The following is a 144,179-nucleotide window of genomic DNA, read 5'->3' on the forward strand; positions in this document are numbered from 1 at the left end:
ATATCCACTGACGATTCTATGATTAATTTAGTCTCCTTGTCCTAGGTCTGGAACTCTACCTTTAGCACAAAACACTAATTACTTTGTATTGCTAAACGGGTAAAAACAATTACGGTCAAACTTACACTATCAAGTCTAAAGCTACTAAAATGCTATCCCTACTCACTAGACCAAAGGAGATGCATATTGCCATGCTTAGTAAAGTGAAATTTATAAACAATCAAGCAACAAGAAAAATACAGAAAACACTAGAGATTGGCATGAGTTCACCTGTTTCTTTTAAAGCGCTGGTTGGTGAAGAATTGTTTGCACTTGATTGTATGACTGTCAGTTGCGATACTGAAGCGGAAGATGTAGTTTGGTGCTTGTATCTGTTTTATTCCGACAAAACAAACTAAATAGAAAGAAAATTAAAAAGACAAAAAATAAAAACATTGGTGCTAAACACCGGATTTGGCCGAGGGGAAAAACCCAATGGGAAAAAGTGCCCTGGCTTCTAGTTCTTATTAAGAGAGTACAAGTGCTAGTCTTGTACTAGGGGTGGATGTATGTCTGCATTCTCAGGTGGGTGGACATCAATAGCTTCAGGATGTAAAGATAACCCAGAACGTAATCCTACCCATGGAGAAGATGGCAAGGGAAGAAGTGCATCTTCACTAACATATGGTATGGGCACAGTAGGAAGGTTAAAGAGGCACCTATGGTTTTGAAACCATTCTAAAGACTCACTCACATTGAGCCAAAACAGACATGTAGATTCATGGGGAAGAAGAACCTGCAAAATGGGATGGGTTAGCAAACGAAGGGTGTCTTCGCGCCATGTTTGAGCTCTTCCCTCTTCCGAGAGTCTTTGTTGGTTGGGTCCACGTTGTGGCATCATTATTGCCCAGAGATTATGTCGTTGAGGTGTGACCCCCATGTTCTGCTGCATCATACCAGTGCCATAGCGACGGAAGTATGTGCGACACTGCCAACATATATGGGAAGCATTCCCCAATACCATACGAGCATAGTCGTGGTAGTGTGGAAACGGATGATGTTGCTGGTAGTATAACTCCACAAATTGTCTTCCACAGCAATCCTCACCCACTGGGGCATAAAAATATCGGGAGTGCGTCTGAAAAGGTGCAATGTTGTAGCCCCCTTGATGGTCAGGGTGAGTGCTATCTAGGTCCAAAGATGGACTGCATGTGTCCAGCCAAGTCTCCATTTGATTATTCTACACAACACATAAGGGAGTGTTCAGATTTTAATGCAAGTTGAACGAAGAATGCTAGTATGTACAGGCATGACAGAAATAGAGCTAATAGATTCGATAGATGAATTGCCAAAAAGTAGCTTTTGTAGCATGATAGCTCTTTCAAAAATGAGTTTGCTTTTGGATGTAACATTAAGCAAATTGTTTTTGGGGTGTTGACATATGGCACAGGTTCCTTTTTGTTGGACTCTTTTTGGTACCCCTTTCAGAGTACTTGCAAGAGATTGAAGTTTAGTCGGAGGTGAGATTTTAGCGATAGGCATAAGAAATGCATTGGGACAAATAGGAGGAGGTGTGAATGGAGATGTTTGAACACTTCTGAGCTTTGGCAACCATATGGCAGCTGTGTTCTTTCCATCCCATTGGGCTTTCAAAATTTTCTTGGGTCTTCAGAGTGCCCATCTCTAACACCTATGCTTGTAGACTTATGGAGGACTTTATGGCTCAAAGACTAACCTACATAGCTTGTGCCTGACTGTCCCTAGACTTAGGGCTCACAATGGGATGAGATACCAAAACTGAATGAACAAGCAAGCTATGTCCTTAGTTGTGGGATGTCATCTTGCATCATGGAATAAGCATGTAGAACTTACTGAGTCTATCCACAATTGTCATACCCCATGTGTTTCTAGGTCCAATTGAGGTGGGAAGAGGGCCTACGAAGTCCACACTGATGTCGTGAATAGGTTGCTCTAGAACAGGCAAAGACTGAAGTAACCCTACCTGTTTCATATGTGGAACTTTCACCTTTTGACATATTTGACATGCTTGGACGTGTTGGTAGACATCTTGTCGCATTTTGGGCCAATACAATGACCTCTCTAACTTCTCCAAGGTACTGTTGATACCCCTATGACCTCCAATAAGAAAATCATGGGCATTGTGGGGAGAAGGACTCGGTGCTTTTTTCTTTGAGTATACAAAGACAGTTCTTGAAAAACAACAAACCAGCCTTTATACTATAGTGGCCTGGTTCTGAACTGAGGACCAATTAATATTGAGTCCCAAATTCTTCCGAATCCGAATACTGTGCCTTAATGCTGTCTAAGTCTTTGCCTTGAATTTTAAGCACAATGGACTCCTGCAATGTTTGAATTGTGCCTTTTTTACTAAGAGCATCAATAATGAGGTTGTTCTTACCAGGGACATTCAATCATTCCTCCAAATTGTTGAAACAATTGACTTCATCTGGATTGCCTGTCACTCCATTGGACACTAGACATGGTTTGCAACCATTTAAGTGCCTCATGATCTGTCTTAATTGTAACATGGTTTGCAACCATTTAAGTGCCTCGTGATCTGTCTTAAAGGAAGTGCTTCCAATGTTTAAGCGTAGTCATCACCCCCAAAAGCTCTTTATCATATATTGAATAATTATTTTTGGCGTTATTCAACTTGCAGCTATATTAAGCCACTAGCCAACGATCTTGTTGTAAAACAGCTCCAATGGCAAGGTTTACTAGCATCGGTAATCACCTCGAAAGGATCGTTCCATGATGCCAACTTTAAAACTAGTGGCTCAGAGGCAACTTTCTTCATTGCTTGAAGTGACTCTAAAGCCTTGCCCATAAACGGACACTTTCTGACGACAATTGTCCATATATGTGGTCTTCCTAGAAAAAGATATTTTACTTTTGTACAAATGTTGCACTGATGATGATGCTAGTGTGTCATTGTGTACCCCAGTGCAGGGTGCACGACATTGACTACCATGTCATCAATGCCACATCATTACCACCACATGGCAGTGCCACGTGTTACCTACGTTGTCCCCAACTCTGCCTGTTGGCTGCTATCTAATGTCTAACTCTGTCCTACATACTCGTAACTGTGTTACACTTATAGCAAGTCCTGATGATATGGAACTCTAGGGCTGATAAGTGTGTCCGTATGGACGAGATACTCATATGGATCTAGTGAGAATGAGCTTGTAGAGTCTAATTTGGGTCAAGCATGTTTATGACGTGTGTAGGGAATCTTGGAGAGGTTCTGGTTGTAACAGACCTTTGAAAATTGATTTCAAAGCAACCCTAAGCCAATGGGAGACACGAGATGATGAGTTTTCTATAAGTTTTCAATCTGCTTTTTAGGATTTGTGTAAGATGCCGTTATTTCATTGATTCTATCAGAGGCATATTCTAGATGAGATTGGGTGATATATTTGTGCATACTTAGACATAGAGTGGATTTCGTAAGAGGAGGACAACATGTATGCAGACCCTATTAGGTATGTGCTTTTGTTTAGACAAACGCTTTTATACATGTTATGAGAATTACTCTTGAGTATTGAGAATTATATTTCTTATTTTATATTGAGAATGTCTGTGTGTACCATGTAGGTTACTACGTGTGATTTGATGTTATGGTTGCTTATTTCTCATGACAATGTTGGAATTAATTAATGTATTCAATTGATTGTTGAACTAACATGGATTATGTTTATGAGTATAGGTAATGAGATGTACGAGAATATCGATTAAGATATCGCACTATACAAGGGTACCAATTGAGGTATCATATAACTTGACATGTGCGAGGATACTGTTGATACGTCATACTTGACATGGATGGTGGATTTAGCGATGGTGCAAAGATGAAGATCATATGCTAATCACGTATTAAAATTTTATTGATAACCGTTCATGTGGCTAGATTTTATCATATGCGTGTGTGTACAAGTAGTTATGTGTATAGCCCATTAGTATTTATCATTGTGCAAAGGTTTTTGCAATGTATAAACCTTAAAAACTTTTAACAAGGTTATTTATATGTAAAGTAAAAGCCCAAACGTAAAAAAAATGCATTTATCTTTCTCAAAGTATAAATTTAAACATATTCTCACAATACAATTAAATTGAGAAAAATAATACAAGCATAGAGAAGATGAACGCGAACAATACAATTAAATTGAATAGAGAAAAATAATACAAGCATAGAGAAGATGAATGTTAACACTTAAAAAATACTTCACCACATAAAACACAAGCATTGGGTGCAATCTCTCCCCAACGTGTGTGGCTCCTTCCACACGCATCATTTATGTCATTCATATTTTGTCCTTGGGGCTAATAATAACATCTTTTTCACTTTTGGGCTTTTGCTTCACATATGAATAACCTTATCAAAAGATTCTAAGGTTTATAAATGACAAAAATCTTTACCCAATGATAAATACTAATGGACCTATACACATAACTGCTTATACACACACACATTATAAAATTTAGCCACATGACACGCTACAAATGATTAATAAAATTCTAATACATAATTAATGCATGATCATCTTCACACCACCGCTCAATTCACCATCCATACGACAACGCAGTCAATACTCTTGTATAGTGCAACACCGCAATCAGTACTCTTGTATACTGTAACACCTTAATCAATACCCTTGCACTTCTCATTACCTATACTTATAGACATAATCCACATTAGTCCAACAATCATTTAAACACATTAATTAATCCTAATGTTGTTATAAAAATAACCAACCATAATATTAAATTACACATACCAATATTCACGGTACATACAAACGTCTCTAATATAAAATAAGAAATATGATTTTTAATACTAATTTTCATAACATTTACTTACTTGGATTGTAATTGTCCTCAGTTGCATAAATCCATGAGGATGGCTAACACTTGTGATCACATTTCAAGGAGGATTAAATTACATAAGGAGATTTGTGTTTGCTTTTTTAACAATGGTGTCTCAAGCAGCTTATGGATGATAAGAAACTAGCTAGCATGATATTTGTAGATTTTAAGAGGATACAAGCAATTTGAGTAAACCTCATCAATTATGCTCTTTAAATTGGTGAAGGTGCATAAGCATACCTCTCTTGCACAAGCTCAAGAGAGCCAGGGGGATGGAGGCCATGAATCAACCAAAGAGATGTGGGATAAGCATACCTCTCTTCCACAAGCTCAAGAGAACCCATAGTTGATGGATGCCATGGATTAAGCCTAAGAGATGTGGGACCAATTGTCTTTACTAAATCAAGTACAAGTATGATGTCACTGTGAAAAAGTACAAAGAAAGGCTTGTTGCACAAGGCTTTGCTCCATATGGAAGCTTTTAGCTTCTTCTAGGAGATAGGCACCCCCATATCCAAGATTCAGATAGTCCTTGCCTTAGTAGTGGTCCAAATATGGGTGGTGCTTTAGATGGATGTGAAGTTTACTTTCGTTGAAAGAGTTCTTGGGGAGTGTGCTAATTGGAAATATTTAGAAGGGAACTAGGTGTAGATGTCTCTTGATTATTACATAGCCAATGAGTAGTTCCTTTTAAGCTTGGAATCTTCCTTGCCAAAGCCCAAGTTCAGGAGTCTTTGTCACTAGAAAGGATGATGTTGTATCCCATGAAGTTGAAAATATTCCCAAGACTCTGGCAATGTCAAGTGCCTTTTATTACAAGAAGAAACTTCTCAAATTCTCTCTTCTCTTGTTACCAAAAAGCTTAACAAAATATAAAATAAGCCTCACACAATGCACATACTAGAGTTATGAGAGGACAAGTGCATGAATTCCCTATTTATGACCAACTATGGAATAGATCATTCTTTCTAATGAGATGAATCCTTAATTATATATGTTTTACTCTTTTGAAACAGAATCAGGACAAATTGCATATACATAATGGATGGGAGGGTAAGAGAAGTAATGTTATATGAGAACTATTCATATATACCAGACATGAATACTTGTACATGAGGATATCTACTCTCAAGCCCTTTACACAATAGCGTATGAAACATGGACGAGCTTGAGAAGATATCTACTCTCAAGCCCTTTATACAATAGCCTATGGAACATGGACGTGTTGATTGCCCATCCACAAGTAGTCACCAATTGTCGCCATCGTCAGATCATGACAACAAGGACATGTAGGGTATGTGTGATGGAAAACCTGAGGGAAAGAACTAGTCCATTAGATGCCAAAGGCTTGTGGAGCTTCTTCCTACCTCTATCTTTGGGCTACTTAGTTGCTAGCATCCTGGTGGATGAAGTCACTTATGCCAAGGTAGTTAATGGTGAAGACCCCGGTGAGATCACGAGATCCTCCAACACACTATAGAAGTCAGTGGGCTACTTAGTTGCTAGCATCCCATGGTGGATGAAGTCAATTTTTGTTTTTTTTTTTTGAGGCGGGGTCAGAGATGAAATCAATAGTGTCAAGGTAGTCAATGGTCAAGACCCTGGCAATCATGAGATCTTGTAACACACCGGACGATCACGAGATTCTCCAACACTATAGAAGTCAATTACGTCAAGGTAGTTAAATGATCAAGACCCTCACGATCGCAAGATTCTCCAAGCGGTCCCCGAGGTTCTAGAAGTTGCATGCTTTGGAAGGGTAGTTTGTATATCACGATGAAGGGAAGGGGCCAATAAGTAGAAGGAAAAGAAGGGCGAGGTTTGGCATTTTTGTTACCATGTTGAGATCGTTTGCTACAGGTGGAGTTCTAAGGCAGGCGCTGCGCAGGCAACGCCTTAGAAGCGGGGACTCTGGCGGCCATGGCGAACACGCAGACAAGGGCTGGTTCCGCCCTGGCGACAATGACGCCGGCGGGTACCTCTTCAACGAAACCCCCCCTCCCCCCGGTCAGTCCCGCAAATGGGAGGATTGGGAGCTGCCCTACTACGCCACTGGCATCATCGCCTTCCTCATGCTCTCCATCGGCCTCAGCTCCAAGCCCGACACCAACATCGACACTTGGGCCCGAAAGGTCGCCCTCAAGCGCTTAGCAGAAGAGGAAGCAGCACAGAATGAAGCCATCGCCACAGCGCAAAATTGATCTTTGCACAGGTAACTTCGCCATGGTCAAATATCCATCCAGATTTACTTGAAATAATTCTGAAATTCAAATCGTTTTATAGATGATAATGATGAAGCTAGGGCAGGTGTTTTATGTCCATTAGACCTAAGGTTTCATGGAACATGGAAATATGGTTTTTCAGAATCTTCTCTCTTTATTTTCTGCACTGCAAGGTCAAGCGGATTTCAAGTCTTCATATCTTGATCAGGCAATGTGGTAGCTTTTCTAGATTAGCAAGAAATCTTGCTGCATTGTGTGTAGCCCCAAGACTTCTTTTTTTGATGCGGAAATGGCATATATTACGGTTTTTGGCATTCATGCTTTATGTCAAATAATTAGGTTATGGAACTAGATGAAAATACATTTGTGTCACGTGGTAGCAGTGGGTTTTGTTATTTTGTGAATGGTATGCTTACATAAAGCACACCCAGATTTTACTTGAATGTCTCGGTATAATTGTCTTGTTTTCTCCTGCAAGCAGTAGAGTTGTTGCTTCTTAATTATCGGGATCTTTCCACTGAATGTTACTTTGGAGATAAGTTTGTCATCAGCAGATTTGGCTACACCTAGTCAGCAGGACCAGGGCTAAAGGGTCCACGAGGTAAGTGCTGTGGAGTGAGTGGCTAAGCAGTTCGTGCAAACACAGCAACACACATGTAGCTCTAGTCGGGGTGTGAGCTGATACATGAATGCAATTTTGGAATTTGGCTACACAACCACAGCTTTGGATGTATAAACCGGGTGAGTTATTACAAGTTTAGTATAGTCACAAGTGCCTTAAACTGGTTCTCATGCACATCCTTGATATTTCTCTCCACTATCATGGCATGAAATTTTGTGACAGCAGTTAGGATGGGAGGTGACCTAGCTTGGAGGGTGGTATGAGAGGAGAGTATTGTAGGAGAGTAGTTTTGAAGTCTAGGGCTGCTCAAGGTTATGTTGGCATAGTCTATGACTATGTAGCACATCTTGGGAGTCAGCTTCAAATTTAAAGCAAGAGCTACGTGCCCCCTCATATGTAAGACTACCTGGTTTTGAGCAAGTACAAACAGAGATGGAATGCACAGCTCTGTGGTTGGCACCTTTGGGCACTTGCATGCTCAGACCAGCATGTCTTTGCCTGCTAGGCGCCCGAATGCCCAGTCCTACCTATGGACACCTCCTTGTGGAACGTACTTCATATAGTATTCCCTACGGTACAACGAAGTAGACACTCCGGCCATGGATTGATCATAACTATGGTCATACACCTTATGCTAGTCGTAGCGTTAGTTGACCTAATCTGCGAGCTAGGAGGGCTAGAGATTAGGAAAAGCATGTTGATTATAAGGGTTAATGCTTATAAGTCAATATTACCAAGAGTGTAGCTTTTATTGGCAAAAGCTATGTAAGTGAGGGTTATGTGATGAGTAGGTTATTGTATTTTTGTTGTCTTGTGCTACTTCGGTCAGTACTTTGCCCATAAGTGCTAATCCATCCCTGCCAATCCATAGTCATGTAGAAAGTCTATGGATGCCTCCTTAGTTGTGCTTATGTGCTAGGATTTTCGAGAGATAGAAAGAAGAGCGTGGCCAAATCACACATACAACACACACGAGTCCTAAACTACTGCTCTATATCATGTACAAGAACAAAATAATACAATTGAAATTCAACTACAAGATGTGGCAGAGAATGAAGATGTCAAATCATAGCCATGTGACCTACTGTACACTCGTGGCTAGCACTTTGCCTATAGAGAAATGCTCTGTGAAGTCCAACACTGAGGAAAACAGATGAATATATATATATATATATATATATATATATATATATATATATATGCACCAATGCTCCTAGTCAGCCAGTAGTACTGCTGTCGGCCACTTGTACTTGACTACTACCATGTCATCAATGCCCTCGTTGCCACTTCATCATTGTGTGACCTACTATACACTCGTGGCTCACACAAAGAACTTTGGTAAAAGATTGGCCTTATTTGAAAAGTATTTTATTGTAAAAAGTAAAAAGAGGAAAGCAAAGTAAAAAGGTAAAGCGAAAGCATGGATAGCTTTTCGGCAAAAAGTAGGACCCCCCTCAAGTATAAAACTAGCATGAACCTCTCTTGATCTTTATCGTTAAGGCGTGGAGCTCATCATCGCCATAATCGTCTAAACGTGTGGAGTTTCTATCGTTGCTTGGATTGCGTCGCCTGCCTGGCCGTTACTGCTGTCGTCGCGCCATTCGTACTGCTGCTGACAGCGTCATTACTTGATTTGGCCCCTGCCGACAGTGTCGTCGTTGTCGGCGGTCGCCACCTACAACTAAATCGCCGCCTGTCATTGCTTGGCTGCTGCCATCTGGAATTCTGTTGCTGAGTGATGGAACTGTCGTCGTCACCTGGCTGCTGCCATCTGGAATTCTGCTGCGGATTGATGAAACCGTCATCGCTTGTTGTGTGCTACTTGTGTGCTGACTGACGGAGTTGTTGTTGCTAGTGCTGTTGTCACCTATTGAACTCCCCCTGATGGCTGCCTATGTCGTACGGTTGAACTGCTGTTGTTGGCTGTGCGCGCCATATTGCCATTCTGTCGTGTCGTGCGTTGCTATCATCAACTGCCATGTTGCCTGTGATCCTGATCTGGTTCATACGCCTTTGTGTGACCTATTTGTGGGCTGTTTCTATTCTGGATTGGGCATCAAACCTACTTCTAAGATTCTTTATCTACTCATATCACTTGTGAACCTCGTCTACAAGCTTGGGGTACGTTGGATTTGGTACTAGCTCGGTGAGAGATCTTGTTGGACATCCCCGTGGTGTGCTCAACAATAGGATCTCGTGCCTCGACATCGACTACGACATTGGTTTCTACATCGGCATATTTGTTTGCTTTTGTATTCATTGATGTATTGATCTTGGCTTGCGAGCTCGTGGATTGTTCTTGAACAAATTTCTGAAAAAAATCCTGAAAGGGGGCAGGGCCTATGGGCTTCAGATTACTTGGCCAGTACCTAGAATAGGTAGTAGACGCGAATGATTCATACTTGTTTGTTGACTACATTGTGTATAGTTTTTGCAGGAGGTAAGTATGGATTTCTTTTATCAAACACATGTGACAGGTCATGAACAAAAACCATCAAAGACAAAGCCATTAGTCAAAGATAAGTCACTGAGATGTTGCTAGATGAGCAGATCACATCACAGATATGGGGATGTCCAGATGCACAAGCTCATCAGATAGGGCTAGTACTTGGAACATATGGATATGCTTGGTACACTTGTATTTCACAGTTGAGGACAATTGCCATATAAGAGGGAGGGAATGTAACTATTTGTCCTTCCTAGCACTATTCACATGATGGAACCCTTGCTCGGATGCTGGACTAGTGGACGAAGGCATGGGGACAGACCATAAGGTTTGCACATGGAAAAGCACCAGTTTTGGTCAAAAAACAGAGAAAAGTGTCAAAGTGAGTTGACCGTGAGCCAGGAGCATCACTGGCAAGAGGGGGACTGAGCAGGACCAAAAAGCAAAAAATTGCTTTTTCAAAAAATAGCTCTAGGGTTAAAAAGCAAGGCCCTAAAGTCGGAAAAGTAAAGCACAAAGAACTTCGGTTAAAGATTGGCCTTATTTGAAAAGTAATTTATTGTAAAAAGTGGAAAGAGAAAAGCAAAGTAAAAAGATAAAGCAAAAGCACGGGTAGCTTTTTGGCAAAAAGCATGACCCCCCTTAAGTATAAAACTAGCATGAACCTCTCTTGATCTTCATCGTCAAGGCGTGGAGCTCATCATCGCCATCATCGTCAACAAGCGTGGAGTTTCCATGTTGCCTGGACTGCGCCACCTACCTGGCCATCGTCGTTTGCTGTGTGCTGCTTGATTTGCACCGTTTGTACTGCTGACAATGTCGCCACTTGATCTGCCCTCTGTTGATAGCATTATCGTCTGTTGTACCGCCTGGCTATCACCACTGTCGCCTGTGATTGAACCATTATTGCTTTCGCCTACGGTACGCATGTCCCCACCTAGAATTTTGTCGTTGATTGACGGAGCTACTACTGCCAGCGCCGCTGTCGCCTGCTGACTGCTTGCGTCACACGATTGAACTATTGCTGTTGACTGTCTGCGTCGTACTGTTGTGTTACTGCCATCAATTGTCGTGTTGCCGTGATCTTGATCTGGTTCATATGTCTCTGTGCGACCTATTTGTGGGCTGTTTCTACTGCGGATTAGGTATCGAACCTACTGTTGAACATCATAAGAAGCTTCATCTACTCGTATCACCTGTGTACCTTGTCTACAAGCTTGGGGTAGGTTGGATTTGGTAGTAACCCGGTGAGAGATCTTGTGGGCCATCCTCGTGGTGTGCTCGGTATCAGGATCTCATGTCTCGATATCAACTACGACGTTGGTTTCTACATCGGCATATTTGTTTGCTTTTGTATTCATTGATGTATTGATCCTGGCTTGTGAGCTCGTGGATTGTTCCCGAATAAATTCTTGAAAGGGGGTGGGGCCTGTTCCTCGCTCAATGTGTGTCTTGTGCAAAGTTCTCTCTCTCTCTCTCTCTCTATATATATATATATGTATATGTATATATATATATATGTATATATATATATGTATATATATATATATATACATATGTATATATACATATATGTATATATACATATATGTATATATATATGTACATATATATATGTACATATATATATATACATATATACATATATATATGTACATATATATATATACATATATATATATATATACATATATACATATATATGTATACATATATATATGTACATATATATATATACATATATATGTATACATATATACATATATATGTATACATATATATGTATACATATATATATATACATATATATGTATACATATATATGTATACATATATACATATATATGTATACATATATATATGTACATATATATATGTATATATATGTATATATGTATATACATATATATGTATATATGTATATACATATATATGTATATATGTATATACATATATATGTATATATGTATATACATATATATGTATATACATATATATGTATATATGTATATACATATATATGTATATATATATATGTATATGTATATGTATATATATGTATATGTATATGTATATATATGTATATATGTATATACATATATATATATATACATACATACATACATACATACATACATACATACATACATACATACATACATATATATATATATATATATATATATATATATATATATATCTTCTCTCTTTATTTTTCTATCTCTTGGATATGTGGTGAAATCTGTCATAGCACGCCCCGTTGGGCTTAGAGAAGGAGCACAAGACCGGCTCCAATGCACCTTGAAGGGAGAAAGCGGAACCAAGAACAAACCTCCTCCGAAACGTTGCATTAGTACTGCTTGGCAGTTGTATGTCTAAACCACCCATGTCATGTGGAACATACTCCACGTAATACATTTGCTAATACATCGAAGTCAAAACCCCGATTGCTGTCGGAACAATCTCCAAGAAATCTGTGTATTGTGAAGATACACCAACTAGCCTATTCTCTCATGACGAAGACAAATCTGTTGACATGTCCTCCTATGGTGGCTCCATGACATTTGACACTAAAGATACTCCACCCCATGCAAACGACAGGTGAGAAGAGTCCTCCTGAACAACACCAGAAACTGAAGCAACCACCACCACAGCCAAAGATTCTCCATTGAATGCAAATGGCAACTCTGAAAACTCTTCTAACTTCCTCTATTTGTACTCGTGGCCTGATGTAATCAAGCACCTTGGCTATGTGTTTGATCCGAGAAATGAAAAAAGCTGAGACTTGCACACGTGCATCTCCTTCATAGTCATCCTCTAGTTTTGAACAAGCCTCCTCCTCAGACTTCTACATTTAAGAAGAAGCAACCTCCTCGGATTGCTTCTCCAAGGTCTTCGGACAATCCTTCGCGATGTGCTCGGTGGAGTCATAATAAAAGCATTGTCCATCTTGGCACGATGCTCTTCAGGGGTGAGCCAAGTCACTTAGTGTCATGTGCATGGCAACATGGACATGCTAAACCGATTTTGCAACCAGGATTTAGGATTGGTTAGTGCTTTTGTAGGCTCAAAATGGCATAGGAGTAGGGCCCCAGAGATTGGACAACAGTCGGCTAAGGGGGATTGAACCACACGTGTGAAAAGTCGAAAGCATAAATGATTTATCTTTTGGTTGCTGGCTGATAAAGCAGGTTGGCTTGCTCCATGGTAGTTTATGAGTCTATATAAAGGCTTAACAAGATCTTGTGTTAATTGTCTAGTTTCCCCTTGGGGGTAGATCATGAGACTAGCATAGATATAGGACTTTTCATAGTCGGGACTCCTTTTAGGTGTTTTTGAGGCCATCGGATTTGTATAGTCATACATACACTTTTGGTAATATGAATATACTATAGATTAGGTGAAAACTCTGTGTTTTTCTTGCTCTTCTCTCCGTCTATCTTTTGCATGATTGCATTAGTGTACCTGTGAAAAGCATTTAGGGCTGAAAGGTTGCAATGAAATGTGTTTCATTCAGTTTTTTTGAAACGAAATGTTTCATAAACGCTTCATTCGAATGAAATGTGTTTCATTCAGGTTCAGATGTTACCTGTACGATTTAGGTGTTTTTTAAATCCAGAAAGCTCCTTTTTTTCAAAAAAACATTTACCTACGTCTGTGAAAACGTTTGAAGGAGATCTTGCGTTGCAAAAATTAGCCCCTTCTAGCGCCTCCCACATTTCTCAGCTTCCGTGCCTACCATCTCTTAGGTTGGTTGTGCTGATTTGTGCTTTTTTTCTTCGATTTTGTTTTAAAAAATAGATTTTGAAATTTGGGGGTTTTCTTGCTAGGGTGCCAATCTTGCCTTGCCTTTGTCAAGATGCCTTGCACTAGGGATGCCATGTGGGCCCGTGTCACTCCTGGATCAAGATATGGTGGTTCAGGCACTCAAAAATAGACAATAATTTTTGTGGGGTTTGCTTAAGAGAGTCCATAATTTGTGTTAAGGTCCATTTAATAGGTTTAACCAGGGAAGGCATTAGTGCTTGCAAACATCAAAGCCGAGCTACAAGAATAGAAAAGATAGCAATTGGTAGGACATGTCACAAGCGGGCACATGAATACATAAAACCATTGGTGCATACATTCAACATCCATCACAACTTGAGCATGAATCAATACATCTGTCACAGGCACAACACTAGGGGCTGAAGTTGGGCCAGGCCCCCTTGAGGTATCTTTATTACCAGCAGAGTATTCTCTTATACAAGATGCGGGTGCCCGAGAGTTCCACTCCGTTGCCAGTTCCAGATTTATCCAAATCTGTGAAAAGCAAAGTAATACAAGCTCTCGATCATTAACCAGAGGAAAGTAGTCTCCAACTGCTCATTAAAGAAAACAAACCAGAGGAAAGTAGTCTCCAACTGCTCATTAAAGAAAACAAACCCTTGGTCACCAACTAGGGCATAGTACTCACCAACTGCTCTTCAAAGAAAGCAAGCCCTCAGTCACCAACTAGGGCCGAAGCAGTCACCAACCGCCTTCTAGTGAAACCAAGCCCTTGGTCATCAACCAGGGCTAAACAACCACCAATTGTTTCCTTGATTTCATAGCTGTCCACACAATTGTGTAATTCATCAGTCCCAAATAGGCCCAAAATAGCACTTAAGCCAAATCGTTTAACAAACAGCCACCAATTGTTTCCTTGATTTCATAGCTGTCCACACAATTGCATAATTCATCAGCCCCAAATAGGTCCAAAATAGCACTTAAGCCAAATCGTTTAATAGGCAAAGAAAAGGGTTGAAGCCAAGCACAAGCTGAATCAATTTTGACCCAAGAAACCCTTGATTTCTTTCAGAATTATGCTGTACAGCAACACAGGCAGCTTGTAGAGGAGCAAGGGAAACTGTTGACCAACCCTAGAGTGCCTGTGTGCAACTCAATCGGCTTCTTGTGCCTATATATAACTCGGCCAGCACAACAAACGAGAGTCCCTGTCGACCAGCCATAGAGTAGATGTTTATTGAGTTGACCAGCCATTTGGCATCAACATGAGCAGTCGGCCAGCTTCAAAGCTTTGTTTTCTACTATCCAACACCCTTAAGCTCTCTTAAAAAGGAAGTCGACTAGCTCCTTTCGGCGGCCCCTAACTTGTTCAGCACGCCTTCTCCTAGAAAAGCAACTCGTGTGCCATAAAAATAACTCCTCAGTCACTTTTAGCAACTCATGAGCTTTTGGTCAAGTGCTCGGGTGCCATACACTCATAACTGGTCCCGGTTCATTAATAAAGTCCAGCCCGATGTGAACTCCCTTATAATTTATAAGTTTGTCCGCCCAAACTTTAATGAGTATGAACTTTGCAACCATAAACTTTAGTAGACAAAGAAAATAATAATTAAATAAGGTTAAGTGTGCACACTTACCATCTACAAAACACAGAAAATCACGGCCTTAGTGCTAAACAGGTGTGTACACACGCGTCCACGGGATGTCCAGGCATCCCTGATGCCCATGGACATTCACAGGCAAAATATGAGACAACATCCAGACAAACAAAACAAGTCACACATGTAGTGCATTTTATAGGCAAATGCTTGTGTGCAATGATTTGGATTAAATCTCCCAACTTGCCATCTTGTACACCAAAACAGTCGAAACCATGGGAACCAGCCATGTTGGATCCAAATACTATACTTCATTAGAGCAATTGCTCTTGCATGAGTCCAGTTAACTCACTAGAGTCACCAACCCTTCCATGAGTTCACATACTCACTGAACAGAGTCACCAACTCTTTCACGAGTTTACACTGACTAAGGTCACCAACCCTTGCATGAGTGCATAAATTTAGTATTCGGAGTCATCAACTCTTCTTGGAAAACACAATGATATCATCAAAGAAGGTACTAGTAAATTGTTAGTGTTTTCTGAAAATCTTGTCCATCATGTGGTTGAACATGGCCAGCGCATTGGTATGCTAAACGGCACTACCAAGAACTCATAGAGCCCAAATTGTGTACGAACAATAGTTTTATGTCTATCCTATGGTGCCACTCGTATTTGATGGTAGCTCGATTCAGCCAAAGTAAGTTGCGCCTTCTAGCTTGTCTAGAATGTCATCAATGTGTGGAATAGGAAATCTGTTCTTTATCGTTACCTTGTGAAGGGCACGATAATCGACACACATTCTGTATGTACCATCCTTCTTTGCACCAATAACATAGGTGAACAATAAGGAGAAGAGCTGGGTTGTATTAACACTTTCTCAAGTAAGTTATTTACTTGTGCCATAATCTCTTCTTGCTGACTAGCACTTACCCTGTATGGAGGCCGATTGGGCGGTGTGCTACCAGGTATCACATCAATACGGTGATCTTCGGGACGCTCAGATGGTAACTCATCGGGACGCTCAAATGGTAACTCACCAGGCAACGCATCTTGAAAACAATCACTATAGCGATGTAGAAAATCTACTCGTTCTCGATTTAGTTGATCAACAATCACTCTTTCATGCTCAGTCCTCTCTTACAAAAACCAAGTAAGAACAAGTTGATTTCTTTATTACCTTATCGACACTTGTACATGACTGACAATAGGTATGGTACAAGCATCTATAATAGCCTATCTACATCTATGCATGAAACTGATCTTTTTTGTTTTGTATGATTTCTTTGGCTCCATATGAGCATGCCAAGGCATTCCCAACGGAACATCACAGCATGTGAGAGGAGCAACCATAAATCTCTCATGATCAAGATAGCCCTATATTTCTTTGGCTCCATATGAGCATGCCAAGGCATTCCCAACGGAACATCACAGCCCGTGAGAGGAGCAACCATAAATCTCTCATGATCAAGATAGCCCTATATGTGAATATGGAGCTAGCCAATAATTGGCATTACATTCACTCCTTAACCCATTTGAGTGCCATAATTTGATACATCCAACCCTATGGTGGCAGCCACTTGCCGAGAAATGAAATTGTCGGTGGATGCATCATTAAAAAGAAATACTGCAGGTTGATCTTTTAGCTATTTCCGTGCTTTACATGTAAGTATTTCAATTGAAGTATGTCATGTGTTTCCCATTACATTTGGCACAACATTTATACGAGGCTTTTCGATACCACTATCTGCATTTTTTTCGGGTTTCGTGGGCACCTAAAATACATGTGATCTTTACTACCACATTCAAAACATTTTCCATCACCTGCATACTCAATCCTTTGTTGTTTTGATAGTCCATGATCGTTATGTTTGCCCCCATCTTCTTGAATGAACGTTCCTTTCTATCTTGGGCATCTTTTTGATCACTTTTTAAGGGTTGTCTACCCTTTTTCTGGTCATAACCAGCCCTCTTCTTACCCTTGGAAGGATCTGAAATTGGCTTAGACTTGTCGTATGTTGTGTAACTTCTCAGCTACGGTAACCGAATGCCTTAATTGCCAAAGAGTTTAATTTGGGTAACACTTCAAGACTCTCTTGAATGATCGGATGCAACCCAAACTCAAACTTCCTTTTCTTCTCTTCATCAGAGAGTGTCATGAAGGGAGTAACTCTCAGCAATACCTCCCAATATTTGGCGATGTAAGTCTACACAGACTCCCCTTCTTCTTCTTTTAGCCAATCCCATTCTTTACGCACGTTTTTAGCAAGTTTGGCAATAAGAATTGATAATAAAAATTGAATCTTAAATTCAGCCCATGTGCGAGCAGCATTCTGATCCAAAAGTTTGGCCATCCACCAATCACTAGTTGTTTCTATTAGATGCATACCCACATGTCTCAATTTAGACTTCTGCGAGAAGTCTTTCTTGCAAAAAGCAATCTCAAATTGCTGAATAAAAGCAAGAGCTTTGGTAGTTTATATCTTCCCAAAGAAGTTTCAAACTTGATGTCATTATCCCTTGATGTGAACTCTTTGGATTACTTCTTTGAGTGAGATCTACCATGCCCATTAGTTTTAGCATTAGGGGACTCATGTCGAGCTCTCTTTGCACTGTTCCAGTGGTACTCGTAGATCGAGTGGAATTAGCATGATGAGAATGCCCTCGGCGTGGAGTAGTATGATGAGGATGAGATATGGCCTCTTTTGAATCACCAGAATTTGCATGTGCTTCCCAGTGAGAAGCCCTTCTTCCACTGAAGTCCTTGGATACATCCTTTTGTCCTCTCAAATAAGACATGGCCAATTCATGAGGATCTTTCTATCCCATGGCCTCAAAGGCTACTTCATCTGGATAAATTTTCCTTTTTGTACTCAAGACTTTTTCCACATCACGATCTTTTCTCAAAGATCACCACTCTACTATCTCATCACAATAACGTCTAACCTGGTGCCTCAAAGCCTCCAACTCAAACCTTACATCAACAAGATCTGTATGTGCAGTTATAGCAGTCTCCCCTGCATTTTCCCTCTCTTTCTCAAGAGGAGTACGAGCAGTTCCAACAGATCCCTCAGCATGTGCCCTCCCCTGCCCAGGAGGCTCAGCTTGAGTGCTCATGTTATCTCTTCTATATGCTTAGCCAAAATTATGTATGCCCAAAAATCGTCCTTTCTCAAGCATTGAAAGAAGCCTTTGCTCTGATACCAATGTCACAAGCGGGCACGTGAATACAGAAAACCAATGGCCCAAATCACAGAATACATTCAACATCCATACAACTTGAGCATGAATCAATACCTCTGCCTCACAGGCATCATAAATATATACATCCTAAAACCACATAAAATAATCTTTCACATGACACAGCACTAGGGGCTGAAGTTGGGCTAGCCCCCTTGAGGTATCTGTATTATCAGCAAAGTATTGTCTTGTACAAGACGTGGGTGCCCGGGAGTTACACTCCTCTACCAGCACCAGATTTATCCAAATCTGTGAGAAACAAAGTAATACAAGCTCTCGGTCACCAACCAGAGCAAACCAGTCTCCAACTGCTCATTAAAGAACATATTGGTCTAGTAATCGGGTGCCCAACACTCATAACTGGTCTCGGTTCATTAATAAAGTCTAGCCCGATGTAAACTCCCTTATAATTTTTAAGTTTGTATGCCCAAACTTTAATTAGTATGAACCTACAACCATAAACTTTAGTAGACAAAGGAAATAATAATTAAATAAGGTTGTGTGTACACACTTACTACTTACAAAACACATTAAAGCACCGCCTTAGTTCCAAACAGGTGTGCACACACGCGTCCATGGGGTGTCCTGGTGTCCCCAATGCCCGAGGACATTCATAGGCAAAATACCAGACAATGTCCAGGCAAACAAAACAAGTCACACATGCAAGTACATTTCACAGACAAGTGCTTGTGCGCAATGGTTTGGATTAAATCTCCCAACTTGCCATCTTGTACACCAAAACAGTGGCGACCGTGGGCCCCACCCATGTTGGATCAAAATACTCTTCTCACTAGAGCAACTTCCTGTTACTCACTAGGGTCACCAACCCTTCCATGAGTTCAACACTGAATAGTCACTAACTCTTTCATGAGTTACACACTCACTAAGGTCATCAACCCTTGCATGGGTGCATAAATTTAGTAGTCAGAGTCACCAACTCTTCTACTGACTTAGAGTCACCAACTCTAATAACTCATTAGAGTCACCAACTCTTGTATAAGTGAATCCATCATGCTCCAAGAAATCCTTTTTCATGTCTCAGATCTCTAGAGGATTGTGATAGGACGCAGTTGTGAGCTTGTGCCCGAGGATATTTAGGCTAGTGATGCTACAGGTGATGCATTAAAGAGAAAACGATTGGACTTAGAGGAAGATGCACAGAGCCAAGTAGGATTCAGGGGTGCTAGTAGTTCCACTTCCCCAACAACACAAAGCCCTTTGCCTCCAGGACCTGGAGCTTCTCTAAAGGGAGCAAGCATTCAAGCAAGCATGCAATTAATGATGCAACTAGGGAACTCACTTGGGTTTCCATCTAGTGCGCTTTGTTTTTTCACATTGTGCGTCCCCCACGATGGAAAAAGACCATGAGGGCGATCAACCACATTGGATGTGAGTGGAAGGGACCCTCCTATGAGGCCTTGTGCACTAAAGAGCTCAGAGAAGAGAGAAACAAGCAATGGAGGTGGAGATAAAGCCATTAAAAACCATTTGGACCAAGTATGGTTGCACATTGTTATGTGATGGGTGGTCAGATATACGCAAGAGGAATGTGTATAATGTTTTGGTGTCGTCTTGCAAGGGCACTATGTTTTTGCATGCCATTGATGCATCTGTGTGGGATAGTGGTAACATGAGAGTTTATATGGTCACACCTTTGGGAGGCTATCATGGAGATAGGCCCACAAAACATAGTCCAGGTAGTCATTGACAATGGCAACAATTGTGTCTCTATGGGACGGATGCTAGAGGATGAGTTCCTATAGATTGTATGGACTCCATGTGCATCCCATAGCCTAGACTTTCTCATTGAAGATCTTGCAAAGATTGGGTGGATTGTTGACATCTTTGACACTGTGTGTAGCCCAATCCATGTGGCTGCCCACATATTGCACCGTCTTTGGCGGAGTGAGGCGCAGTATGTTAATGAAGAGTTGGGAAGACAGATGGCAAGATTACATTCAGAAATGGACAGGAGGTGAAATGGAGCTCATGAGACTCTTGGAGAATAGAGTGGCTAGTGTATTGGAATGTGAGCCACGTATTTGGTAGACAGACTGCTAGCTTCAACTGGAATTATTTCAACTTATAAGTTATAACATGTACATAATACATTGATCAATGCTGATTATACTTACAAAGTTTCTGTCTTTTAATGGCAAAAACACCTTGCCAATCGATTCCTTTCATAGGATTGCAGTTCCAATCCTTGTGAAAGGAACTAGAGCACTTGGGTCTTCTTCTATACAAATGAGAGGAACATGTTGTCTACTACTGAGTTGGAGTGTTTGGTGTATTGCCATTGCAATCTCCACCTAATTGAGCAGTCAGGCAATCTGATAGAGCCTCACTAGGTCAATGTTGATAAAATTAACATTGAGAAGGTGAAAGATGCCCCATAGATTCCTCAAGAGGAGCGTGACATATATGCCATGTTTATGAGGAGTTTATGGCACTTGTTCATGCCACACTAGCATCAACACAAGCATTATCAGTAGGTGCTAGTACTAGTGCAGCAGAGCAGCTAAGATGAGTGTGGCAACTGAGGTAGTATTGTCCTCTTTTGAGAGTGACACTGAGTCAACCTGGGAGGACATCGAGGATGTTGAGGATTGAGTGCCCAAACTCTAGATGGAAGACGCTAACTTTTGGGGCTATTAGGCTCCTCTAATTTGTCATGCATCTATCATCATGCTTTAGTTTGTGTATTTCACACTTCAATTTTCTTTTTTTGTATCAGCTCAAGATTCAGACTTTTTGTGATCACTTTGAGTGCTTAGTGGACTATGTCACTCTTGCCTGTAGGTTGCTTTATATATTGTTTCTTGAGTTTTGAGAAAATGCCATTATTTATGATGGAATCCGGACCTTGATCCTTGATGTTGCCAGTTTATTTATGCCAATTGGTCGGTTGGGTGCCCACATGTTGCTTTATATATTGTTTCTTGAGTTTTGAGAAAATGCCATTATTTATGATGGAATCCGGACCTTGATCCTTGATGTTGCCAGTTTATTTATGCCAATTGGTCGGTTGGGAGCCCACTATAAGTGGGTCACCCAAATTCTTTAGTTTTAACTTGTAAACATGTTTTAATGTGTAAATGATACATGTTTAATATTGTTTTGTAGGGAAGGCAACGTGTTTTTTACATATTATAAACTTATATATAAACTTTGGGGCCTATGTACCCCCTCCCCTCTTTGAATGAAATGTTTTTGAAACGTTTATCAAATGTGTTTCAAAAAACCCCTGGCAACTATGGAATAGACCCATCAAAGCTTCATGTGACATTGGTATCAAAGCTTCAAGCTTATTATGAGATATTGTTGCTGCCCATGTCCCACCCACCCTTACTGCATCGCGCATGGATGAAACCATCACCCGTGTCTTGATCTTTTGGTGGTGTGGTGATCGGGCAACATTGAATTAGCATCCGATTCAGCAGGGCTACGTGTAGATTCTTGAAGTGTCCCACATGAAGGTGCACATGTCCAAGGTACAAGAAACTGCACATGAACAAGGCCCAATGGAAGCATCACTAAAATGTAAGAAAACCATGAGAGAACCGATGCACAGATCTACACTAGACTACAATGGAGTGGAATCAGAGGATTGCAAGGTTTTCAGTAGGAAGCACTTTGATCTCTAACAAGCGTGAGGCCACTTGTCTCACTTTGATCCACTTTCTTGCCACATGTCCCGATCTAGGGGATGGGTACTCACATCATCTTTACCTTCTGCCAAATGTGCTTTGGCATGTCCCCCCATTTGCTGAATTCCAGACATAATGACGCGAACAGAATTTCCATTGGAGTCGGGCCAAAAATAGTAACCCTCTTAGATTTTAGGAGTGTGATCAGTGTTTTGGAGGAAGTCCATGCACAAAACAAAACCAAGGTGAGAAGGGGATTTTTCCACAGAAGGGAGATGCTCAAAGACAAAAGCATTTCTCTAAAGAAGATGTGAGATGTTTAAACTGATATTGAAGCTTGCCACTTGACAGGGGATGTTATGGGCTTCAAATATCACTAAAAGGATTCATGGGCACCTTGCATAGACATGTGGGCTAGCTTGTTGGGCCCACAAGGACAATAAAGCTAGGCACCTACTATTGAGAGATATTTTTATAGCCTGGACACTAAAGAAGGCTAAGTTCTAGCATTTATAGAGACGTTAGCTAAACGAAGTAGAAGTTTGGGTATTTTTAGCAAGCAAAGCCACTTTTAGGAAGGAAGAATAGAAATCTTTTTATAACTGGCCAACCTCAACCAAAAGGGGTTGGGCTAAAGCGTTGAAAAGAGGACGAGCTCTACTTTTGTTGACATGCATATAGGGACACATGCCGGCTCTTCTTTCGCCTTTGAATAGGTTGACAGCAAGGAAACCAGGCCATACAACAGCTCTATTCTCTTCTCTGCTGGTCAACAACTGGCTAGTTCGGGTTATTTGTCTATGGTGACACGCCCTGCATGGTCCTGTGCTCGGCTACTCATTGATGACCCATGCACATGTGTGGCCAACCCTTTCTCACAACATACGTTTGTATAACAATCCCCTCCCAAAAAAAGAGATGACGCTAGTTGGCCTGCCCTAGTTGTATAGACAACTTGCACGGCTCTATACGACATGGTGATGTTGTATATGCACCAGCAATGTGCGGGTTGTCCCAACTGTACGAACAACCTGTGCTGCCCTATACGACGTGGTGATGTTGTATGCACCAACAATGTGCGGGTTGTCCCAACAACTGTGCTATCCTATACGACATGGTGCGGCAAGTCTCAATTGGGTGCACCCACATGCTTGCTGCTAGTATGGCCTGTCGTGTAACCAGTACTACCACATAATCAAAAAATGCACATCCACACATCGACATCCGATGTTAAAGAGTATATGCATTGAAACAGGAATCCTTCTTAAAATAGTAAACCCTTGTTAACCATAGATTCAACATTAAGATTGAGTCAAATTGAAAAATCGAATATTTAGATTTCATAATGATAAGTCTACCAAGAGATTCAAGAAAATAACTTAAATTTCCTTTAAAACTATCTCAACCTTTAGAATAAGGTTTTGAAAAGAAATTCATTATTCTGAGAAATTTATTAATATCTCACTCATCTCTCATTTCATAAGTAAGAATAGATTTTAGCATGTATACTCTAAATATTTCTCACACTTTAGATATTAATTTAACATTTCAATTAAGAATTTAAATTTTAAAAAATATATTATATTAATAAAAAAATATAATAAAATCTTTTAGGATAAAGAAAATTTGTGTTAGAATTTAAGTTTTAGAGAGAACTGGCCACTCTGTCTCAAACTTCTATTATGAAGAAGTGATATATGGAATTAATTTAGTGGTATGGGACATCAGATTTATTTCATGTATCTACACCAAACACATTTATGTCTTCTATCTTTTACCATCTTATGTATATATGTGGAATGCGTCTTTGTGGTATGGGACATTGAGACTCATTTTACATATATTCATTTGATTGGATTGTTGCATATCTGCATTATGTGTCGATCAAGTTTTTCAATCATGAAGCCATCCTCATGGATTTACGCAACTGAGAACAGTTACAATCCAAGTAAGAGTAAATGTTATGAAAATTAGTATTAAAAATCATATTTCTTATTTTATATTAGAGATGCTTGTATGTACCGTGAATATTGGTATGTGTAATTTAATATTATGGTTGGTTATTTTTATAACAACATTAGGATTAATTAATGTGTTTAAATGATTGTTGGACTAATGTGGATTATGTCTATAAGTATATAGGTAATGAGAAGTGCAAGGGTATTGATTAAGGTGTTACAGTATACAAGAGTACTGATTGCGGTGTTGCACTATACAAGAGTATTGATTGCGTTGTCGTATGGATGGTGAATTGAGCGGTGGTGTGAAGATGATCATGCATTAATTATGTATTAAAATTTTATTAATCATTGTAGCGTGTCATGTGGCTAAATTTTATAATGTGTGTGTGCACAAGTAGTTATGTGTATAGGTCCATTAGTATTTATCATTGGGTAAAGATTTTTGTCATTTATAAACCTTAGAAACTTTTGATAAGGTTATTCATATGTGAAGCAAAAGCCCAAAAGTGAAAAAGATGTTATTATTAGCTCCAAAGACAAAATATGAATGACATAAATGATGCATGTGGAAGGAGCCACACACGTTGGGGAGAGATTGCACCCAATGCTTGTGTATACACATAACTACTTGTACACACACGCATATGATAAAATCTAGCCACATAAACGGTTATTATTAAAATTCTAATACATGATTAGCATATGATCTTCATCTTTGCACCATCGCTAAATCCACCATCCATATGTCACCTCAATCGGTATCCTCTTATATTATGACGTATCAACAGTATCCTCGCACATGTCAAGTTATATGACACCTCAATTGGTAACCTTGTATAGTGCGATATCTTAATCGATATTCTCATACATCTCATTACCTATACTCATAAACATAATCCATGTTAGTTCAACAATCAATTGAATACATCAATTAATTCCAACATTGTCATGAGAAATAAGCAACCATAATATTAAATCACACGTAGTAACATACATGGTACACACAGACATTCTTGATATAAAATAAGAAATATAATTCTCAATACTCGAGTAATTCTCATAACATGTATAAAAGCGTTTGTCTAAACAAAAGCACATACCTAATAGGGTCTGCATACATGTTGTCCTCCTCTTACGGAATCCACTCTATGTCTAAGTATGCACAAATATTTCACCCAATCTCATCTAGAATATGCCTCTGATAGAATCAATGAAATAACGGCATCTTACACAAATCCTAAAAAGCAGATTGAAAACTTATAGAAAACTCATCATCTCGTGTCTCCCATTGGCTTAGGGTTGCTTTGAAATTAATTGTCAAGGGTCTGTTACAACCAGTGGTTGACCCAAATTAGAATCTACAAGCTCATTCTCACTAGATCCATATGAGTATCTCGTCCATACCCACACACTTATCAGTCCTAGAGTTCCATATCATCAAGACTTACTATAAGTGTAACACAGTTACGAGTATGTAGGACAGAGTTAGACATTAGATAGCAGCCAACAGGCAGAGTTGGGGACAGCGTAGGTAACACGTGGCACTGCCATGCGGTGGTAATGATGTGGCATTGATGACATGGTAGTCAATGTCGTGCACCCTGCACTGGGGTACACAATGACACACTCGCATCATCATCAGTGCAACATTTGTACAGAAGTAAAATACCTTTTTCTAGGAAGACCACATATATGGACAAGTTTTTTGACCTTGTAGCATCTCATCGACTTTCTCAAGGGCGTGAAGACTTGTCGTCAGAAAGTGTCCGTTTATGGGCAAGGCTTTAGAGTCACTTCAAGCAATGAAGAAAGTTGCCTCTAAGCCACTAGTTTTAAAGTTGGCATCATGGAACGATCCTTTCAAGGTGATTACCGATGCTAGTAAACCTTGCCATTGGAGCTGTTTTACAGCAAGATCGTTGGCTAGTGGCTTATTATAGCCGCAATTTGAATAACGCAAAAAAGAATTATTCAATATATGATAAAGAGCTTTTGGGGGTGATGACTACGCTTAAACATTGGAAGTACTTCCTTTATGTAAAGGATTTTACAATTAAGACAGATCACGAGGCACTTAAATGGTGCAATTCAAACATTACAGGAGTCCATTGTGCTCAAAATTTAAGGCAAAGACTTGGACAGCATTAAGGCACAGTATTCGAATTCGGAAGAATTTGGGGCTCAATATTAATTGGTCCTCAGTTCAGAACCAGGCCACTACAGTATAAAGGCTGGTTTGTTGTTTTTCAAGAACTGTCTTTGTATACTCAAAGAAAAAAGCACCAAGTGCTTCTTCCCACAATGCCCATGATTCTCTTATTGGAGGTCATAGGGGTATCAACAGTACCTTGGAGAAGTTAGAGAGGTCATTGTATTGGCCCAAAATGTGACAAGATGTCTACCAACACGTCCAAGCATGTCAAATATGTCAAAAGGTGAAAGTTCCACATATGAAACAGGTAGGGTTACTTCAGTCTTTGCCTATTCTAGAGCAACCTATTCACGACATCAGTATGGACTTCGAAGGCCCTCTTCCCACCTCAGTTGGACCTAGAAACACATGGGGTATGACAATTGTGGATAGACTCAGTAAGTTCTACATGCTTATTCCATGATGCAAGATGACAGCCCACAACTAAGGACATAGCTTGCTTGTTCATTCAGTTTTGGTATCTCATCCCATTGTGAGCCCTAAGTCTAGGGACAGTCAGGCACAAGCTATGTAGGTTAGTCTTTGAGCCATAAAGGCCAGTCTAGAGTTAGTCCTCTTAACCCACTTGGAGAATTCATTAGATGGAGCATGTAGCAGTCCCTTAGGAATAGGTTTTGCATCAGAAGCATCTTGGTAAGTCAAGGATATGAATACACAAGTTATTGCAGCCCTGCATTAGACCATGGGAAGCCCATACAATAGCCTAATCTAGATGTATGGTTCAGTCAACATCCCTAGGAGCCATAAGGGACTGTCGACAACATGAAGGAATGAAAGTGCTCCAGTCGCCAAGCCTAGGGGGCTGACAACAGCCTATGGGTAGTGGGTAGGTAAACAACAGGCTGGGCAACATCTAATATATGCGCAGCATTTATGTTCGTAAGCAATGCTTATTCAGTAATTTTTTGTCCAAGATTACCTGGCCAACAACCCGTCTGGACCAACCAGCAACCTAAATGCATATATAAGCATGCGTAATTTCTCATTATTCATTCAGCATTCATCAAAGTCTCAAGCAGCAAATCAGCCCATACCATCCTATCTTCTCCACACAATCATTGAAGCTCATCTTCCATTCTCAACCAGTATATGTGCAGTCCTATAGCTATCTAGACTTGCATAAGTGGCCCGAAGGGTCTTTTGCAGTGCCTTGGATTGGTGGATACTCAGTCGATGTATGGTCTTCCTTATCCTTGCGTTAGGCAGTCACATCGCTTGTTCTCAAGCATTGTACAGTAGTTCTCCAAAGAATTAATATAAGCGAATAGTCATGCTTGTTGCAGGGGGGGCGTTTAGTGGATATTAGGAATCCAATACTCCTATAAGCCTATACAAAGCCGAAATTGGGTCTTAATCTAGCTACAAATGTGAGATTAGGCCTATATCCATGAGCAATGTACATGACATTGTCCTCTACTAAACTTGATGACGGGCTTCCAACTTCTGACCCTAGATGATGCTAATGAAGATGAGGATGCTGATGATGCTTCTAATGCTATTGTTATATGCTCTCCTAACTACTACACTTATCAAGGATTAAGACTTTTCATGCTAAAGATTAGCCATGGCATAGGCGTGCCAGGGTATTCTCTTTCGCTAAACTTGATGATGGGGTGGACACTGTCATCCTCTCTCCCTAGACTGTGACGACTGCCTTTAAATTGCTACCGACTTCAACTACTACCTTACTAACTTTGACTTTAACTATCTGATATTTCTGTCTGAACACCTTAACTCCTGATCTCCACTTCCAAGTCTTACTGAAAAACTGAGTATCTATTCACTATGTTCCCATGCCTTCTTTCCCTTAACCTTGACAGAGCATCGGGTCATCTGTCAGAACTGATCATGCTTGTTGCTAGGCCTTTGGACTAATCTAAGAGCTTGATGAGGTACTAGGTATGCGTACCTACCCTCGTAGAATGCTTCCTCTAGCTTTGCCTATTGTAGACCACTCTATTGCTACACTGTTGCATTCTTGTTAGAAACTGTGCACCGTCCTTGGGACATTGCTTATTAGTGGACTTAGCCTGAATGCTCTGATACCAATGTTGTATGTGCAGAATCCTTGCTGTATTGATCCACATCCTTAAGCTTGATTAAAAACAAGATGAAGAAATAAACATGATTACGACAGAGGAGAGAGAAGAAGTGAAAGGTTGGGTGTCATGGTTTTCTTTTATTCATATGGTAGAAAAAGGTTGCATGAATGCGTGTACATGTGTTAGGCTTAAGGTCAGCCCCAACCCCCTGACCCCTTCTACATTGCTCCTACTATGGACGAGATGAATGAATGATTTATGCCTTGGATGCTTATATATTGCATTGAGGTGCTAGTCGGCCAGCTATGGTGCTATAATATCGACTAGTTGCTCTGGACAAATATTCACTAAAATCTTCATTAAATGTTGCGCTTTATCTAGATGTTTCCCAAGCCGATGTTGGCCTTAAACCAATACTGCCACCTACTTGGATCCACCTGAAGATTGCCGACTGTTGTATAACGTCTTGGCTAGCCAACTGGTCATCCAGACCCTCCATGATGCTTATGATGATCTAATGTTGATGAAAATGATGATGCCGATGAAGATGCTTCTATTGCTGATGTCGATGCTTTTGATGCTATTGCTATATGGTTGTCCCAACTACTGCACTAATCAAGGATTAAGAGTCTTCAGCCATGGCGTGAGCATACACGTGACAAGATTCAAGACTTGATTATGGAGCTACAGCAGCTAGCTTAGGCACAGAAGGCATTGGGAATGGACGAGGAGGGCTATCGACCAGCAATGCATGAGAACTAGTGAAGGCTGCAACAAAGATATGTTTTAGCCTAAGGAACTGGCCGGCTAGCTCATAATTCTTTCAAAGTCCTATTTATAGCATTAACTAGGCTCTTGGTCATTCATTTAGTTCTTTAGGAGTTGAGTCAAGGACTTAGACTTAGATTAGGTGTTTCACCACCTTTTGAGGGGCATCCAAGGGCTAGCCAAGATATACCCTTTTTGTACCATATGAAATATTGAAACTCAGCTATATCTCTTCTCTTCTCTCCATCTCTCTTGCTTGTGTTTTGCATTAGGTTGTTTCAGGATGGTGTTTAGGGCTGAAAGAAGACTTCCAGAGCTTCTGCATGTGACATTGGTATCAGAACATCAGGCTTAGCAAGGCGTAACACTGATTCAATCCTAGATGAAGGTGCATAGTCCAAGGAAAGGAACACGACATGAAAGAAGTTCCCATGAGGTTGGTTGGTGTTCCACAACACCAAAGGGGAATGGCAGTCCTGTGAGTCAGGTGTAGAAAAGGCTTTTAGGCAACAATTCCAAGGGAGGATGATCCTCTAAGGAGTGGGGTGAGAGTGCCAGACTCAATAATCAAGAAAAGAAGATCGGAGAAAGTGTTCAAGGACATGGCATGGAGGGATAGGAGACAAGATGGAACAAATGCATAGATCTTCATCAAAGTTGAAGTGGATTTGCAGTGGGCAGGGTTTTCAATGAAAAGCTTACCAGAAAGGAAAGGATGATAGCTTTGGGACTCCATGAATAGACAATGGGATGATGACAGTCATTCAATTGGAATCATGTCATCAAGTTTAGCAGAGGGGGATGTCATGTGCAAGCTAATCCTAGGATTAATCCTTGAAGGGCAACAAATAAAGAATAGATTCAAGACTTGATTATGGCACCACAGCAACTAGTTTAGGTAGGGAAGGCATTGGGAATGAACTAGGAATGAATTTGAAAAGCTAATATTGGCTTACAGTAAAGATATGTTTGTGTCCAAGGAACTGGTCTCGAAGCAGGTCAACCAACTCTAGGCTCTTGGCCATTCATTCAATTCTTTAAGAGCTCAGTCAAGGACTTAGACTTACATTAGGTGTTTCACAACCTTTTGAGGAGCGGCCAAGGGCTAGCCAAGATGTACTTTTTTGTACCATATAAATATCTTGAAACTTAGCTACTCTCTCTCTCTTCTCTCCATCTCTCTTGCTTGCGTTTTGCATCAAGTTGTTCTTTCCAGGATGGTGTTTAGGGCTAAAAGAATACTCCTAGAGCTTTCACATGTCACATTGATGTCATGTGCAAGCTAGTCCCAAAGCTGTTTCCTTGAAGGACAACAAGATTTTGCACCTGATTCGGGAACTGCAGCAACATCTAACGTATGAAGGAATATTCACTATCGGCTATAACAATTATTGGTGATTTGTCGAGGGACCTGGCCGACAATAGGTCGACCAATCCAGATGGGCTTTTCTTGGCTATAAATATCAATTGGCTATGAGTTTTTTTTTTACCATTCTGTTCTCCTTGGATCGAGTCATAGATTAGGGTCATAGACTAGAGTTTGATTAGGTGTTTTACCACCTTTTGAAGGCAACCTATGGCTGGCCAAGAATGTACCTTTCTGTACTATAGAATATACTGAATACTCATCTCTCTCTCTCTCTCTCTCTCTCTCTCTCTCTCTCTCTCTCTTCTCTATCTTTTGTATGCGTTTTGCACCAGCATGTTCCAAGATGGTGTTTAGGACTGAAAGAAGACTCCCAAAGCTTCTACATGTGACATTGGTATCAGACCATCACGCTGAGTAAGGCTAAACATTGATTCAGATGAAGCTTAAGAAAATGGGATGCATATAATATTACAACTTTGCAAGGAAGGGAGCAATGAGAGAAAGAGTGAAGTTATGCATAAAGGTATGAAGGAATTGTTGGTATGAAGATGTGTTTCAAACGTCAAAGTGCTTGCCGCCAAAACAGGAGGTGGATCATGGGATAGAGCTTGAGTCGCACACTACGCCCGCCGCCGTTAACAAATCACCTTATAGATTTTCAAAAGTGGAAGAGGATGAAGTGGCGAAACAAGTGCAAGAGCTCATGGACATGGGATGAGTTACTCTTATCCAATCGCCTTTTGCATCACTCGTACTCTTGGTCAAGAAGAAGAATGACACCACCCATACTCTTGGTCAAGAAGGACAGTTTTCGCGCGTGTGGACTATAGGGATTTGAATAAGTCATCAATCAAGAATAGATTCCCTATTCCAAGGATTGATGACTTCCTTGATGACCTGAAGGATGCATGTTTCTTCTCTAAGATTGATTTGAGATTAGGGTATCACAAAATTTATACTCTATCCATAAAAGAGAAGATGCACTCTACCCATAGGACAAAAGGAGTACTCTGCTCATTAGGCCTAGCTCTATGTGCGCTCTCTCTCTCTATAGAGTGGACACAGAGGACATGGACTAGTCCCCTTGAGCCCTTAGGCATGAAAATGGCTCATTACAAGATCCATTTTTTCTATGTATGTGTTGCTACCTTGATCTCTACTCCAATAATTGGAATTAGAGTAGGTTCTCTTGGCTCTCACTCCCTTGTCATCTTCTCCTTGAGTCGTTTTTATTATTATCTCAAATTAAGCTATCCTCTTAGGTGGAGAAAGTATACCCATTACTATGAGGTTAACTATGTTAACAAAGTGTTTCTAAGTTTTGGAGCATTTTGAGTGTGTTTTGGGACTCATTTGCATGCTATAAGGTTTCTAAATACATCCAAGGGGTGTCAATTTGAATTGTCTTCGTCAATTTTGGATGTTTTACACTGCAACATTTTGTGTGCAAATAACATCGTCGTCATCTTCGACATCACATCTTCGAGTGCTTTATCAACTTCAACATCGTCAACATTCTCATCAATTTTTGCATTCTTATTAAGTAACATTTCCACACTCCACACTCTGCCATTTTTCATACACTTTACAGGTTTTCTTCATTATCGGTGATCTACTGGCAACCATCCCAGTTCAGTGGCCATTGACAGTACCTAGGTAGGGGCTATTTACATTTGTGCGAGAGATTAGTTATTTGCAGGCTTCTTTCTCCTGAGGATAAGCTTTTTAGTGAACACTGTTGTAAAAGATTTTTACCGTTGGCTCATGATCTGTCGGAGTTGAGTGAGAATCTTGGTGGTAAACTATGGGACCTATTCACTTGCTAACACTTGGCATGCCCGCTGAACACTATGGGATATCTGTTCAGCCTGCCAACACACCAAGCACACTCAGTGGACACTGCAACATAGTTGAACCCTTCTTTATACCCTTGAAGATTTTGGGGGAAATTTTTTTTAAGGAACTAATGCAAATGTAGAATTAATCAAGTTGGTCCCATCCTTGCTCGATTGAGTTAGCATATACATTAACGTTGCCAAATACAAATCATGCCTTTGTTCTTATATTATGCATGGGCTCATATTCTCTTCTTCGGCCACTGATTGGGGCATGTCTAAGACCAATCTTCTCACCCAACCTCCTATGCTCCACCTCTAATACTTTGGCCTTTGGAAAATTAATATGTGCACCTTAACACAACCATCTTGGTAGTAAAAGCATGAGGCTTTGAATATTCCAAAGTAATGGCATTATCATCACAAATTTATCATTCCAGGTCTTTGGTTCCTCTCTTGCAAGAGTGCTCCAAGCCCATCTGTTTTATGGAGGCCTTTTGGATTCTTCTATTTGGAATTAATGTTCCATCATCTCCCTTGTCTTCCTTTTTGCTAGCTTGGTCCGTAGGTGAGTGGCACTAGTGGTGTTGCCCTCTACATGGGCTTCCATATCCTCACCTTGAGAGAAGCTAGTCATGACACCACTTTGCTTCCTCAAACAGATCTAGAATTGGTTGTTTGAGTTTTTGCGTGAAGTTTCTGTTGAATTGCCCTCTACATGGGCTTCCATATCCTCACCTTGAGAGAAGCTAGTCATGACACCACTTTGCTTCCTCAAACAGATCTGTTTGCTTCCTCAAACAGATCTAGAATTGGTTGTTTGAGTTTTTGCATGAAGTTTCTGTTGAACCTAACTATGTTCTACTTGGCGCTTGAGGCTATGGTGTTGGCTCCTTTCCCTATAGCTCCATGAACTCCAAGATCTCCATCAAGTTGTTTAGATGGCCACTTTGATCATGCATAGCATGATCCTCCAGATCTATTAGATATTTGCATGCTTTCCTCATTGCAATCTCAAAGGCATATGAGGCTGTGGTGTTGGCACCTTTTCCTATAGCTCCATGGAGTCCAAGATCTCCATCAAGTTGTTTAGAGGGCCACTGTGATCATGATCCTTTAGAGCTATTGGATACTTGCATGCTTTCCTCATTGCAATCTCGAAGGCATCTGCGGCTTTGTAGAGATTGGTCCATAGTAGCCAAACTTTATCTTGTGCCAAATCTTTCTTTCCATTTTTATCTCTTTTAGCCCAATTCTAGAATTCTAGGAACATGGCATCCTTGGCTTCCAAGTCCTTTGTGTGCTTGTCCTCGCAACACTGCCTAGATCTTAACTTGCATCTTTTTCAGCTTTTCTTTGGAGGAGATGAATACTAAGCTCATCCAAGGAATCATGTTCTTTAGCTCCTTTTATGCCTTTCTTCCCCTTATCCTACTGATGTTGCTCATAGGACTTTCTAGTTCTCCCTTTTCTTCTCCTACAATATGCTTTTTATGTTGCTAACTCTTATTCCTATGCTCCCTTGTCTTCTTCTATAATATGCTTTACCAACTCCTATCCCTCTACTTCCTCCTTATTGTTTGGGACTTCTTCTCCTTGGAAAAGAGCCTTGAGATATCCTATAAGAATACATAATACTAGAAGCACAATCAACAGAATACAAAGCACTAAATTACAGAAGGAAGTGGAGAGCAAACAATTTATTTCTTACAAACTTTGATTATATCCTGTAAGAATACACAATATTTGAAGCATGATCAACACAATACCAAAAGCATGATCAATACAATACAAAGTACTAAATTATAGAAAGAAGTGGAGAGCAAACAATATTACTGCTTACAAACTTTGATTACAAAAATGATGGATGCACATCCACCCGTGTGCTATGGCATGTGCCCTAGGCAAAGATTTGATTTCTTATAAGAGTGCTTAAACATAATGAACCCAATGAACTAAGGCTACCAAACTAGTATATATATAGTACTCAAGGTTAGCATTGGCCATATCAGCCAATTCGGTCCAAAGTTACCAAACTGGTTATATCATCTAATTTGGACCACATTAAGCTAACATATACTTGTACGAGACTTGGTACACAGCTCCCCTAGCCATATGAGACCATTTAGATCCTAAAAATAGGCCCCGTATCTCTCTCGAGAATAAGTGTCCTCAATTTGTTGTCGAGCACTCACTAATGCAATCACATAACTTGTACATACATCCTACTTGGTAGACTACCAAGTCTATGTAGGCTATCTCTTAAACTATATGGCCACATTTGGCCACCACCATCCAATGTCTAACTTGGGAACTGCCAGGTGTTGAGTGCTCACCACAATGGCCACTCCTCATATAGGGGTCCTTATAAAATAGAGCATATATATGTTACCCATAGGTAATAATACGAGGTTTGAGCATTGAGCAAATGCTTTTCCAAAATGCCTCCTTAGTGTCTACCCACCATACGTGAACTACCTCTTGAGTCCAACACCAAAGTAGATGAAGATAGCACTCTAGCAAATCTCTCCTAGAGCCTTTATGAAAATATATGTACAATTCTCTATCATTGTTGTGTAGTAGACAAGCTCCACCTCTCCATCCATGATAAGATCACACACATATGATATTGTATCTCAATGTTCTTTTTACGAACATGAAACCGGGTTTTGGTAATCACCATGTAACTTTGATTGTCACACAACAATACTGTCACTCCCTTTTGGGCAACACCCATGTATCCTACGATCCTTCTCAATGAGAGTACTTCACATGAAGCAAAGTATGCTACTTAGACTCTGTAGAAGGTAGTGCCATTGTAGGCTGCTTCTTGTTGATCCAAGATGTAATTCCAAACCCAACAAGAAAATAGGGACCAAAAATAGATTTTCTACTATCATAATCTCCTATCCAATCCTAGTTACAAAATCCACTTAAGGAATTTTCCAATTTGTAAGTGATGCAATACCTAATGGTACCCTTTATGTACTTTAGCACCCATATCCTTGCCTTCTAGAGTGGATCTCTCATGGCTGATTTGAGAAGTTGCTAAGGAAACCAACTGCAAAGCTAATATTAAGTTGTGTATTACATAGAAAGATCAAACTCCCACTAGCTTCTTATACTCCTTCATATCCATGTCAAGTGGAGAAGCCTCTTCCATACAAAGCTTTGTGTTAACCTCCATAGGAGCAACCATTGTCTTGCACTCAGCCATGCCTAATGCCTTCAGAATTCCTCTTGGATATTTTCGCAGAGAAATGTAGATTCCATCTAACTCTCTTACCATACCTCAATCCCCAAATAGAAAAGCATAAGCCTAAGGTCTATCATTTTAAACCGAACTTAACATCTCTTGTGTCTTCTAGATCTTCTCTTCATGGTTTTGTATCATAATAAGATCATCCACATATATAACAATAATCATGTACTTGCCCTACTCATCATAGAAAATATATAAATTTACATCTAATGGGCTTTTAGAAAGACCAATACTTATAAAGAAAGCATTTCATACATAAAGGAAATCGGAAAACTTCTTAGTATCACCATTTCTAGAAGTAAAAGAAATGGTACCTAAACCTATGGTTGGGCATTCGGCATTGTTCTTGACCACCACCAGGATCGACTCCTCCATAGGCTTGAAGCCCTTTTGACATGTCATATGTAAGGATGCTCCACTGTCGATGATCTATGAGCCATGGGATATTAACAAATGTTCTACCTTTGTATAGATTTCTTTTATTGTAACAAATAGCTCTAATTCTACTTTAGCACTCTTCTCAAACTCCTTTAAAGTCTTCAGGGCACTTCCTATACCCACATCTAAGGCATCTACAAAGACATGGAACATGAGGTCATAACTAGTCTATTGAAGTATGGATAAAGAAGCCAACATTTTCTTCAAATTCCATAATCCTTCCTCACACCCTCCAGACCAGATATACTGTATATCCTTTACATTCAAGTAATATAGGGGTGTAGCTACATCGGTACTAAGAAACCTCATGAATCTAATGTGCCATTTGATCTGCCCTAGGAATCTAGCTAATTCCTTGGCATTTCTTAGTGCTTACATCTTTACAATGGCTTCCACATTGGTCGAATCCAGTGCTAATCCATCTACTCACACTATATGTCCTTGCAAATGAGCCACACTTTGCTCAATTATTCAAGTTGAGCCTAGACTCTTTGCCTTTTTCAAGGCATATTGCAAGGTGATGTAGGTGATTTGCCTTTTTCCCAAACATGCTAAAATAATCCATGAAAGCTCTCATGAAGGTGGTCAGGTACTCATAGAAGATGTCATGAATTATCCTCTAGAAAGTTGGCCCTCTTTAACCCAAATGTCATCACATTGGAAGAAAACTCTCCCCATTCTATCATAAAGCTTGTTTTTTTCTTGTCTTATGTGGAGATCCATACTTGATTATAGCCACTAAATTTATCCAAAATAAAGTATATTTTATGTCCTAGCACTGCATGTGTAAAGGAAATAGGGAATGGGTCAGTAAATGTGGCTACATTGAGCTTCCTAATAATCTATGTAGAGACTCTCATCTTTCCATTATTCTTTAGGAAAATGACTATTAATGATAATCATTATGCTTTGTCCGTAAGATAGATGAATCTAGCCTTTTGATAACCCTATTTTTGGTACCAAAATAGTAGTGTTTGGCATTGATAAAATTAATTGTTTTATCAACCTTTGATGGCATTTATGCCTTTATAAAATTTCATTACAATATTTTATGACCACTTTGTAAGTGATTGGCTTTATAACAGGTCCAAAAATTTGTAAAAGCCAATGCACATTTAAATTTGTTCCTTTCTTTAGTAGTATGAGAACCTTAGTTAACTAGAAAAATATGGCCTCAATTAAGAACCTTAGGAGAAGTAAAAGTTGTATACTTTTTAAATTTAAATAAAATATCAAGAAAAGGTGGTTTGGGTGGTTGGAGAAGTGCAAGACCTATGAAAAATGAGTTGTGTCTTCTTTTTTCCCTCTCGTCCACTTTCTTTCTTCTTGCATTCCTTCTCTAGCTTATGCAACAATGTCTCCTTTTAGTGATGGAGAGAGTGTGAGAAATCAAGAAAACACCATAGCTTAGTTGCGTGTGTGATTTTTGTGCATAATCTCGTGTTAATTATCTTCTTAATCCTTCCCAAAGCTTAGAACCAAGCTCTCAATATATAGTGCTGGAATAGTAAAATGAATCAAAAATTTTATCATTTTTTTTAATTTTAGTAGATTCATCGACGATCAATATATCTTAGCATCATAAAATGTAATTTCTTTCGTGCATTCGTGCTAGGAGGAAGCAAGCTTTGGAAGGTGTATAAAGAAGAGGTAAGGAGGATTTTCATTCTTAGATTTTAAGAAGCTACAAAAAAAGTCAGTTTTGTGGCCAAGATTATGGGCTTCATGAAACCTTCAATAGTTCAAAACCATGCGAGGATATTTGAAAAAAATAATGGTGTTTTAGTCCTTAGAATTGTGGGCTTAGTACTTAATTTGAAGGGAGTAGTATCCTTGGAGCAAGGGATAAGTAGCTATTTAGGTGCTATTCAAGCTTGGGAACAGAAGGCGTGGCCATACCAAGTCTAAGGAAGACATGGTTGAAGCTATGTGGTTGCACTTTATTCTCACCCAACGTAGGGTTTAATAGGAGAGGAGGATGATAGCCACAAATGGATTAGCCGGCAACAAGCATGCAGACCAGAGAGCCACATTGCACACGTGTTGATTTGTAGGTAAGAAGAGGAACTGTAGATTATTGAGGGCCACATTTTTCTACAAGCAACACAAAAATCTATCGGAGCCACATCCTACTCCATTGGAGTGCACCATGGAGATGGATGCAATAGTGGGGCTTGCATCCTCAACATCGTTATAAATATGCTCACGTACATCTTCTCATTGCCTTGTTTTGTAGATTCATAAAGGCCACCCGCTAATGGAGTTATAAGGATAAGGTTTTCAACAATAAACCTGACTTAAAAGAAACACCTTTAAAAAAACATGGTGTGAACGTCCTCCACAAGTAGTGTTCACATGCAAAGTGTTCGCGCAAGGATGAATTTCAACATTTCTTTATAAATATAGTGGTCGAAGCTTCACAGAGAGAGTTCAAGATTGAGAAGGAGGTACCAAGGAGATGTTTCAAAGTCACATACATACTAAGTTTAAGGCAATATTTTTCTTTTTCAATTAAATCCAATTAAAATATTAAGGCCATAGTTTTTTCTTTTTCAATTAAAATATTAACGCCGTAGTTTTTCTTTTTTAATTAAGGCCATAGTTTTTTTCTTTTTAAATTAAAATATTAAGGCCGTAGTTTTTCTTTTTCAATTAAATCCAAAGAAGTGGGTGTCAAGTGGGTGAAGTTATTTAAAATTTTAAATCTTTGTAAGGGAGTTATTCAAAGACATATCTTTTGTGGGTTTTTTCAAAGTGCACTTTGGCTTTCAAAGTGGCATTTTTGGTGATGAGCTTTCATGGTGGAGTTAGCATTTCTTTTCATGATTAGTTGGAGAGACGTTCTTGCTTATACTTGGGGTTGTTCTCTTGATTATCATTTTGAGGTGTGTGAGCAGGAGTTTAGTTTGGTGTGGAGTTTGAGAAGAAGAGTGTGTTTGTGAGAAGTGTGAGAAGAAGAAGGGTGTCTAAATGATATTAGGAGAGTGAAGATTGATGTGATATGGTTTCACAATGGCAAAGGAGTCTCTTTTTGTGCTCACGAGAATGCTTTGCGAGATTGATCACGGGAGGAATGATAACCCCTACTTTTGGTACCGAAATAGTATCAATAAAGTGTTGTACATTGGCAAAATTAATTATTTTATCAACCTTTGATGGCATTTATGCCTTTGTAAAATTTCATTGCAATATTTTATGACCACTTTGTAAGTGATTGGCTTTATATAGTGGGTTTGCAAATTTGTAAAAACCAATGCACATTTAAATTTGTTCCTTTCTTTGGAAGTATATGAACCTTAGAACTAGAAAAATAAATCCTCAATTTAGAACCTTAGGAGAAGTAAAAGTTGAATACTTTTTAAATTTGAATAAAATATCAAGAAAAGGTGGTTTGGGTGGTTGGAGAAGTGCACGACTCATGAAAAAGGAGTTGTGTCTTCTTTTTTCCCTCTCTTCCACTTTCTTGCTTCTTGCATTTTTTTTCTATCTTGTGCAACAACAATGTCTCCTTTTAGTGATGGAGAGAGTGTGAGAAATCAAGAAAGCACCATAGCTTAGTTGTGTGTGATTTTTTTGCATAAGCTTGTGTTAATTACTTTCTTAATCCTTCCCAAATCTTAGAGCCAAGCTCTCAACATATACTTTGTTGGCTTTTTACCCACAAATCCGCACTACAAGGAGGGTGTTTCACCTTCATCAATTTGTTTATTTCCTCCTTAGCCTACTTTGCATAGTTTGGATTCATCCTGTGTCTCCCTTGCCTAATGCAAATTTAATATTCCTTCATATTGATCTTATGCTAGTAGAAGCTTGGGCAAGTTCCCTTCCTGTTTATATAGCTCCATGTAAACACGTCCTTGTATGAAGTTAGAAATTCTCATAGTTCTTCCTTCATATTCTAACTCACTGTGGCACTTATTTTAACCACATGGGGTTCCTAATCAATGTTTACATTTATCTCTATAAGATTATTCTCTTGCACTCTGACACTCTTCGTTATATTATTTAAGTTTATTGTTTAAGTGCAAGAATGGTCTTATCCTACTCCGATGGCTCTTGCCATCCTCTCGCCATCTCTTGTGATTTCTTCTTCATTTAATTCTTCTTGCCTTTATTTTGCTAGTATCTATTTTGGTTGAACCATCAAGATTTTCGGATCATACCTACCTCAAATAATGAGAGCAAGTTTGGGTTTTCCTTTAAAATGTGCTCTTCCTTATTATCATCTACTCTTTTAAAGTAGTTTGACCCTTTAACATACAAAGGCCCCAAGAAGCCTCGACTGTTCGTCGATATTATCTTATCCTTGGTTGCCCATTGATGGTCCAACTTTCTGTTTACCCTTTCTAGTGGTCATCCGATCAATCTCCCATTTGTGGCTTGATCTTCTCACTCCTAAGCCATAGCCTTCCTAAAGTATGGGTTAAGCTCTTGATATTTTTTCCAGCTTTGAGACAATGAAAACCATGAGGAATGTGCATCATTCTATCTTAATCTCCTCCCCTAGACAATTCTTGTTGGGCCAAACACTCATCCTAACTTGGAACAGGGATGGTTACACTGTTATGATTCCTAGCTTCTTTGCTTGGATATCTGATAATATTTTAACACTAGACCCACACCACTTATCCTCTAATGCTAACTACTACATAAGGAACTACAATGTTGTAATCCTATACTTTTCCACATACTGACACTCCATCAACTATTGCTTCAGTATTAAAACTTGGAAGTTCCACCAACTTCTATGTGGGAACTATTTTCTCAAGCATTTTTTGCATGTAGTTAAGCACCAGGTTTAGGAATTGGTCTAAAGTGACATTGAGCCTCCTTTTTCTTAGTTCCTCCCATAGCTTCTATCCCAATCTAGTTTCACTAATTTCCTACTCTCAGGAAAGGACTTGCTCGGCTCTCCTTACTCTAGGTTCCTTTTTCCATGCCCATTTTCTGTCTAGATTCATTCTATGTCTTGCCTCTCATCTGCACTCAAGTTTTTCTATAAGGAGGCTTTGTTTTGGGTGCTCTATGGCACTCTTTGTTGGAGTGGAGATTAAGGTAACAACACACAGAGAGATGCAACAAGCAAGGAAGGCTAGATAGAAGCACAATACTCAAAGTAGATTGATGAGAATGAGTGAAATACAAGTGAAGTGACCTGATAAGGTCACTTACACACACTCATAAGATTGTAAAAACTACCTTGTACTCAAATTCACAACTTGAAGTAGCTTCTTATGAGCCATGATATACATGAATCACCAAGATAAAAGGAAAATCCCCTAGTGGACACTTTCATGTCATAACATCTAGCCCAATTAAAATCACTAAAAGCTGAATATCACCCCCCCTTAGCATAGAATAGGCCAAGGGACTAAGTGCCTTATTAATATTTAAATACTCATTTGGTAGCTTGTTAATGTTTACTTCCAAGACTATGCATGAAATTGCTCAACTGGGAGACCCCATACTCAATATCTGGCCTCCTATTACATAGATATATATAAGGCACCCAACATTGTGCTGATAAAGTGATCACTTACATCCTAGATATTAACCCTAGCACGTGTCTCTACAGGTGTAGCAATATGCTTACCATTGAAGCAGCATCTATATGTACTCTGGCTGTAACATCACAATACCATCATCACGTTGCATAAATTGTTTGCTCAAATAATTATCCAATGAGCCTAAATCTATTATTTCAAATAACAAATGCACAGCCGTTGACTGAGGAATGATTGTGGCTTTGCGGAGGTGGAGTGAACGGTTGTGGCTTTTTGAAGTGAATGTTTGTGGCTTTCTAAAGTGAACATGCATGACTTTGTGATGAATGAACGTGCATTCCCTTGTGGAAGAACAATCGTGGCTTTGATGAATGAATGGCCATGGATTTCTGAAGTGAACGGCCATACATTTTTTTGGGCATCTTGTGAATAGGCTTTGTACTCTAAGACTACATGGTCAGCACCCCATTATGGGTTTTGTACTGACTCCTTGCCCAATTAGCAACAGTGAGAGGAGACAGGTCCAATGAGGTTTGGGCAAGGTTGGTAGCTCATCATGAAGCACTGGTGCTTCATAGAAGGGAGCTGCTCAAGGATAAGGGATTACAGAGGTAAGAGGTTGAATAGGTGTGCAACAAGGGAGTCGATGATAAGGGCAGGTGGGGTAGTCGAGGTTGGTGGGATATCACTGGGGTGGAGATAGTGGGAGAGGGTTATGTAGCCTTGGCTTCTTGCTAGATTTTTTCTTTCCCTTTATCCTGCATGGTAGTGGTGGCAACACTTGGGGCTTGCTTTGGCCTCCATTGAAATTGTTACAGTGTGGGGAGCTCGAAAAGAGCTGGTGTGTTCTTCGGTAGTCGCGGGGTAATGAGATTTGCCGCTTGCCCTCCTCAGAACTTTTGGGCAGTGATGAGAAGAGGTTTAGGTACCCACCTGTATAGGTAGTTGCAGAGATGAGGTGGGAGGGGAAGACTTCTTTGTGGTGGTGACGGTCTTTTTTTTCGGATGTTTTCCTTGTTTTTGTGGGCTTGTGGCTACCTTATCGGAGTTGGCCCAGACGATGAGGAACATGTGCATTTGGGTTTTCCGAAACTTTTGGTTTTGCCAAGGTTTGAGGGGAGAGATTGGATCTTCAGGGAATCCATAGAGTTATCACACCCTCACAATAACCCTGGGCAATGAGGATCTTCTTGGAGCAGTGGGTTGAGTGCAATGGGGGTGAGTGGGTGCCTACTGGTAGTTAGTGGTGTTAGTAGAGTTAGGATTGTTAGTGGGCTTAAATGGCAAGGTTTGAGTTGCAGGAGCATGGTGCAGATGAGGCTCTTGGAGTAGGTGGGGTATGTTGGTAGGAGAGGCCTCTTTTTGGGTGGGGTATGTTGGTAGGAGAGGCCTCTTTTTGGGTGGCACAGTTCTATGTTGATCGGGAAACATGGTGATTGCTGTTTAATAATGTTGGCCTTCCAAGAGAGTGCCATGTGTCATAGGACATATGGTTAGCACCTATATCAACAAGTTCTAGTTTTTGTGTGAAACTTGTCGCAGTAGTCATTCCTAAATAACCACAAATGTGCAGGTTTCACTTCCCAATCCTCTTCTTCCAAGTCAACTACTTGGGCCATGTTTACTATGATTTGTTTACCCCTAAGCTTTGCTTACCGTTCCTTGGCTTCACATTGTGCCATTTATTTCATCTCTTTATGTTGATGCTTTTTCTGTTTCTTGAGGTGAATGGTTGTTAAGGTGTTTTGTGTGAGTGGGCCATAGTAGCGCTTTAGTTTTCTACCATTGAAATAATCGGCCATCTCGATACCTAGTTTCGATGCACACTGCACCTTGTGGGTTATTTTAGTCTCACTAGGAAAGGTCCTAGTCCTTTGTATTTGAGTTTCTTTTTGTTATTTTTAGTACTATAGAGGAGGACCATATCCCCCTTGTTCATTTCCTTGTCTTTGAGTCTGTCATCAAAACACTTCTTGCACTTAATTTTTTCTACCAACATTCCATACACAGCTGTGAGACGTGTTTCATCAAGCTTTTCAAGTTCCTAGAGTCGGGCGCTCAGGACATTCCCAATGAGTTTTTCTTGTATATCCACTCTCAAACTTGGCACCAAGAACTCCATAGGCATAACCGCTTCAGTGCCATAGGTTAAGCTGAAGGGTGTCGCGTTAATGGCCACTTTATATGTTGTACGATAAGCCCATAGTGCTACCGACAGTTGTTATGGCTCGCCTCCACAGTTTTGTTCAGGATAGCGCATATGGTCTTATTTGTACTCTCGGCTTGGCCATTGGCTTGGGGGTAGTAGGGTGAGGATTTTTGGTTTGTGACCAAGAATTCTTGTGACAAGAATTGTATAACTTCATTAATGAAGTGTGTACCATTGTCACTCACTAGCTCAAGAGGGCATCCAAAGCAATTGATCACACACTCATAAAGGAATTTTGTAGTGGACCTTGCCTTGGCTTTTCTGGTGGCCCTAGCTTTGACCCATTTGGTGCAATAGTCTATAGCCACTATGATGTACTGTTCCTAGGTGTGTCGGGTTGCTGCACTAATGAGCCCCACAAAATTGATGCCCCATTTCTCAAACGGTTATAAGGACACAACAAGATTTAGGGGATTTTGTTCTTATGGTGTAGAATCGCTACCCATTGGCATTCATCGCATTGTTTAACGTATTCCGTGGCATCTCCAAACACGATGGGCCACCACCCTGTTTGGAGATGTAGAATCGCTACCCATTGGCTACCCATTGGCATTCATCGCATTGTTTGACGTATTTTGTGCCATCTCCAAAAAGGGTGGCCCACCACTACCAGGACTGTGGTGGCCACCATAGTCCTGCTAGTAGGATTTTTTGAGCAATGATATCTGTCTCACGAAGTGTCCTCCTGTGATTCCAGAGTGGGATTGCTCCAAAATAGAGACATATTCATCCTCCTAGACACATCGTCTCATGATTCCTTCCTTTCCTTGCGCCTGTAGAATTGCCATGCAATCAATTGATAGGGGGTAGCTTTTTGATAAGGTGTCTTTGTTGCATGACGAGTGGTGATCAATGCAAGGATGCAACACAAAGATGGAAGCAGGAAAACAAGAGACTTGACATTCTTATTTAGGGCTCTTGTAAAGAGTTCCAAGTTGTAGATGAGTGTGGGAGTGGGCTTGAGAATAATCCCACATGGGAAGTTTTGGGAGTTTTAGGAGTTTTAGTATAAATAGTGGCTCATTTGAGAGCTTATGGACACATTGGGCTAAACTTATGCTTGAGCTCTCTTGAGACTAGCTCTCCCTCTTGTTCATAGAGGTGCAAGCTCTTCTCTCTCCCCATCTACACTATTGTATGAGCAATGCTCTTCTATTCAATGCAATGAGATGATGTTTTTCTCTCTTCTCATCTCTATTCTCTAGTATGCATGCTTCTTTGTTGATGCTTGTGGATTCTCTATTAGGCTTTGTGTGGTAGTGGATTCAAGCTTAAGCTTCTCCATAGCTTGTAGCTTATCCATGGGCAAGGCATTGCTTGAGTAGTGATGAGAATGCATGTTTATTTCAAGTTCCATTAAGCTTCAAAGTTTGTGTGCATGCTAGGGAAGTAAGTGCTTGAGAATAAAGTATGCTTTGAGCTTGTGTATGCACTAGCTTAGCTTTCTTCTTGTATTGGATGCATGAATGAGTGGGATGATGAGTGAATGAGTTATGGCAAGATTGAGCTTGTGTGTGTAAAGTCTATGTCAAGGTAGTGGTGTTCATAGCATTCTCTCCCATTCGTGGTGGATAAGCTTCCGTGCATCGGTATGGGTTGAATCCCTAGCTCCGAAAGGGATGCAAATCCCATTGGATTGAGCTACACGTGGATCATGCTACTCTTGCTACAAGTGTAGAGAGTCTTCCGTCTCTCCATTGGCACCGCTGCCGGGGAAAAGACTCAAAACCGGTTGAGAAGCTTGCATTACTACCACTAATTCTTTTTGTTTTTAGGTTTAGGGTTAGCACGAGTGTGGAATCTCGGAGCTAGTGATTAGAAGAGAAAAAGTAGATTACAAAGACAAAGGAGGGACCGGATAAGGTCGCAAATTTTATTTTTTATTTTTTGTTATATATATTTTTTAAACACACAAAGAAACCACGCAACGTCAGCGGAGGTGTGGAAGCGAAGGGACCGGGGAGGCGGTGGTGAGGTGGCCGAAGAAGGCGAAGGCGTCAGCTAAGGTGAGAAGGCGACTGCGGTAGTTGAATCAAATGCCGTCAGCTCCGGCAGAGGCAGAACGGCAGGATTCTCTTTGACGGTCCGTTCAAGCGGCACCAAGGACCGCCACAGCAAAGTAAGAACGGCCAAGGGGCTTCGCGACAGGAGGGTGAGACTGTCGGCTTCGACAGCCATTCAGTTCATCGACATTCAAGACAGGTTGGGATACGATCAGCCCAGTAAGGCGGTAGACTGGCTGATCAGGAAGGCGAAAGCCACAATAGATGAGCTCGCTCCGGTGCAAGGAGTGATTTGTGGTGACGGTGAGGGAGAGCGAGGAGGTGGTCGTCTCTGCCTCACCCGAAGAAGAGAAGGCGAAGGTGACTGCAGCTGAGGAGGCGAGCGAAGCAGAAGGCGAGGCAAAGGAGGGTGCCTGGCCGCCGCTGAAGGGCCGCCTGGAGATAAGGCTGGTGGCGTCAGCAGAGAAGAGCGCTGAACGAGAGCACAGGATTCGGAAGAAGATAAGGTGGCTGGCCCAAAAAGGTTAGTGTTCTATTTTTTTATTTTTTATTTTTATTTTTTATTTTTGTTTTGTTAGTCTTTAGTTTTTTTTAAAAAAAAATCTACAATTTCTGCATACTAGGTAATTTTCTTTTTTTTTAATTTTAAAAAAATTATAAAAATAATAATAATAAATAGTTAAAAATTTAAAAAAAATCTGTAAATTATGTGTTTTCCTTGGAGTCCACATTTTTTGCATGTTCTGTATTTCTTTTTTATTTTTTTGTTATTTTTTACATAATTAGTGTAATTTGCATAAGTAGTATTTTTTAGCATAATTCGTATTTTTATGTAATTATTAAAATTTAAAAAAATAAAAATAAAAAAATAAAAATAAAAATAAAATAGATATTTACACACATATTCATGTTAGTTGCATTTAGTGGTTAGGTAGGGTTTAAATATATATATATATATATATATATATATTAAAAATAAAAAATAAATTTTTTTTCAAAAACTGGACACGACAACGTGCTAAAAATAGCGTATGCATCTACGCTCGGGAACAATACTAGGGGGACGTAACACTAGTGCACCATCTAGGGTAACCACTCAAGGGAGCGGCACTCAATCGGTTTTAGGCAACTTGGAGAGTATTCTCGAGACATCTTCGGAGTCTCAAACAAAGAGCCTCTCAAGAACCGAGAGTGATATTTCAATGGACATAAATGAGTCATTTAGCATGAATAGACCATCCACACCCATTGGTATGGCAGATTCTGCTAATCCATTTGAAATCCCAGATGGGGAGTTGATTGACAACATGAGACTCCATTTCTTGTATACAAACGCACATGGCGGTGAGATCTACAAAGATCCAACGAGACTCCATTTCTTGTATACAAACGCACATGGCGGTGAGATCTACAAAGATCCAATGAGCCGGTTTGTTGTTAAAATTACAGACATTCATTCTGCATTTGAACCAACACCATGAGTAAACTACCAAGACGATATGTACATGGGTAGAAATGGAGTACGCTACGAGGTCACCAAAAATCCTGAACAAGTGGATGCTTTGGGTGTGCTTCAACCTAGCGCACAAGCAAAGCAGAAAAAGGAGCTTCCATCGGACCCAAATGTGCTAGGAACATCGTGCAGACCTGGTACGCCCATTTCTTTACTTGAAGAATTGTTTTCCGACAGGAATTGGGAGGATAGAGAAAGAACGGGAAAAGAAAAAGAGACCAAGAAAAATCCATGGGACATAGTAAAAGAAATTCCAGTAGTTAAAATCTATCAAGACGACCCAATTAAAGAGGTGTATAGGGATGTGGTAGAAACCTACTATGCAACCACTAAGCACCCGAGCTTAGAGCTTCCAGTCACGCATACAATAACTGTAGAGCATCTAGAAGGTTTCACTAAGCGTGTTCATGATAGATGGGGGAACGACTTTAGAACCCTTGAATGGCCAGAGGTTAGGGAAATGACATGGAAAGTAAGGCCCCTTTTCACTGAGGTGTCTACCTTAGACACGGCAGATCCAGATGAATCTGCCTTTCGAGGAGAAACACTAGCACCACCATGGGCTAGAACCCCAAGTGTGGCTCGACCAGCACCTTCCATGCGAACAACTGCTAAAGGACCAGTCTTTCCAACGATTGATCCTACGAGGAGACCCGGGGCTATTAGAGAATCTAGGGGAGAAGAAAGACCACGAGCAAGTGGATATGTACCTCCAAGAGAACCCCATAGACCAAGTGAACTTACATTTGAAGAGCCTAGATTTAGAGGTCGAGACTCATATAGGAGACATGACGATGAATATTCTAGAAAAGTGAGACCATCTGCGCTGCAAAAGCTTGTCAAGAAGTATGATGGATCCGGTGACCCATATGACCATATAGCAGCTTTTAAGCAAACTATACATGCGGAGCAAGTCAGAAGGCTTACGAAACAAGACGCTTCACGCTCACTTGTACGCAAAGAAGCATGTCATCTTCAATGAGTGTTGCATGGATGCCATGGATTACGATGACAACTTTGACATGACTAGCATGGGAAACCAAGATAGTCATCCGGATTATAAATGTAGCTCTGGGGAGGGCTCTGACTCTAGTGTGCCATTAGTTAATCTAGATCAGATTGCCGAGATAGTATTGAAAAAGATGGGACAATACTACAGACCTTCCTACCGACCCCAACCATCATACATGCATACTGTACCTACAGGCCCCTATGTCTGTGGAGGATGTGGAGGTAGCCATAAAACCGAGCAGTGCCCAACCTTCTCACCATTGGTTGGCAATCAACCAACAAAGAAGTGGTGCCAGCTTTGTAAATGGAACTACACACATGTGACTTCGGACTGCAATCACATTGCAAGGATACAAAGGGAACAAGCAGCCAACTCTGCACCTAGACAACAAGTTGTGAACCATGAGAGAACATTAGTTGCTCAAGAGCAAGCACAGCCGGTGCTAGGAGCTCAACCTCCTCCACCTGCCACACAGCTTCCTTTAGATATGTGGAATATGAGAATCCTGAATTAGGTATGGAGATGGTTAGCTCTCAACCATACTACATCGAAATGGAGCATCCTCTTGTTGAACCCTACTTTGAGAACCCAACCGGACCAAGCCTAGTTCATGACTTTAATGGAGACCCAAGCTCTTTGATGCTTATAGGATCTCAGCCAACCAAGACTCAAGGTTATCCAGGACCATATCCTACAAAGAGACTATACCCTACACAACAAATAGGACCATGCTACGAATGTGGTGGACCACATTGGGCAAGAGAATGTCCAAACAAGAAACGACCCCTCTTAGCTAACATAGGCACAACATCTACGTTTCCACCTATAGAGAGGTTTTGCCAAGGGTGTAGCATTGACCATCTACCAAAGGATTGCTTGTTGAAGCCTGTAGATCCAGCAGCACAAAAAGCTAAAGCGCCCCTCAACTATGTTGAGGGGCGCTTTAGCATTGATCATCTACCAAAGGATTGCTTGTTGAAGCCTGTAGATCCAGCAGCACAAAAAGCTAAAGCGCCCCTCAACTATGTTGAAGTGATTCCATCACCCACGACATCTGAGGAGGAGAATGAACTAGTGTCGCTAAGAGTAGTGACTAGAGCCCAAGTGCAAAAGAATGTCAAAGAGGTTGTTGAGAAACCCTCTGAGATTAAGGTTTTATCCAAAGATGGAAAAGAGAGAAAGAAATCAACTCAACGTAAACCACGCAGCAAGGGGAGTAAGAAGTCGAAGGAGCAGAAGAGCTCTGATGGAGGAAACTCTATCCCAAAAGCGCTAGAAGGAATGTTGAAAACGAAACAAATTGGAGAGAAAACTCAAACTGAGCAAAAGGGAAAGCATCCGAGTCTGAGGAAAGCTCAGGAGGATCAGTCCTTGTGGACAAGGTGTACGAGCCTTTAGATGCAGCGCTTCAAGCGTATAACAGTAGGATCACAGCTTTGACCGAGCTGCATAAGAAGCTGCAAGAATATCCCAACCCTCGTGAGTGAAGAGACAATCAACTTGGCTATCCATAAGCAGTTGATTAGGGATACTCAAACTCTAATAGACGGCCCACCACCTATGTATGCAAGAGGACCTGTTTCTCTGAAGCCGAACTTAGAGACAATACCAGAAGCCACGCCAAGCATGGAAAAGGGAAGTGAAGTTGTATCTCTACATTTCCCAGAAATGCCTGAAGGAGATGATTTACCTCATACCAATGCAGACGAGTCAAAACCATTGACTACCGCGGATTTTGGAGTGAAATTCTTGAAATAGAGGAAGCAGTAGCAAGGAAGATGTGGGAAGCGGTGCAAAAACAAGTTCAGGATCTAGCATCTTCTGACAAGTCACCACCGTTTTCTATAGTAGAATTCTCGAATTGTAGCTAGATTAAGACCCAATTTCGGCTTTGTATAGGCTTATAGGAGTATTGGATTCCAATTATCCACTGAACGCCCCCCCTGCAAAACAAGCATGACTATTCGCTTATATTAATTCTTTGGAGAACTACTGTACAATGCTTGAGAACAAGCGATGTGACTGCCTAACGCAAGGATGAGGAAGACCATACATCGACTGAGTATCCACCAATCCAAGGCACTGCAAAAGACTCTTCGGGCCACTTATGCAAGTCTAGATAGCCATAGGACTGCACATATACTGGTTGAGAATGGAAGATGAGCTTCAATGATTGTGTAGAGAAGATAGGATGCTATGGGCTGATTTGCTGCTTGAGACTTTGATGAATGCTGAATGAATAATGAGAAATTACACATGCTTATATATGCATTTAGGTTGCTGGTTGGTCCAGACAAGGGTTGTTGGCCAGGTCATCTTGGACAAAAAATTACTGAATAAGCATTGCTTACGAACATAAATGCTGCGCATATATTAGATGTTGCCCGGCCTGTTGTTTACCTACCCACTACCCATAGGCTGTTGTCAGCCCCCTAGGCTTGGCGACTGGAGCACTTTCATTCCTTCATGTTGTCGACAGTCCCTTATGGCTCCTAGGGATGTTGACTGAACCATACATCTAGATTAGGCTATTGTATGGGCTTCCCATGGTCTAATGCAGGGCTGCAATAACTTGTGTATTCATATCCTTGACTTGGAATGAATTTGAAAAGCTAGTATTGGCTTACAGTAAAGATATGTTTGTGTCCAAGGAACTGGTCTCGACAGCAGGTCAACCAACTCTAGGCTCTTGGCCATTCATTCAATTCTTTAAGAGCTGAGTCAAGGACTTAGACTTACATTAGGTGTTTCACAACCTTTTGAGGAGCAGCCAAGGGCTAGCCAAGATGTACTCTTTTGTACCATATAAATATCTTGAAACTCAACTACTCTCTCTCTCTTCTCTCCATCTCTCTTACTTGCGTTTTGCATCAAGTTGTTCTTTCCAGGATCATGTTTAGGGCTAAAAGAATACTCCTAGAGCTTTCACATGTCACATTGATGTCATGTGCACGCTAGTCCCAAAGCTATTTCCTTGAAGGACAACAAGATTTTGCACCTGATTCGAGAACTGCAGCAACATCTAGCGTATGAAGGAATATTCACTATCGGCTATGACATTTATTGGTGATTTGTCCATGGACCTGGCCGACAATAGGTCGACCAATCCAGATGGGCTATAAGTATCAATTGGCTATGAGTTTTTTTTTTTTACCATTCTGTTCTCCTTGGATCGAGTCATAGATTAGGGTCATAGACTAGAGTTTGATTAGGTGTTTTACCACCTTTTGAAGGCAACCTATGGCTGGCCAAGAATGTACCTTTCTGTACTATAGAATATACTGAATACTCATCTCTCTCTCTCTCTCTCTCTCTCTCTCTCTCTCTCTCTTCTCTATCTTCTGTATGCGTTTTGCACCAGCATGTTCCAAGATGGTGTTTAGGACTGAAAGAAGACTCCCAAAGCTTCTACATGTGACATTGGTATTAGACTATCACGCTGAGTAAGGCTAAACATTGATTCAGATGAAGCTTAAGAAAATGGGATGCATATATATTACAACTTTGCAAGGAAGGGAGCAATGAGAGAAAGAGTGAAGTTATGCATAAAGGTATGAAGGAATTGTTGGTATGAAGATGTGTTTCAAACGTCAAAGTGCTTGCCGCCAAAACAGGAGGTGGATCATGGGATAGAGCTTGAGTCGCACACTACGCCCGTTAACAAATCACCTTATAGATTTTCAAAAGTGGAAGAGGATGAAGTGGGAAAACAAGTGCAAGAGCTCATGGACATGGGATGAGTTACTCTTATCCAATCGCCTTTTGCATCACTCGTACTCTTGGTCAAGAAGAAGGACACCACCCATACTCTTGGTGAAGAAGGAGAGTTTTGGCGTGTGTGGACTATAGCGATTTGAATAAGTCATCAATCAAGAATAGATTCCCTATTCCAAGGATTGATGACTTCCTTGATGACCTGAAGGATGCATGTTTCTTCTCTAAGATTGATTTGAGATTAGGGTATCACAAAATTTATACTCTATCCATAAAAGAGAAGATGCACTCTACCCATAGGACAAAAGGAGCACTCTGCTCATTAGGCCTAGCTCTATGTGCTCTCTCTCTCTCTCTCTCTCTCTCTCTCTCTCTCTCTCTCTATAGAGTGGACACAGAGGACATGGACTAGTCCCCTTGAGCCCTTAGGCATGAAAATGGCTCATTACAAGAGCCATTTTTTGCACACATCACCAAATGGTTTTATCACCTACCCGACGTACATGGATGTACACCTATCACATGGGATACGTTGTGCCATTGGTCAAATCCGAACCTCATCACACCAACTAACGGATTGAGACATGGCGATATGTGCATTAGTCTCAGATGACCGCATTTGTCAGCTATGCTACCATGAGGTAGAGACAAAGGAGCAGCACTACATTTGCCAATGTACAATCTATTATGAGATTTGAGGGAGATATCACCACCTCTTCCAAGAGGGTTTTGGGCCATTACATAGGGTCATGGAGTCTGAGGATCAGAGATGCCTGAGATTGATCCTACTTAAGCTCAGGAGACACAGAGTGACCCTCTTGGCAAACAAGAGACCAAGCCATAATGTACTTAGACAAAGGACCTTGATAGATTTCTTCAACACCAGCACCAACAACCTAGCCCACACACTTGATACCTCCTCCATCGGGCCATCAGGACACCAACCACGCCCCCAAGGAGTCACCATTGATAGAGCAGTTATCTTATGCCGTGCTCGTCTGCCACACCCACCAAAATCCCAACCACGACATCCTAACCATTGCCAGATCAGAGCCATTATTGCTTGGCATTGAAGGCGCTTACCTCGCTTCTATGACCTCTCCATTCTAGATAGTAGTCCCATGGTGGAGATATTTAATCTGAGGAGAGGGTAACACTTCAACTGATCCACATACTTGATATAAATTTTTTAGTATTTTCTACTCAGTATCATCTAGGAGTCTTACTTACAATTCTAATAACTATAAGATAATTAGTTTATTGTACTTTTCAGTTTCATTCGGTTGTTCTCTTTGATGAGACACCAACTTCAGATGTACTCTCAGTTTTGGGTCTCATAGGCCATCATGGTCTCTTAGAGACGTTAATATATCATTTCATTTCTCTCTCAACTCCTATCGTGCTTGCTACACTTATGTTCACAATACAAAGGAGAAGAAAGGCTCTTCCGTTTGTCGTACATGGATGAGGACCAAGAGGGGTGGATGATGGGAGGCTACACAAGAGAGAAAGGTCTTTGTCTCCTCTTAACTTCTCTCGAGGAGGACAACTCTTTGTAGAAGACATGGTTGAGGAGAAATTGCGACGAAGAGAGAGCAAAATATTAGTAGAGTGAATAGCCCCAAATATAACTAATATGACGGGGATTTCTTTGTGATGAATAATTAGACTTGGATAACTTAGACTTCCATGTGAATATACATTTCCTATATTTAGACTAGTGCATCCCAAGCTAGTAGCCTGAATGAAGAATTTGGTTGAAGTGGTACACACATTCTAGATGTAGAGAATGATTGTGTCAATACTGTAATAAGGATGCATAATCGTCCTAAAGTCGTGTTTAATCATTTTAAAAAAAACAATCTTTTCACTCGACCCCCTAGCCATTAGAGTTCAGGTTTTAACCACCACCAAAGCATCAAAAGAAAGCACTTCAGCCCAAATAGCCATTAGGGTTTAGATATCCTTCCTCTATTCACCATTAGCTTACTTCAAAATATTTAAATCTAGTAGCATGGCCTGAATGAGATTATCCACAAAATTTTGAATGATTCACAACACACCCCCCCAAAAAAAAAAACTAACACTGTAATTTCCTATCATTCCGCATTTGCTTTCGGATTTCTCTGTACTCATGTGAATAATGCCGTTTTGAAAGATTATCCTTCACTGCTGCATTTGCAGCGTCAGCCAAAGCAGGTGCCTCTTCGAGGCCTAACGAGTCCCCTTCAAGTGCTTCCGAAAGTAGGGCACCACCAGGAAGAGAATCATCTTCCATGACCTCGAAAGAGGGCCCCTTTGTGGTGGAGACCACTTTCACCCAAGTAACTGCCCTCTGCCCTTGAGCCTCCGACTTCGCTGCCGCACCGGCCACCATCCAAACCCGTCCCCTTCCATCAAATTGTATACTTGTAGGACAGAAAGACTTCACAAGGTCAATTTTCTGCCAAAAAAACTCCATTAGAGTTAGACTATCTACAAGAAGGTAAAGAATTGTTTAGTGGGTGAAATCTATTAGAGACCATAGCACCATGAAACAGAAATGCACATTTTTGTAGGCTAAAGCCTGGGATGGCACATTTCTGTAGACTAGAGAGCAAGATGGCATAAGGGTGTGCCTGTATATGTGCTTTTCTCGCATTAGTTGATAGAAGAATAAAAGAATTTAGGAGAAACTACAGTGTGAACGTACTTGGAAGTGCAGATTTTACAAACCTGCAAGAATGATAGCTTCTTCAACTTGAAGTCACATCCTAGGAAAAGAACTCCATCCAGGCTGCACAGTTAACGGACACCCGTAACCAAGATATTAAGGTGCCAAAACAATATGAGATACAACCCAATGTAGGCCTATGTCCTCACAGCTTAGCAAAAAAAGCAAAGCAAAAAAGGTTACAATTTCTAAGAATCTACACTGGGTCACCTTTCAACCCCCACTGCAACGAGCAAACCATCTTTTGAGACCGAGATGCAAGTGATCGTAAACGCCTGCTCTCCGCCTCCATTGTTTTTGGCACCAATCAAACCTACCTAAGAAGAAACTGAGTATTACCAACAACTTGCAGATAAATTTGATTGACATGCATAGGCACCTGAAAAAAGGAACTCAACTAACCATTTCTCCTACATCAAACGTATCCAAAAGTGAAGCCGTCTCCAGTTCCCATAACCGCACCTATCATGGGCAACCATATTGGAATTACAAGTTAGGGATAGAGAATCATACTGCTTGCCTACTTAAACTCAAGATAATCAAAAAGGGCCTATTAATCAGACTTCAATGTTGAAAAACAAGCTACTAATGCGATTATGGCATATAAATCTGCATCTTGGAAGATTGGAGTTACCTCTAGTCTTGAACAACAATGTAAATTAAATGGCTAAAAAGGACTAACTGTTTCCATTTTACCGTGCCATCACCTCCGCCCGAGACTAGGAGATGTGTTGCTGTGTATTCACCTAGGTATGCGATGCAAGACACAAAGCTGCATGTGCACACAAAAGGACAAAGTATATATATATTGCAAAGTGGAAAACAAGAAGATAACTTGAATTATATGTGAACAATATTATCTTAGGTGGTAACATGAGAGCGCAGACTTTCAAAAGCCCTGATGATGATCAGCTTGATTTCCTTAGAAATAGGAACCCATAAAGAAAACGTTTTGACTAAATTAGGGACAGCTATATGTGCTAGCCACATGCTACTCTTTGAAAACCATGACAATCCTGATCCAACCTTGGGTAGCAAAAGGGTTTACAGCTCCGAGTGCTAGCACTGCTATGACCAAGATACTAGGTTACATAGTTTTTCCTTTTGCAAGACAGTTAAACAAAAAGCTCAACTTTTGCAACAAAAATGGTTTATCCTGTTGTCACTCTCCTCAACATTTGGAGGGTAATTTAGAGACAACAGCTGGAAGGCTCATTGGTACATATGGGCTCAAAGATTGGTAAACATTCAAGCTCAGTTTTCTGACTCTTTTTATCATGCATACTAAGTCTCGAGGATTGAGACACATTGAAGCTTACTTCTTTGGCCCATATGCCATGCATCTAAGGCCACAATTGGGTGGTTAGAAGGTAAGCCCTCTTGCTCTTTACAATATAGATTAACACACGCAGTCCCTTCCAAGCACAAATTAAGCAAGTTTTGCAGCCGGGCTGAGATCCCTTCTCATTTTGTGGATGCACAATCCCTAGGGGCATGCTCTCAGTCGATCGACAAAAAATACCCTTTACCCATGATATACCTTGAATAATTACCATTGCAAATTACCACCCCCAAAAATCATATATGGTTGCATGAGATGCATGTATTGTCATCATTTCTATGCATGCACGATAACAATAGTTCATTTCACTGTTCCATGCATTTGACCACCCAAATTCATGTAAACTCACCTTGTGTGGCCTAAGCAAAAGCCTTGGATTTCATGTGCCCCCATCAAAGGGTCCTTTGGAAACACACTTACCTACATCATAACATTTCAAAGGAATTGAACATTAAGGTTTGATGTCTTGCTGCCTGCTATAAATGCGCACAAATTCTTTTACTATAATACTCATGCTATTAATATGTACAACTATATACATAAACATGCAGACTATACACACAGACACATGCCAAAATATGAATTACAATGAGCAAAGCCTTTCCCTTTTATAGGCTCTTGGAAGGTTTATTCGACTGGCCGACTGCTGATCGGCCAGTTCCATGGACAAACAAATATCAACATTCAGCCGACAAGTACACCCCTTCGTATGCCTGGCTGATTAGTTCTTGCTCCATCTAGATGCCTTCCAATGCCTGCCAAGGCTGTTACTGCCCTGATCCTACTGTTTATTGCTACCTTATCAAGGATTAGCCTTGGAAAACGAGCCATGTCCATAAGGGCACATGACATCATCCTCAGGTAGTAAAATTGCCACTCTAACTTCTCCAACATGGAGTTCATGCCTCTGAATGCTAGTGATGGCGTTATGGACATCATGGAGAAGAGTTGCTCGAAACCTCTTCAAGACACAAAGACGCCTTTTATAGAAAAGCCAACCATCACGTATCAAGAAGTGGCATCTCGTTTAGTCAAGTATCAACGAGATCCATACATGTGGGCTAGATATGGAAAACAATCCCTTTTCTGCTAAGTGCATCGGCCATTGGGTTAGCCTTGCTTGGGAGATACTCAATCATTCCACTATGCTACTCGAAGATCTAGCTCCAGTGGTGCTACCGGTCACTCCACTGCCCACTTGGCATTGTTGAAGCCAACGCAAAGCCTGATGATCAGTGCGAACCTCAAATTCATGCCCATAAAGAAAATGTTTCCAGTGTTTAAGGGCATGGATCACGGCAAGGAGTTCCCGATCATAGACCGAGTAATTCCACTCTGTAGAATTCAACTTATGGGAAATGTAAGCGATTGGATGATCATTCCGGATGTTACTCGTATCGGAGATAACCTGGAATGGATCATCCCATGAGGCAACCGCTAAACAAGGAGGAAAAAGCAATCTAGAGGCCCTTAAAAAGCCTGCAATCCACCCTAAGTCTTGTGGATGTGCTGCCTACGAATCTTGACACCCTTGAGCAGATCTATGAGAGCTACCGAGAGGTCAAAAAACTTGTCGATGTGGGTAGAACATGCCTAGAAAATTCCCACAAACGATTGCACGTCATATGCTATAGCTAGGATCTCCCAATTGAGTATTTCGGCCACTTTGGCGAGATCTAATCGGATGCCTTTGAGCTAATAATGTAGCCAAGGTAGTGAACCTCGACAAAATAGAACTCTCATTTCTTTTCAATGACATAAAGCTCATTGCTTTCCAATAACTTCCATCACTTTTTCGACGTCAATGTCGTGCTCCTCTATCATAGTTGAGAACACAAGTAATGAAGACAAACTTGCCTATCAAGTCCCTAAAGACACACATCATCATGTGGTTAAATGTTGTGAGAGCATGTGTCAACCCGAAGGGCATGACCACAAACTCATAGTGTGCCCGTTCAGTGCGGAATGTTCCCGAAGGAATCGACAGGGTTCTGCTTCATGGTCTCCTTGCATATGAAGCTCAAGGAAATAGAAGACTTTTCCTTTGTTCGAGCTTAATAGTGTTTTATGCACTGTTACTCTACTCCTTCCAAGAGCCAAGAACTGTGATATTCTTAATAATTCACTAGTTTTTGACCATTCCCTCTTCTAAAGATTTGGTGGCGACTCTTGTTGCAAACAAGAGTAGATCCCTCAAACCAACAAGCCAAAGGAAAGCTCCCAGAATTCATGTAAGCTAGAAATCTTATATTTTTCTTTACTCTTTTAATGGTTTTCTAATTTTTGTTTTGTTTGAAATGATAAATCGATGCTATGCCTTGTTGGAAAGGCTTTCCCCCTCTCCCATTCTCAAAATTAGCCCTTCTTTATCCTAGTTAAGTGATCTAATAGTTGGAATAAAACTTTTCATATTGTTTCTTTTTTAAAAGTGAAATTTGATTAGTTTGGAGTACTTAAAACCATTTGGGGATAATTTTTAAGTAATTTTAAGATAGGAAAATTTGAAAAATGGTGAGCCATACAAAGGAGGTTATGGCAAAATTTTCTAAAATTTTGTGAAATAAGTTTTATCTTTTATTATTCTAAGAGAATAATCCCTATCGTTTGTGTATTCTAAAAGTGTCATTGTCATTCTATGCATAGAAAAATACATAGTAGAATTATATTTACTCTAAAAGTGTTATTTTCATTAAATTTAAATTCTATGCATAGAAAGATGCATATTGGTTATTTTTTATTATTATAAAAGAGTGATTTTCATTAGATATAAATTATATGCATAGAAAGATGCATATTGGTTATTTGTTTTTTATTATAAAAGAGTGATTTTCCTTAGATATAAATTCTATGCATAGAAAGATGCATATAGGTTAATTTTTTATTTACAAAGGTGTTACTTTGAGCAATATTAATTTTTATGTATAAATAGATGCACAAAAGAATACCCATGTGATAGGTGTACATCCATGTACATCGGACGGGTGATAAAATCATCCGGTGAGAGGTGTAGAAAATGGCTCTTGTAATGAGCCATTTTCGTGCCCAAGGGCTCAAGGGGACTAGTCCATGTCTTCTCTGTGTCCACTCTGATGATATCCATCCTGATCACGCAGTTTTGCTCTGAGCGGGTGAAATCCAAAAATGGACAATCCAGACTGTACTGAAAGGGTGGTAGTGCCTCTATCCGCAAACCATAATCTCATCTAAGCGCACCAACAATGAGTATCTCCATCCTCTGCCAACTGTATGGATGAGGTCAATGCCAATCGGGAGTACCTCTGCTGAGGGAGCTCCCATAGCCGTTGTAAAAAGGTAACTGCCTAGAATAGGGCCTCAGTTACTACTAGTGGGGCACCCAGCTCAGCCCGAACAATCTCATGTGGTACTGATGATTTGCTCCGAATCATGCAGGCAATCATCATAATCAGTGGTCTCTCCATTTGCCTCCATCCCTCCTCTGTCCCTCTCTGAGATCTGTGATGTATACTAGGCCCCCAAATTGGAGCTCTGTCCAGGAGGGTGAATGGGAGAATGAATTAGGGTTAGGTTAATTCATGTGGGAGACATACACAGAGAGAACAAGGGAGAGAGAGAGAGAGAGTTGTGGGGATAAGTCAACTCATGATATTATGAGTGTGTGACTCCCCTATCACACATGTATATTGCACTAGTACACATAGTGCACTTAGTACATTAAAAGTACTAAGTGTACTATGTACTATAACTTATGGGCTTGTACACACTATAAGGGTGGGCATAACGCCTTTACCCCAACAACCTCCCACTTAAAGGCAAAGTGCCCTTAAATGAAGGAAAAGAAAAAATCAGCATGTACATGATAATATACAAGGCCATATCAAGGCTGAAACTGGCCTCATCCAATGCCCATCAAGTGTCTGCAATGAGCAAACCGCTCCGGAGGCAAACTCTTTGTCAACAGATCAGCCGGGTTGTCATCCGTATGAATCTTAACAAGCTGAATTTGCTTGTTCTCTATCACCTCTCTGATGAAGTGATACTTCACATCCACATGCTTCGTCTTTGCATGAAAGACAGGGTTCTTTGCCAACTGGATGGCACTCTGACTGTCACAATGCAACAATGGAATATCCCCTGTATAACCCAAATCAACCACTAACCGAGATAGCCATAATGCCTCCTTGCAAGCCTCTGTGGCTGCAATATACTTGGCCTCTGTAGTAGATAAGGCAGTGCACTTCTGCATCCTGGATATCCATGACACAGCACCTCCTGTGAATGTAAACACATAACCGGTAGTAGACTTCCGGTTATCTGGATGACCGGCATAATCCGAATCCGTGTAACCATGCACTAATGCATCCTGTTTGCCAAAGCAAATGCACATATCCTGTGTGCCCTTCAGGTATCTCATGACACCTTTCACTGCTTCCCAATGCTTCTTGCCAGGGTTGGCCATGTATCTAGAAACCACTCCCACTGCAAATGCAATGTCCGGCCTAGTAGCAACCATGGCATACATGAGACTGCCACAAGCTGAAGCATACGGAACCTTGGCCATATCAGCCCTGTCTCTATCCGACTGTGGGCTGTCCGTAGCACTGAGTTTCACATATGGAGGCAAAGGAGTACTAGTCTTCTTCCCCCCGTCCATATTGAACCTCTGCAAAACTTTGCCAATGTATTCCTTCTGAGACAAATACAACACATGCTGATTTCTGTCCTGAAGTATCCGCATACCCAAGATGTGATTTGCATCACCCAAATCCTTCATATCAAAGGTTTGATGCAGCCTCTGCTTCAAGGTATCCATCTCCTTACGAGATTTCCCGGCAATCAACATATCATCAACATACAAGATGAGGATCAATAGACTGCCATCCAAAGCTTTCTTGGTGTACAAGCAGTGATCTATGTCACTTCTCCTGAATTTCTAGGATTTCATGAATGTATCAAATTTATGATACCATTCCCTTGGTGCCTGTTTGAGCCCATAAAGACTCTTTTTCAACTTGCATACAAGCTTCTCCTTTCCACTTACTGCATAACCCTCTGGCTGTTGCATATATATCTCCTCATGGAGATCACCGTGAAGAAAAGCAGTCTTCACATCCATCTGAATCAAGTCCAGATCATCATGTGCAACCAAAGCTAATACAGCTCTAAGTGTGGTCATTTTGACCACTGGAGAGAAGATCTCCTCAAAGTCCACACCATATTCCTGCTTGAAGCCCTTAGCCACTAACCTGGCTTTGTATCTTGGCTTTGCATCTGGTGCAACTTTGAGCCTGTAAACCCATTTGCATGGCAAAACCTTCTTGCCTGCAGGCAAATGCACCAATTTCCATGTTCCATTTTTGTGCAGAGAATCCATCTCTGACTTCATGGCACGCTCCCAAAGAGCCTTGTCTGCCCTCTGTAAAGCCTCTTTATAACATGAGGGCTCCCCACAGTCAGTAAGCATCAAGTAGTCAACCCCTGGAACAAACCTGTCAGGGGCTCTGGAGGGTCTTGTGGACCTCCGTACCCAATGACCATCATTTGCAGGTTGCTGTCCTGTTCCATGCCATAAGGCTGAAATATAATGCCCGGTATCTCCTCTAACTGTGGGATATCCATAGGGATATCTTCTGCCATCTCTGGCTGTCCATTTGGACCATTTTCAGCACCATTTAAGGGCTGGTTTTGCTGCTGTAATGGCTGATTTACAGCCCTTGGTTGTTGTCCATGATGTCCATCATCATCAAAGATGACTCTGCCAGGCTCCTGTTGCCTCCTTATACATGCATGTTTCATCAAAAATGACATCATTGCTGCGTATAATCTTTCTATTCACGGGATCCCAAAGTCTATACCCCATTTCACCTCTGTCACCATATCCTAGGAATATGCATTTGTGAGACTTAGGATCAAGTTTGGTGCGCATGTCCCTGCATATGTGCACGTACGCAACGCAACCAAACACTCTCAAGTGCTTGTATGACGGAGGCTTTTCTGTCCATACTTCTTCTGGCACTTTCCGACCAAGCCTCGTGTTAGGTGACCTGTTTATAAGGTGAACGGCTGTCATAACAGCTTTAGCCCAAAAACCATGAGGTAACGCAGCATGTGACAACATAGAACGGACCTTCTCCTGAATGGTCCTGTTCATCCTCTCTGCTGTCCCGTTTTGTGGAGGATCATAAGGAGTAGAGAGCTCCCTCTTGATGCCTTTAGCATCACAAAAGTCCTGAAACTGTTTGGACATATACTCTCCACCATTGTCGGAACGCAAAGCCTTCAGTGTTTTGCCAGTTTGATTCTCAACATGAGCAACAAACTTCTGAAACACTGAGAATGTATCACTCTTCAAACGAAGAGGATAGACCCACACCTTGCGTGTGGCATCATCAATAAAAGACACAAAGTATTTTGCCCCTCCCAAAGAAAGCTGAGGCATCTCACATACATCTGTATGCACAAGCTCTAACTGAGCATCTTTCTGTCCAAGAGCTTTCTTGTGGGGGCACTGCAGTTGCCTGCCATATATACAATGCTCACAAAACTGAAAACTTGAAAACTTTAGAGAAGGCAAGTAACCCAAACGAGACAATTGCTCCATTCCTTTGACACTCATGTGTCCCAACCGGCTATGCCACATAGAGATTTCCGGCAGCTCGGTTGCATTTACAGTAGCATGGTGACAAACACCAGCATGCATGAAATAAAGAGTGTCCACCTTAGAGCCTCTGGCAACAACCAGTGAGCCCTTACTAATCTTCCACTTTCCACGACCAAATGTGGTAACATAATCAGCATCATCAAGCTGTCCAGTAGAAAGCAGATTCTTCTTGATCTCAGGCACATGCCTGACATCATGGAGCATAAGCTGTGAGCCATCTGAAAACACAAGCCTCACATCACCTCTGCCAAGAATCTTGCATGCATGGTTATCACCCAAATAAACCACTCCTTCATTGCCAGCAGTATACCTGACAAACAAGTCTCTGCAACCTGTGACATGAAAGGAGGCACCTGAATCAATGATCCATGAGTGCATACCATGACCAACTGTAAGAAGTGAATGGGCATCAAGTGAAGACGTAAATAGGACCTCATCCTCACTGTCACCTGCATGTGACACATTGATTTCTTCAATCTTGACTCCACTTTTGCCCTTTGGCTTTACATCTTTGGCTTCATCCTTGTCTTTGTCTTTGCCTTTTCCCTTTTCTTTTTGATCATTTTTCCATTTGTAGCATTGCTTTTTAATGTGTCCCTTCTTGCCACAATAATGGCATTCCAAATCCTTTTTGGAGCGAGACTTGCTCCTTCCCCGTTCTTGGCTTTTTCCCCTTTGTTGGGATCTCCCACGTGCATTCATTGCATTGGACTTTCCAACAGAGTTGTTTTTCCTGTTCATCTCTTCTTGAAGAAGAGCACCCTCAACATCTGCATATGACAGCATAGCATGCGAATTGCTAGTGGCTGTCTTGAATGTGTCCCAACTCTCTGACAAAGTGCATAACAGAAAAGTGGCTTTGAACTCATCGTCCATTGCCAACTTTTGATTAATGACCTGACTGACAATACCATCAAACTCATTTAGATGGGTTGTCATAGACGCCCCTTCCTTCATCTGAAGACCTATGAGTTTCTTCAACCAATACACTTTGCTTGAGGCACTTTGTTGGGCATACAAGTCCTGCAATCTTTGCCACATTCCCCAAGCTGTCTTCTCTTCACGAATGCTGAAAAGTAAAGAGTCTGACACAGACAACATGATGGTGGATCTTGCCAGCTCATCCATATCTTCCCACTCTTCAGCAGTAAGAGAAGCGGGCATTGCACCCCTTTCTTTGATAGGCTTGTGCTGCTTCTTCTGGAGCAACACATTATAGCACTGGGTTTGCCAAATATCATAGTTATGTGAGCCTTCAAGCGTCTTGATGTGAAGCAATGAAGAGCTCTCACCTGTGGTTGCCATAGCAAAATGCAACCTGTCAATGCCTGACTCCCTGCAAAATGTGCAAACACTGCACCAAAAGCACACAAAGTGCTCACAGTTGTTCTCCCAAGCTTTATCTCCCACTGCGGAAGCAAGAATGCAACTTTTCTCCCACTTTATGTGATGAAATCACCAAAATCTGGTTGCTGCAGATTTTGGACAGCACCTTAAATGTGCTCTATTGCCCTTCCAAAGTACTGTACAACAGTACCAATTGCTCACAAATGATGTACCAAACCTATACCGGCAAGTACAGCAGCTGAAATTGAACCTTTTCCTCGCTCAAATCAGTGTACAGCCATGCCAAAACTTGCACAAAGCTGTGCCAAATCTGTACCAACAGGTACAATAGCAATAAATGCTCTCCTGGCTGTCCAAATGAGTAAAAATCAGACTTTTACAGTCCCGAACACTGCATACAACAGTCCCGAACAGAAATTGGGCAAAAGCCCCTTGACTGCAAGCTGATTTCTGAGGATTCAAGGCATAAATGTCTTGCCTGCTGCTTTGCCAAGCTTAACAAGCATAAAATCTTGAAAAGCCCCTTGATTTAAGATCAATTGCTGATCATACATGGTACATTGACGCACATGAAGGCATCCAAAGTCTTCACGGTGCTTCCCCCTGGCCACATATACATCCAAATAATGAAAGCCCTTTGATTTACAGGCACATTGAGTGCTTGTAAGGCATCAGCACATTAGCCACAGCATCAAATGCGATCGCCTGCATGCAAATCAACCCAATCGGCACAAAAGCCCCTTGATTTGCACTGCAATTTGCTGCAATTTTGCCCAAATGTGCGATTTTTCACATCATACAGCATGTATGAGTGCTTAATTGCACAATTACATCAAAAGCCCAAATTTCGACATTCAATTTCCTGCAAATTGATCTTGATTGTGACCAATTTCCTGCAAATTGATCCTGATTGTGACCAATGTCACCCAATTTTGCCAATTTTGCTCAGAAATTGAGCAATTCGGCACCTGTACCTGCTCAATTGATGATTGTACTTGCTCAATTGCAAATCCCAAAAAAAATTGAGGAAAATACCTTGTAATTTTTTGATTTTTCTTTTTGTTGCAGGAAAATGGGGTTGATGATTTTTGCTGCTGTTGTGCAGAAATGGGCAAGTGCAGGCGTACAAGGCTTCTCCTAGCTGCTGGTGATGTTTGCCGTAGAGAAGAAGGTGACGTGGAGCTTGCTTGCCGTAGAGGAGAAGGGGCTAGTCGTTGAAGCCAACGAACCTGCATAGGCTACCACCAGGTATGCGCCTGGTTCTGGTTTGCAGCCAGTTACGCCTGGTTCTGGTTCGCAGCCAGTTACGTGTCCACACTTACGCACCTTCGCTTGTGTTTCTGCCTGCTTCGCCTAGCGCCAGTCTACACCCAGCGCTACACGCGTGTTCGCCTGGCTATGCGCCTGGTTACGCCAGAGTATGGACAAAGGCCTACGTGTCCTGCCTGCCTTCGCCTATGTTCGCGCTGTTGACGCCCACCTGCCTAGGACTCATGTTGCAGCCGACTCCATATGCGCTTATCCGCCTGCTGTTGACGCCCGCCTGTGGTGTGCTACGCGTAGCTCTGCCACGTCAACACTTAGTCGACTGTCTTCAGCTGCAGCCTGCGTAAGTTGCAGAGAGAGAGAGAGCCACGCTTGTGGAGGTCCCTTGCAGTTGGCGTCAAAATCTATGGCACAGCTGCTGCTGCCCCTGGCTACAACCGGCACGGAACCAACCTATGGCAGTACCCAATTAGCACCCAGCTATGGAAGTACTACAAGCTCTGATACCAGTTGAATGGGAGAATGAATTAGGGTTAGGTTAATTCATGTGGGAGACATACACAGAGAGAACAAGGGAGAGAGAGAGAGAGAGTTGTGGGGATAAGTCAACTCATGATATTATGAGTGTGTGACTCCCCTATCACACATGTATATTGCACTAGTACACATAGTGCACTTAGTACATTAAAAGTACTAAGTGTACTATGTACTATAACTTATGGGCTTGTACACACTATAAGGGTGGGCATAACGCCTTTACCCCAACAGAGGGTCGATGTGACAAGCGTATCAAATAGCCACAATTTGGTGCGTGGCTCTTGAAACTGTATGTGTGCACACTGCCTCTCAAGTGCCCCCAAGGCTACATGCCCTCGAGCTAATCTCGCTGCTGCTGCCTCCTTTTGGGAGAAACGTGGTCCTGTGAAAGTAACTCCCAAGTAGACATATGACCTGATGTACTCTACCGGCTCCCCTCAGAAAGTGAACTGAGGCTCTGATCTCGTCACCCATGCCTGTGTGATGTTAAACACCATAACCTTGGTTTTCCCAAGGTTCACTGTCAGATCTCTATCCGCACAGAAAGCCTGTAATGCATCCAGTTGTCTCTGTAATCCCTCCGGAGAGTCTGAGATTAGAACAATATCATCAACATATAACAAGATGGGTATCAACACCCCTGCCAGGCATGCCCCTGGGCCTCCCAATCTCTCTACATAATCAAAGACCACATCAATGTACAGTCCAAAGAGGGTGGACAATAGCGCGCATCCCTGCTTCACCCTATCGTGCTGGTCACCCTATCAGATAGTCCGCTTGGAGCTCGAACTCTGCCTGTCACACAGACTCATACAAAGCATATATCCCCCACTGCATATCCTCGGGTACCTCAATGTCATGCAATCTGTGCATAAGCCTAGCACGTGGTACGGTATCGAAGGCTTTGCGGAACTCCACAAAGCAGCAGTATATCCTTCTCTTCTGTGCCCTGCCCTCTTCAATAAGTGCCCGAAGTGTCAGTATGTGATCCAAGGTAGTAAATCATCTCCTGAAGCCAGCCTGTCCATGTGCTCGATGACCATGCCTCTCTGCCCATCGGCTCAGCTCCGACTCCAATATAGAGCCATATAATTTGGCCAAGTAATGACCGATCATGATCGTCCTGTAGTTGCCTGGTACCATGGGGTCCCCACTCTTAAAGAGTGGTACAATGATATGCTCTGTCCAACTTGTCGGGAAACCCTCACAAATGGCACGATTAAACACATGTACGATGAGTGGAGCCAAAGTGTCTCGTGCATATGAGAAGTGCTCTCCAACTAGCCCATCATGATCCTGTGCCTTTCCATTCTGGAACCTGTCTATCGCATCTAGCACCATCCGCATAGTAAAAAAGGTGCTGCTAGCCGGTCTAGCTCCCAGTGGAGGGGGGGTGGGGGGCTGTCCTGGTGCATCATATAGCTCTCTAGCATAAATACGCCATGCCTCAGGTGCAGTAATCGGAGTACCAGGCTGTCTCTCCTGAAACATCTTCCATGCCCTCTTGCTGTCCTTCCCCAGGAAGAGTTGGTAGATCTCCTCCTCTAGCTTAGCCAGATAGGCTCGTTTCTTCCTCCGCACAAGGCGCCGAAAGATCATCCTGGCCTGTCTATGCGTGTGAGATCCAATGGCAATCTCATGCTGTAGCTGTGCTCGTGTCTCACGACACTCATCATCATACCAACTGTTATGTGGGGCAGTGCTGCGGGGGTGGGTGGAAGGGATCATAGTGCAGGGAAACGCATATGAGGCGGATGCATGTAGTACACCTGCCAATCCTCTCGTGATCTCGTCCAGAAGGCTATGCGGGTCTAAAGCGAACAAGCCATCAGATACTGCATCTCGATAAACCCCAACTATCTCACGTGTAAACTGATATCTCGGGTACCTAGGTAGATGAGTGGCTGGCCCTTCTCTCTGGGATCTACCTACTAGTGTGAAACTCAGGTATGCATGATCGATTGCTATCCCAATGGGCCTACTGGAAATCGTGAAACCCCGCACATCGGGTATCAATGAAGGAGATCCCATCAAGTAGTCCACAGTGCTCGCTCCCCCTTTAGAGTTCCAGTGTGTGAGAGCATCTGATCCTTGCCATCTCGATAAGCCATTGTATATGACCAACCCATGTGCACTCCCGAGTGTGAGAAAATGCCTGCCATAATCTGTAATCTCCCCCTCATCCTGTGCTGATCTCTGCAACCCTACATCCTTTGCCGTGATCTCCCAGTACATAGCCTCTTGAGTATCATACAACTCTGTCTGCTCTGTGCCTGTACGTGCATTAAAGTCTCCCAATAGTAATATGTCTCCCATGCTGGCAAACCTCATGATATCATCATATAGTGGTATATAGGGTGACTCTCTTGATGGTGCAAACCTGGAGTGGGCTGGGGGAAAGTAGCATACCGCCACATATAGCTCGCGGAGCCCCTCTCTGCATATTTGGACCCACATGTACCTCACATCTGCATCTCTATGTACCACATGTATTTTGTCACAAAGCTCCTCCCTGTAAAGTATTGCCACTCCTCCAGATCCTCTGGTACCTCCCATTGTGCGTGGCTCAGGGCGGAAAACTGATTCCTATCTATAACCCCGACCATCAGGAAGCCTCTTGTTTGTGCACTGATGGGTCTCTGTATACATAGCAATATCACTGTATCTGAAAGTATCCTCAAAGTATCCTGCATCTGTTCTAAGGGCTCCGTTGCAATTCCACACCATGAATCGGCGCACCGTCAAGCGGGCCTCCTCTCCATAATGATGACTCGGCCATCTCTGTATAGCGCCCATTTCCCCTCTTTCCTTGCCTCAAGCACACGCGGCATGTGTTCCTTCCAGTGTGCTATCTGTGCAAGCGTAAGGTCCTCATCCAAATAAATCTTTTCCCCCTTAAGGGCCATCCTTTTGGAGAGGAAGGCCTTCTTCTTCTCCAAGTCACCAAACCTAATGATCAATATCTTTGCCCTGGTTTCATCTCTGCCTACTCGCCATGCTCCGGTAATGGGGACATCAGTGGCTCCAATTTTTGTTGCAAGAGCTTTTGCATCCTCTTGGGGATTTCCCTTATCTTCCCACCCAACTACACGTACATGTAAGGCACGTGCCCGTCTCTTGGCTTCCTCTTCCAATGTAGCATTCATCACCTCTACTTTATTGACTAGTGTATCCTTCTGTTTTTTTACTACTTCAATCCATGGGTTGACTTCCTCAATTTGTTTCTTTGTGGCACTGGCAATTTCAGCCCATGAATGCATTTCCTTCTCACCTACAGCCACTTTTGCCTTACATGATTCCAAAGTGTTTTGCATTTCTGTGATGTCTTTTTCGTGGTCAGCCATACATGTCTTCAAAGTGCCTTTGTACGATGCAACTGTTGTGCCAATCTCTCGGAGCATGTCATCCTTCCATTTCTACATCTCTTTTTTCATTTCCGTGTGCATTAAGGCTTGGGCTAATTCCATCTCAACCCGTACTTGGGCTTGCATTTCTCCCTTCAATTGGACATATATCTCTTCCTTCAGCGTTTCGTATATCACTTTCCTTTGGGCATGCATCTGCTTTGTCCATTCCTTTTCAAGCTCCTGTCGCATGGTGTTCATCTCTGTCCTTATGTGAAGCTGTAGCTCCTCATAAAGGGCCTCATCTCGTCGGGCCATCTTCGTAATCCTTCGTGAGCCAAGGGACATGATTCCTTCCCTCGGTCTTTTGCGGTAGGCATTTGGTGCCTTCGTGGAGGTGTGAAAGGTTGTCTCACCATCCTGTTCCCCCTCCAGGGGTTGAGACATGTTTTCCCCTACTAGTTGCTGCCTTGGGGGCCTGAGCAAGGGTGGGTGGGAAAACGGAGCTGAACTGAGAACTGGCTGCACACAGAGTACAGCGGAGAGGCGTGCAGGTGGGTGCGCATAGAGCAGGTGCACAGGTCAAGCCCGCCAGCCTTCTCACACCAAAGTCTTACCACGTGCAGTCCAGACCTGTCGCGCCAAAGAGAGAGAGAAGATCGTTTCTGTCCTGTGTGCCCAGCCGACCAGCTTTTTCAAAGAAAAACCACCCACGTATGCTGCAGCCCGACTGTGTGCCCAAGGAGAGGATCAGCCAGTAGCCTGTGTGCCTCTGGGTCTCTTGCCGCACCCTACACAAGAGCGTGAGAGAGAATTCAATGTGGAGAGAGAGAGAGAGAGAGAGAGAGAGAGAGAGAGAGAGAGAGAGTTCAATGCTTGACTGTTTGCACCTGCGTAGCCTGCCAACAGTCCTGCAGTTCTGCCCAACGCTGAGAGAGAGAGAGAGAGAGAGAGAGAGAAAGCTGTATTAACGTCTACTAGAGGCCGAACTCAACCTATGAGACAAATCAATGTACAACTGTCAATGTCTTCTGAATGTCCAGAAAAAAAAGGACAAAATGAACATGAAATAAACTATGAAAGTACTAAGCTAGTGGGGGGTGTGATGGATGAAGCACTACTGCTAGAGGCTCAGTATGCAACCTATATGCGCAGGGTATACAAGAATGCAATGCAGATCTGTCTAGCTCCAACCAGTACCATAATGGGGGTGTAATATGTGATCCATAGGCGATGGCGAGGCAAAAATACCTTGGAGCATGATCTCCGGGTGTGAGTGTAAGTGAGCCAGCCGCTCCTGGATATGGTGCTGATGTTGAGCCCGTATCTCTGTGATCTCCCTCTGATGTAGTCTGGGAGTCTGGTAGCCTAGTGCTCTCGGTCTCCGTCTGGCTCGGAGGTCCGCAACGCGCTGAAGTGTAACCCCCTCCTGTGTCAAGATAGGCACTAGGATAGATCTCTGGAAGAAATCAGTGAGCTAGAGCTGTCGCCCATCTCTCCCTGTGGTATGAGTCCGTAGCAGTGTCTCTCTCTGTGGCGTTGTGTCTCTAGCAAGAACTGGCCAAATCTGCACTGATCTGCGGACTCCATGATCTGGCGGCGTGAGGGATGTCCACTGAAGATGGTGGTGCATCTCTCTCTAATGACACTATATGCTCTATTCAACATCTTCAAAAGACCCAGTGGGTCTATGAGACCAAAAGTAATACGATAGTGTCCATGTAATCTCATCATGGTACAAAAGAAAACAAAGACTAGAGCTATGAGCTGAGAGAGAGAGAGAGAGAGAGAGAGAGAGAGAGAGAGAACATATTGTTGGGTTCCAAATACCCTCTGAAGGCCCCCCAAAAGAGGTGTATTTGATGTGTAGAGGACTGACTGACTAGCTATTGGCCGCAGCCCGCCCTAGATCTGCCCTTACAACCTTACGTTTGCTTGCTTAACCTTGAGCAAGTTGTAGAATACTCATATGATTAGCTAGGGCTGGAACACCCTATTTATAGGGCATGGGCATGAGCAATAGGCATGGCCGACTACATATAAGCACGTGGACTAGAAGAGGACAAACCCAAAATGCCATAAACCAATGTTTTCACACATGGGTCCCTTGCCTCTAGGCACCTGACTTCTAGGGCTCATGTGTGTCCTTGGGTATAACCCTAAGAGCTCCCCATAGCCTGGACCATCCCATAGCTCAAGATAGTTCACAAGCCCACCTTCGGGTGTTGCTAGTTTCCATGCCAACATGGATTCACACACCGTGCTCCTGGTATAATTGTTTCCGTGTGGCATACAGCACCATATCGTACAGAATACCGTACGATATGATACTGTACGGATTTTCTCAAAATTGTTTCAAGAAAAAAAATTCAAAAAGAAACATTTTCCCCAAAAAAAAATTGGGAGATAATGGTCATGTTTTTTCTTGTCTATGGCTATTTGAGCTTCCTCTGTACTATGATGCTTCCCTCCTTTTTAAAATACTCCATATCTCAAAATTGGAAATACCTAAGTTTATAAGTATTTTTTTAAAACACCATATTTTATCATACGATAATAATTTTTTTTATATCATATCGTATTTTCCCGTACGGTATCGTACCTGACAACTATGGCTCTTGGATAATGACTCCTATGACCTACCTAGTGTGTGTACACCCGGCTGCATGCTTGATAAGTTCCCCGGGTTACACAGACATGCAGGACATGCACTTACATCATGTGCGGGACATGCACAACTTACCACGACCATATACAGGCTACTACACCTAACCACAATGGATCCTTGGCTAGCTCGTCTCGGACAAGGGCTCACATGGGACCAAATAACCACCACAGGCCTTACACCTCTGCTGTACAAATGTCCATGCGGCATCCACGTGCAAGATGCACGTGACACATACATACATGCATGCATGTATGTGTGTGTGTGTGTGTGTGTGTGTGTGTGTGTGTGTAGGTAGGTTGTTTGGTAGGTATATGTGCCTGCACATGCATGTGCACATGTTTGTGTGTGTGCATCAGTGTAAGCAGATAGGTAGGTAGGTAGGTATGCGTGCACACTCGCGCACGCGAGCGCACACACACATACACACATATATATATATATAACACTATCAATGATTTGAAGTATACTTACACGAATCTTGAAGTCACGATCGGCAGTAACAATGAACGGACTGTCCACACAGCAATCCTGCTACCATGCAACCAAAGTACAAAAATATCACGCACAATTAAGATATTAGTACGATATTGTACATTCAAAGATGGCTTTGACCCTAGCCAAAAAACCAATGAAAACTTCAAAAATCTTTGCTTGAACATGTGTTGCATCTACGAGTGACTCCATAATTTTTTGATCAACCATTAATTATTTTAGAAAACAATCAAACCTAGTTCCAAAGGAAAATTAAGTAGGACCTAGATGTCAAGAATATGTAACAGAACTGCTCCTATTAGCAACCATAGCTACTACTAGAATGAGCAGAAACAGCCACAATAGCAGGAAACCATGTCTGTACAGTAAAAATAACAAAATAGTAGGGGGGGAAAAAAGGAAAAGAAAGAACCTCTTCGTAAGAGGGCACATGTTCAAATCAGCACACAAGTAAGCTGGCTAGTAGAGCTAGAGTGACCCTTCTTTGTGTTCCTCCACAAAAGAGTGGAAGCTCTTAGGCGGCCCAAATGGTGGCAATATGTGCTCAGGACCTGCGCCCATGGATGGGACAGCTTTGGAGCTACTTGACTTGGAGTGTCTCGATCACTATGGGCTGCGTTGGGCTTATTCCAGGTTGACATCAAAGGACACAAAAATGGATATGGAAAGGAAAAGAGAAAGGGAACTTTCAGGGGGCTCGAAACGGGACAATGCCACGTCAACAAGGAGATGCAAAATAAGGGCAAGGGGGGAGAAAAAGAGGGAGAGAAGTATGCATTTGATTAAAGGCAGGAATCTACAGGAGATAGCCACTGCTTCACTGATTCCACACACTCCAGAAAACCATATTGTATAATTGGTCTTGAGCTCTCGGAATTAATACAAGATTAGTGTAGATTACTAGTGTGCGATTGTGTTTGTGGAAGCTTTCCCTATTCATCTTTTACCGTTAATAGTCACAACACCAGTAGGGTGCCACATGGACATAAATAAGTGCACAGTTATCTCTAATTAGAAATAAGCACTGACTATTCAATGAGCCTTAGTTCAAGGACCAATCACCAACTACCATCACATTAGACCACGATTAGGTCATACAAACAGTCAGTCAGTGCATTGTCACGCAGATATAGGTGACCTACTTGGATGTGTAGTCTATGCAAGTGTCCAAGCAGCTTATTAGGCCAAGAGTCAACAGTGGAGAAGTAACAGGACCCATACTACATTTAACAGCCCAAAGAGTCGAATGCAGGTCCGGCAAGCTGTACAACAGGTCCTGCTGGTCAGGCAGCAAGAACAAGCTAGGTAGCAATGTTTGGTGGTCGTGCAGCTATCACGGAGCTAGCCAAGAAGGCCGACCACAGAAAGGGGACCCAAAGTGCCCTCAACCGTCAACGTGCACCAATGGATGGGACACACGTTGGGCACAATATGAACATGATTAGACCTTTTGAATGATATTTTCAGGTCTGAAAACGGCTGGCCGACCAGCATACAACCTATTATCAGATTCCTATAAAAAGGCAAGTCAAGGGTCATTTGGTGCAGTCAGATAACATGAGTTTGAGCCACTTGAAGTCTCTTTTGTGAGTTGTTGGATGCATCAGGTGGTGAGAGTGCAATGCATTGTTTTCCTTTGACTAGCATGGAGAAACTGAATCTACGGTGTGTGGAGAAAAATAGAGGCTGATAATGTGTACATACGTGTACATGGCGTGTGTGAAGTTTTGCTTTTGAGAGCATTGCCAGGTGTACAGAGTAAATGGTTTTGATGTGAGCATGTACAGGCCTGTCCGGACGTAGTCTGCTGGAGGTCCGATGGAGATGAAATCAGCTGCTTGATAGCTTGTAGGGTGCACGCGTCCCTAAGTATAATGGGCACCTGGAAGTATTTATGGAAGCATGGGCAAATAAGATAATTGTGGCCAACGTAGCTTGAGCATAAGTGTGAAAAAGAATATGATTGCGGCCATTTTGTAGGCCTTAAAATAAAATAAAAATAAATGACGTGGCCAGCTGGCAAAGTTGGCGTGGAGACTTATTTGGCTGCCAGCGTATCTTCCAGAAGATCCAGAAGCTGGCAAATCGTGAAGGTGGGCGCAGCTGGAGAAAAGGAGTGGAGGCGGCCGTGTTGAAAAGAAGGGCTCTGATTGAATTGCAAAGGGGGGGACTTCCGGGGTGTAGCGGCAGGAGAGAACCAAAAAAAAGGAAGACTAACACAGAGAAGTGGTGTGGCTGCTGGCGACTGAGGGAGGAGGGCTCTTGGGTGCAACAACTGGGATTGCAGAAGAAGGCGTTGCTGCGTGTGTAGGCAGAGAGGGACGCCAGAGGCTGTGTAGCCATCGTGTAAAGGTTAGGGGTCTCCCTTGTGAGGCGCAGCCACAACTGTGTGAAAGAAGAGGTGGGTTACTGGCGACTGCAGAAAAACAGCCAGGGGCGCAGCTGCGCGTTTATGACTGTGAGAGGACTCTCTGGTGCAGCTGCAAGACGAAGCCAGGGGGAAGAATTGGGGCGCAGGCATGGCTGCTGGAGGGCCGACGTGAGACTAGCTGGCGTGCGGGAGACGCCTAGGAACTGCTGGCGAGGACAAAAGGGAAGCGCGGCTGATCGCTGACTTGCTGGAGTCAAAGGCCTAGCGTGGCAGACAGAGGGCAGGTATGAGCAGAGGGGACGGCTGGTGACTAGCAACTGGTAGCCAAGGGGAGCTCTCTGAGGGCGTAGATGCGAACACACAGGTGATTATGCATTAAAGGCAGCTGCTGGGCGAGAGGAGTAGGCTCCTTGGTGAGGTCGACAATGGCAAGGTAAGCACAACAAGTTGACAAGTGGCTGGCAGTAAGGGCGTGGAGACGCAAAGAGCGTAGAAGTGCTGGCGTCAAGGTGCAAGGCGTGTAGAGGCCGCTTATGGGCAAGGTTGGCGCAGAGCTACTGGCCACCTTTGCGGTGTTGGTACAATAGTGGGTAGCAACTGATGACTTGCAGAGAGGCCGCCTGGAAGAGAAAAACAGTTGGTGGGCTGGCAGCATTGCAGAGCTTGGGTTTGAAGTGTGGCTGACAGAGGATCAGCACAGAGAGCCAGAGGGAGAGGGTGTGTGTGTGGTCTTTTGTGGATTTCTACCTCTTCTGGAGACTCAGGCCAGAGTTGTAAATTCTCTTGATTAGCTGTGGCTGGTGTTTGGTGATGCCAGAGAGTTCTTTTGTTTCTTTGTTCGTTTGGGTACAAGTTGTGACAGCCAGATCTGAAATATAAGTCTTGTTCATGCTTTTTGGTCTGGTGTTCTGGTGTGTTTATATGCGTGTGTGGAAGTGTGGCATCCTATAAGGGTGTAGACAGCTTTACCGCTTCCGTGCCATCACTTTTTGGTGCCTCCACAGAGGAGCAGATTTCCTCTGGTTTGTGAAAGAAGACAGGGGCTGTGTGAAGCAAGATTTGGAAAGATGGCTCAAGATTTTCCGGAGTATTGGGAATTGCCACAGGAGAGTGCAGTCAGGTTTCTGGAGAAGATGGAATTTACAGCCTTGATGAAAGACAGGGCAACCCCGGAGATCCTTTCTCAGATTTTAGCTTATTGCTTGCAGGATGATGCAAAAACATGGCTACAGATGTTTGTGACTACACACAGGAACATTCATCAACAGGATCCTGAGTACCGTGTAGTCAGAGCTACATTTTTGGCACAGTTTGCCCGTGTGAGGAGTCCAAATGAAGTATGGAAGGAGTTGTGTAACATTCAGCAGAAGGACGATCAGGATGTGGATCAGTATCTGATAGAGTTTGGTAGACTGTAGAGTCTATGGTGTGAGGCTTTGATTCCTGAAGTACCCCCGCAGATGATAAAGAGAGACCGGTTTGTGGCTGGTTTGGAGCCAACCCTCCGTCTGAAGGTGGAGCTGAAGAACCTGGATAGCTTTGAGGAGGCTGTCAGAGTAGCTCATGAGAAGGAGTGGAAGGTGAAGCGTCTGAGGCAGATGGGAATACAGGAAGAGCCAAAGAAGTTTGTGAAGATGCCAGAGATTGAGAGTATACATCCTGAAAGGGAAGCTACTGTTGTTCCAGAACAGGAGAACACTTTGAAGAGGGACATACATGATGCAATGGAGCTCATGAAGTCTCTAAGTTTGAATTGGATGGAAGCACGTGGAAAGGGAAGAAGCCGAGGCGCACCAAATAATAGAAGGGACAATATGTCAACAGGTGAAGGGAATATGGGAGGAACAGGGAGAGGACGGGGCTACTATTTGAGCAATGTCCAATGCTGGAACTGTGGGGAGCGGGGACATATCAGCCCTCAATGTGACAAACCGCCCAGAGCAGGTGGTGGAATATATCCTGTGATGCAGAGGACTAATGATAGATCGGGGGATCATAGTGTTGAAGTAAAAGATCCAAATCAACCCTCTACCAGTGGAGTTAAATGGGAGGATAAAGGGAAAGGACCGGCTCTCAGCTTGATAGGAGTGGAGACCATTCCAGAGATTATGCCTGTGGCCAAGAGGACGAGAAGTACAATGGCAGAACCTGAACCATCTTCTAAGAAAGGTAAACATGTCCAATTTGATATAAGCCCTCAACCAGAGAAGAAAAAGAGAAAGCCAAGAAGACATTATAAAACTTCAGATTTGCATATTGGTCAAGGTCAGGAGGAGTATACATTGATGGGAGATTTAAAGGGAAGGGTAGCCAATATAACTTTTGCCCAATTGCTTGGATTGTGTCCGAAGCTTAAGAGAGAGTGGAAGAAATTGGCAAATCCGAGGAAAGTAAATGAGCAAGAGCCCACACAAGGCGAAATGGAGCTGATGTCTGTGGAAGACCTTCCTAATATTTGTCCATCAGTTGATGCTTGGTGTGGAAGTGTGAGTGTTGGAGAAGCATATGTTGATGGCGGTGCACAAATCAGTGTGATGACTCAGTCCTGTATGGAGAGATTGGGGTTAAAGCTGAATACTAGTTCAGATTTTAGACTCCGTCTGGCAAATCATGCAAAAGTGAAGTGTCTGGGTATATGTACAGAAGTGCCAGTGACTGCTTTTGGTGTGGTTTGCAACATAAATTGCCATATTATGCCGGCTGGTTTGGGAGCTTATCCACTGATTTTGGGCAGACCTTGGCTCAGACAGGTGGGTGCCATCCAAAACTGGAAAAAGGGAACTATAACAGTACATAATAGGAGAGGAAGAGCCAGGAAGTTCAATATGAGTAGTAAGCGGGAAATGAAGAGTGAGCCTGAAGAAACAAGTGTTGATGAGTATACGGATAGTGAGACTGAAGAAGAGAGTTCTACTTCTGATGATGAGAGCCAGGTATCATTTATAATGAAGGAAGAAAATGAGCATGTGATGCAAGCTGAAGAGGAGATAAAGAAGGAAGAAGAGAGCAGACTTGAAGATATGGACAGTCTAATGCAGCCTCCATCACCCAGTGCAGAGAAAGAGAAGCTGTTACAGGGCATGCTGAATCCTAGATTGCAGCCAGTGGAGAAAGAAGAGTATATGAAGGTAATACATAAATTCCCTCATTTGTTCATTACTTCATATGAAGAGATCCGAGGATTCAAATGTGAACCAATGCCTATAGTATTGAAAGAGGATGTGAGGCCAGTGTTTCAGAAACTGAGGAGGATAAATAGAGAGCTATTGCCTGTATTAAGAGAGGAGCTGAGTAAGTTGTTAAAAGCAGGGTTGATTTATCCAGTAAATCACTCAGATTGGGCAAATCCAGTGGTCTTTACTCCAAAGCATACAGGTGGGTGGAGAGTCTGTATTGATTACAAGCCTCTGAATGCTGCAACAAAAAGCAATCACTATCCTCTGCCGTTCATTGATGATATTTTGGACAGGGTAGCTGGATACGAGAGGTATAGTGTATGCGATGGCTTCTCTGGGTATTTTCAGATCTCAATTGCTGAGGAAGACCAGGCTAAAACCACTATTATTACACCGTGGGGTTGCTTCTGTTACCGAGTAGTACCATTTGGTTTGAAAAATGCACCCTCGTGGTATCAGAGGAACACTGATAGAGTACTTGCACCTCTTACAGATCATTTTGTGAGAGCTTTTTTGGATGATATATGTGTATATAGTTCTCAAAAGGAGCATGGTAATAAACTAGAGCAAGTATTTTCTAAAATGGATAATGCAGGTGGACAGCTGAATCCAAAGAAGTGTCATTTAGGACATTCAAAGGTGAAGCTGTTGGGACATATGATATCCCAGAATGGAATTGAACCTGATCCAGAGAAGATAAAAGCTCTTGTCTTATTATCAGCCCCATCAACATCCAGGCAACTGCAGACTTTTGTCCAGAAGGTAAAATATATGGCAAGATTTGTTCCTTTAATGTCTCAATTGCTTTACCCTCTTCAGCAGGCTATGAAGAAAGAACCATTGCAATGGAATGAAGAATGCAAGGAAGTGTTTGAGAAAGTGAAAGAAGTATTGGGAAGTATTTCCAGTGTGAAAGCTCCAGATTTCTCTCAGGTCTTTTATGTGAATCCATCTTTTGGTCCGGATGTAGTTGGAGCAATCTTAATGCAGAGAGGAGATGAATCCAGATATATGAAGCCTGTGTATTTTGCAAGTAGAGTGAAGACAGAAGCAGAGAGGAAATATACTGAGGCTGAATTGGTTTTGTCAAGTCTGGTGTATGCTTGCAGGAAATTCAGGTCATATCTCCTTATGAGACCATTTGTGGTGCTGACAAACTATACTCTACTCCCTCAGCTGGTGAATGGTACTTCACTCTCGAAAGGTATGATGCGATGGTTAATGGAGCTTCAAGAGTATGATTTCTCATTTTTGATTGAAGATACTTGCAAGGCAACTCTGGCAGATCTTCTAACATACAAGGACGGTCCGATCTTGGTGAAGGAAGTGGATTCAAAGATAGAAAAAGAGGAAAAAATTATCATTCCTGGAGCTCATGTTTTATTCTTTGATGGTTCATATAAGAGGAGTATACATCAGGCCACCGGGGGGTATATAATCCAGGATTCAGAAGGCGTGCTAATTCTAAAGAATGGGATACTTCTGGAAGCTGAAAGTAACAATGAGGCTGAATACACAGCATTGTTTCAAGGGTTGCAGGCTGCTTTAAAACAGAAAATTCAGAAGTTAATCATAAAGGGAGATTCTCTATTAGTAGTAAAGCAAGTCTTGGGTAGCTGGCGAGCAAAGAATCCGAGATTAAAAGAATGTCTGGCTAATGTTAGAAGGCTGCTACATCAATTTACAGCATGGAGTATTCAACATGTGCGGCGGGAGGAAAATCATATGGCACATGAATTGGCTCAGGAGGCAATTAATCAGGATCCAGTAATTGCAAAAATCGAAGAGCCATTATACAGAGGGAGGGAATACCTGTCCAGAGTGGTGGATTACTTACTCTCAGGTCGCTTACCTGAAGAGCTCAAAAAAGGCCAAAAGTATCATTTTATCAGGAAAAGTAAGCATTATGTCATGATTGGAGATGAATTATACATGCAGGGAGCTGATCAGGTATTAAGGAGAATTCCCTGGAGGGAAGAGATTTATTATATTCTATCTTCAAATCATGAGGGAGCATGTGGGGGTCATTATGCATTCAAGATCACCTTGCAGAAGATATTACTGGAGGGTTATGTATGGCCTTCCATCCAGAAGGATATTCAGCACAGGTGCAGGTCTTGTCATGAGTGCCAGAGAATGGGGAAAAGAATCTTGAAAATGGAGCCGAGAAATATCATGCTGGTATATGACATTTTTGAAAGATGGGGAGTGGATGCAGTTGGACCATTTCCCAGGACAGCCAGAGGAAAGTGTTATGTGCTTACTGCGGTGAATTACCTATCAAAATGGGCAGAAGTGAAGGCAGTGAAGACAGTGGATAGTAAAGAGGTGGCCGATTTTGTGTATGAACATATATGCTGCAGATTTGGTATTCCTCTGGAGATATTATCAGATAATGGTCCTGAATTTCGAGGAGAGGTAGTTGACCATTTATGCAGAAGATTGAATATCAACCACAAGTACTCCACTCCTTATCACCCTCAATGCAATGGCTTGAATGAAAGATTCAATGGTGAATTTAAGCTGATGATAACCAAAATGACAGAAGGTCATATCAAGAATTGGGATATAGAGATGAATCGTGTATTATGGGCATACAGGGTTGCAGTAAAATCTGGTACACAATTCTCACCCTTTCATTTAGTTTATGGGAAAGAAGCACTCATGCCTATTGATGTGGAAATTCCAGCTTTGAAGTTTTTGGTTGAAGAAGGGCATGAGCCTATTGATTGTTACAAAGAAAGATTACTGGCCTTGCAAATAGTCCAGTTGGACAGAGAGCTAGCATTTGATCACTATGCGGCTATGCAATTGAAAAGACAAGAGAGAGAGAATGAGAAGGTGGAGCAGAAAGAAATTAAAGAGGGTGATCTGGTTCTCAGGTATAATAGCAACCTGGATAGTACTTTTCATACTGCATTCCAGACAAAGTGGGAAGGTCCGTATAAAGTTGAGAGAAAATATGAAAATGGGAGTTATCAGCTTGCTGATTTGAATGGAAAGAAACACAAAAGGAGAGTGAATGGTTTACGACTAAAGAAATATTTTGCTCGATTGATGTTAGCCGTGAAAGAAGAAGATCAGGAAGCTTGTGATGCATGTCAGGAGGTTGTGGAGAGTACAGAGGAAAATCTAAATATTTCATCCCTGTTTGTACAGCTGCTGGACATGAATGTCTCAGCAGAAGTAGGGGGTTGCTAAATATGTGTGGAGAAAAATAGAGGCTGATAATGTGTACATACGTGTACATGGCGTGTGTGAAGTTTTGCTTTTGAGAGCATTGCCAGGTGTACAGAGTAAATGGTTTTGATGTGAGCATGTACAGGCCTGTCCGGACGTAGTCTGCTGGAGGTCCGATGGAGATGAAATCAGCTGCTTGATAGCTTGTAGGGTGCACGCGTCCCCAAGTATAATGGGCACCTGGAAGTATTTATGGAAGCATGGGCAAATAAGATAATTGTGGCCAACGTAGCTTGAGCATAAGTGTGAAAAAGAATATGATTGCGGCCATTTTGTAGGCCTTAAAATAAAATAAAAATAAATGATGTGGCCAGTTGGCAAAGTTGGCGTGGAGACTTATTTGGCTGCCAGCGCATCTTCCAGAAGATCCAGAAGCTGGCGAATCGTGAAGGTGGGCGCAGCTGGAGAAAAGGAGTGGAGGTGGCCGTGTTGAAAAGAAGGGCTCTGATTGAATTGCTGAGGGGGGGACTTCCGGGGTGTAGCGGCAGGAGAGAACCAAAAAAAAGGAAGACTAACACAGAGAAGTGGTGTGGCTGCTGGCGACTGAGGGAGGAGGGCTCTTGGGTGCAACAACTGGGATTGTAGAAGAAGGCGTTGCTGCGTGTGTAGGCAGAGAGGGACGCCAGAGGCTGTGTAGCCATCGTGTAAAGGTTAGGGGTCTCCCTTGTGAGGCGCAGCCACAACTGTGTGAAAGAAGAGGTGGGTTACTGGCGACTGCAGAAAAACAGCCAGGAGCGCAGCTGCGCGTTTATGACTGTGAGAGGACTCTCTGGTGCAGCTGCAAGACGAAGCCAGGGGGAGAATTGGGGCGCAGGCATGGCTGCTGGAGGGCCGACGTGAGACTAGCTGGCGTGCGGGAGACGCCTAGGAACTGCTGGCGAGGACAAAAGGGAAGCGCGGCTGATCGCTGACTTGCTGGAGTCAAAGGCCTAGCGTGGCAGACAGAGGGCAGGTATGAGCAGAGGGGACGGTTGGTGACCAGCAACTGGTAGCCAAGGGGAGCTCTCTGAGGGCGTAGATGCGCACACACAGGTGATTATGCATTAAAGGCAGCTGCTGGGCGAGAGGAGAAGGCTCCTTGGTGAGGTCGACAATGGCAAGGTAAGCACAACAAGTTGACAAGTGGCTGGCAGTAAGGGCGTGGAGACGCAAAGAGCATAGAAGTGCTGGCGTCAAGGTGCAAGGCGTGTAGAGGCCGCTTATGGGCAAGGTTGGCGCAGAGCTACTGGCCACCTTTGCGGTGTTGGTACAATAGTGGGTAGCAACTGATGACTTGCAGAGAGGCCGCCTGGAAGCACAGAGAGCCAGAGGGAGAGGGTGTGTGTGTGGTCTTTTGTGGATTTCTACCTCTTCTGGAGACTCAGGCCAGAGTTGTAAATTCTCTTGATTAGCTGTGGCTGGTGTTTGGTGATGCCAGAGAGTTCTTTTGTTTCTTTGTTCGTTTGGGTACAAGTTGTGACAGCCAGATCTGAAATATAAGTCTTGTTCATGCTTTTTGGTCTGGTGTTCTGATGTGTTTATATGCGTGTGTGGAAGTGTGGCATCCTATAAGGGCGTAGACAGCTTTATCGCTTCCGTGCCATCAACGGTTTGGGCATCATAGACCCTGACACATAGAGCATGGCTTTACTGGCGAAATTCATGGTTCGAGGGCTCACTCCAAGAGATCACACCTGGAAGATCTTACTTCGGGATGGTGCATCAGTCACCCTCGCCTTGGTAGAGATTGGAGGCCTTCTATCAGATGGATTCATTGTTGTCACCTATTAGCCACCTCGTTCGGCCTTTCTTCATAGTTTACTGTGTGTTGGCATTCTCTCAGACGATGCCTAATTCACCCAGAGCCCACTCTTACAGGAGATTGAGCGACAACCTATCCTATGGAATCCCCACATCAAAGATGCTTTTGGACACATGATTGGTGAGCGATCTTACATCTTTGGGCTTGCTGGGATGCAGATCCTGCTTTCTCTGTGCGGACTTGGAGGTCTGCATTCAGTGACATATACGACCCTCATCTTGCCCAGGGCGTTGGAGGAGGTCTGTCACATGCACTCTACACTGTAGTGCATGGTGACAAGATGGCTCATCATCATTAGTGCAAGATTGTACAGTATTAGAACCCTTTAGGATTGATATTTGTCGTACGCCATGACCCCATTGTAATCCTCAATCCAGGATATATCAGGCATGAGCTACGTAGGTCATTCCTCAGCCATAGTGAGTCAGTCAATCAGTCAAGTCCCTTAACCCACTTGGAGAGAATCATTCATGCATGTAGAATTAGTAGAAACCTTAGGGTTTGCATTAAAAAGCATTCTGCATATTGCATATCATTCACCCATTGCACATAGACCATTGCAGAAGCCTTGAAATAGCATATGGTATTTTTAGGATATTTATTAGCATTTATCTGGCATTTTTTCATATTTTACAGCATTATTTCAACATTTAAATACCATTATTGAGTATAAACAAGTCGTGTAGCTCTAGGGAGCCAGCCGACCAACCTATGGATAGTATAAATAGCATTCATTTGCACCATTCCATCATCCATCATCAAGCGATTCGGCCATCAGCCTACTGGAGCATCAACGCTTGAGCATCTAGGAGCATACAACCAAAACGCAGCATACACAGCAGCCAGCCAGCATCAGATCTTCATCATCCTTGCGTTTTTCAGCATACCCAACAGCCAGCCAACATACAGGCTTCATCAGCCTTGCGTTTTCAGCCTTTAAGCAGTTTTCCAGCATTGCATAACATCAGCGTTTTGCTACAGCCCCTTGCATGAAGGTAACACGCATGCATACATTCATTTTCAGCATTCATACATAGCTTAGAATAGTCCCAAACAAACCATACCTCAACCTCAGATTTGCAGCCTTTCCTCATTCCATTGGGAAGAGTGCATAGGCTCGAGACCGGTCATTATTGGTGCTTCTACAGCTGTGTACAATTCAGCCCCACTCACGGGCATCAATGATTCGAAGATTATCGTAGAATAAGAATCAATCTAAGCCTTCCCTTTCCTCAATCAAGAAAGGAGTTGGTCCTCCAAGATCTTGCGTTTGGTTTATCGTCAGTCCAAAGTCATTCTCTTCAAAGTAATAAAAGCAAATACTATTTCGGTAACGGGATAGGGGACCCTTCATTGGATAATTCGGAACCCAATCTGGTGTACAGTTTCTATCTCTCTCTAAATCTCTTAAAGTTTGAAGTCATAGAAGTGGATTGCTAAACTCACGAAACTCAGGATACAGAAGGCAGTGTGAGACTTGTGTGCTAGGATCCTTACGAATACTTCCGCTGCATGTTACATTGGTGTCAGATTCAGCTTGTCCATACACACCGCATCCTAGCGTGAGGGCATCCTTGGATGATCACATTGCGTTTTGGAATGACCACCGACTTCAGCATTATGTCTACAGAGGAGAGTACACATCAGCAGGAAGATGTCTCCCCTTAAGGAGACCTTGCTCTTCCGCCTACCGCAGATACCATAGCTCTACTCAGAGCTCAGAATCAGCTTCTTATGAAGCGTCTCGACTCTCCAACTCTTGGAGGCAACAGCAGCATGAAATCCTCCTCCTCAAGCAACCCCCAACTACATCTCCCTCTTCTTTCAGATGGAACAACAAAGAAGAGAAGACGAGGTTCGACGGAGAGAAGAAAAAGCTGAAGCTGAAGCAAGAAAGCAACAAGAAAAAGTAGATAGACGGGACTATGAGGAAGCCCAACGCAGGGTCAAAGAAGACCAGCATCAGGCTGAACTCGCCGCTCGGGAGCACCAACGAGAGCTCGATCAAGAACGTATGTTGCTCGAGCACCAAAGAGAAAAGGAGGCTATACATCTGAGATATCAATACCTCTCTTCAATTTCCCCAACCATAGGTGCCACCAGTCTCACCAGCCCGCGACATCGACTACCGTCATTCGAACTCAACCAAATTTTAGTAAGTATGCTCCCCACCTTACGGATGAGGCAGTCACTTGGTGGCAACATTGGTCTAGTCTTCATACAAACCAGACCACAGGTGTCACAGCTTTTAGCTGGGATACATTTGTCCATGACCTAAAGACCAAATTTCTCCCTCCCCAGTATATGACCAGTCTGGCAGATGAGTTCTATGGACTCAGACAGAACGGGTGACCCGTGCTTCAGTTTTCCGAAAAGGTTATAACTTTAGCACAACAGTTAGGGTTATTTGAGCAGGCCAAGATGGATCAATTCATTCGTGGATTAGATCCTAATATCCAGTTCACAGTTCGTAACTTTGAACCCAGTACATATGACCGGTTTACCAAAACCCAGCAGCAGCAATCTGTTGCACAGCCAAGAAAAAGTAATGCATCTTCTAAAGATGCTAAGAAGGACGGCAATAATAGCTCTAGTTCAGGGGGTAAGAAGGATAAGGAATCCAAGCCTAAGAAAACCCTTGAGGAAAAGGCTAAAGCAAGCATCACTGGAGGCTATTTTCCTCCATAGAAGCAAAGTAAATACCAGTCAGAAAATAGATGTCTTTTTTGTCATACCATCGAGCACGATAAGAAGGATTGCCAGAAATGGCAAGCGGAGCAAGCCTCCAAAGCTCCTTCTGCCACAATTGCCACAGCATCTCCAGCCCCTCCAGCCCTGCCTACTACCATAAACACAAATCAACTTTTACCTTATATGCATCCTATGCCATCCGTGGTATTTGATGCTAAGTAGGAGGGGAAACGAGGACGGAAAAGATTGAGAATGGCCATTCCCTGTGACTATAGAGTGACATGGGACAAGAAGATGTTGCCATCCTCAACATTCCCAAGTCTAAAAATGCCCCTTCCCTGTGACTATGCTTATGGACGAGTTTTCATAGTCACCACAGACCACAAAGCACTTGAGTGGCTCCCGAAAATACCAAGTGCCCAGTGGAGTGATCAGCACACTAGACAGGGTCAACTCTTCCACCAGTTTGGAGGAATAATCAAATACATCCCTAGTAAGCATAACCCAATAACAAATGCTCTTAGTAGCAAGACCCACATCCAAACCATTCAAAAGTCTACCATTCTCAACATCTCTAGAAAAGACTTGGATAGAATAAAAGATCAGTATGTCGATTCCGCAGAGTTTGGTACTCAACCCAATTTGGCTCTGAATTTTGAGCCTAGCCATTATTCAGTTCATAGACATGCAAATAAGTCTAGACGAGATATCCACTTCAAGGAAGGGGATAGGGTCTATTTGCATATCACGAAACAGAGATTGAAACAAGTGGACAAACTTTGTCCCAAGCTTTCTTTCCGTCGTTTTGGACCTTTTCCTATAGTTAAAAAGATAAATGATGTCTCCATGAAGTTAAAGTTGCCTAATAGTTGGGCAATGCATGATGTTTTCCATGTTTCTTGGCTAAAACCATATATGTTGGACTAGAAGTGTTTGATGTTTTAGATGAACATCAGCCAAACATGGTAGACGAAGCAAAAGTCATTGAGCTTGAGCAAATCCTTCTTCATCGTTGGAAGCATGGTTCTGATCGAAGACTCCGTCAGTTCTATACGAAGTTCCACGATCGAGGTACCCACGATGCCGTTTGGCTAGACAAGGAGTTCTTTCAAGAGTACCCCCAGTTATTGGCGGACTACTTGGAAGCCATGAACCTGCCCCCAAGCTAAGCAAAAGGGAATGTCACATGCACTCTGCACTGTAGTGCATGGTGACAAGATGGCTCATCATCATCAGTGCAACATTGTACAGTACTAGAACCCTTTAGGATTGATATTTGTCGTACGCCGTAACCCCATTGTAATCCTCAACCCACGATATGTCAGGCAGGAGCTATGTAGGTCATTTCTCAACCATAGTGAGTCAGCCGGTCAATCAAGTCCTTTAACCTACTTGGAGAGAATCATTCGTGCATGTAGAGTCAGTAGAAACCTTAGGGTTTGCATTAGAAAGCATTCTGCATATTGCATATCATTCATCCATTGCACATAGACCATTGCAGAAGCCTTGAAATAGCATCTGGTATTTTTAGGATATTTATTAGCATTTATCTGACCATTTTTCATATTTTACGCATTATTTCAGCATTTAAATACCATTATTGAGCATAAACAAGTCGTGTAGCAGCTAGCTCTTGGGAGCCAACCGACCAGCCCATGTATAGTATAAATAGCATTCATTTGCACCATTCCATCATCCATCATCAAGCGATTCAGCCATCAGCCTACTGGAGCATCAACACTTGAGCATCTAGGAACATACAACCAAAACGCAGCATACACAGCAGCCAGCCAGCATCAAAGCTTCATCATCCTTGCGTTTTTCAGCATACCCAACAGCCTGCCAGCATACAGGCTTCATCATCCTTGCGTTTTTCAGCATACCCAGTGGCTGGCCAGCATACAGGCTTCATCATCCTTGCGTTTTCAGCCTTGAAGCAGTTTTCCAGCATTGCATAACATCAGCGTTTTGCTACAACCCCTTGGGTGAAAATAACACGCATGCATACATTCATTTTCAGCATTCATACATAGCTTAGAACAGTCCCAAATAGACCATACCTGAGCCTCAGATTTGCAGTCTTCCCTCATTCCATTGGGAAGAGTGCATAGGCTCGAGATCGGTCATTATTGGTGCTTCTACAGCCATGTAGTTCAGCCCGACTCTTGGTCCTCCGACATCTTGCGTTTGGTTTATCGTCAGTCCAAGTCATTCTCTTCAAAGTAATAAAAGCAAATACTATTCCGGTAATGGGATAGGGGGCCCTTCAGTGGGTAATTCGGGACCCAATCTGGTGTACAGTTTCTCTCTCTCTCTCTCTCTCTCTCTCTCTCTCTCTCTCTCTCTCTCTCTCTCTCTCTCTCTCTCTCTAAATCTTTTAAAGTTTGAAGTCATAAAAGTGGATAGCTGAACTCGCGAAACTGAGGATACAGAAGGTGGTGTGAGACTTGTGTGACAGGATCCTTAATTACGAATACTTCTGGTGCATGTTACAAGGTCTCACTTCCGTGCATGCTTGACGGACCGAGATTGATGAGGCTATTCGTTTACAATGGCTGTTCAGATTGGATCATCACTTCGAGGGGGATTCCAAGCCCTTTTGGCAGGCCCAATTCTCACTGACAGGAGTTCCTCTCATGGTTATCAAAGGAGTTGTTGGTTATGGCACTTCCTGCTTCCGGGTGGGTGACAGAGGCCAATTACACAGGATTGATCCTCCTTCAGTCCCAGAGATTGATACTCTTAGATGGCAATAGATTAGGGTGGTTGCCTCTCGCGGCAAGGGGTGGTTTATTGACCCCCTCCCTTACAACAAGGCCAAGAGCCGGTTCCCTTCTTTCAGTACACTGCCAAGATTGGGCGTCACGCATTGCTCAAACAATCTATCTACACACACCCCTTCTAGAGCCCCTCATTGGCATGCAGAGGGGATTTATCCGTCTTTCTTGGAGAGATTACTTTGGGATTCATGGAAACCACACAGGATGACTTACTTTACGTGGATGCTAGCACATGCTAGTCTACTGATTGGCAGTTGGCTAGTGCAGATGGGCATTCCTAGCATATGCTCAATTTGCTTAGATGGGATCTTGGAGATGACTCATCATTGTCTTTGGTCTTGCTAGTCCTCTCAGATGGTGTGGACATGTGTCTCTTGGCTCTCCGACGGATTTCTCTGGACCTTGGTTACATTACTTGGGGTGCATTTTCCTGGTTGCAACCAAATTTGGTATTCCAGCATCTTGGATACAAGGCTACTTCGGATGATTTAGTTTTCCACATCGAGCATGGGTTCTCTGCTCGCATGCGTTTTTCTGATATCCCTTGTCATGTTCTGCATTCTCAGGAATCATCGAATAGCTCAAAGACCTTTAGTGTCATAGGCGCTATTACTGGCTAGTGCATTTGGAGGGCCAGATGTCACCACACTCTTGGAGGAGAATCTTCTTCAACTCATCAAATTTTGGCAGATATTTGGTCCAACACCATTCACACGCTTCGTGGTGAAAATACCCTTTGTAAGAGGCTGTTCACACACAAATCTAATGTACTTTGATAAGGCTTGTATTTCAACAGTCTTGGCAATTGTATCTAAGGATGGATGCATGTGACATCCCCTTCTACTTATTGTGGAACAAGAGGGTGGAGTGTCATTGTACAAGCTCCACCTAGATCGCCCATGCCTTGTTTAGGTACATCTTCAAGTCTTTTTTATCTGGAACTGGTCTTGGCAATGGAAATGGTAGCAACTTTAGTAGCAGCTTCACAATCTTCACTAAATTTTTTGGTGATCGAGCTTCTCTAAGAAGATCGTAGGCATTGCAATGACATGGAAGAAAATACAGCAAGTGGGTCCTCTTTTGTATAACTGACACACGTCCCCAGCTAATGAAAAAGTACAATTCGACTTTTGTCTTCTCAATGTGAAACCACATCTTATGAAAGGTTCTCTTGTGTGTACTTAACTCATAAAGGTTCTTCTTCCAACACTGCATTTCTTGGATACTCCATTGGTTGTGTTGAAGGCTCTTCTTCAAACACCAAATTTGGAATTTGTGATATTATTTTAACTTTTGGGCTAATAACCACTTCATCTATCCACCCTGGTGAACCTAGGGGCTATGGTTTGATGAATCTCTATTGTTGGTGTTGCCACCAACTCTTGAGATGTTTGAATGCTGACCTATCATAATTGAAAAGTGGTAGATCCTCTTGCTTAATCATTCATCCAAACTCTTCGAAACCTTTGGTACCTTGAATTTTTGTCTACTAAGAGAACGCTCTCTTGCTGAAGTTTAACTTTTGCTGAAAAAGCACCTGAGTTCTCTCTTTCTATTTGGATTTGTAACTCAGCTTGTTCTTCTCTGTGTTGGTTGTCTCTTTTAGCTTCTTATCAAAGCCATACTTCATGTTCACATTTGAGTCAATACCCATCTTCTTCAAATTCTTACCGTCTGCTTTAATGCCCATCTTCAACTTCTTTTTTTAAATAAAATAAACAGGGCTGATTATACTACCACAAAATCTCATGCAAACATGCGCTAAAGCGCTAAAAAAAACAAGGGCGACCAACCATACTCAGGACATAAACCACTGTGGAGGAATGTACTTCCACCGTGGGGTACCGCCTTGCAAGAGGAAGGAAATCTGGTGATGATTGATATTCTAAGAAATGTTCCCTATGCAACTCACCAGGCCGAGAGGAGAGAGTTATCAAATAAAGATAAGATGCCTAAAGATAAAGATGTAGCCCAAAAGGCTTGGAAACTAAGGGATCAAATACCCTTTGGCCTAATAGCCCTTGGCCTCTCTAACAATTTTATCCATCATGTAGCGAATCTCCCGACATCCAAAGAGACCTATGAAATGCTGGATAAGCTCTTCAGAGCTCATGGCAAGAACCCTAAAGTTTCACTACAGATAGAGTTCTATCGGCTTATCCTACAACCACATGAGAGCTTCGACGCTCATATGAACAAAATGAAGTCCCTCATGAACCAGCTTGCTTCTCTCAAAGCTAAAGTGGAGGAAGATGTGGATGTAGCCATTCTAATCAAATCAATGAAATATGACCTCTACAGAAACCTCATCCCCACATTGAAAAACCTACCCAGTTTTTACCTTAAAAAGGGTCATAACCTCCTTCAAGCAAGAGGAGAAGAAGATGAAGAACAAAGCGGAAGGGGACAGCTCCTTCTTCACAAAGAAGAACTTCTTAGGTAAAAAATGTTCTATTTGTGGAAGAAATAACCATGCAGAGAAGGATTGTTACAGGAAGACCCTGTAACTATTTGGTCCTCCAAGCTCTTTTTACATGAAAGAACTCATGACCGGACACATGGACAGGATGATGGACACATGGAAACACGCTTCCTAATGCTAGCATCGGAAAAAGCACCAATCTTGGTCAAAAAGCAAGAAAAAAACAAAAGTCAAACTTTGTTGACCAAAAAGCTAAGAGCACTGTTGGAAAGAGAACATAGAACTAGATCAAAAAGCTAAAAGCAACTTTTTCAAAAAGCTACTCTAGGGCCAAAAGCAAGGCCCCAAAGATTGCAAAAGCACAATTAAGAACTTTGGCTATTATTAAAATAATTTTTAAAAGAAAAGCAAAAGCAAAGTGTGGCAAAAGCATGGTCCCCCATCAAGTATATAAGGAGCTTCTATCCTATAGGGGAGGCATAGAAAAGTACTCGTGGAGATTCTTAAAAGAGATCTTGTGAGAATTCATCAACTTCCCCCTCTCCACACATCACCCATCTCCTCCACCTCAGCTGACGGCAGCCACCCCAGCAGCACCAATCTCTGCCTCCTGCCGCCGCTTCTGCACCTTCAGTAAAGCTGCGCCGCTTCTACTCTTTTGCACTGCCTCCGTTTTGTTGTGCCACCATCTGCACTGCAACGATCATCTGTGCCACCTCACCTATCTTTGCCCTGTGCACAGCCTGCAGCGCCCGTATCAGCCCTGTGCATCACTTGTGTGCCTATGCCATCAGACACTGCCTGCTGCCCAGTCAGCAAACAGCCGCCTACGCTGCTTCTGCATGCAGTACTGCCAGCGCTCTACCCACCGCTTTGCCGCCATTGTTTGAGCATCGCCTCCATCCTGAGCGCCGTTGGTACTACCTCTACCCAGTAAACAGCCTTTGTATACTGTTTACTGCCTCCTGAAGACACTGGTGTCAACGCCAGCCACCAGTGCCAACACCATTTAAGAGTACCACCGTCGCCAGTTTCTTTAAAACCCTAAGAAGAAGGGGATTACTTTGTGGAGACACTTATTTATCATATTGGTGTGAAGCCTCTTGGAATTGCCTTTGTCTGAACTAAAGTATAGAGAGCTTTGTGGATACTTGGGAACATCAGTTTGATTCAAACATTGGATTTTGGTACTAGCCCCCGGTGTAAATCTCTTGTGGGTCATCCTCGTGGTGAGCTCGGCATCAGTTATCTTGTGCCTCAACATCGACTTCGGCCCGATCTCGACATCGACACTTTTGTTTGATATTGTATTCATTTGTTATATCGGTCCTGGCTTGGAAAAGCCCGTGGATTGTTCCTGAAATAAATTCCTGAAGAGGAGGCGGGCCCTGTTCCCCGCTCAACGTGGTGTACTGTGTAAAACCCCTATTCCCATCTCTCTCTTCCCCCTTCTCTCTCTCTCTCTATATATTTATCTCTCATACACGTGGTTACATCTGTCACTGCATGCTCCGTTGGGCTTACAGAACCCTTACAAACATTGTGGGAAAAACAACAACAATGAGAAGAACTGCTTTCACACAAAAGCTAAGGCAAATATCACACAAGAAGAAGAAGAAACTACAAAGAAGCTGCAAACTTTCTAAAGTATGAAGACTCTTGGTCCTTTTAAAGGTCCACAACAAAATGGCTATAATATTAGCAACCATATCCCAAGGATTGAACCAGACACAACTTCCAAAGAAACTCTATCATAAGCATAGATTTATCCAGATGAAGTGTGCACTAGGATAACGCTTGAGGGGGGTGTTGAAATACGAGCCTTATGAAAGTACAATAGATTTGTGTGTGAACACCCTCTTACAAAGGGCTCTTGTATTTGTATGTGTGAACACACTCTTAAGAACTCAAGCATAATATCTAGATATTATATGATACCTATGTAGTAGTGATGTCACATCCGACGCTTCTAAAGCTATAAAAGCGATGTACTTGCTTGAAGTAATACACACAACAATCACATCATTGACTCGTGCAAGTCTCTCTCTCTCTAGAGTGATTCTAACTCTCTCTCTTTTTAAGCTTTCATTGTCTATGCTTTAGCTTCAGCCATGTTTCCTTACTAGCCCCCATAGCCTAGCAGCTCAAGCTCCATGCTCACCAACAAGGACAAGTACAAACATTTGCAAGGTAGCATAGCAGAGTGAAGAGAAGTTTGGGTTTGGCAGACCTTTGTGAGCCAAGTAGGTTAGGGTTTGCACAAACTTGCTAGATGTAGGTGCATGGGTCACAACTGCCCAAAGGCATGTGGCCTACAAGAACAATCAAGCCAGGAAACAAAAAGCAACAAAGACCACTGTTGGACATAGTTGGAAACACGGGACACTAGCATTACGGCAAAATCAGTAGCAAATCAGCATGGAGCAGAAATGGGCAGGTCTGGAGCAGTTTTAAACAAATTTTGCGCAGTCAAAGCATATGCAAACTAGTGTAGGGTTAAGCAACTTTTTAGCCTAGTGCGAACACTTTAAATGACTTCTAACAGACTTTTTAAGGGCTATGTTGTTGGTTCCCTGGTGGGGGGCCATGCAGAGTAGGTGGTGTTGGAGCATTACCTCATCTCGATCGCCAATTTGGGGCATTGCCCCCACCTTGGTTGTTTTGGTGATTCGAGTTATTGGTGTTCGGTTGTTACCTATGTTTTCCCTGGCTTTGATGCCACACTCATCATCAAGATGTCCAAACATCTTGCAATGAGTGCAGTATCTATTCTTTTTGGGAATATTCTGCCAATAGGGAGTGGGTGTCGAGGCAGGGTTTTTGGGATCATTGTTGTTGCCTTGGGGTTTGCCTTGATTACCTGGGTTGCTGTTCCCCTTTCCTTGCTGCCCTTTGTGGGTAGAGATGGTATTGGAAACAAGGGCCCCCTCTTGGGTAGAGGAGGAAGAAGATGGCTTCTTGGGGTGAAATTGGTCATGCGACCGAGCAAAGTGCAGGAGTTGGCACTCACACTCATATAGGTTAGGCATAAGTTCTAAACTAATGGTCTGTGTGACAAAAGTAAAGAAACTAGGGGGCAACTTGTTCAGTAATGTGATGACCTGGTCTTCCTAAGACTTGGCGGAGCCAGTGGTGGCGTGTTCCGCGTTAAGTCGCCGGTATTCAGCAACCTTGACTTTCACATCATCCCCCTCTTTAATAGAGAATTTTTGGATTTGATGCTCGAGATCAACGTGACGCATGCAATCATATGATGCATCTCTCTCTGCAAGGTGTGCCCATCTGTCAGAGACATAGGAAAATTGCTGGAGTTGTGAATTAAACTCCGGCGCAGCAGGCCTTGCATGAGCTCCACTATGGCAGTGGCATTCCTAGCTTCCCAATAGCGGATGACTTCAAGAGGTGCTAAAGAGGGGTGGGGTTTCGGTTCAAGTTCCTTCACCAAGTTCCAAGAACCTTGGGAAGTGAAAAGTTGTTCCATAAGGTTAGCCCAGGTGGTGTAATTAGACCCATTGAAACGAGTCTTTTCTGTGAAAGCATTTCTGGACTTAGAGAGATGAAGGGAAGAAGGTGGTGGGGTCTAGGATGGCTCATACCCATATCCGGAGTGTAGAGGATTAGGTGGAACTCCAAAATAACCACTATTACCCAGCACACGTTCAGGACATGACGAGGGTACTCCATAAGATGGGATATAAGGCTAGGCACTCGGCGCAGGTGGAATACCTGGCTGAGGCACAAATCCTTGAGGAGGCACATAAGCTGGTACTAGTGTAGTGCCGATGATGGGTTGGTAAACTACCTAATACCCCAAAATGCTGGGTGGTGACACAGTGCCGGTGGGCATAGTGCCTAGAGATCCCTGTGTTGGGTAAAACCCATACGTAGGTCCGTCTTTTGCTTTTATGAGAGGGCACTTTATATGGATATCATGCAATTGTCTTCAGCTGCAATGCAAGTGGAGGAGAATGTGGCACACCTCACCTATGGTGCCATGTGGCAGACAGTCAGCCAAGAGTAGAGTCAGATTGTGCGCAAGATAGGGAGACATTCACTTGACAGCCAGTGGGCCAATGCCAACCAGTTGTGGGTTGTCCTTTGACCTGGAGACGACAACATATATGCAGGCCAATGAACACTAGTAATGCATATATATACACATTGAAAAATCGTCATCTTCATCTGCACCTCTCCAGCAACTGGGACCTACATAGCATGTCTCTAGCATAAGCCTAGCCAAGGAGGTTGTACAACAGAGCGTGATTGTGTACTCACATCTTCATTCACAATCATCACTTGTACTTGAAGTAATGTTGCAACACTTATTTCTTGTACAGAATACAGACTGTATTTTTAGGACTCCTACATATATTTATTCCTCTACTATTTCTCTCTAAACCCTAACACACAGACATGAGGGTTTTACAAGAAATCATAAAAACTCCAGGCTATGGGAAAAACTCCACCAATGGATCAGCAACCCACACCACACATCTTGTTCAAAAAAGAATCAGATGGACTAGCCATACACCTGAGAGCATATGCATCAAACATGTACCTGTCACTAGGCATCCTAGATAGCAGTATGCTCAAACAAGCATCTCCCTCCTTGGGGGTCCCAATGCTTGGTCCTCCCTATGGACACCTTGGACACCTTCCTATGGACCATACATCCTATGATACACACATCTTGTTCAAAAAAGAATCACAGGGACAAGCCAGACACCGGAGAACATCTCCATCAAACATGTACATGTCACTACGCACCTTGGGCGCACCAATATGCTCATACCAGCATCTCCCTGCCCATTGGGCCCCAATGCTTGGTCGCAACAAAATAAGCTTCAAATTGATGCAACCAAGAATAAAGCGTCGTGGGGCCGAGTTTACCATTATACTTACTGAAGTTCATCCTCTCGGGAGGATGACTCGAGGAAGAAGCTAGTGTCGCTCTTGCATCTAAAGCCGCAAGAAATCTTTCATGCTCTATGATAGAATGTGCAGCGGAAGAAGGAAAAGTGGAAACACAAGAGAGAGAGAGAGAGAGAGAGAAAGATGGAGAGGAAACACAGGTGAGAACCTGCTCTCAATATCATCACCAAAGGAATACATGTCCCAAGCAAGAGGGGAGAACCTCGGAAGTGAGGGACTGCAGCTAGACAAGCTAGGCAAGCAATGAAATATGAGGGAGGCATGCCGGCTATATATACACCTACATGAAGGCAGCCGACTGGAGCTAAAAGTACCTCCACGACGACTGGGAAAAATACCCAGGACCATAAATGGGGAATATGCTCCAACTCTGTACAAAGAGTAGCCAAATGCTGTACAAAAGCATCCTCTGAAAAGGTCGGCATCGCAACTGTAGAAAAGATGGAGTCCATCTGCTCAAACTCCATAACATGAGTTGCCCAATGCTGGACATAAGTACACACCATTGAGGTGGGCATCGGAAGATGAAAGGACTCCACATCCCCCTCTGAAAAAAATAAAATTAAAAAATATCATCGGACTGATATAAGCCCAACCTGATTCTAATCCAAATCCAAAAAAACTCTAGAAGTACCACTGTGCCCCAGGCACGGTTAGCAACCACAGATCCACAGCATCCCACCGGGTCCAAAAAACCATCCTTCAAAACAACAAGCCAATAGAACTGGCAGGGGGAGGGGCATCCTCAGAAGCATCACAAAGAGATGAAGAGATAGACTCCTCACAGTGAGGAAGGAAAGCAGGAATATAAACTGCAGTGGTATTAGGTAACAAAGTCCTCAAAAGCATCACAGATAGCAGAAGACTGTTCCAGAAGTAGAACCAGATCCCAAGAATCAGCAACAACAGATAAAAGATCCATGTGAAAGGATGACACCACAAAAGGGCAAAACACCCTCCTTGTTCTGCAAATACTGCAAAGAACACAAGCACGGACAAAATAAACTCTGCTCAAGATCTCTGAAAAGATCACTGCTCTCCTCCAAATAACTGTAAATTCCTATCAAAGAAAAAAGTCTCCACAGATACAACACAGCTCCCGAAACTGATCCTCAAGTGAAGTGGCTGGAGAAAGGCCCCCTCTGAGTGTAGAAAACTCCTGAGGGAAGCCAAACGCAGCCAAAACACTGCTATCCACCAAAAATAGCACTCCACCGCCAACAGAAGGCAAGGAACATGTAGAAACCGGGAAACCATGTAGGCCAAGAACAAAACACAGGTGTAGATGCTCCAAAATCAGCAAAACGCTGACTGAAATCTGAAATTCAGAATCCTCCTCAAGTACTAAACTGCCTCTAAAGCCACAATCCAATCAAGAAACCCCCTCTGAAGTGATCTGTGTCCGCTGGAGAAGAAAACGCAGCCAAACAAGGGGTACAAACCTGAAAATTCAGGTCAACCAGTGTCCACACCTCCTATGAGGAAAAACGCTGAAGAGAAGGTACCTTCGGGTCCAACAGAAGAAGCCCAAATGAAGGTAGAGCTACCAGCAAAATTGGTTCAGAAAAACGCAGCAACCATGGCTGCAAATCTGAAAACGCAGAGGTATAAGGGGCTGAATCAAGAACTGCTGCAGAGAACAATCAAGGGGTGGGAGGGATGGCACAAGATAACCAGAAAGCATAGGCAAAAGGGAGCCCAGGGAGCTCCAAGATCAGGGCTGGGAAAGCAAGCCCAAATAGGCCAAAAAACGCAGCCTGTTTGGGACAGCTATGTTGCTGTCCGGTCCTGAAAAAAAACGCCTGAGAACCCTTGGAAGGTGCCACCAAGAAGGATAGGTATGCTGTCCAAAAAAAACACCCTTGTCAGGCTGCCAAGAAGCTGCAAACTGACGCCTTGAAGAGAGGAAACTGCAGCCCACTAAATGAGGGATGAATCAGCCCTTGATAATCTGAAACGCAAGCTTCATCTGGTGAAAAAACGCAGATCTGTCCATGGGTAGAAAAACGCAGATCTGACGAGGTAGAGGAGGGAGCATCCAACGCTGACAATCACCGGCGCTCTGATACCATGATAGAATGTGCAGCGGAAGAAGAGAGAGAGTGAGAGAGACAGGTGAGAACCTGCTCTCAATATCATCACCAAAAGGAATACATGTCCCAAGCAAGAGGGGAGAACCTCGTAAGTGAGGGACTCCAGCTAGACAAGCTAGGCAAGCAATGAAATATGAGGGAGGCATGCCGGCTATGTATACACCTACATGAAGGCAGCCGACTGGAGCTAAGAGTCCCTCCACAACTCGGAAAAATACCCAGGACCATAAATGGGGAATAAATATGGGTAAAATATATATGAGGACTCAGGAGTGACCAGCCCCTCTGACTAACATGGTCAGTCCTAGAGGCTAAAATAGGACACCAAATAGGCAGCCAGCAAGTAGGGGATATGTGAGGACTCAGGAGTGACCAGCCCCTCTGACTAACATGGTCAGTCCTAGAGGCTAAAATAGGACACCAAATAGGAAGCCAGCAAGTAGGGGATGATGTCTAACAGCGTCACCTGGCGCCTTCTTGTGTGTTAGCACCGGATGCGGCCGCATCGTCTTCCATCAATTGAATCTCCAATGCTCACATCTGCAACTCGAGTGTCAAGCTTGGCTGCAGTGGGTAACCCTCCAGAAGGGTTATCTAGAAGAGGATCTACTATTGGGTTTTGGGAAAGAGAAGGAGAGAGAGGATACTAAGAAAAAGAGGCTCGAGTACGGGTTCTGTCTTCCAAGGCCAAGATCTACACCTTCTGCTCTTCCAACTTGGTGTTATGGTTTGCGAGTGCTCGCATCATCGTCTGGAACATCTCATGCACACTCATGTTTGCCGTCCTCAAAGGACTGCTTGGTGCTTCTTGTTCCAGATTTCTTTGTTCTCGCTTCGTCGAAGCTCGCCATAGTGGAGATATGCACTTCCTTTCTGGAGCACAACAAAACCATCCACTATGCGTGTGGGAGACTTTCCAGAGGCTAAAAACCAACCATCCTTCTACGGACAGGAGTCACACTGAAAAACGTGGTCCTCCAGAGTCTAAAAACCAACCACACAAAGGGGGGGGGGGGGGGGGGGATTCTTTCTTTTTTTCCTGGTTTTTTGGCTGAATCTTCACACTTGAAGAAGGCTCTGATACCAATGTAACATGCAGAAACTTGATGGATAGAATCAGTAACTTCACTAGACAAAAATCAGCAATCTTTTGCGACAAAGATAACGCACAAGATAGAGAAGTATGTGCAGAGAGAGAGAGAGAGAGAGAGAGTCAGACACAGTATTGGGTCCCAAATACCCTCTGTAGTAGGGCCTCCACCATGGATGGTGTACTTGATTTATTAGAATGATACAAATCTGTAAAATCTTATGGTTCTTGACCTTTCACCTTTACCTTGGCTGAAAAGTTTTCCCCTTGGCTGTCCTGGACCTTGGAAGACTCCAACCCTTTGTGAATGCTAAGATAACCAATGGAATTTTGGCTTATGCTATTTATAGCTCTTCTCAGTGCTGGTAAGCTGGCATAAAACAGGGGTCGGCCTGTTTATATTCTCCACGACCTGCCAAACTGCCTTTTAATAGGCGCTTTTCACACTTAGCTGCTGGCCACCTTTCTGCATGTCGGCTGGTCGCCCTGTATGACCTGTCCAGGCCATGTGCATAGCTGGGCCAGTGGGCTGCCTGCTGGGCAGCCACTGTGCCCTGGCCGCCCACCAATCTGGCTGCCCATGGGCTAGCTGACAGGCTGCCCAGTCCATAGGGCTGGCCGATTGGTTGGCCAAGCCCATATGGCTGGCCACCAAACTGCCCAGTCCCAAGGGTTGGCCGACAAGGGCCTAGGCCCCTTCTTGGACTGGTGGGCAATGGCCATGGGCCTCCCTGGCCCCTAAGGATGGCCCGCAAGAGATACCCCTTGATAGGCAAGGGTTTCAACCGTAGTAACAGGGGACGCCCGTCCCGGGCCTCAGGGACGGGGGAACGCCGTCCTGGCCTCCCTTTCACACGGGGATGCGTCCCTCTGCAGGGGGGACATATGTGATGTCCCTCACAAGGGGACAACCGTCCCCTATCAGGGGACATCTTAAATTTGTGGGACGGGGAGGTGTTTGGGGACGTGAAGAAATTTTTGGAAGGCTTTGCCTCTTAGGTTTTAAGTTTTAAGTCTTAATGTTTTAAAAAAAGCCTATCTAAAGGCTTATGTGCGAAGTTTGCTGAGTGATCTTTGCTCTCCTCCATCTTTGTTGTGCACACTTGCTCTCTTCCATCTCTCCTCTGGAGTGTGCACAATGCACACTACACAAGTTCTTGAGGCTTGAGCATGCCAAAGCTCCATCTAAGCTGCCATCAGCCTTCAATGGCCTCTTCTGTCACGTGCATCCCGCACTTGGATGCCACGTAGACATATCTGTACAGAAGGTGCAAGACCTGGGATGGTGAACTGGTCCCATGTGAGCCCAGTCCGGGACGAGTCAGCCAGGGATCCATCTCAGTCGTCCGAGGTCAGGTGTGCATTGTCCTGCACATGAGTCCAAGGTCAGGTGTGCACTATCCTGCACATGAAACAGTGCTAGTCCACGCTGTAAGTCTTCCTCTGGGATGATGTCAGTGATTCTGTGTATCTGGTATGGTACCGGATGCCAAATCACTAGGTAGTTAGTTAGGGTTTGCTTTTAGACAAGGGGCCAGCCGGGCTACCCCGGGTCTTTGTGTGGGCATGGGGATAGTGTGAAACCATCCCCATGAGGACCAAGAAGGCCCTGGCTGAACCCATCAGCCATGGAGGGGCGGTAGGACAGCCCTAGGGGCAGGCTAAGGGCAAACACTCAGGAGATACAGTCTTTGTATGGCTGTAGGGCAAGTATGGGGCAGCCCATACAGGCTGTCCAGCGCCCTGACTGTTTGCAAAACAATGTCCAGCCCATCCAGAATCAGGCACATGATGCCCAACCATCTAGGGAATGATGTGCAGCATTTTATGTGATTTTTCTAGCATTTAATGCTGATTATCAGTCGTGGGACAAAACAGGGTTGGCCGACTGGATTCATAGCTGGCCGACTGCTCTAGGTGGAGTAGTATAAATAGGAGAGCCCACAATCCCATTAGTTCATATCAAATTTCACCAAGAGCTCAAGCATACAAGGGCTAGACAAGCCAAGAAGTTGCTAAGCAAAGGGGTGGAGGACTGCAGGTGAAGGGCAGGGATTTTCTCAGCCAAGAAAGCTCAAGGATTTTTGTATTTTCTTTTCAGATTCACATCATTCTAATAAAGCAAATACACCATCCGTGGTGGGGGCCCTACAAAGGGTATTTGGGACCCAATATTGTGTCCTGTCTATCTCTCCCTCTCTCTCTCTCTATTTTTTCTGCACATCTTCATTCAGTTTTTGTGCGTTAATTCCGTCGCGAAAAGAGTGCTGATTTCTGAGCATTGAAGTTATCAATCTTCTCCGAAGCTACCGCATGTTACAGTGGTATCACAGCCTACTTCAAGTGCAAAGATTCAGCAAAGAAACCGGAATTTTTTCTCGCTTGTGTGGTTGGTTTTCAGACACCGGTGGACTACCCTTTTCGGAGTGACTCCTGTCCCTCGAAGGACGGTTTGTTTTCAGCCTCCGGACGTCTCCCACACAGATAGTAGATGGTCAGATTGCGTTCTAGAAAGGAAGTGCATTTTTCTGCTATGGCGAGCTTCGACAACGAGAGAGACCAAGAACCATGGGACCAGAGTGCACCAGGCGGCCCAGCTAGGGCACCAGGCTTGAGTGTTACAGATATGTTCCAGCAGATGATGCGAGCAATCGCAGACCAGACAACCAAGTTGGACGAGCAGAAGACGCAGATCTTGGCTCTGGAAGAGCGTACCTGTTCTCCAGCGTCGCGTTTTCCATCTCCTCCTCCCTCTCCTTCCGTATCCCAGATCCAGATCCTCGACACAGGGACCCTTTTGTGGGTCACGACCGCAGCCAAGCTCTTTGCTCGAGTTGCAGATGCGTGCATTGGAGATCCGACAACGTGAAGACGAAGCCATGTGACGCGTGGAGCACGAGCGTTACCTAGCAACTTTGGACGCCAGATTGACACCGGCGGCGCCCTCGAATCATTTTCCCGAGAAAATGAACTTCAGTAAGTATAATGGTAAACTCGATCCCACAACTCTCTATTCATGGTTGCATCAGTTTGAAGCTTACTTTGCCGCAGTTAGAAAAACAGATATTGACAGAGTGATCTTAGCCAGTTGGTACTTGGAAGGTGAGGCCATTCCTTGGTGGACTCAGTGGGCTCATGCCCACACTAGAGTAGGTATGGCAGCTTATGTGTGGGACGAGTTTGTCCACGACCTTAAGCAGCGGTTTCTACCGCCCCACTACCTTGAGCGACTCGAAGACGAGTTCAGGGGAGCACGTCAAAACGCGCAACCAGTCCTTCAGTTTGCCAATAGAATTTCGACTTTATGTTTGCAATTAGGCTTATCTGATTCGGACAAGAAAGGGCAGTTTTTGTATGGCCTTGACACCACACAAATCCAATGGGAGGTGCGTATGTTTAGGCCAGCCACCTTTGAAGACGCACTCTCGCTTGCACAGAGTGCAGAAATGAAACATAATGGTGGCAAGCCCAAGACTTCCCAGCCGGCTTCTCCCAAGGCTACCGCCTGGGGGGGCAAAGGCCAAAACCAGACGGGGTCTTCAACAAGACAGAGCCTAGGAGCCTCTGGCTCCAGAACTCGAACAATGCGTCTAAGCTTACTCCAAACTAGAAAAGCACGCAAGACAGGTGGCAAGTTGAGTGCTGAGGAGCTTTCTCAGTACAAGTAGGAGGGTAGATGTTTCTTTTGTCATACAAAAGGACATACTTCTCGGGATCGTCCTAAGAAGCCTCCAAAACCCGCCGCCGCTGCCTCCACAGCTTCCATGGTAAGCTCAGCTCCCACACAGACCCCAGCGGCTACCCCTAGTTCTTCAAACCCCGGTGCTTCAATTGGAGCAATTATTAGCTGGGAACTCGAAGATAAGCAGAAGGGAGCCCATGACCAGGAGTATGAGCGCAACGAATTGCTCAAGTCCTTTGGCTACATAGGTGGCCAGAAAGTCGGTCTTGTTTGCCAGCGGCAGCACGGAGGATGTGGTCATGGAACAAGCTGCTAGGCGTGCCCGTTTCGACCCGACTTCGGTGGACAAACAGGTTGAGGGTTTTAGCACAGGCATGACAACGAGCGTCAAGTATGAAGCTCTAGGTGCTAAGTTAGTTATTCAGGGCATAGAATTTGTGCATGATTTTATGGTTGCCCCTCTTGTAGGAGCAGACATAATTTTGGGTATTCAGTGGTTTCACAAGTTTCTTCCAGATGTCAAGTGGGACAAGCACACGTTCCAGATCAATCGGAATGTATCAAACGCCCCAGTGACCATCAAGTGTGAGCCAGGAATTCCGAACTTTCCGCTCATAAGCCACTTGCAGGCTAAGCGAGCAGTAAGGAAAGGCACACAGTGTGCAATGATATACATCCAGACAGCCCAGACGGTGGCCAGTGCTTCCCAAAAGTACTTGGCTCTCCATGAAAAGTTCCAGAAGATTTTTCTTCGGGACAGCCTCCCTCCCCAGTTCCCCCCGTCCAGACCGGAGGACCACAAGATTGACCTCCTCCCAGGCTCGGAACCCCCGAGCAAGTTTCCGTATCGCCTTTCCAAGGCAATGGAATCGCAGTTGGACCGCCAACTCCAAGAATTGTTGCAATCTGGCTTCATCCGCTCTAGCGTGTCGCCATTTGCAGCACCGATCTTATTTGTCAAGAAGAAAGATGGGTCTTCCCGTTTGTGTCGATTATCGTGCACTCAACAAGCTAACTATCAAGAGCAGATTCCCGATGCCTCGAATAGATTCTATTCTCGAGAGGCTGAATGGAGCAAAGGTGTTCTCGAAACTTGATTTAAAGAGTGGGTACCACCAAGTGAGGATTATGGAGGGGGACATCCCCAAGACAGCCTTTTGTACGGAACGGGCCCACTATGAATTTGTGGTCATGCCATTTGGCTTGACGACCGCCCCAGCTACATTTAACCGCACGATGATGCATGTTTTTCGGGATTTGATTGGAAAGTGTGTGTTCGTATTTCTGGACGACATACAAGTATTTTCAGCTACGGTTGAGTAGCATGACATTGATGTGCAGAAAGTTCTTAAGTTGCTGGAAAGCAACGAGCTCTACGTCAATGAGAAGAAGTCGGAATTTTATCTGTTCTAGGTGCATTACTTGGGATACATAATTAGTGATGAAGGCATTCGACTTGATCCGGCTTAAGTGGCCGAGATTGTCAACTGGAAAGTACCTCAGACAGCCTATGACATCAGATCATTTGTGGGTATATGGCATACTCCACCCACATCGACAAGTTTTTTGACCTCTCGACAGATCTCACCGATCTGCTAAAGGAAGTGAAGACAAGAAGGCAAAAGATTCGAATGACTCCACGAGCGTTGGAGGCATTCAAGAACCTCAAGGTGGCTTTATCAGAAGCGCCTTGTTTAGCACTTGCCTCGTGGGACGAGCCATTTCAGGTGATCACCGATGCGAGTAACATCGCAATTGGAGGTGTATTGCAATAGAATGGTCATCCAGTAGCTTACATGTCTCGTAAGTTACTACCCGCAGAGAAAAACTACTCAGTCTATGATCGTGAACTCCTAGGAGTTATACATGCCTTGAAACATTGGAAACATTTTCTGTGTGGCCGTGACTTTGAGGTTCACACTGACCATCAGGCATTACGCTGGATTCAGACAATGCCAAGTGCACAGTGGAGTGATCGACAACACCGCTGGTGTCAGATATTCCAGCAATTCAGTGGGATGATTGAGTACCTTCCAGAAAAGGCCAATCCAGTGGCCGATGCTTTGAGCAGGAAGGGACAAGTGACTACGATTATAACCTCTAGACTTGATCTTGTTGGTTATAGGACTAGATAACATGAAGCACACGTACGCGGATTCCGAGAAATTCGGTACACAGTGGGAACAGGCATTGGATGCCACAAGACCATGCCACTTTCTGATACGCGATGGTTGGCTTTTCTACAAGGGCCGACTGTGTGTCATGAAGTCGTTCAGGGCAGCTCTTCTCCATGATGCCCATGACGCTATTACAGGTGGTCATAGGGGCATGAATTCGACTCTGGAGAAATTGGAACCGCAATATTATTGGCCAAAGATGAGGCGAGATGTGTTTTCATATGTACAACGCTGTGATATTTGTCAAAAGGTGAAAGCTCCTCGTGGAAAGAAGATAGGGTTGTTACAGCCCTTGCCAATTCCTGAGGGTCCTTTCCAAGATATTTCAATGGACTTTGTTACGAATTTGCCTCCCAGTCCAAGTAAGCGTAAAACGCAGTGCTTAACTATTGTTGATAGATTTAGCAAATTTGTTAAGCTTATTCCTTGCAGGGCCAATGTGACCGCCAAGGATGTTGCCCAGTTGTTCATTCGGCATTGGTACCCGATTGGCGGGATTCCTAGGACCATAGTGTCAGACCGAGATGCCAAGTTTACCAGTCATTTTTGGAGGGCATTGTTTGATACCTTTGGTACTAAGTTGAATTTTTCCAGTGCATTCCACCCACAGACGGACGGCCAGACAAAGATATACAACCAGTTGGCCTTTGATGTGCTAAAGTGTTATGTGCACGATCAGCAAGGTAAGTGGAAATCTTATTTGCCTTTAGTTCAAGCTGTTTTGAATGATTCTTTTTCTTCAGCTATTGGCAGAACTCCATATGAGGCAACGTTTGGAAGACCTTTCCAATCGTTGTTGACCAAGACTTCGTCTTCAGTACCTGAGGCGAACAGAGTGACGGAGTCTTACCATGAGATTTTAGAGTCAGTAAAAGACAGATTGGCTAAAGCGCAAGAGGCCTACACTCGACAGGCCAATAAAGACCGAAGGGATATGAAGTTTTCGGAAGGGGATTGGGTTTATCTTCGGATTATGAAGCAAAGATTGAAACACGTGGGCAAGCGATGCCCAAAGTTGTCTTTCAAGAGCTTCGGACCTTTTCCCATTAGGAAAAAGATTAATGAGGTGTCTATGCAGTTAAAGCTATCTCCGAGTTGGACTATGCACGATGTGTTTCACGTTAGTTGGTTAAAGCCATATGTAGGTCCTATCCCTTCAGAAGTCAAAGACGAAGCGGAACCAGATATTGTTGATGAAGTAGATGTTATGGTTCCAGAACAGATCCTTCTGCACTGTTTCAAGCATGGCTCAGGCCGAAGACTAAGACAGTTCCTCACGAAGTTTCAGGACCGAGGGACCCACGAAGCGGTATGGCTCGACAAAGTTTTTTTCGAAGACTATTCGGCGTTATTGACGGATTATTTGGAGGCTATGCAGCTTCCGTCAAGTTAAGCAGAAGGGGATGTCACATGCATCCTGCACTTGGATGCCACGTAGACATATCTGTACAGAAGGTGCAGGACCTGGGATGGTGAACTGGTCCCATGTGAGCCCAGTCCGGGACGAGTCAGCCGGGGATCCATCTCAGTCGTCCGAGGTCAGGTGTGCATTGTCCTGCACATGAGTCCAAGGTCAAGTGTGCACTGTCCTGCACATGAAACAGTGCCAATCCGCGCTGTAAGTCTCCCTCTGGAATGATGTCAGTGATTCTGTGTATCTGGTATGGTACCGGATGCCAGATCACTGAGTAGTTAGTTAGGGTTTGCTTTTAGACAAGGGGCCAGCCCATAGGGCTACCCTGGGTCTTTGTGTGGGCATGGGGATAGTGTGAAACCATCCCCATGAGGGCCAGGAAGGCCCTGGCTGAACCCATCAGCCATGGAGAGGCTGTAGGACAACCCTAGGGACAGGCTAAGGGCAAACACTCAGGAGATACATTTTATGTGATTTTTCCAACGTTTAATGCTGATTATCAGTCGTGGGACAAAATAGGGCTGGCCGACTGGATTCATAGCTGGCCGACTACTCTAGGTGGAGTAGTATAAATAGGAGAGAGCCCACAATCCCATTAGTTCATATCAAATTTCACCAAGAGCTCAAGCATACAAGGGCTAGACAAGCCAAGAAGTTGCTAAGCAAAGGGGTGGAGGACTGCAGGTGAAGGGCAGGGATTTTCTCAGCCAAGAAAGCTCAAGGATTTTTGTATTTTCTTTTCAGATTCACATCATTCTAATAAAGCAAATACACCATCCGTGGTGGGGGCCCTACAGAGGGTATTTGGGACCCAATACTGTGTCCTCTCCATCTCTCCCTCTCTCTCTCTATTTTCTGCACAAGGGTTAAGGTTGGTCTTGGTAAGAAGAGGTGAATGCCCACAGACACGTCCCGTCCCCGTCCCAACCCCAAGTCCCCGTTCCCTGCCTCCAGGCGTTCCCCATCCCCAAACCCTTCCCCGTCCCTGTCCCCCAACCCATGTGACCATAGTTGTTACGAGGCGCGCCTCTAACAGTAAGAGGCGTACGAGGTGTACGACTGCCTGATCGAGGCATCCACCCAAAAAAAAATGCTGGTTTGAGTCTTTAGACGGGGGCTTTAAGGGCCCAAGGCAGCCCCTCTCACACACACTCATTCTCTCCCTCCCTCCCTCCCTTAAGCCTTTCTCAGACCCAAAGTTCAAACTTAAAACTTCAAACACACTAGGATAATGATGTTTTTTATACCCACTTTTGGAGCTATCTCTATACTCTACCGGTTCATTTCACTTCATTTCATTTTACTTTGTACCCTTGAATCTTGATGATGTATCCAGATGATGAGGATGGACTATTTTGGTCTCATAGGTCATTTTGGCCTTTTGCAGACGTTTAATACACCTTTCTTTCTCACACACACACTCTCTCTCCATCTCTGATACACTCTCTCTCTTCATTTCATCTCTCTCTCTCTCTCTCTCTCTCTCTCTCTCTCTCTCTCTCTCTCTCTCTCTCTCTCTCTCTCTCTCTCTCTCTCTCTCTCTCTCTCTCTCTCTCTCTCCGCGAGGAGGTGGAGACTGAGGATCACTTTGTATGTAGATGTAGAGCCCACCAGGGGGTCAGAGATAGATATGCAGGACTGTTTGAGGAGCACTCTTCACTACATCAGTTGATGGAGGCCTCGGACCAGCGACAGCTTGGCAGACTACTACTAGAGCTTCATAGTTCTCGAGAGAGACTCCTCCAGACACCCGCTCCCACTAGGGGTGGGAGACAGTCCCAGCTCACAGATTTCTTCCAGAGAGCTATGCCAGTGCCAGCTGATGTACCACGTGGGGTGACCGCACAAAGAGCAGAGGAATTGAGAGCCAGGAGGAGACCTAGGCAGACTGGACATAGAGCACCCCGACTCCATCATTGAGAGATAGCAGCTATCCGAATGAGACACCAGATGGAGACACAGGAGAGGCTAGCTCGCTTTCATTCAGACGCAGTGTACATGTTCATGCCATTCACAGCCTCAGCATCGGCGATGTATGATATCTTATATCCCTCTTATGGCACTGGATGGAGTTAGACATAGATCTGCATAGCATGCTTGTACTACCCCTTCAGCATATAGAGATGCATCTTGCCTTAGCACTCCATCCACATCCCCACCCCCCTTATATTGTTTGTATATGGGCTCCACCGATCCATGATGATTCACAGTTGTATCCAGACACATGCACACTTTTTCTTTTGTTTCTTTTCTTCCGATGACCGGAAGAACACAGTTGTATTATTTTTTGTCTCATAGGCCGACTTTGGCCTCTCGTAGACGTTAATATATCTTTCTTTCTTTCTTTCTTTCTCTCTCTCTCTCGCCGCCCCCTCACTGCCCGCCTGCTGTTCACCTCCCTCGCTGCTCGCCGCCCCCTCACTGCTCGCCTGCTGTTCGCCCTGCTCGCCGCCCTCTCACTCCTCGCCTGCTGACCTGTCGCCTCCCGCCTGTTGTTCGCCTTGCTCGCCTCCCCCTCACTGCTCGCCTCCCTCTCTCTCTTCGAACTTGTCGCCTCCCTCTGTAGCAAGAGAGTAACAAGTTCCTGATACTTAAGGGGTTCAAAAGCATTCCTCATGCTGAGGTTCAAAGAGGTATGAAAAGCCAAGTAAGATCTTGGCAAAGAGTTCAAGATGGTGGACACAAGCTGTGTCTCAGGAATAATCTCATCCACATTGATGAGTTGCTCTCTCAAATCCTGCAGCTTGTTCAAGTGGCTAGACATATCATCTCCTTCATGCATTTTTTGATTTTCCAGCTCTCTTTTCAAAAACGAGATCCGAGCCTCATTACGAGCAACATACATCTGCTCCAAAGTCACCCATGCATTCCGTGAAGAGCCAACTGAACGAATATGAGGTATAATAGACCTCTGTACTGACAATGCAATAAGTGACAAGGCTTGTGCATCTCTGGCATCCCATGTCTTCTGAGCATTTGTTCTTTGAACAGGCAATGGCTGACTTGGTGCCTGTACCTGTTGTCCTCGTCCACGAGCACCCCCTTGGGGAGGAGTCTCTGGAGCCAATGGACCTGGACGTGGTTCATCACCACTAACAAAATCCCAAAGACCTTTTGCCACAAGCACATTTCTCAACATAAAACTCCACAAGGAGTAGTTCATGCCGTCCAACTTGTCTTCCTTAGACAAATACGTGAATACATCACTCTGCTGTTGATTTGCCATTATGCCAATGCACAATGTTGTACCTGTGTATCAAAAAGCCCAATAGCAACAACCCTGAAAGCAACTGTACTCTACTTAATACAGCTAACCCAAATATGCTTGCACTCTCAATCCTCTGAATGTGCAACACAATGCACCACTGACTGAGTAGAGCAGCAAAAATGGCTTACACATTGCCAAAATGCCCAAAAATGCCCAAAGTTACTGCACCCAAAACCTTGCAAAAAACCTGTAGAGATTTGCAAGAAAATCTGCCTGTATCCGCCAGAAAATTTTCACAGAGAAAATGCCCAAATTTCAAAACTTGTAAAAGCTTACCTTAAATGTGACTTTTGCAGGTACAAGTCGACTGTTTGCTGTACGGAACAGTAGACAGGTACAGGTCGACTGCAGGCTGTTCGAAACAACTGCACAGAAACAGGTCGATTGTACGGCGACTGTACAGAACAGGTACACGCAACAGATACGGTACGGAAACAGCTGGCAACAGGTCAGTTGCAGGTATGCTGGACTGCTGTACGGAGCAGGTACAGTTGACTGTACAGCTACAGTACAGAGCGGGTACGAAACTGCAGGTACTGTGCGAACCTGCTCTGCTGTACGGAACTGTTGGTGGCGTCTGACTGTACGAGCAGCTACAGAGTTCTAAACAGAACTAGTCGCCTGGCAGGTGCTGTACGGAGCTGCAGGTTCTAGGCGTGCAGCTGACGGCGAATGGTACGGACAGCTGACAGCTGGGCGATGAACTGTACGGACAGTTGCACGTGCTGCTGGTCGCCTGCAGGTTTTGTACGGAACTGCAAGTTCTAGGCGACTATGTACAGGCAACAGCAGGGTACTGATGGCTGGGTGAACCTGGGAGCTCTGATACCAAATGAAGGAGCTCAGCTGTTAGGGTTGGGGTTTGGAGGGTACTTCAGCAAGAAACGTGAGTGACAGAGAGAGGAACACGACTTCTCTTGTATTGAGTAGTGATAAAATGAAGTACAATAGCCACATAAAGAAGTGACCTAAAAGGTGTGTTCACATGGTCCGGCCATAAAGTGTGCCAGGTGGACCAAATCACTTATAAACTATTATAAGTGGAACTAAGCTAAAACTGGGGGAAAAACCTCCACTAACTAAAGTAAAAAGTGCCCCAGTAACCTACTGATGATCACTAGCACTCCTCTGGGTGCATACACAGCATAAAACCCAACAACCGTTACTTGTATGGCTGGCCATAATGCTTCAAAGCACTAACAACTAGTGTATGCAAGATAGGATCGTCTTCCACACAAGTAGGAGGAAGATCCTAGGTATGGGATAACAGTTATAAACCTTAACCCAAGTAATCACAGCCTACTACACTAATCCTCAGTGTTCCCTATCCCCATATTAAGCTCCACTAACCATGTGATTAACGTCGAGTACATGACATACTTCCCCAGGGTCCCCTAGTTTTGAGAGCAAAGATTCAAACACACAACACACATAATAGCCCTAAACTACTGAATTGTTTTATGCACAAGAAAAGGTATTGCAACTGAATTTCAAGTACAAGACAATTCTGAGAATGTTGATAACAATTTGCAACCCAACACTCTGCTGAAGTTTCCCCTTGGCCAGCCCTTTCACCAGAGTCTTGTACTGTAGGCTCTAACGCTGAGAGAATGCAAATGGAAATGATGATTTCCAACGCACACATATATGCACACCCTAAGGACTGCCACCGACCCACTGCACAATGGACGTCTGCAACATGGCACCTCCATTCGTCAGGACTGATATGCTGCTGCTCGCCTGCACATGATGTCTGACTGCCCTAGGGTGAGGTGTGTCACATATACACCCCTAGTCTGCTCTTTTCTCATCATCATCATCAGCCCTCTCTGCAGCATTGCAACCCACAGGGCATTGTGAGCTACCCAAGAAGAGGCCAAGGAAGAGTAGGATGAGAAGGAAAGAGGGCAGCAGTATCTAGGCAGAGACATGATAGTTTTGAGACTGCAGCTGAAGATCTGTTCATTAGTATTTGGAAAGGAATTGTGAAAGCTGCTCCTTTCCATTTCTCCATTCTTTCCTTTCACCTCCCTTCTCTCCAACCCTTGCCTCACCGACCCCTTTTTCTCCTAAATTACCAAAATCAATACAATTGGCGGTTACAAATTTCCCCAAAAAAAACATACCAAAAATCCAGGCATGAATAAAAAGGATCAGACCAGGCTGGTTATTATACTGCAGCAGTGTGCAAGTAGTTGCACTGGAGGATCCAGCACCTCAGTGGATCTTGTCGACATGGTATAAACAACTCCAAACTTGTCAGCATATAGTAGCCATTTGCTATCATGGCTGAATGACGCAGCACTCACTTTCTTGTTTGTATGCCTGGCACAAGGTTTTCAGCAATAATCTATCACATACATGAAAAACCACTCAGCAGAAACATGTTACAGCAACTGAGTCGTGGTGGTGCTGGTGCTAGGCACATGCACGTGCATTCGCGTGTTAAGAGGGGGGAAAGCTTACACAGTCTTCAGGCATGACCATGAATTTGCATCCCACAGTTTAACAAGTTTATCATCGCCAGCTGACACAAACAACCCACCCTCCCTATCAAATCTGATGGCTTTGATGGCATCCTCATGGCCTGATGGCTTTGTAGTATCCTTGATCACAACAGCAATCTTAACCCTGTCAAAAGAATTAAATCCACAAATTGAATATTTGCCAATTTGACTGCCCAAAAAATGCACAAGATGTCCCACATTAAAGCCTGCAGCTTTGATTTCATAAGACAGTGGCTTTAGGTTCCTATAGAGAGAGAGAGACAGAGACAGAGACAGAGAGAGAGAGAGCACAGCTAAATTTTGTAAAGATAACCCAATGGAATGAAACAGCAACAATTTCCAAAATGTATTGAGAACAGTAAAACAGAAACAGAAACAGAAGACCCCAACACCATGTCTTTGTTAGATGTGTTTCATAGGGAAGCACACAAGCGTGAGCAGTTGGAGTGCAAGGATTTGTATGGGACGTTATGGGCACACTTACAAAGATGAATACTTGTAGGATCAGCAAAATGCATCAAAAGTTGACAATGATATTGTGAACCCATACTGTCAGAGTGAAGCAGGCATGCCTACTATTTATTTGATGTGCTGTCAGTGTCCAATGTCCATGAAAGGGCAGTGCCAATACTTGAACCTATTTTTTTACTGAGGTGGCAAATACAATGTGTTGAATTTTAGCATCAGATTTTTAACTTTGTGACATGGCTGCTGTCGCTCAGCCAGAACCGAGAGGAATTCTGCATCACCAACCATATGGCTAAACAATAGTTGCTTTCATTACAATCAATAAGGCACGTGTGCACTTCCATCACAAGTAATACATTTTTTTTTGACCTGTTGCAGGATACCAAGCACATGTCATTTTCTGCTCTCACAACACCATGACAACAGAAAAGGATCCTTGGCTACCCTCATTCTCCTCCCCACCAAATCCTGCTGCAACAGTTTACACTAAAGTACTATGTTGGTAAAATGACAGCACTAGCATCACTCTTCAATTTCATGTTCTTTAAAACATACGCGTGCAAGAACACACCCCAGTACCACAACAGGGTAGCCACCCTTCCAAATATTTTCCAATGAAGGCAGGGGACAAAACGTTGGAACATGCTCCACAAGTATATTGCTCAGCCAATTGGATTGAACACCCAGCACAGCCGTTAAGAGAACCAATGCAATCAAGACGACTCTCCTGGCCAAGTCCTAGATCCAGAACATTCAGAGAGCCTCATGGCATGTTATGTGTATCATGCAAATGCTTGTATCATGGGGTTACACATGGCCTGGTGTGTGTATCATGCAGGTGGGCAAAACGTTGAAGCCTCATGGCATGGTATGTGTATCATGCATCTGCTTGTATCATGGGGTTTCACATGGCCTGGTGAGTGTATGCAGGTGGGCAAAACGTTGAAGCCTCATGGCATGGTATGTGTATCATGCATCTGCTTGTATCATGGGGTTTCACATGGCCTGGTGTGTGTCATGATGGTCACCACATTTCCAGCGTTTCGTCCGGAGCTTCCACGACAAATGGATCCACAGCATCACCGTAAGAGAAGCTTCATCTCCACAACCATTCATAATCTATGGCTGCTTTAAGTTGCAAAGATAATTCAAGCTTAAACGAAGAGCCTTGAGCTTAAAAGAAGAGAGATTTGTACTCACAGCAGGTTAAAGATACGGAGCTCAGTACCCACTGCCACTACGACATATCTGTTTTGAGGATCGAGTGCCAGCAGCGCAGGCGCCACATCCTTGCTGGAAGCCTCTTCATGATCCTCGTCCATGCGTCGTTAGTGTATGCGAGAAACTCGCTGTCCACAAGCATGGGCAGGGAAATTTGCGCGTTTTTTCCAAATTTTTAAAGTTTGGTTTTCGGATTTTTATCCAAGCTACTTTTCCTCATTTTTTTAAATTTATTCCCCATCTCACTAACCTTTTTTAAGAGCCCCATCTCACGTAGCATTAGCAAGGGGACTGAAGCTCTCTTAATCGAATAAATGAGTAGTCTCACCCCAAGTTTTTAAAAATAACCCTTAAAAATAACGAAACTTTAGTGCACTCCAAGTAATGTTGAAAATTACTCAAATACTATGATTTCGGGTACTTTCGCCATTAATAGTCAAATTGTTTCGAAAGAAGTAGTGAAATTGAAGATTTCAATATTAATCGATGCCGATGAGTGGGTTATGTAGCTATTTTTGTGGGAGCTACTGAAGCGTAGGACAATAATTTTAAGTATCTCATATTAATGACCCTATTTAACAGGGTTGAACATGAGACAGGGCTCTAACTTGTGTATATTCTTTTCTTTACTAACCCCCTTGCATCTTTTTTCATTTTATTTTTCAAAAAAATCCAAAAACCTATTTTAAATAAGAAAAAGAGGAGTTTTACTTTTTTTCATGCACGTGTCCTATTTTTTACGTGTATTTGTGCCTTAATTTACCCTATACATGTACCTATTTTAAATAAGAAAAAGAGGAGTTTTATTTTTTTTTCATGCACATGTGTCCTATTTTTTACGTGTATTTGTGCCTTAATTTACCCTATACATGTTTTTTCACATCGTGGCACTCAACACCATCCCGCCACCATGCGAGCGTTTCCACATTACGAGCTTCATGCATATTCTTCAGTGGTACAAGGATTGGTGGGGTGTATTTCCGTTCCTTGAGGACACTTGGGAGGCTGATATCATGTCAGGCAAGCCATGGTCATCTCATTACGAGATAATGTACTGACATTCATGCATTTTATGGCTTTTCAAAAAAAAATTATTGCTCCGGAGTCACGCGGATTTCTTCCATGCACATCTTCACATTGATTTACTTTGTTTTGACCCTTGCATTGCTCGCCATGCGGGTTTAATCAATGTCACACGTTTGTTACCCACATCACCTAGACCACATCATGGTGTAGCACGAGGAGCTCTACATGTCCCCCTTATTCATTATTGAGCTTTGTATCATCACATCTTGAGCCTTGGGAGGAGCTCCCTGTACCTCATATATCCTCGCCATCGAGCAATGTATCCAAGAACTCTCTTTCTCTTATTGTGAGGAGGATATTTCCCCTACCACATATCTGGATCCAACACAGCATCATAATCCTAGATGAACTTGCACATAGTGTGGAGCATCCATTCTTCGTGTAGGACGAGGGGTGGTTGAGGTGGAGGTATCCATGGGAAGTTGAATTGTAGCTTCGGGTTCTTCTCTAGCCCCTATTTAAAAAGGTCCTAGGTCCATCTATGTTCTATTGGGAAATACAAAGGGCTAATCTTGAGATACCTTGGGGCATAGCAATACTCTTTCCAACACGTGGCCTTGAGGAGGTAAGGGCATCACCACACAGGTTATTCCCTTGGGGCATAGCAATACTCTTTCCAACACGTGGCCTTGAGGAGGTAAGGGCATCACCACACAGGTTATTCCCCCGTAAGATCTTGTGTGATTGGGGTGGGTGGCCTCTAGTCATTATACCCCCCACGATCCCTCTTACGATGAGATCGTACCACTGATGGAACTTCTACTCGAGATAAAACTTAATAAGACTTATGTCAAGGTGATCAGTGATTCTACTCGAGATAAAACTTAATAAGACTTATGTCAAGGTGATCAGTGATTCTATTAATGTCAAAAGTAGGGTCCAGGCATTGCCGCGCTAGTCAAATATACTAAGGGCTCTGTTAATATCTATCATGTCAAGAGTATCACACCAGTTGAACAAGTGATCAAGGGGGTGCATGTACTATTCTTTGATGGGGGATTTTGGGATCTCACCTTCTTCCAAGACCTATGGTGGGAGAAAGGGGTGGACGGCTTGCGAGGTTGATGCCTTGGTAAGTTCATGAAGGACTTCCCTGAGAGATGTTGGTGGTAGGGTGGGCTTGGGAGATGAGGGGGGGAATGGCGAAGTTAGAGAGGTAGGTGGGGATATCTAGGGAGGAGTGGTAGGTGGTGAAGTGAAGGCAAGGTGAAGGGGTGCTAATGTAGAGGGTTGGTCCATGGGGAAAGGTGTCAAGTGTTATTCCTTTTCCTTGCCTTTGGGTTGGTGGAAGTGCCATCTGAAGAGGGGCCTCCTAATGTTGAAGGGCCATGCGAAGCTAAGTTGGGGGACCACCTACTCTTCCTACTAGAGGACCTTCGTTTGACAATTCTTTGTTTTGCTGGATGTATCATCATCATGTTTGTCCTTTGTAATGTTTATGGTGTCCTCTTTCTCATCCTTGACGTCGAGTGCTAGCTTCATGGATTGAAAAAACTCAAGGGCCTCTCTATATTCTTCATCAGAAACTCAAGGGCCTCTCATCCTTGACGTCGAGTGCTAGCTTCATGGATTGAAAAAACTCAAGGGCCTCTCTATATGTCCTAGGGGAAAGCCACAGGGACTGTGTTGAAGATATGGCATTTGCTGGTGTGCATCAGGTTTTAGCTGATGTTGCTTCCAGATGCAATGCCATAATACAAGGATGGTAATGGGGGCATAAGCGGTGTTGGCCTCTATTGCAGTGAGATTGTGATACGCTATGGCATGTCATGTGTGTACATACATCCACTGGATTGCCTCTAGCTAATAACGTCGGTGGAGGTGTGGTATGGGCATAACTCTATGAGAATGAAGAGGTCAATGAATTCCCCTCGTCTAAGCAGTCAGAGAAAGTGAGGATTCTGCACCACAATTGAAGGTTGAGGCAAAAGACATGATGAGAGAATTGGAAGATAGTGGAGGGCTCGATAAGGGAGATGGTATTTTGGAAGAACAGCATGGCGAGGGTGGTGTGGGAGGCACAAGGGACTTTACAGAGGATGGTGTGGTGGGGGATCTCCTTGTTGTTAATGAGGAGGTTGAATTGGAGGGTGTGATGCTATAGCTTGAGGAGGGTAGTTCTGCTTGGAAATGGGGATGTCTAGTTTAGGGTGATGCAGAGATATGGGCATTAATGAGAGATGAGAGATGGGGTATGGGCATTAATGAGAGATGAGTGCCTACTACTATTACCGATTGCGCATATTGGGCGTTGTCTTTACCTCAAACGAATGTGAGACATGTAGTTTATTAGTGTCGTTCATCAAGGAGCAATCAACAACCACCAATGCTCTTGTTAGTGTATGAAAATTGAAAATTGGTGTTAGTGAATTTATTAAAAGAGTTAAGAAAAATGTTAATAAAGTAAGGCAAGGGAAATTTTGAAGGAACAAGGATATAAGCACCAAAAAAACAATGGGAATTCTCATTCCTCACACAGTTTTTTGGTTGTACATTGATGCACTTGTTTTGGCACTCTTTTTTGATTGAAGGTGTCGATAATGCTCCATCTTGGCATTGCACTAGGCTGCTTGCTTTTTAAGTTGATGTAGTGTGTTCTCTCCTTTATATATATATATACTTACATCATATAAACATATTATTTACCTTCTTATAAGATAAAGACCTAGTGACTTAACCTTTGGGTGGCCAATGATGGCTAGAATTAGGATTTGATATTGGAGTTAAGGTGCTGTTCGTCAGGCTTGGTGGATCCTTGGCAAGGCTGGGTTATCGCCAACCCTATGTTAGTAGTGTTAAATGAATTGTTGGTGAGATCAAAACATGCTAGGGGAGGTTCTCATGTATTTTACCCTTTTTAAGTAAAGGGTCTTGAGATGTACTCCCAACTAAGTTATTTTTATTTTACCGAGAGCATGTAAGTAGGTGCGTATGGCTATCCCGTTTTGCAGATGTCTACTTGCTAAGATGTATATGTTAACCATGTGATTTCGCATTGGTAGGTTCTTATGTCTACTTTTGCTGAGATGTATATGTTAAGTAACCATGTGATCTTGTATTGGTAGGACCAATGATCACATCATGAGTGGGGTTTGCTTCTCGATCCTTGACGTACTATTGTTCCACCTGATGAAGAGAACATGCTGAAGGCTATTAGGGATTAGTTTAAGAACCCAATGAAGAGGATTAAGCATTTTTCCTACTTGGTGGTATAGATACAAAAGCTATCGTATTATGAGAGTCACTAACTTAGCAAGGGTTTAATCTCTTACTCAGCCTTAAGAAGGTGGTGGTGGCCATAACTTGGGGCACAAGTTGATGGAGTGGTTGGCTGAGTTTTCCTTATAAATTATTGTTAATGTTGGAAGCATTGATGAGACAAGGCTTGGAGGCTTTTGGTAACTTGTATTCTTTCTTCAATTCCTCCAACACTTGTATACATTATCTCCAACTCTATGCTTTCTTGTTTTTTGTACTTTCTTCAATTCCTCCAACACTTTCTTCTTTCCTTTACATTTTTCTTTGGAAGCACAAGCGCCACCATTCCATCCTATGATTGACCCGCTAGAACAATTTAATTTTGTGACTCTTTCCTTGTTTTGGAATCTCGTTACTCACCTCTAGTACCTTGGTAGGCACCCAAGATCTCCTTATTCTATTAGAGGATTTACATGGATATGGTGGTGCACTTTATGGTCTTCACCTATATAGTTCTCCATGCTTCCTTGGCCTAACTTTGGTTGTCGGCATTAAGGTTTGGATCCCTCCTTCCTTTTCTTTCCTTCTTAGATAAAATTGATTTTAGGTGCCAAAACCTGCTTCCTCCCCATTGTAATAACCTTAAGCTTAAAGGAGCTCCTTGGTGAGGACTCCTTGTTGTTTGATGGGGCTTAGCTTAACCCTAGCAAAGGTGACATGTTGGATGAGCTATCATGATTAAAGGGCACCTTAGATGATTGAACTTAGGATAGGGACCCATTAAATTATAGTAGCTTTATAAATTTCCCTCTTGGTTTCTACCCATTTATTTAGTAGTTCTTCTTCTTGGGATATTTATTTGGCTTCTTTGAGGGTCTCTTTGGGATCCATACTTTAACACCCTCCCATCAAAGTAGCCTATGGCATAGATGCGAGAATTTAGTATCCCCACCCATTGATTTCCTTGATGATGGTATGATGTTAGGGTGCACTTGGTGGTAATGTGGAGGCTCGATTTTAAGGAGAGGAATTGGAGGTCGAGGGCTTGAAGATGGTGGAGGTTATTGACAATGTTGTTGGATTTGACCTTGAAAGGGTAGTCGACGTAGAGGCTTTTAGGACAAATAGTGAGACTTTTGATTGAGGTCCTTGGGATGTAGAAGCTTTGTCTCCCATTTTGGTAAGGTTTGGCATTGAGGAGTTTGGGAGGAACATGCTTGATTTCTTAGTGATGCTACTGAGATGAAGGGGATGGATCTTGGGTGTGAAGGGGGTAGTTGGTGTGGCAATTTTATTTCTCCTTTAGGGGGTTGAAGGGAGAGACATGTACCTTGGTTGGTTCCTTCTCAGCACAAAGAGGTGAAACCAACTTCTTGGAGTGGATCCATAGCATAGGATCTTTAGCATAACTATTTGCTTGAGCTAGCAAATAGTTACATTTAGTGGCATCAACCCCCTCCCATCCAAGCATGAATTCTTCTCGGACTGTGACTACATCATCAAACACAAAGAATCTACACAATAGGATTAATCCCAATATATATTTATTTTTCAAAATATCCACCAACACATCAAAAGTGAATGGCATGTAAGAGTATGCGTGTTAGGGTGATTTGGTTCACCTAAAGACTCCCACAAGTCAAAACATTTGAGGTTATGGTTTAAAAGTCTACATATATTAGAGCTTGCTTAGCTCTATATCTTTTAAAGAAGAAAAGCCTAGCCCTACCTTAGAAGAGAGGAAAAACACAATAGAAAGCTAGATCAACACAATATAAAGGACTGAAATGCAAAAAGAAGTGGAGAGTAAACAATATTAGTGCTTGCAAACTTTGATTACAAAGTGATGATGCTCCAAGTAAGGAGCTTTAATGGTGATCTAGGTAACCTTTGGGTAGGGGATCTCTTATTACAAGAGTGCTTAAACACAATGAACTCGATGATGAACTAAGGCTACCAAACTATTCTTTATATAGTACCCATGGTCAATATGGATGTAGCTCAGCAGCCACATGTCGAACCCACAAATTGGTCCAAAATGACCAACCCACATAAGCTTGCATCCCACTTGGTAGAGTGTCAAGTCTACAAAAACCGTCTCCTAACCATCTTGCCACATTTGGCCACCATCTAATGTCTAAATTGGGAACTAGGCTACATAGGTGCTCAACACAAAATGACTACTCCTCACATAGGAGAGAGCATATCCATCAGCCACACTAACAACACAAAGGTGGAGCATTGAGAAAATGCAAAATGCTTTTCTAATAGTAACAAGGTTGTGACTCGAAAGAGTGCCTCTTGTAATGGGTGGGACCCCATCTATGATTGCTAGAACTTGCAATCAATCCTCTGAATCCCTTGGTTCAGAATGAAGCACAAGTAAGTCTATATATTTCATCCACATAGGATTTACCGCACAAGTTAGACACATGATCATTAGAGGCACTATAGTTATTTGCGGTGTCAGACTCATTTGCAAATAGCTATTTGCTTGTGGGGTGAGATTTGTGTTGAAGTTGGTTGTAACCATTTGGCTCTTATTTTTAATGGAGATTTAATTTGTGTCGTCCCAATCATGAACCAATTTCATATCTCGTATTAGTGTCAAAGCTTCTAGGTTCTGATCTAGATCTTATAGCTTTAATAACATAAGATTATACACACCAATGAGCTTTTTTCCCCTCATCCACCGATAGATGTGGTGACTTACATTCCTTCTCCTCTTTTAAGATCTAATCATGTAAACAGTAGTGGAAGGCATCTTAGTGCAAAAGTTCATATAAAAATGAGTGATTGTTTTGGAAAAAATAATATAACTAATGTATACCTTCTTTTTTTATGCACAAAAAGTCTCAATATTTATATTACATTTTTAAAAACTATATGTAAACATGATCTTGAAAAGTGTCAATTATAGTTTCGAGACTCACTCCATGCATAGATAACGAACTAAATCACTAGCCCATTTGTTATTGCTTGTCAGCTCCTCGAACATTTATTTTTTTAATTTCATATACATCATGAACACAATGGATGATGTCACTCAAGTTCCTTAATCTATATATAAAATTTCAATATCACTTATATTCATTTAAATAAGAGAAATAATGATAGTTTGAGTTTTGACTTCTTGTACCTGACACCTTTTCAATTTCATTATTCTTCATATATAAAATGCACTTTCAAATGTATAAACTTAATTATATTTTTTATTGTTGTGTGTGTTTGTGTGGATACTACAAGGCCTATGAGATGGTACCCTAGCTAATGAGTGGGTCACTTTCTTATATTTCATTCTCTCTCTCTCTCTCTCTCTCTCTCTCTCTCTCTCTCTCTCTCACACACACACACACACACACACACACACATGCATGCACACACACACACGCATGTATGTACGCACGCACGCACGCACACTCGCATGTGCATCAATTATAACAAAATCAATTTTATAAACAAAACAAAAATTAACGTGTGCTACATAGTTTATTGTAGCTGTAGTAGTTGTTGTTTTGCAATGTCTTCTTTCATTTCTTCAATTCTTATCTCTAGTTTTGTATTTCTATGTGCTCTGCTTTTGTAGTTCCATTTGCTCTTGTTTATTCCTTTGAATGGTCTCCTCTAATTCCTTTGAATGGTCTCCTCCGATTCCTTTGAAATTGGAGGATGGATTTAGAAGATTGAGTCCTTGCACCTAAACCACTCCCTGGTGTTTGAGCTTCAATCTCATTCCCAAAAAAAATGAGGAAGAAATATAAATCTTCTCTCTAGTTTTGTATTTCCATGCGCTTTGGTTTTGTAGTTCCATTCGCTCATGTTTATTCCTTTGAATGGTCTCCTCTAATTCGATGGATTTAGAAGATTTAGTTCTTGCACCTAAACCACTCCCTGGTGTTCAACCTTGAGTCTCATTCGAAAAAGAGAATGAGGAAGAAATATCATCAGTACTACATGTGTCTACTTCTTGCATATAATAAATATATTTAAAAAAACTTACACATGATAGTTACAATACTAAATTTTCTGAATATTAGCAGGTAAAATGGAATAATTTCTCCTTTTGGAGTAACTCCATAGCCTTTAGATGTGTCAGATACTTTTAAGAACTCTTTAGCTAGGCTCCGATGAACTTTATCTTTCTTCAATTTAATAGTGCTAAATTCATTTTCCTAAAGAAAAATTTGAGGGATATCTTGCTTTTATGGCGAGTTCTTATGGCCCTTTACCCTTCCATTTAAAGAAGGTATCATTTATTTAAATTGATCAATAAAGGCCTAACCCACTGTGTATTAATGGCCAGGATACACCTAGGGGACCTAATCACACGACTCGTCCATCACCACCACATCTCTGTTAGTTTCACCTACCAGCCTTTAATAGTTTCTAGGCACTATAGCAGCAAGTGGTAGCACCTCTTTTTCTCTAAACAAGTGTTCAAAGAATTGACCAAAGAAGATGATAAGTGGTTCAAGTGTTCTCCCATGAAAAATGATGCATCGCATGGAAGCCAAGAAACTTTGAGTTGAAGAGGATTGTAAGGTAGCCCATAAGAGGGCATGATAAAGAGCTCAAGAAAACCTCACAAAGGTGGGAACAAATGCATCTCTTTGCTCCTCTTGTGCTCCTTTTTGAGAATGTGTGCACAAATGTTGGGAATAAATATTTGTTAGACATATCATGTATTTGAGCTTACAATTCACAAAGATTTTGTTTAAATGAGTCTAAGCATTGCCTTCCATAGAAATCTTAGCACAATTCACATAATATTCAAGAGTTCTACATTAGATGCTAGCTAATTTATTTGTTGTGGATGTGCCTTTATTTCCCACCACTTTTAGCATAAGTGAGATTTTCCCTTTTAGGTACTTCTTTATAGTGGTCAACCTTTTTCTCAAGTCTTTTTCTCAAAGAGGGTTGAGTGAGTGACCATCCAAGTTTGAACATAATCCAGTTATCTTTGTTTCTTTTCTATGTAAGAATAATTAGCTAAAATGATGGATGAGTGTTGAAATTCCAAAGAACTTTCAATTTTGATGCAATTAAAACTCAAGAATTTGCTATTGCATACTGAAGTGGAAATTTATAATGTCTTACTTAGACATTGTAACATCACTATTGGTGCATTGGGATATTGAAGAGGAAATTTACAATGTCTTACTAAGACATTGTAACATCACTAGTGGTGCATTGGGATCTTGAGTAAGAATAAGAATAATTAAGGTGAAGCATTAAAGTTGCCTTCATTCCATTCACACGAGATAGAACTATCATGCCAGCAAAATTGTTAATGTATTGTCCGTCCAGAGCTCCACCTTACAAAAATATATATTTACAAGGAAACTTCACTTGTATGAATAGGAAATTACAAACTCGCAAAGCCATCATGTGCGAAAGCAATACCTTAGAGAGGATGAGGAAGATAATAGGAAATTACAAACTTGCAAAGCCATCATGTGCACAAGCAATACCTTAGAGTGGATGAGGAAGATAATTCTTTCTACATAGAAAATTAATTCCTTTTTGTTTTATTGTAGGGTACTAAGAATGGCATCCCTTATTCGTTTCACATGATTTTTGGTTGTTTGGGAAAACTTCTATTTTCCTCCACCAAGCTTCAAAATAACACTTTTAATAAGGTCTTAAAAAACCTTAAGAAAAGAAGCACCCTAAAAGCACATGTACTTAGGTCTTCATAGTCTTTGAGCTTGATTAATAAGCCATGGACTTGGGATTAGTACTGTCACCCTTATATGGGCTTAATTTTATAGGGCTATTGGCTACATACACCTTAGGCTTAGTAGCACCACCCTTATTTTCCACTTCACTCTTGGCTAGAGAGGCTTAGTAGCACCACCCTTATTTTCCACTTCACTCTTGGCTAGAGAGCTTCACCCAACAATTAGCCCTCTAGCCCCTATAATCTTGCATAGCTAAAACAAGCCTTGTCACAAAATGGTTACTCCTTAATTCCACATCCTTCCATTGGACTAATCCAATGGGTTGTAGATTTAATAGTTTACACTTTACTTTTGTTCTTCATTTGTGTCTCTCTCTCTCTCTCTCTCTCTCTCCCCCCCCCAAACCACAACCTCAATGTAGTAAGGTGATCTCTACCCCTAACTAAGAGACATTAGAGCAAAAACACAAAACAAAAATATAATCTTCCCAATGCTAATGAATTCACTATGATACCACCTATAATAATCCATTGGTTCCTTCAGGAAAAAACAGAGAAGACAAATAATTTTCCCAATGATGATGAATTCATTATGATACCACCTACACAACCATTGGTTCCTTGAGACCGCTAGCTTGTATTTTAGAAATGATTTGTTCATCGTACACACACTCCTTTTCTTATAAGGATCTGAGATGGGTTATCGGCTAGCTAACCCCTAAGCCTAAGGTTGGATAAACAAACCATGCTTACCAATCCTAGTAGCTCACATGCAAGTAATAATACACATTATCCAAGTTTATACCTAGTGTGCTAAATCTAGTTCTAACTTGCTCATGATCTGTTTGGATTCCTTTTAGATATTTGTTTCAAATAGATATGCCTCATTTTAAGAAATCCACTCATTTTAATAGGCACTAAGTTTTAACCACTTTTTCTAACATTAAGCACTCCATTGACACATATTCACAATCGATAATCATATATTCATAGTGTCCAACTTAAACGCTTTATATAATTATATAATGAGATAACCTTTTCCTTGTTATAAATATTGGGTGATAAGCTTACATCGATTGCCTTGAGGAAAGCATCAATTAAGGCTAAGCTAAGGTTAAAGAACTAGAACTAATAACGGGCACTCATGTCAGCCAATTGAGAAATGTCTCATGAAGTATATAACTCAATTTCCTCTTCTTTGTAAATAACTTCTCATTTTTGTAATAGATTAAACATATTCTCTCCACTCTCTTTCCCTTGTAACTCTATGCTAGTATGTGTGGATGTGTTGATGCTTAGGTTTTAGGAAGACAATGCCATCCGTTAGATCATGTGTTCCCTCTCTTCTCCTCTCTCACCTTGTGGTATGTGAGATTTGATACACATTAAGTTTGTGTACATATAATGAAATACTATTGTTTACAGGATATAGTTAATAAGAGAAAAGCAATGAGCACTAATACAAACACTAAAGTGAAAAGGTACATGATGATAAGTCCAAATTACATTCAAAGGTAATAAAAATACCTACTTTGTTTGATTCATTACTACATTTGAGAGAAATTTTGAAATTTGTTTGAGATCTTGGAAGGGATTAGAGTGGTGAAAGGTTAAGCTCGCACTGGCATGAACACTATTGGGATGGGTAACCTTCTAGGAAGTGGCCCCCAATTTCCAACATGTTGGAAATTGGGGATTAGAGTGGTGGAGGTTAAGTTCACAGTGACATGAACACTACTGGGATGGGTGACCTCCCGAGAAGTGGCCCCCAATTTTCAATCACCCATCCCAAGTGTTCACACCATAACATGCTTAACCTCCACCACTCTAATCCCTTCCAAGCCACAAAAATTGGTGGAGGAGGGATGAGAATGGCCCTAGTCTTCTATTACATATAGATGATCCCATAGCTTGGGACTCTATCTATGTTGGATGTAGGCAACTAGGCCACGACCTTCAACACCCTCCCTTGATGGGCAGGACGTAGGGTACCTAGAGGCTATAATGATATGGGGCTCAAAGACTCCTCACACTGTTAGTGATGTCACGGTTGGTAACCTTAGGATTTACCCACACAGCCTTCTTTTTGTCCCATGATTACACTTTGCATGTTAACAAGCTTTTCCATCTGCTCATACACGCATTCGGCCTTCGTTTCGCTTTGTCTTGTAAGGAGTCAGCCAAGTACTCAAGTAGCTTTGCTAACAACATCCCAACATGCCCTCCCTAGCTCTGATACTATGTTGGAAATGGGGGGCCACTTCCTAGGAAGTCACCCATCCTAGTAGTGTTCACGCCACTACGTGCTTAACCTCCACCACTCTAATCCCTTCCAAGCCATGAAAATTGGTGGAGGGGGGATGAGAATGGCCCTAGTCTTCTATTGCTTATAGATGATCCCATAGCTTGGGACTCTATACATGTGGGATGTAGGCAGCCATGCCACGACCTTCCAACATCTTACACATTTAGGATCTTGTATGCAAAGTACCTTCAAGATTTGGAGACATTGTATCTTTGTGTGGTACAATATGAAGAAATTTGGTTGTTAAATTGGAAACAATAGTTGCTACTAATCAAACAACAACTTAGAACTTGAAACCTATCATCATTGATGAGTATGCATTGGTGTCACATGACCTCATATACTTCTTGAATAATTCATCAAACTCACATACAAATCAATGAACAAAGCATAGACTTGAATCAAATTGACAAGAATAAAGCATAGCATATAATATGAAAATAGAGTAAATACATACTATTGGGTGCAATCTCCCCCTTCATGCGTGCAGCTCCACTTTCATAACATGAGTATTTTGAGAATTGTATTCAATATATAGCCCAAGGAGCTATTAATAGTTGTGCATACAAAAAGAGGGCTTGATTTTTCACTTTTACAAAAATGACTCAAGCACTAGAACTTATTCACACAGTAAGTGTAGAATAACCAAAACTCCTCTAACACATGTGCTAGTAATATAGCAACGCCATGTAGTAGAAGCATACATAAATAATATGTAAAATAATTTGACACAAGGCCAACAAAATAACTCATATGAAAAAATAATTTGGCACAAGGCCAACAAAATAACTCATATGAAAAAATAATAATCCCAGATAATATAGACAAGATCCTCCATGTGTGACACACACACTGCTCATCACCTATCTCACAAACGTAACCATATTAGTTGTTCCAATTAATTGCTATCACAACAAGTAATCCCAAGATGAAATGTTGATAGGCATAAACAACAACATACACTCACCACTTGTCACACTTCAATGAGAGTATCATTTTACACATTATATAGCATGGCATGTCTTACCACTTGTTACACTTCGATGAGCATATCACTATACACACATCATCTAGCATGGCATGTCATTTGCATAAACCACTTGTTACACTTCGATTGTGTGCAGTTGTCTACCATAGTCCACTTATTTTACTTTGACAATACACATCCATCAAGTATGGCACTACTTGTTACACTTCAACAATATACACCCATCACGCATGGTCTCAAGCTATACAAATAACACTAGGTAACTAGTATTTAATGCGGGGTCACCCACATTAAATGCAGGGTCTCAAGCTATACAAATAACACTAGGTAACTAGTGTTTAATGTGGGGTCACCTACGATACCAATTCACTAGCATGGCGTACTAGCATTTGGGCATTCTTGTGTAGCTAAACAGTGGACATTATGTAACATCCCTCTTGCCTGGATAAGCTGCCTGGATAAGCAAGTGATCTCAATTGCATGTTTACTTATTCGAGCAATTCACTAGCATGGCACACTAGCATCTGGGCATTCTTGTGTAGCTAACCAGTGGACATTATGTAACATCCCTTTTGCCTGGATAAGCAAGTGACATCAGTTGCATGTTTACTTATTTAATGCGGGGTCACCCACGATACCAATTCATTAGCATGGCGCACTAGCATCTGGGCATTCTTGTGTAGCTAAACAGTGGACATTATGTAACATCCCTCTTGCCTGGATAAGCAAGTGACCTCAATTGCATGTTTGCTTATTCGAGCAAAGGAGATCAAGGTTTTACAAAATAGAAATTCTAGTATCTTCTCTAATTATGATAGATAGACACTCTATCAAGGAATTTTATGTGTAATAAATTGTAGTGTCCCATACCACCATAAATTATTCCACATAAATCTAGAGATAAATACGCATCGAGATCCTTCACACATGATTAATCTTTGTGTCCCATACCATAAGACTAATATGTAGTGAAAATTCCTAAAGCAGAGTTCAAGATGGAAGTTCCTCTAAGAAGTTCTACTTTGATGCATAAAAACTCTCCTTGAAATTTACCAATAACTCTTGAATACAATTTATTTGTAAAAATAGTCAATCCAAATGTGTATGTTACCCAAGAGTCGGAATATTCATCGTAGTAGGAGTATTCTTCTTCGTCGTCATTGATCATATTTATCCCAAGTAAAATATTCTTTGACTTTCAATGGACAATTCGATGCACTATGTCTAATCTCGTTGTACCTAAATACTCCCTTGAATAATCTTTATTAGCTTGTTGAGAATAATTAGCCTTGGTATCAATACCTATGTTATTACCATTGAGGGATTTATCAAATGATTTTTGAAAGGTTTTAGACTTCAAGAACTTTAATGTCATGGTTTGAGGTTTCTTTCTTTGGAATGCCAATCTTCTTTTCACAATTCAAGGCTAAGGAACTAGCCAAGCTAAGAGAGTGTGGTCGAAGCATGTTTACTTCTAATCAAATTATGGGTTTCAAACCAGCTTTAAACTTCCTTCTTTAATCCTTGGTGCAAAATTTCTTAATTACCTATATTTGTAACAATTATGCCAGAATCTATCCACATAAGGGGATATATTTTCTTTGTCAAACTGTCTAAAAATGGACCATTTTTGTCTAGCCCTAGCCTTATATTGTGAGGGTAAGAAATCTTTCTAATGAGATTCTGAAATCTCTTCTAAGATTTGGGTTTGTGCTTTTTGGTTCTAGTCACGTTCCAACATAATGTTGCATTGTCCACCACACGATTGGTAGTACACTTGATTTTATAATTTCTCCCTCAAAAAGTAATCATCAAGTTGACTAAGCCAAGCAAGTATTGTGGGAGCATCCTTCTTACCATCAAAATTTTTAAAGGTAAAAGCTTTGCGGCTAATTTTTTTCTCTTTCTGTTAAAACCCTAAGATCTCTCTAGATAATTGTTATGCATAAACATGCATAAATAAGGCATAAACTCGTCCACCCAACCACCCCCGAGCCCAAGGGATGCACACATGAATTATAAATGAAATATATCATACCTCTACCTTGATGTCCCATACCATCAAGAGGTATAACTCCAATCCAATAGCATGTAGCTATAGTGTGAAATGGTAGGTGAGTAGTTATGATCCTCTACACAAGAGAACATAACATAACCAAGCCTCAAGCCCTCAAGCCTCCTTTGAGTGTGCCCCATGTCCCTATTATATAGGAGGGCCCTCAAGTGACTCTTGATTCTCCATTTCCCATGTGTGACCCTTGGATGCATGACCCTAACCTTAACCCTTAAGGTTAGTCCATGCTCCACTAGAGCTTGTTCCCATGCTCCCATGCTCACAAGCCTAATGTGGGTTAGCCTCCTAGTATATGCACAAATAATGTGCATATAACACTTTCCTAGACTCCTAATTAAGCTCTAAGAGTAGCTTGCATGATTCTTCGAATTTTGTCACCATCAGAGTCTCCATTACTAGCATGTCTATGCATGTTCTAGCAGGATAACCTATCCTCTAGATCTATTCTCAACTCCTTGTCAACTAGAATCCGATTTTTGAGTGACTGAATTTTCTCTTTGATGGTTGGGGGGGTAGAGGATTCATGATGAAAAGAAGATGTAGATAGATAAAAGGTGCAGATTTTAAATCTAAAAATGAAAAATGTTGGAATAATGATAATACTTAGCTTTTATCCGCAATTTGTAAGAAGTTGGAAGCTTGTTTAACTCATGCTATGAGAAGAAAAATGCACAAGTGCCAAGAGACTGTTGGGAAATTTGCTAATGAAATGTAAGGTATCATTAAAAGGGTGGGTAAGCTAAGGGCCCAACAGAAGAGACATGAGAGGAAGGTATGGGGAGGTTTGTTGGAATTCTTACAAAAGAAGAGGCATACTAGAGGTTTGTCCAAGGTAGAGATTGATCAATATGTGGAGTGCCACGTGCATTTGAGGAGTGAAGATAATAAGCTAGCTAACGACGAAAGAGAAAAGAGGGACATGTATATCTCTTTTAATATCATGAGGAAACCAATTAGATATCTATTTGGGTTAGTAAAAGATAAAGGGAGCAAGGAACTTCAAGGACAAGTTAGAGATTAGAGAGGTCAACAACTAGGGGATATCAATTAGATTGTTGTAAAATGGGTTGAATTTGTGGGTGTCACTTTAAGTCTGAAGGAAGATGGGTCCCAAAGGAGATTTCATGTAGAAAACAGACTGCTAGACTTGGTCAATAAAGGTGTAGAAGCTTATAGAGCCATGGAGAGGGATGTGGAAATTGATGAATGTTGGGAGGCTCTGCGAAAACTTGGGAAGGAGAAATCCCCCGGGTGGGATGGACTATCAGTAGAATTCTTTACTACCTTCTCGGATTCTCTTAAGGATTGGGTGTGGTCTACATGCAAGAATGCCTTTGTTATAAGGCCGATGGGGATAATGATTTTAAGAAAGGAATTGTGAAGTTAATTCCTAAACAGCCTGCTTGCAAAACAACTTCAATCATTGGAGGCCTATCACTCTGCTCATAGTGATCTACAAGATATTATCAAAGGTTATTGCACTGAGGATCAGTCCAGCCCTGCAAGGTGATCTCCAGTTAACAACATGGGTTTATTAAAGGGAGATCTATATATGATAATATCTTTTCAGCAATAATAGGCAAAGAAAAGGCTTAAAGAACTGGCCAGAATTGTGTAATCTTTTAATTGGATTTAGAGAAAGCTTCTGACAAAGTTCATTTGTCCTTTGTAGCAAGAGTTATGGAGAAATTGGGCTTTGGAAACAGGATAATTACAAGTATTTATACTCTTATTGCTGGAGGCCAATCTAAGCTGTTATTAAATGGGAGCTTAGTTGGGGGATTTGAGATCATAAGGTCGGTGAGATAGGGTTGTCCTTTGGCCCCTTTGTTTTTTGCTGTTGCCTCTCACCCTTTGATAGTGGCTTTAGAAGAAGCAAGAGGAAGAGGGATAGTGATTGGGCCGAAGTTTAAAAATGGAGAGCAACTGATTATCCAATGCTTTGCTAATGATTCTTTGATGTTTTTGAAAGCTGATAATGAGAATGTAAGGAATGCATTGCAGCTAGTTCAGCTATTTGCTGATGCCTCTGGCTCTAGATGTAATATACACAAATCCAGGATCATCAGTTTGACTTAGGAAGGATAGGTTTGACATGGAAAGATGGGGGTGTGAAGTTATTAAGAAGGGACAAATCATTAGATACATGGGAGTGCCTTTTGGGGTTGGAGTGACAAACAAGGAGCTGACCAATTGGGCAATTGAAAGGTTCTTTGGCAAGCTCAACAAATGTGAAGGGATTAGAGCTCTGTTTCATGATAGGATGGCCATTGTTAACACAGTCCTTAATGCCTACATTATGTTTCTCTATCCTGTGGTTGAATTTAGAAAGTGTCATTGGAAAAGGATTATGGCTCCATTAGAGATTTCATTTAGAGAAACTACAATGATGGCAGAAAGGCTTTTGCATGGTTGGCGTGGGATAAAGCAAGCTTGCCCAAAAAGTTGGGAGGATTAGAGATTATACATTTGCCTACTCGTGCTAAGGCTAGGGTTGTAACTAGCCTGCCTAAATGTCTTCAACATGAGGGATTTTGGACCAGGATGCTCAGAGAGGTAGTGGAAGAGTCTGAGGTCCAACTTAAAGGCAAGTGGATTGGGCTAGATTGGAACAATAAGACGCTTTCCTATGCTCCTTTGAAAATTGCGAACTCCCCCTTCTGCAAGTTTTTATGCCTGAATTGGAAAGAGGTAATGGGTTTGATAAAATGGGACGGGTGTACTAGGGCATCTAGAAACTCCTTCTTCAGCCTGGGCATTTGATGGACTCACAGATTTAACCCCCCTCTGGCCCAACTTAATATAAGAATAGCTAGAAAGTTAACTAATAGAGAACTAAGGAGATCGAGGGACTTCTGGGATTGGTCATAAGGGGCCTGGAAAGAGTTGCATCAAATTAGGGGGGGATTTGGAAGACATCTGAGAGATCTACAGGTTATAAACTTTGTGTTAGAAGAGGTTGAGAAGGGATGCAGTTCTACTGCTTACAATGGGGCATGTTGGCTGCATGATTGGGCTTGGTTCAATGGAGTTCAAGAGGAAATGAGCAAGAGCGAGATTAATGTGAGATATTGCAATAAAATCTGAAAAGTAAGGTGGTGCTTAAGTACTTGGATGAAGAGCCATATGGAGTCTAATATGGGAATTGTAGAAACCGGTGAAAGCTCATATCAAACCTTTCTATGGGGAGGAGTATGTATGTTGACTATACCTATTGGGTACAAACTGCTTCAAAGGAAAGCCCTATCTGTTGGGATATTAGCACATACTAGGGTACCCTAACTTTTGATGATACGTGGCAGGTCTACACAGGGAAAGATGGGAAGGTCAAATACCCTAAAACCAGGAGGTGGTACCAAAAGGAAAAGCAACCAATGTATACTTTTCTGGCCTTAACACGGCGAATGGCATGCTTGTTGTTGAGCTGATGGACTAGATCCACCCTCCCAACAAGAGATTGGGAATAGAATAGTTGTGGTTAAAGTTTAAAGCGCCTTGTTAATATAAATAATAAATACTTATTGTTAAAAAAAGAAATTATATATTGTAAGTGAAAGTTATGAATCCTAAGGCTTAATTTCCCACCTCTCAGTTAACTAATAGTAGAATAACTGATTTTAATTTGTCCAGTCATACCTTTTAGGAGCTTTTCACCCACTTGAGCTACCTCAACAGCACCTAGCTCTGCGTCTCAAACATGGGTGGAGGCCCGCGCACCTTCCCGGGCGGTGTGACGAAATGGCAATGGAAGCGCATGCAGGTAAAGAGGCGCGAGGAAGCAGAACAAAGGCGGCTAGTGCGGGAGAAGGCGATGTACCAGATGAGGCAGCGCGCGGAGGTGCTTGCCGCGCACCCTGAGCTGCAGCAGCCCTGGGAGAAACTCGTCACGTTCCCACCCCCGAGCGTCACCGCCCAGCAGCAGCTCGCCAGGCTCGCGCACCGCTTCGACAGGCCCGTTGCTGCAGAGGACCTCTGGGATCACAAGGACGGGCCCCAACGGAAGGCTGAAGCCGAACCCAAGCAGGAGGAGGCGGCGGCGGCGGTGAATCGCAGGGGAGAACTGCCTCTTCCACCCTCAACCACGCGACGACATGTGGCGGACAACAAGGCCAAGTTCAAAAAGGAGGCCTCCTCGCTAGGTAAGAACATGCAGGACTATCTGGACTCTTTCGAAAGCGACCCGTTAGGCCTAGCTGCTGAGAGGGTGACAGGTACAAAGGGAAATCGCAGTTCCTTCTAGGCCAAGGGAAGGGGCAGAAAGGATTACAGCAGTTCTCTCTCTCTCTCTCTCTCAGATTTCTCTTAGCCTTACTCTCATGCCATATTCCGTCCCAGATTCCTTCTAAAAATCTTCAAATTTTTAGAAAAAAAGAACCACTACATTTCTTGCTGCTTACCAGTACGTTTGCCCACCTATTGGGGGGCCAATCTTGTCGTTGATATCAAGTGTTATGCCACGTACATCTGCATGAAGAAGGTTTCATGGCATCATAAACCTGTATGATGAGAAAGGAAATCGATCATGCTAACTTTGAAGTTAGGACATATGTGCCACTTAAAAACCCAGCATCAATTAAATTGTGTTGTGCAGTAGTTACTATCAAAGAGCAATTTTTATAAGTCGGAAAAGTGTGTTGAAGTTGATGCCGGAGCAACTTTTTGTGTGAAGTTTTCATTATTGTGGACAATGTTTCAATGAAAAACACAATTGATGTCCTATAGCAATGTTCTGTCCACTATCTTGGTAGCAAAAAGGCATGTAGCTTTATCTCGTGGACCTTATGGGCCCTCCTCCTACTTGGTTGTACATTTATATCGGGTGCATACCTTAATCAGGATGCCCATGGACATTGTCTTCTACTGCAGCTGCCTATGAGGAAGGTTCACAGACTCATGGATAGAGATCTTGGGCAGCCGACAATGGGCATCCAGGCACCATGGCTGGGCCAAGTGTGGACAACTTTTGATACATTGTATCTACTCATGGACAGGTGGCACAGCATGGCCAACTGGCCAACCCTAACAGCCGGCCAGCCCTCGTCCACTATACAAGGGAAGGTTAAGGGTCATATCCCTCATCCAAAGACAAGGTCAAGGGCAGTAGACACGACAAGTGGATCAGCATGAGGCAGTTCTCACGAGCATTAGTGCATTCTCACTCAGAGAACTGCAGAACCAACCTCAGTAACCTCTTGTATGCATGTAGCTAGCTAGTCGCACTATCATGCATGACTAAGGTTCAAGTGTAGATCTGTGAGAATCATTGCATATAATTATGTTTTGGCAATATACATCAGTTTAGGTCTAGGTCTTGTATATTGTGTGTCTTGATTAGCGTTAATCTCTGTATGTGTATAGTGGTAATCACAATTAGCTACAGCACCCATGTTACTATTTACTGGCCCGTGGATTGACATTTTCTTGACTTAAAACTATGCTAGCGTAACATCAACCAACATGAGTTGTACCACAATACAAGGGCTTTGTGTGAATATATGCTCTTATGTGTGTGTGTGTGTGTGTGTGGAGTGCGTGTGTGAGAGCATATCTTGATACAGAGTTCTACACCCACTATTGGGCAGTGATGACGTTAGTGGGGATGTCGTAGTATTTAGTCCATACTATGCATAATGGAGTTGATAGTTATATAGTCTCGTGGGTTGACTACCATGAGTATATAACATGCACGTTCCTAAAAGGTGAATTTGGGCATGTTCCTGGATTCATCTAGGTATATAATTTAGCGGTATTAGCGGACATGCAGATTTCACATTGTGAAGTTTTCGTCGGAGTTGCGGCCAGTTGATATTGTGCTTATTCTTTCTATCTTTAGCGGTGCATTTGCCCTATCAACTACTTATTCGATGTACTAATTCTTTCTATTTGCTACTTCCCTTAGTGCTAGGCTTCATTATGGCTGAGTCTGCCTTGCATCTCTGGAGGTTTGATAGAAACTCAGTACGAAGGGCTGTGTGTGAATATATGCGCTTATGTGTGTGTGTGTGTGTGGAGAGCGTGTGTGAGAGCATATCTTGATACAAAGTTCTACACCCACTATTGGGCACTGATGACGTTAGTGGGGATGTTGTAGTATCTAGTTCATACTATGCATAATGGAGTTGATAGTTATATAGTCTTGTGGGTTGACTACCATGAGTATATAACATGCACATTCCTAAAAGGTGAATTTGGGCATGTTCCTGGATTCATCTAGGTATATATACACAATACAAGGGTTTTGGCAAAAATCATTGTGTGTCCATGTTCTATTTGCACTCTAATTAGCTGGGTCTCTTAAGTTGTCATACCTAGCGGCATGACCACTCATGGTCTGGTATTTTCAACAGCTTCTGTGTTTGCTTGAGCATTGCTACTGTTTGTAGTAGCTCATTATGTAACTTGTGGATGGAGGTGTGCTGGTCCTTAAGGGCCGACGTTATAGTATAGGTTGTGCACTTGCCATTTATCCATTTTCTTAGGTCTGGTTTGAAACATGACTACCTGAAGTCTAGGATTTTCAGTGCCCTTGTGGTAGTTGTTGAAAATGACTCATTTGTTAGTTTATTATGCCCCTTTTAAGTCATGTATTCTCTCGTTTGTTCTTTCAAGCATAAAGTTGCATACAAAACTTGGCCCAAGCGGTTTGCTAGCCTCCCTTGGCGAAAGTGTGAGAATATTGTGCATCTCATTGATTTGGGAACTTGGCCTTCTACTATGTTGTGGGCTGCTGTCAGGGCAGTTCATGTGCAGTTGGCGAGCTACAAGGCCTTCTTATATAAAGTCCTCCCCTCATCACTTGTTAGCATCCAATCCCAAGCACATTGTAAACACCTATTTGCCGGCTATTGCCATTGTAAGCCTCTTGCTAATCAAAAGGTGATCTTGTCAACAATCGCTTTGTCTCTCCTTCTCTTTTTTTTGTCTATGCTTCCACCTGTATATACTCCAACATGGTATCAGACGACTAGGTCCCGGCTTCCCATCTGTGTTTTTCCTTGCTTCTCTCTCCTCCTACGTTTTCTAGAGTGATGCGTTCTTATTGAAGTGCTTCATTTTCTGGAGCAACCAGTTTTTTCTCCTGCCCACCCTCCTTCCTCTCAGTGTTTTCTAAGTTCTTCCTACCATGCTCTTGCTCCTTGCGTTTTCTCATGCTAGGTGCACAGGTGTTGTGTTGGAGGTGCTGCGTTTTGCTTTCCTAAGCATTTCCAGCAGTTTTGCGAGGAGTGTGGGCTGTTTTACAGCAGGGACAGCTTCTGGAGGTGGTCTATGCATGTGGTGCAGCCCGACAAGCGGCCTCGATAGTTCCTCTTGTAACTAAAAGGAGACCCGGAGCAATAGACCAACACTTCAAATACTAGACACAGAGCATGAAACACAGCGGAAGAACTATAAACAATATAATAACACCGCATTGAGCCGGAACGGCCAGCCCCCCCTGAAGGAACTTCTTTATTGAGAGAGAAGCTTTTACAATAAACCAAGGTGCGGGTGCATACAGCACCGGATTTTCCAACAAAGCATGAGCAAATCTCTTGCTCAGATATATATCCAGTGCCAAGATGAAAACATAGCACCAAAAGCCATCCGAAAACTGTCTCAAAGCAGTCCCATGAATCAGCTCATAAAACAGTCCATGAAACAGCCCGGTACGGAGCCAAAAACAGCCTTGAACTCCGTGCCAAAAGAGAGCCTCAAAATCAGCCCTAGAACTGTCCCAGAAACAACCCCAAATCTGCCCATAACAAGGCCAGAAGAGAGAGAGAGAGAGAGAGAGAGAGAGAGAGAGAGAGAGAGAGAGAGATTGATTTACTGTTGTATGGCCAGATTTGTATGACCAACAAACAGCAGATGTACGGCTAGATCTGAACAACCAGCAAACGACAGATGTATGGCCAGATGTGAGAGATGATGTATGGCTAGCGTTGCAAGAGAGGAGAGTTGTAGTCGGCCAGATAAGCTGCAAGCGCACGATGATAAAAACAACTCCCTGCCTTGCTTTAATAGAATCAACCAGCTCTATTCATAGCTGGGCTTTTTCCTTTTTGCCCAAAATAGCTGAACTTGTCCAAAAATATCAACTTTATGCTTTTCTCAAGCTTGTTGGCCAAGTTTGCTCTAGGTGCCTCCTTTGGTCCACATAAACATGCCCAAAATAATAAGTCCAGCCCAGTTTTAATGATGTGTGAACGCACTGACTTATAAACGTTATAAGTCACTTTAAATGACAAAAATCCCATGGTGCTTTTGCTCGGAAGCATCTTTCAGGCCAAATTTTGCCAGTAAATGCCCCTAGCTTTTCTTCTGTGGAAAATCCCCATTCACACCTTGGCTCTGCTCAATGTGTGAAACATTGGTCAAGAGTGGTGAAGGGACCAAATGGTGACACCTCTCCTTCTTGGCTTCCCGAATCCCCTCCCTCTCAGGTTGGGTGTTTCCGGTGCATTTTTAGAGGATTGTTTTGCTGCTGTCCATCCTCTTTCTCTCTTAGATTTGAGAGGGGGACTGATTGGTCCTCATGCCTTGCTCCGTTGGAAAGTGTTCGAGAGAAGACGTGGAGCGCTGAGATTTGCATCTTTTTGAGGTGGCGTACTTTGTTGTTGTGGATATGGCTCCCCCCTGTATGAACAAGGACAAGTTGGATGGAACCAACTATGCTCATTAGAAGCTAAATGTGCAGGTCTGGTTTATTCATAAGGGTTTATGGGAGATTGTTCAGGGCAGTGAGAAGAAGCTTGAGTGTCCTTAAAACTCGAGGCGTTGGACCTAGGTTCAGGAGGATGAATTCCTTGCGGACTTATAAGACTGGGAGGATTGTGGTTTGAAGGCGCACTCGGTGCTTGTGCGGACCATTACGAAGGAGGTCTCATTGGCTGTGCAAACTTTCGCCAGGGCACATCAAGTTTGGTTCAAGTTGGAGGATCTCTATGCTCGAGATTCCTCCATGAGGGCAGTTACTCTGCAAGGGCAACTCTATAGTCAGGAATTTTCTACTGGTAGTTCGATGTAGCCGTTTTTAATAAAGGCCAAATGTCACGTGCACCCCACACTTGGATGCCACGTGGATATCTGTACAACAGGTTTAGGACCTAGAGTGGAAACTCGTCCCATGTGAGCCCCAGCCCGGGACGAGTCAGCTAGGGCTCCACTCTAAGCGTCCAAGGTCAAGTGTACGAGTCTCATACATGGTCTTGGTTAGGTGTGCATTGTCCTGCACATGAAGCAATGCCAGTCCGTACTGTGAGTCTCCCTCTAGAATGATGTCAGGCGTTCCGGGTGTTCGGCTTGTAGCCAGATACCAAGCGTCTGTGTAGATGCATATAGAGTGCATGAAGGCAAAGGGGGCATCCCATTGGGCTAACCAAGGAAGGGAACGACATCCCTCGACTAGGAGACTAGGTAGGCCTTAGGCCATCCAAGGGGGCCAAGAGGCCCATGACCAAGCCCACTAGCCATTATTGGCTAGGGCTTGTTGTCGGCCAGCAAGGTGGCTAGGCGTAGAGAGGCTATGCTGCTATGGGCCAAGTCGGCCAGCATAGGTAGGGGGTGGCCATGACAATGCAAGGCTGCTAGATTGTGGCTAGTAGCAAGGTGCTTGAAAAAGGCAACAGAACAGGTCGTGGAGAATTATCAACAAACCGAGTGCTTCTAGAGCAAATCGACCAACACCTAGAGGGCCTATAAAACATGGACATGAAATTTAGTCATTGATCTTAGCATTCACAAAGGGTAGAATCTTCCAAGGGCCAGGACAACCAAGGGGACAACTCTGCGCCAAGGTGAAGGCGGAAGGTCAAGAACCATAATATTGTTTACAAATTTGCATCATCTTAATAAAGCAAATACACCATTCGTGGTGGGAGCCCTACAGAGGGTATTGGGATCCAATACTGTGTCTGACCCTGACCCCCCCCCCTTTCCCTCCTCTCTCTCTCTCTCTCTCTCTCTATTTGTGCACTTGTCTTTCTATCTTGTGCGTTATCTTCGTCACGTAAGATTGCTGAATTTTGTCCATTGAAGTTACCAATTCTACCCATCGAGCTTCTGCATGTTACATTGGTATCAGAGCCTTATTCAAGTGTGAAGATTCAACCAGGAAAACCATAAAAAAAGAAAGATTTTTTTTTTCCGCTTGCGTGGTTGGTTTCTAGACTCCAAAGGACCACCCCTTTCAGTGTGACTCCTGTCCCTAGAAGGACGGTTGGTTTTTAGCCTTTGGAAGCCCCGGAAAGTCTCCCACACGCATAGTGGATGGTTTTATTGCGTTTTGGAAAGGAAGTGCATATTCCCAGTGAGGCGAGCTTTGATGAAGAGAGAGAACAAAGAACTTCGGAACAAGGAGCACCATGCAGTCCTTCGAGGATGGAAGACATGGGTGTGCACGAGATGTTCTAGACGATGATGCAAGCAATCGCAAATTTGAACACCAAGTTGGAAGAGCAGAAGGTGCACATCTTGGCCCTGGAGGATAGAACCCGTATTCCAATCCCTTTTTCTCCATCTCCTCCTATCTGTCCTTCTCTTTCCTAAAACCCGATAGCAGATCCTCTTTCGAATAACCCTTCTGAAGGGTTACCACCGCAGCTGAGTTTGACACTTGAGTTGTAGATGTGAGCATTGGAGATGCGGCAGCATCCCGTGCTGCCATACAAGCAAACGCTAGGCGACGTGTGGAGCACGAAAGATTTCTTGTGGCGTTAGACGCAAGAGCGACACCAACTTCGTCCTTGAGTCATCTCTTGAGAGGTGAACTTCAGTAAGTATAATGGTAGACTCGACCCCACGGCCCTTTATTCTTAGTTGCATCAATTTGAAGCTTATTTTGCTGCTGTAAGAAAAAATGATACTGATAGAGTGATCTTGGGTAGTTGGTATTTAGAGGGTGATCCCATAGTGGACTCAGTGGGCACATGTCCACACAAGATTAGGTATGTCAGCTTATGTATGGGATGAGTTCGTCTTAGATCTTAAGCGGCGGTTTCTATCACCCCATTACCTTGAGTAACTCGAAGACGAGTTCAGGGGGATGCATCAAAACACGCAACTAGTCCTTTAGTTTGCTAACAAAATTTCGAACCTATGTTTGCAATTAGGCATTTCTAATTAGGACAAGAAAAGGGCAGTTTCTTTACGGCCTTGATACACAAATTTAGTGGGAAGTGCGTATGTTTTGGCCAACCACCTTCAAAGATGCACTCTCGCTTGTGCAGAGTGCTGAGATGAAGTACAATGGTGGAAAGTCCAAGACTTCCCAACCTTTCACTCCCAAGGTACTCGCCTCGTTGGAAAAAGGCCAGAACTAGACGGGGTCTTCCCCAGGACAGGGCATGGGAGCCTTTGGCTCCAAGAACTCAACTAATGCACCCAAGATTACTCCAAACCAGAAAGCTGAGGCAGGCAAGACCGGTGGACGACTGAGCCCAAAAGAAACAACTCAATACAAGGAGGGTAGGTGTTTCTTTTGTCATATAAAAGGACACACTTCTAAGGATTGTCCAAAGAGAACTACCACTCCCAGACTCCCACCCTAGCCTCCACGACTTTCGTGGTGAGCCCCGCTCCCACATAGACGCCAACAGTCGTCCCTAGTTCTTCGGATCTTGGTTCTTTGGTTGGTGCAATCGTTAGCTGGGAGCTTGAAGATTAGTAGAATCGCGACCAAGACCAGGAGTGTGAGCACAACGAACTGTTGAAGACGTTTGGCTACATAGGTGGCAAGAGAGTCGTCGTCTTGTTTGACAGTGGCAGGATGGAGGATGTGGTCATGGAACAGGCCACTCGGCGAGCCCGGTTCTTGTTGACTTCGGTAGGTTGAGAGATTTAGCACAATCATGATGACAAGCATCAAGTTTGAAGCTCAAGGTGCTAAATGAGTGATTTAGGGCATAGAGTTTGTGTGAGACTTTATGGTTGCCCCTCTTGTAGGAGTAAACATAATTTTGGGAATTCAATGGTTTCGTAAGCTCTAGCGAGACATTGATTGGGACATGCACACTTTTCGGATTACCTGAAACGTGTCCAAAGCCCGAGTAATCATTAAATGTGAGCTAGGGATCCCGAACTTTTCTCTCATAAGCCACTTGCAAGCTAAATGAGAAATACGGAAAGACGCACAATGTGCAGTGATTTATATCCAGGCTACTCAGACAGTGGCTAGTGCTTCCGAGAAGTACCAGACTCTCCATGACAAGTTCCAGAAAATTTTTCTTTGGGACAATCTTCCTTCCGAGCTCCCCTCCCCTCTAGACCAGAGGACCACAAGACAGACCTCCTCCCAGGCTCGGATCCCCCGAGCAAGTTTCCATACTGTATTTCCAAGTCAATGGAATCGGAGTTGGACCGCTAACTCCAAGAGTTGTTGCAAGTTGGCTTACGCGTTAGTGTGTCGCCATTTGCAACCCTGAGTCTGTTCGTCAGGAAAACAATGGTTCTTCCCAATTGTGTGTTGATTATTATGCACTCAATAAGCTGATATCAAGAGCGAGTTCCCGAAGAGGTTGAATGGGGCCAAGGTGTTCTCGAAATTAGATTTGAAGAGTGGGTTCCACTAGGGTTAGGATTGTTGAGGGGGACATCACCAAGACAACCCTCCGTATGAAACGGGTCCATTATGAATTTGTGGTCATGCCTTTTGGCTTGACGAACATCCCAGCCACATTCAACCGCATGATGACACGGATATTCAGGGACTTGATTGAAAAGTGTGTTCATATTTTTGGACGACATACTTGTATTTTCAGCGAAGGTTGAGCAGCATGACATTGATGTAGAGAAGGTTTTGAAGTTGCTTCAAAGCAATGAGCTCTATGTCAATGAGAAGAAGTTAGAGTTTTATCTGTTCGAGATTCACTACCTTGGATACATAATCAGTACCGAGGACGTCCGACTTGACCAGACCAAAGTGGCCGAGATGGTCAATTGGGAGATACCATAGACATCGTATGATATTCAGTCATTTGTGGGCATATGCTAGGTGTATTCCATTGACAAGTTCTCTGACCTCTCAGCGAATCTTACTGATCTGCTTAACGGTGTCAAGACGAGAAGGCAGTGGATCCGGATGACTCCACGAGCTTTGGAGGCATTCAAGAACCTCAAGGTGGCTTTGCCAAAAGTTCCTTGTCTAGTGTTGGCCTCGTGGGACGAGCCGTTTCAAGTAATCACAATAGAAGTGTTGGCCTCGTGGGACGAGTCATTTCAAGTAATCACCGATGCGAGTAACATCGTGATTGGAGCTGTTTTACAATAGAATTGCCATCCAGTAGCTCACATGTCTTGTAAGCTGCAGCCCGCAGAAAAGAACTACTCGGTCTATAATCAAGAACTCGTAGCAGTGATTCAGGCCTTGAAACATTGGAAGCATTTCCTTTATGGGCGAGAATTTGAGGTTCGCACTGACCATCATACATTGCGCTAGATTCAAACAATGCCAAGTGCACAGTGGAGTGACTGTTAACATTGCTGGAGCCAAAATTTCCCAACAATTTAGTGGCATGATCAAGTACTTCAAGGAAAGGTCAACGAGTAGAAAGGGAACCATGACTCTAATTCAGAACACTAGACTAGACCTTGTTGGTACGGGACTAGATGGCATGAAGCACACGTACGTGGATTCCGAGGAATTCGGTACATAGTGGAAATAAGCATTGGATGTCACAGGACCATGCCATGTTTTGATACGAGATGGTTTGCTTTTCTACAAAGGCCGCCTTTGTGTCATGAAGTTGTTCAGGGCAGCTCTTCTTCATGACGCCCATAGTTGTCACGGTACGAAAATACGATACCGTACGGGAATTTTCGGTACGATATGAAATTTTGGGATACCATACGATAAAATACGGTTTTTTTTATTAAAGAACACCTACAAACATAGACATTTTCAAGTTGGAAGGGTAGAGTCTAGAGAAGTTGTTTCAAACCAAAATATCATTAAAAACAAGTTTGAAGTGACAAACAAAAGTACATAAAGCATAGAGGTGCGATGCGATCATGCGCGCTAGGCGCGAGTACAAAAAGAGAGGCTAGAGCCAAGGCCCAAGGAGAAACTAGACAAAGGCATCACTATCAGAGCTCTCGTTGAAATCATCCTCATGAGAAGAGGACACATCAGTGGCCTTGCCGAAGTTGCCATCACTAAGGTTGCCGTCATCATCGAACTCGGGCTCTCTAAGCTCATGTGAGAAGCCAAAGGGAGCATCCTCATCTGCAAGAGCGAGTGTGGAGCTACCTGAACCACGCCGCACGTAGGTACGCACTATGTCCTTGGAAGCACCACGAACCGTGCATCCACGGCTTCCTACTTGCACTCCTCTGCCACTACCTCCACGCCCACGACGAGTGCAAGTAGGTCGTCGATCAAACGACTCGAGCTCTCGATAGATCTCTGCATAGATCCTCTCCTCCTCCTCATCTTGCACTTTGTTTACACTCTCCAGAGTGCTCCCTATGAGCTTGAATGCATCCACATTCACCTACATTGTACAATGATCAAGTGACAAGCAATGTATTAGAATTTAGTTTCAAATTTCAATAAACATTGAAGTTTGAAATTTGAATGCTTATAACTTATAAGTTGTAACTTATACATGTGGTCTCGCCGATTCCATCTTTTGCATTGCGCGCAAAGTTAGCGCGGCAATTCACTAGCCGCTCTAACTATTGCGTACTCAAGCAATTGCGTAACTTCGTGTGTACAAGTGAGTAGGAACTCCAGTTCCTCTCACATGCACCCGAAGAGCAATCCTGAGCTAGGATTCTCAAAGCCACCTTTTGGAGGCTTGAGAGCGCATACCCAAATGTCTCCCATCAAAAGAGGGGCTTCACAAGGGATTCCCTCTTCCAACAGGTAGTAGATGCAAACGCGGCTCCTCCCCTTTGGTCATTGTAGCTTATGAGCTCCTCAAGGAACTTCCCATG

The 144,179-nt window shown here is 42.8% G+C and overlaps 3 protein-coding genes across 7 annotated transcripts; 2 read left to right on the forward strand and 1 right to left on the reverse strand.

The window, feature by feature from the left end:
* The first annotated feature begins 6,601 nt into the window (after positions 1-6,601).
* On the forward strand, positions 6,602-32,370 carry LOC147618726 (uncharacterized). 3 transcript variants are annotated; one of them, XM_086773763.1, is made up of 2 exons: positions 6,602-7,078; positions 32,355-32,370. In XM_086773763.1, exon 1 carries the CDS (start codon positions 6,705-6,707, stop codon positions 7,065-7,067), a length of 363 nt encoding a protein of 120 aa, XP_086629889.1. In that variant the 5' UTR covers positions 6,602-6,704; the 3' UTR covers positions 7,068-7,078; positions 32,355-32,370. The 3 variants fall into 3 exon arrangements, with proteins under 3 accessions (XP_086629889.1, XP_086629888.1, XP_086629887.1); XM_086773762.1 differs by lacking the exon at positions 32,355-32,370 and adding an exon at positions 7,262-10,738; XM_086773761.1 differs by lacking the exon at positions 32,355-32,370 and adding an exon at positions 7,231-10,738 and having other exon boundaries at positions 6,603-7,078.
* A 21,841-nt stretch (positions 32,371-54,211) lies between these two features.
* LOC147618727 (uncharacterized) lies at positions 54,212-114,104 on the reverse strand. 3 transcript variants are annotated; one of them, XM_086773764.1, is made up of 10 exons: positions 113,915-114,103; positions 112,206-112,370; positions 111,899-112,064; positions 72,582-72,638; positions 56,658-56,728; positions 55,663-55,738; positions 55,369-55,428; positions 55,177-55,283; positions 54,969-55,029; positions 54,212-54,696 (listed from the first exon to the last, which is right to left on the reverse strand). In XM_086773764.1, the coding sequence occupies exons 1-10, from the start codon at positions 114,034-114,036 to the stop codon at positions 54,334-54,336; spliced, it is 1,248 nt and encodes a 415-aa protein (XP_086629890.1). In that variant the 5' UTR covers positions 114,037-114,103; the 3' UTR covers positions 54,212-54,333. The 3 variants fall into 3 exon arrangements, with proteins under 3 accessions (XP_086629890.1, XP_086629892.1, XP_086629891.1); XM_086773766.1 differs by lacking the exons at positions 56,658-56,728; positions 111,899-112,064 and having other exon boundaries at positions 113,915-114,104; XM_086773765.1 differs by lacking the exons at positions 55,663-55,738; positions 56,658-56,728.
* Positions 114,105-132,906: 18,802 nt separating this feature from the next.
* On the forward strand, positions 132,907-133,908 carry LOC147618728 (putative DEAD-box ATP-dependent RNA helicase 33). Its single transcript, XM_086774468.1, has one exon. It carries the CDS (start codon positions 132,964-132,966, stop codon positions 133,504-133,506), a length of 543 nt encoding a protein of 180 aa, XP_086630594.1. The 5' UTR covers positions 132,907-132,963; the 3' UTR covers positions 133,507-133,908.
* Positions 133,909-144,179: the final 10,271 nt, after the last annotated feature.

The sequence above is a fragment of the Cibotium barometz genome, chromosome 34 (assembly GCF_041138505.1).
Source record: "Cibotium barometz isolate CiBa-2024 chromosome 34, ASM4113850v1, whole genome shotgun sequence".
Classification (NCBI taxonomy): Eukaryota; Viridiplantae; Streptophyta; class Polypodiopsida; order Cyatheales; family Cibotiaceae; genus Cibotium; species Cibotium barometz.

Excerpts from the sequence above, each read along its gene's own strand:
- LOC147618726 (XM_086773763.1), top strand. The coding sequence starts at position 6,705 with ATGTTGAGATCGTTTGCTACAGGTGGAGTTCTAAGGCAGGCGCTGCGC.
- LOC147618727 (XM_086773764.1), bottom strand. The coding sequence starts at position 114,036 with ATGGACGAGGATCATGAAGAGGCTTCCAGCAAGGATGTGGCGCCTGCG. Across the intron at positions 72,639-111,898 it reads GCAGTATAATAACCAGCCTG|GATTGCTGTGTGGACAGTCC; the intron begins GTCTGATCCTTT and ends GCATGGTAGCAG. Across the intron at positions 55,030-55,176 it reads GTTGCAGTGGGGGTTGAAAG|CCTGGATGGAGTTCTTTTCC; the intron begins GTGACCCAGTGT and ends TTAACTGTGCAG.
- LOC147618728 (XM_086774468.1), top strand. The coding sequence starts at position 132,964 with ATGGGTGGAGGCCCGCGCACCTTCCCGGGCGGTGTGACGAAATGGCAA.